At 43.8% G+C, this 144,179-nt stretch overlaps 1 protein-coding gene across 1 annotated transcript; it reads right to left on the minus strand.

Annotated features, from left to right (window-relative positions):
* Positions 1 to 19,546: 19,546 nt before the first annotated feature.
* On the minus strand, positions 19,547 to 116,915 carry LOC115126373 (anoctamin-2-like). The gene is made up of 12 exons (XM_065006116.1): positions 116,868 to 116,915; positions 99,596 to 99,750; positions 96,739 to 97,044; positions 38,998 to 39,096; positions 38,689 to 38,855; positions 38,517 to 38,571; positions 32,380 to 32,431; positions 20,384 to 20,439; positions 20,248 to 20,295; positions 19,992 to 20,056; positions 19,746 to 19,880; positions 19,547 to 19,559 (listed from the first exon to the last, which is right to left on the minus strand). Exons 1-12 carry the CDS (start codon positions 116,890 to 116,892, stop codon positions 19,547 to 19,549), a joined length of 1,176 nt encoding a protein of 391 aa, XP_064862188.1. The 5' UTR covers positions 116,893 to 116,915.
* Between the last annotated feature and the right edge of the window lie 27,264 nt (positions 116,916 to 144,179).

The raw sequence follows: 144,179 nt of genomic DNA on the forward strand, positions 1-144,179 counted from the left end.
GTGGTAACTGACGTAATGATCGTGGTAACTGACGTAATGGTAACTGACGTATTGATCGTGGTAACTGACGTAATGATAACTGTGGTAACTGATCGTGGTAATGATCGTGGTAACTGACGTAATGATAACTGACGTATTGATCGTGGTAACTGATGTATTGATCGCGTGGTAACTGACGTAATGATCGTGGTAACTGACGTAATGATCGTGGTAACTGATGTATTGATAACTGACGTAATGATCGTGGTAACTGAGGTAATGATCGTGGTAACTGACGTATTGATCGTGGTAACTGAGGTAATGATCGTGGTAACTGACGTAATGATCGTGGTAACTGACGTAATGATCGTGGTAACTGATGTAACTGATGTCGTGGTAACTGAGGTAATGATCGTGGTAACTGACGTGATTGATAACTGGCGTATTGATCGTGGTAACTGACGTAATAATGATCGATCGTGGTAACTGACGTATTGATAACTGACGTATTGATCGTGGTAACTGACGTAATGATCGTGGTAACTGACGTAATGATCGTGGTAACTGACGTAATGATAACTGACGTATTGATCGTGGTAACTGATGTATTGATCGTGGTAACTGACGTAATGATCGTGGTAACTGACGTAATGATCGTGGTAACTGATGTATTGATAACTGACGTAATGATCGTGGTAACTGAGGTAATGATCGTGGTAACTGATGTAATGATCGTGGTAACTGACGTAATGATCGTGGTAACTGAGGTATTGATCGTGGTAACTGATGTAATGATCGTGGTAACTGAGGTATTGGATCGTGGTAACTGATGTAATGATAACTGATGTATTGATCGTGGTAACTGATGTAAATGACATATTGATCGTGGTAACTGATGTGATGATCGTGGTAACTGACGTATTGATCGTGGTAACTGATGTATTGATCGTGGTAACTGATGTATTGATCGTGGTAACTGAGGTATTGATCGTAATGGCGTGGTAACTGAGGTATTGATCGGTAATGATAACTGATGTATTGATCGTGGTAACTGACGTATTGATCGTGGTAACTGATGTAATGATCGTGGTAACTGAGGTAATGATCGTGGTAACTGAGGTATTGATCGTGGTAACTGACGTAATGATCGTGGTAACTGAGGTATTGATCGTGGTAACTGATGTAATGATCGTGGTAACTGAGGTATTGATCGTGGTAACTGACGTATTGATCGTGGTAACTGAGGTAATGATCGTGGTAACTGACGTAATGATCGTGGTGGTAACTGACGTAATGATCGTGGTAACTGACGTAATGTCGTGGTAACTGACGATTGATCGTGGGTAACTGCGAATGGGTAACTGATGTAATGATCGTGGTAACTGTAACGTATTGATCGTGGTAACTGATCGTGGTAACTGACGTAATGATCGTGGTAACTGACGTAATGATGATGTATTGATCGTGTAACTGACGTAATGATCGTGGGTAAATGTAATGACGTATTGATCGTGGTAACTGACGATTGATAACTGACGTAGTGATCGTGGTAACTGACGTATTGATCGTGGTAACTGACGTAATGACGTGGTAACTGATGTAGTGATCGTGGTAACTGACGTAATGATAACTGACGTAGTGATCGTGGTAACTGACGTATTGATCGTGGTAACTGACGTAATGACGTGGTAACTGATGTAGTGATCGTGGTAACTGACGTAATGATAACTGATGTAATGATCGTGGTAACTGACGTAGTGATCGTGGTAACTGACATATTGATCGTGGTAACTGATGTGATGATCGTGGTAACTGACGTATTGATCGTGGTAACTGATGTATTGATCGTGGTAACTGATGTATTGATCGTGGTAACTGAGGTATTGATCGTGGTAACTGCCGTAATGATAACTGATGTATTGATCGTGGTAACTGACGTATTGATCGTGGTAACTGATGTAATGATCGTGGTAACTGAGGTAATGATCGTGGTAACTGAGGTAATGATCGTGGTAACTGAGGTATTGATCGTGGTAACTGATGTAATGATCGTGGTAACTGAGGTATTGATCGTGGTAACTGACGTATTGATCGTGGTAACTGAGGTAATGATCGTGGTAACTGACGTAATGATCGTGGTAACTGACGTAATGATCGTGGTAACTGACGTAATGATAACTGACGATCGTGGTAACTGATGTAATGATCGTGGTAACTGACGTAATGATCGTGGTAACTGACGTAATGATCGTGGTAACTGACGTAATGATCGTGGTAACTGACGTAATGATCGTGGTAACTGAGGTATTGATCGTGGTAACTGATGTAATGATCGTGGTAACTGAGGTATTGATCGTGGTAACTGACGTAATGATAACTGATGTATTGATCGTGGTAACTGACGTATTGATCGTGGTAACTGATGTAATGATCGTGGTAACTGACGTATTGATCGTGGTAACTGATGTATTGATCGTGGTAACTGAGGTATTGATCGTGGTAACTGACGTAATGATAACTGATGTATTGATCGTGGTAACTGACGTATTGATCGTGGTAACTGATGTAATGATCGTGGTAACTGACATAATGATCGTGGTAACTGACGTATTGATAACTGACGTAATGATCCTGGTAACTGATGTAATGATCGTGGTAACTGACGTATTGATCGTGGTAACTGATGTATTGATCGTGGTAACTGAGGTATTGATCGTGGTAACTGACGTAATGATAACTGATGTATTGATCGTGGTAACTGACGTATTGATCGTGGTAACTGATGTAATGATCGTGGTAACTGACATAATGATCGCGGGTAACTGACGTGATTGATAACTGACGTAATGATCGTGGTAACTGATGTAATGATCGTGGTAACTGACGTATTGATCGTGGTAACTGATGTATTGATTATTGTAACTGACGTAATGATCGTGGTAACTGACGTAATGATCGTGGTAACTGATGTAATGATCGTGGTAACTGACGTATTGATCGTGGTAACTGAGGTAATGATCGTGGTAACTGAGGTAATGATCGTGGTAACTGACGTATTGATCGTGGTAACTGAGGTATTGATCGTGGTAGCTGATGTAATGATAACTGACGTAATGATCGTGGTAACTGAGGTAATGATCGTGGTAACTGATGTAATGATCGTGGTAACTGAGGTAATGATCGCGGGTAACTGATGTAATGATCGTGGTAACTGACGTAATGATCGTGGTAACTGATGTAATGATCGTGGTAACTGAGGTATTGATCGTGGTAACTGATGTAATGATGTATTGATCGGGTAACTGAGGTATTGATCGTGGTAACTGACGTAATGATAACTGATGTATTGATCGTGGTAACTGACGTATTGATCGTGGTAACTGATGTATTGATCGTGGTAACTGAGTTATTGATAGTGGTAACTGACGTAATGATAACTGATGTATTGATCGTGGTAACTGACGTATTGATCGAGGTAACTGATGTAATGATCGTGGGTAACTGACATAATGATCGTGGTAACTGACGTATTGATAACTGGACGTAATGATCGTGGTAACTGATGTAATGATCGTGGTAACTGACGTATTGATCGTGGTAACTGATGTATTGATTATTGTAACTGACGTAATGATCGTGGTAACTGGACGTAATGATCGTGGTAACTGACGATTGATCGTGGTAACTGATGTAATGATCGGGTAACTGAGGTAATGATCGTGGTAACTGATGTATTGATCGTGGTAACTGAGGTATTGATCGTGGTAACTGATGTAATGATAACTGATAACGTAATGATCGTGGTAACTGAGGTAATGATCGTGGTAACTGATGTAATGATCGTGGTAACTGAGGTAATGATCGTGGTAACTGATGTAATGATCGTGGGTAACTGAGGTATTGATCGTGGTAACTGGCGTAATGATAACTGATGTATTGATCGTGGTAACTGACGTATTGATCGTGGTAACTGATGTCGTTGATCGTGGTAACTGAGCGTATTGATCGTGGTAACTGACGTAATGATCGTGGTAACTGATGTAATGATCGTGGTAACTGATGTAATGATCGTGGTAACTGACGTAATGATCGTGGTAACTGATGTAATTGATAACTGCGTAATGATCGTGGTAACTGAGGTATTGATCGTGGTAACTGACTGCATTGATCGTGGTAACTGACGTAATGATCGTGGTAACTGACGTATTGATCGTGGTAACTGATGTAATGATCGCGGGTAACTGACGTATTGATCGTGGTAACTGACGTAGTGATGGTAACTGACGTATTGATCGTGGTAACTGATGTATTGATCGTGGTAACTGAGGTATTGATCGTGGTAACTGATATTGATCGTGGTAACTGATGTAATGATCGTGGTAACTGGACGTATTGATCGTGGTAACTGATGTATTGATCGTGGTAACTGAGGTATTGATCGTGGTAACTGTAATGTAATGATATTGATCGTGGTAACTGACGTAATGATCGTGGTAACTGATGTAATGATCGTGGTAACTGACATAATGATCGTGGTAACTCGTATTGTGGTAACTGACGTAATGATCGTGGTAACTGATGTAATGATCGTGGTAACTGACGTATTGATCGTGGTAACTGATGTATTGATCGTGGTAACTGAGGTATTGATCGTGGTAACGTAATGATAACTGATGTATTGATCGTGGTAACTGACGTAATGATCGTGGTAACTGATGTAATGATCGTGGTAACTGCGTAATGATCGTGGTAACGTGATTGTAACTGATGTAATCGTGGTAACTGAGGTAATGATCGTGGTAACTGACGTAATGATCTGGTAACTGAGACGTATTGATCGTGGTAACTGATGATGATAACTGGTAACGTAATGATCGTGGTAACTGAGGTAATGATCGTGGTAACTGATGTAATGATCGTGGTAACTGAGGTAATGATCGTGGTAACTGATGTAATGATCGTGGTAACTGACGTAATGATCGTGGTAACTGACGTAATGATCGTGGTAACTGAGGTAATGATGGTAACTGATGTAATGATCGTGGTAACTGAGGTATTGATCGTGGTAACTGACGTAATGATAACTGATGTGATCGTGGTAACTGACGTATTGATCGTGGTAACTGATGTATTGATCGTGGTAACTGAGGTATTGATAGTGGTAACTGACGTAATGATAACTGATGTATTGATCGTGGTAACTGACGTATTGATCGAGGTAACTGATGTAATGATCGTGGTAACTGACATAATGATCGTGGTAACTGACGTATTGATAACTGACGTAATGATCGTGGTAACTGATGTAATGATCGTGGTAACTGACGTATTGATCGTGGTAACTGATGTATTGATTATTGTAACTGACGTAATGATCGTGGTAACTGACGTAATGATCGTGGTAACTGACGTATTGATCGTGGTAACTGAGGTAATGATCGTGGTAACTGAGGTAATGATCGTGGTAACTGACGTATTGATCATGGTAACTGAGGTATTGATCGTGGTAACTGATGTAATGATAACTGACGTAATGATCGTGGTAACTGAGGTAATGATCGTGGTAACTGATGTAATGATCGTGGTAACTGAGGTAATGATCGTGGTAACTGATGTAATGATCGTGGTAACTGAGGTATTGATCGTGGTAACTGACGTAATGATAACTGACGTAATGATCGTGGTAACTGACGTAATGATCGTGGTAACTGACGTATTGATCATGGTAACTGACGTATTGATCGTGGTAACTGATGTAATGATCGTGGTAACTGACGTAATGATCGTGGGTAACTGATGTAATGATCGTGGTAACTGACGTAATGATCGTGGTAACTGATGTATTGTGACGTAATGATCGTGGTAACTGAGGTAATGATCGTGGTAATGATCGTGGTAACTGAGGTAATGATCGGGTAATGATGTATTGATCGTGGTAACTGACGTAATGATCGTGGTAACTGACGTATTGATCGTGGTAACTGACGTAATGATCGTGGTAACTGACGTATTGATCGTGGTAACTGATGTATTGATCGTGGTAACTGAGGTATTGATCGTGGTAACTGACGTAATGATAACTGATGTATTGATCGTGGTAACTGACGTATTGATCGTGGTAACTGATGTAATGATCGTGGTAACTGACGTATTGATCGTGGTAACTGATGTAATGACGTGGTAACTGATGTATTGATCGTGGTAACTGGTAACTGATGTAATGATCGTGGTAACTGTAATGTAACTGATGTAATGATCGTGGTAACTGAGGTAATGATCGTGGTAACTGATGTAATGATCGTGGTAACTGACGTAATGATCGTGGTAACTGATTGATAATGGTATGATCGGGTAACTGACGTAATGATCGTGGTAACTGATGTAATGATCGTGGTAACTGACGTATTGATCGTGGTAACTGATGTATTGATATTCGGGTAACTGATGTATTGATCGTGGTAACTGACGTAATGATCGTGGTAACTGACGTAATGATCGTGGTAACTGATGTATTGATAACTGACGAATGTGGTAATCGTGGTAACTGATGTAATGATCGTGGTAACTGACGTAATGATCGTGGTAAACTGATAACTGGTAATGATCGTGGTAACTGACGTAATGATCGTGGTAACTGACGTAATGATCGTGGTAACTGATGTATTGATCGTGGTAACTGGCGTAATGATCGTGGTAACTGACCGTATTGATAACTGATGTATTGATCGTGGTAACTGACGTAATGATCGTGGTAGTGACGTAATGATAACTGATGTATTGATCGTGGTAACTGCGTAATGATCGTGGTAACTGACGTAATGATCGTGGTAAACTGATAACTGACGTAATGATCGTGGTAACTGATGTAATGATCGTGGTAACTGAGGTAATGATCGTGGTAACTGACGTAATGATCGTGGTAACTGATGTATTGATAACTGACGTAATGATCGTGGGTAACTGAGGTAATGTGGTAACTGATGTAATGATCGTGGTAACTGACGTAATGATCGTGGTAACTGAGGTATTGATCGTGGTAACTGATGTAATGATCGTGGTAACTGAGGTATTGATCGTGGTAACTGATGTAATGATAACTGATGTATTGATCGTGGTAACTGACATATTGATCGTGGTAACTGATGTAATGATCGTGGTAACTGACGTAATGATCGTGGTAACTGATGTAATGATCGTGGTAACTGATGTATTGATCGTGGTAACTGAGGTATTGATCGTGGTAACTGTAATGATAACTGATGTATTGATCGTGGTAACTGATGTAATGATCGTGGTAACTGAGGTAATGATCGTGGTAACTGAGGTAATGATCGTGGTAACTGAGGTATTGATCGTGGTAACTGACGTAATGATCGTGGTAACTGAGGTATTGATCGTGGTAACTGATGTAATGATCGTGGTAACTGAGGTATTGATCGTGGTAACTGACGTATTGATCGTGGTAACTGACGTAATGATCGTGGTAACTGACGTAATGATCGTGGTAACTGACGTAATGATCGTGGTAACTGACGTAATGATAACTGACGTAATGATAACTGATGTAATGATCGTGGTAACTGACGTAATGATCGTGGTAACTGACGTAATGATCGTGGTAACTGACGTAATGATCGTGGTAACTGACGTAATGATCGTGGTAACTGAGGTATTGATCGTGGTAACTGATGTAATGATCGTGGTAACTGAGGTATTGATCGTGGTAACTGACGTAATGATAACTGATGTATTGATCGTGGTAACTGACGTATTGATCGTGGTAACTGATGTAATGATCGTGGTAACTGACGTATTGATCGTGGTAACTGATGTAATGATCGTGGTAACTGACATAATGATCGTGGTAACTGACGTATTGATAACTGACGTAATGATCGTGGTAACTGATGTAATGATCGTGGTAACTGACGTATTGATCGTGGTAACTGATGTATTGATTATTGTAACTGACGTAATGATCGTGGTAACTGACGTAATGATCGTGGTAACTGATGTAATGATCGTGGTAACTGAGGTATTGATCGTGGTAACTGAGGTAATGATCGTGGTAACTGAGGTAATGATCGTGGTAACTGACGTATTGATCGTGGTAGCTGATGTAATGATAACTGACGTAATGATCGTGGTAACTGAGGTAATGATCGTGGTAACTGATGTAATGATCGTGGTAACTGAGGTAATGATCGTGGTAACTGATGTAATGATCGTGGTAACTGACGTAATGATCGTGGTAACTGAGGTATTGATCGTGGTAACTGATGTAATGATCGTGGTAACTGAGGTATTGATCGTGGTAACTGACGTAATGATAACTGATGTATTGATCGTGGTAACTGACGTATTGATCGTGGTAACTGATGTATTGATCGTGGTAACTGAGTTATTGATAGTGGTAACTGACGTAATGATAACTGATGTATTGATCGTGGTAACTGACATATTGATCGAGGTAACTGATGTAATGATCGTGGTAACTGACATAATGATCGTGGTAACTGACGTATTGATAACTGACGTAATGATCGTGGTAACTGATGTAATGATCGTGGTAACTGACGTATTGATCGTGGTAACTGATGTATTGATTATTGTAACTGACGTAATGATCGTGGTAACTGACGTAATGATCGTGGTAACTGACGTATTGATCGTGGTAACTGAGGTAATGATCGTGGTAACTGAGGTAATGATCGTGGTAACTGACGTATTGATCGTGGTAACTGAGGTATTGATCGTGGTAACTGATGTAATGATAACTGACGTAATGATCGTGGTAACTGAGGTAATGATCGTGGTAACTGATGTAATGATCGTGGTAACTGAGGTAATGATCGTGGTAACTGATGTAATGATCGTGGTAACTGAGGTATTGATCGTGGTAACTGACGTAATGATAACTGATGTATTGATCGTGGTAACTGACGTATTGATCATGGTAACTGACGTATTGATCATGGTAACTGACGTATTGATCGTGGTAACTGACGTAATGATCGTGGTAACTGACGTAATGATCGTGGTAACTGATGTAGTGATCGTGGTAACTGACGTAATGATCGTGGTAACTGATGTATTGATAACTGACGTAATGATCGTGGGTAACTGAGGTAATGATCCACGTGGTAACTGATTTCATTGATCGTGGTAACTGAGGTAATGATCGTGGTAACTGACGTATTGATCGTGGTAACTGAGGTAATGATCGTGGTAACTGACGTATTGATCATGGTAACTGACGTAGTGATCGTGGTAACTGACGTATTGATCGTGGTAACTGATGTATTGATCGTGGTAACTGAGGTATTGATCGTGGTAACTGAGGTAATGATAACTGATGTATTGATCGTGGTAACTGATAATTGATCGTGGTAACTGATGTAATGATCGTGGTAACTGACGTATTGATCGTGGTAACTGACGTAATGACGTGGTAACTGATGTAGTGATCGTGGTAACTGACGTAATGATAACTGATGTAATGATCGTGGTAACTGACGTAATGATAACTGATGTAATGATCGTGGTAACTGACGTATTGATCGTGGTAACTGATGTAATGATCGTGGTAACTGACGTAATGATCGTGGTAATCGTAATGGTAACTGACGTATTGATCGTGGTAACTGATGTAATGATCGTGGTAACTGACGTAATGATCGTGGTAACTGACGTAATGATAACTGATTTTCCTTCTCTCTCTGCGTAATGATCGTGGTAACTGATGTATTGATCGTGGTAACTGACGTAATGATCGTGGTAACTGACGTAATGATCGTGGTAACTGATGTATTGATAACTGACGTAATGATCGTGGTAACTGAGGTAATGATCGTGGTAACTGACGTATTGATCGTGGTAACTGAGGTAATGATCGTGGTAACTGACGTAATGATCGTGGTAACTGACGTAATGATCGTGGTAACTGATGTAATGATCGTGGTAACTGAGGTAATGATCGTGGTAACTGACGTGATCGTGATAACTGACGTATTGATCGTGGTAACTGACGTAATGATCGTGGTAACTGACGTAATGATAACTGACGTAATGATCGTGGTAACTGATGTATTGATCGTGGTAACTGACGTATTGATCGTGGTAACTGATGTAATGAATGATAACTGATGTATTGATCGTGGTAACTGATGTATTGATCGTGGTAACTGATGTAATGATCGTGGTAACTGACGTAATGATCGTGGTAACTGATGTATTGATAACTGACGTAATGATCGTGGTAACTGAGGTAATGATCGTGGTAACTGATGTAATGATCGTGGTAACTGACGTAATGATCGTGGTAACTGAGGTATTGATCGTGGTAACTGATGTAATGATCGTGGTAACTGAGGTATTGATCGTGGTAACTGATGTAATGATAACTGATGTATTGATCGTGGTAACTGACATATTGATCGTGGTAACTGATGTGATGATCGTGGTAACTGACGTATTGATCGTGGTAACTGATGTATTGATCGTGGTAACTGATGTATTGATCGTGGTAACTGAGGTATTGGTCGTGGTAACTGCCGTAATGATAACTGATGTATTGATCGTGGTAACTGACGTATTGATCGTGGTAACTGATGTAATGATCGTGGTAACTGAGGTAATGATCGTGGTAACTGAGGTATTGATCGTGGTAACTGACGTAATGATCGTGGTAACTGAGGTATTGATCGTGGTAACTGATGTAATGATCGTGGTAACTGAGGTATTGATCGTGGTAACTGACGTATTGATCGTGGTAACTGAGGTAATGATCGTGGTAACTGACGTAATGATCGTGGTAACTGACGTAATGATCGTGGTAACTGTAATGTAACTGACGAATGATAACTGATGTAATGATCGTGGTAACTGACGTAATGATCGTGGTAACTGATGTATTGATCGTGGTAACTGACGTAATGATCGTGGTAACTGATGTAATGATCGTGGTAACTGAGGTATTGATCGTGGTAACTGATGTAATGATCGTGGTAACTGAGGTATTGATCGTGGTAACTGCGAATGATAACTGATGTATTGATCGTGGTAACTGACGTATTGATCGTGGTAACTGATGTAATGATCGTGGTAACTGACGTATTGATCGTGGTAACTGATGTAATGATCGTGGTAACTGACATAATGATCGTGGTAACTGGCGTAATGATTGATAACTGACGTAATGATCGTGGTAACTGATGTAATGATCGTGGTAACTGACGTATTGATCGTGGTAACTGATGTATTGATTATTGTAACTGACGTAATGATCGTGGTAACTGACGTAATGATCGTGGCAACTGATGTAATGATCGTGGTAAGTGACGATTGATCGTGGTAACTGAGGTATGATCGTGGGTAACTGAGGTAATGATCGTGGTAACTGACGTAATTGATCGTGGTAACTGAGGTATTGATCGTGGTAGCTGATGTAATGATAACTGACGTAATGATCGTGGTAACTGAGGTAATGATCGTGGTAACTGATGTAATGATCGTGGTAACTGAGGTAATGATCGTGGTAACTGATGTAATGATCGTGGTAACTGACGTAATGATCGTGGTAACTGACGTAATGATCGTGGTAACTGAGGTATTGATCGTGGTAACTGATGTAATGATCGTGGTAACTGAGGTATTGATCGTGGTAACTGACGTAATGATAACTGATGTATTGATCGTGGTAACTGACGTATTGATCGTGGTAACTGATGTATTGATCGTGGTAACTGAGTTATTGATAGTGGTAACTGACGTAATGATAACTGATGTATTGATCGTGGTAACTGACATATTGATCGAGGTAACTGATGTAATGATCGTGGTAACTGACATAATGATCGTGGTAACTGACGTATTGATAACTGACGTAATGATCGTGGTAACTGATGTAATGATCGTGGTAACTGACGTATTGATCGCGGGTAACTGATGTATTGATTATTGTAACTGATGTATTGATCGTGGTAACTGACGTAATGATCGTGGTAACTGACGTATTGATCGTGGTAACTGAGGTAATGATCGTGGTAACTGAGGTAATGATCGTGGTAACTGACGTATTGATCGTGGTAACTGAGGTATTGATCGTGGTAACTGATGTAATGATAACTGACGTAATGATCGTGGTAACTGAGGTAATGATCGTGGTAACTGATGTAATGATCGTGGTAACTGAGGTAATGATCGTGGTAACTGATGTAATGATCGTGGTAACTGAGGTATTGATCGTGGTAACTGACGTAATGATAACTGATGTATTGATCGTGGTAACTGACGTATTGATCATGGTAACTGACGTATTGATCATGGTAACTGACGTATTGATCGTGGTAACTGACGTAATGATCGTGGTAACTGACGTAATGATCGTGGTAACTGATGTAGTGATCGTGGTAACTGACGTAATGATCGTGGTAACTGATGTATTGATAACTGACGTAATGATCGTGGTAACTGAGGTAATGATCGTGGTAACTGACGTATTGATCGTGGTAACTGAGGTAATGATCGTGGTAACTGACGTATTGATCGTGGTAACTGAGGTAATGATCGTGGTAACTGACGTATTGATCATGGTAACTGACGTAGTGATCGTGGTAACTGACGTATTGATCGTGGTAACTGATGTATTGATCGTGGTAACTGAGGTATTGATCGTGGTAACTGACGTAATGATAACTGATGTATTGATCGTGGTAACTGACGTATTGATCGTGGTAACTGATGTAATGATCGTGGTAACTGACGTATTGATCGTGGTAACTGACGTAATGACGTGGTAACTGATGTAGTGATCGTGGTAACTGACGTAATGATAACTGATGTAATGATCGTGGTAACTGACGTAATGATAACTGATGTAATGATCGTGGTAACTGAGGTAATGATCGTGGTAACTGACGTAATGATCGTGGTAACTGACGTAATGATCGTGGTAACTGACGTAATGGTAACTGACGTATTGATCGTGGTAACTGACGTAATGATCGTGGTAACTGACGTAATGATCGTGGTAACTGACGTAATGATAACTGACGTATTGATCGTGGTAACTGATGTATTGATCGTGGTAACTGACGTAATGATCGTGGTAACTGACGTAATGATCGTGGTAACTGATGTATTGATAACTGACGTAATGATCGTGGTAACTGAGGTAATGATCGTGGTAACTGACGTATTGATCGTGGTAACTGAGGTAATGATCGTGGTAACTGACGTAATGATCGTGGTAACTGACGTAATGATCGTGGTAACTGATGTAATGATCGTGGTAACTGAGGTAATGATCGTGGTAACTGACGTATTGATAACTGACGTATTGATCGTGGTAACTGACGTAATGATCGTGGTAACTGACGTAATGATAACTGACGTATTGATCGTGGTAACTGACGTAATGATCGTGGTAACTGACGTAATGATCGTGGTAACTGACGTAATGATAACTGACGTATTGATCGTGGTAACTGATGTATTGATCGTGGTAACTGACGTAATGATCGTGGTAACTGACGTAATGATCGTGGTAACTGATGTATTGATAACTGACGTAATGATCGTGGTAACTGAGGTAATGATCGTGGTAACTGATGTAATGATCGTGGTAACTGACGTAATGATCGTGGTAACTGAGGTATTGATCGTGGTAACTGATGTAATGATCGTGGTAACTGAGGTATTGATCGTGGTAACTGATGTAATGATAACTGATGTATTGATCGTGGTAACTGACGTATTGATAACTGATGTATTGATCGTGGTAACTGACGTAATGATCGTGGTAACTGATGTATTGATCGTGGTAACTGATGTATTGATCGTGGTAACTGAGGTATTGATCGTGGTAACTGCCGTAATGATAACTGATGTATTGATCGTGGTAACTGACGTATTGATCGTGGTAACTGATGTAATGATCGTGGTAACTGAGGTAATGATCGTGGTAACTGAGGTATTGATCGTGGTAACTGACGTAATGATCGTGGTAACTGAGGTATTGATCGTGGTAACTGATGTAATGATCGTGGTAACTGAGGTATTGATCGTGGTAACTGACGTATTGATCGTGGTAACTGAGGTAATGATCGTGGTAACTGACGTAATGATCGTGGTAACTGACGTAATGATCGTGGTAACTGACGTAATGATAACTGACGTAATGATAACTGATGTAATGATCGTGGTAACTGACGTAATGATCGTGGTAACTGACGTAATGATCGTGGTAACTGACGTAATGATCGTGGTAACTGACGTAATGATCGTGGTAACTGAGGTATTGATCGTGGTAACTGATGTAATGATCGTGGTAACTGAGGTATTGATCGTGGTAACTGACGTAATGATAACTGATGTATTGATCGTGGTAACTGACGTATTGATCGTGGTAACTGATGTAATGATCGTTGTAACTGACGTATTGATCGTGGTAACTGATGTATTGATCGTGGTAACTGAGGTATTGATCGTGGTAACTGACGTAATGATAACTGATGTATTGATCGTGGTAACTGACGTATTGATCGTGGTAACTGATGTAATGATCGTGGTAACTGACATAATGATCGTGGTAACTGACGTATTGATAACTGACGTAATGATCGTGGTAACTGATGTAATGATCGTGGTAACTGACGTATTGATCGTGGTAACTGATGTATTGATTATTGTAACTGACGTAATGATCGTGGTAACTGACGTAATGATCGTGGCAACTGATGTAATGATCGTGGTAAGTGACGTATTGATCGTGGTAACTGAGGTAATGATCGTGGTAACTGAGGTAATGATCGTGGTAACTGACGTATTGATCGTGGTAACTGAGGTATTGATCGTGGTAGCTGATGTAATGATAACTGACGTAATGATCGTGGTAACTGAGGTAATGATCGTGGTAACTGATGTAATGATCGTGGTAACTGAGGTAATGATCGTGGTAACTGATGTAATGATCGTGGTAACTGACGTAATGATCGTGGTAACTGACGTAATGATCGTGGTAACTGAGGTATTGATCGTGGTAACTGATGTAATGATCGTGGTAACTGAGGTATTGATCGTGGTAACTGACGTAATGATAACTGATGTATTGATCGTGGTAACTGACGTATTGATCGTGGTAACTGATGTATTGATCGTGGTAACTGAGTTATTGATAGTGGTAACTGACGTAATGATAACTGATGTATTGATCGTGGTAACTGACGTATTGATCGAGGTAACTGATGTAATGATCGTGGTAACTGACATAATGATCGTGGTAACTGACGTATTGATAACTGACGTAATGATCGTGGTAACTGATGTAATGATCGTGGTAACTGACGTATTGATCGTGGTAACTGATGTATTGATTATTGTAACTGAGGTAATGATCGTGGTAACTGACGTAATGATCGTGGTAACTGACGTATTGATCGTGGTAACTGAGGTAATGATCGTGGTAACTGAGGTAATGATCGTGGTAACTGATGTAATGATCGTGGTAACTGAGGTATTGATCGTGGTAACTGACGTAATGATAACTGATGTATTGATCGTGGTAACTGACGTATTGATCGTGGTAACTGAGGTAATGATCGTGGTAACTGAGGTAATGATCGTGGTAACTGACGTATTGATCGTGGTAACTGAGGTATTGATCGTGGTAGCTGATGTAATGATAACTGACGTAATGATCGTGGTAACTGAGGTAATGATCGTGGTAACTGATGTAATGATCGTGGTAACTGAGGTAATGATTGTGGTAACTGATGTAATGATCGTGGTAACTGACGTAATGATCGTGGTAACTGACGTAATGATCGTGGTAACTGAGGTATTGATCGTGGTAACTGATGTAATGATCGTGGTAACTGAGGTATTGATCGTGGTAACTGACGTAATGATAACTGATGTATTGATCGTGGTAACTGACGTATTGATCGTGGTAACTGATGTATTGATCGTGGTAACTGAGGTATTGATAGTGGTAACTGACGTAATGATAACTGATGTATTGATCGTGGTAACTGACGTATTGATCGAGGTAACTGATGTAATGATCGTGGTAACTGACATAATGATCGTGGTAACTGACGTATTGATAACTGACGTAATGATCGTGGTAACTGACGTATTGATCGTGGTAACTGATGTATTGATTATTGTAACTGACGTAATGATCGTGGTAACTGACGTAATGATCGTGGTAACTGACGTATTGATCGTGGTAACTGAGGTAATGATCGTGGTAACTGAGGTAATGATCGTGGTAACTGACGTATTGATCGTGGTAACTGAGGTATTGATCGTGGTAACTGATGTAATGATAACTGACGTAATGATCGTGGTAACTGAGGTAATGATCGTGGTAACTGATGTAATGATCGTGGTAACTGAGGTAATGATCGTGGTAACTGATGTAATGATCGTGGTAACTGAGGTATTGATCGTGGTAACTGACGTAATGATAACTGATGTATTGATCGTGGTAACTGACGTATTGATCGTGGTAACTGATGTATTGATCGTGGTAACTGAGGTATTGATAGTGGTAACTGACGTAATGATAACTGATGTATTGATCGTGGTAACTGACGTATTGATCGAGGTAACTGATGTAATGATCGTGGTAACTGACATAATGATCGTGGTAACTGACGTATTGATAACTGACGTAATGATCGTGGTAACTGATGTAATGATCGTGGTAACTGACGTATTGATCGTGGTAACTGATGTATTGATTATTGTAACTGACGTAATGATCGTGGTAACTGACGTAATGATCGTGGTAACTGACGTATTGATCGTGGTAACTGATGTAATGATCGTGGTAACTGAGGTAATGATCGTGGTAACTGATGTAATGATCGTGGTAACTGAGGTATTGATCGTGGTAACTGATGTAATGATAACTGACGTAATGATCGTGGTAACTGACGTAATGATCGTGGTAACTGATGTAATGATCGTGGTAACTGATGTAATGATCGTGGTAACTGATGTAGTGATCGTGGTAACTGAGGTAATGATCGTGGTAACTGACGTAATGATCGTGGTAACTGACGTAATGATAACTGATGTAATGATCGTGGTAACTGATGTATTGATCGTGGTAACTGACGTATTGATCGTGGTAACTGATGTAATGATCGTGGTAACTGACGTAATGATCGTGGTAACTGACGTAATGATCGTGGTAACTGATGTAATGATCGTGGTAACTGAGGTAATGATCGTGGTAACTGACGTATTGATAACTGACGTATTGATCGTGGTAACTGACATAATGATCGTGGTAACTGATGTAATGATAACTGACGTAATGATCGTGGTAACTGACGTAATGATAACTGACGTAATGATCGTGGTAACTGACGTATTGATCGTGGTAACTGATGTAATGATCGTGGTAACTGACGTATTGATCGTGGTAACTGATGTAATGATCGTGGTAACTGATGTAATGATCGTGGTAACTGACGTATTGATCGTGGTAACTGATGTAATGATCGTGGTAACTGATGTAATGATCGTGGTAACTGACGTAATGATCGTGGTAACTGATGTAATGATAACTGACGTAATGATCGTGGTAACTGATGTAATGATCGTGGTAACTGACGTAATGATCGTGGTAACTGAGGTAATGATAACTGACGTAATGATAACTGACGTAGTGATCGTGGTAACTGATGTATTGATCGTGGTAACTGACGTAATGATAACTGACATAATGATAACTGACGTAATGATAACTGATGTAATGATCGTGGTAACTGATGTAATGATCGTGGTAACTGATGTAATGATCGTGGTAACTGATGTAATGATAACTGATGTAATGATCGTGCTAACTGACGTAATGATCGTGGTAACTGACGTAATGATCGTGGTAACTGAGGTAATGATCGTGGTAACTGATGTAATGATCGTGGTAACTGATGTAATGATAACTGATGTAATGATCGTGCTAACTGACGTAATGATCGTGGTAACTGAAGTTACAGTGCCTTGCGAAAGTATTCGGCCCCCTTGAACTTTGCAACCTTTTGCCACATTTCAGGCTTCAAACATAAAGATATAAAACTGTATTTTTTTGTGAAGAATCAACAACAAGTGGGATACAATCATGAAGTGGAACGACATTTATTGGATATTTCAAACGTTTTCAACAAATCAAAAACTGAAAAATTGGGCGTGCAAAATTATTCATCCCCTTTACTTTCAGTGCAGCAAACTCTCTCCAGAAGTTCATTGAGGATCTCTGAATGATCCAATGTTGACCTAAATGACTAATGATGATAAATACAATCCACCTGTGTGTAATCAAGTCTCCGTATAAATGCACCTGCACTGTGATAGTCTCAGAGGTCCGTTAAAAGCGCAGAGAGCATCATGAAGAACAAGGAACACACCAGGCAGGTCCGAGATACTGTTGTGAAGAAGTTTAAAGCCAGATTTGGATACAAAAAGATTTCCCAAGCTTTAAACATCCCAAGGAGCACTGTGCAAGCGATAATATTGAAATGGAAGGTGTATCAGACCACTGCAAATCTACCAAGACCTGGCCATCCCTCTAAACTTTCAGGTCATACAAGGAGAAGACTGATCAGAGATGCAGCCAAGAGGCCCATGATCACTCTGGATGAACTGCAGAGATCTACAACTGAGGTGGGAGACTCTGTCCATAGGACAACAATCAGTCGTATATTGCACAAATCTGGCCTTTATGGAAGAGTGGCAAGACGAAAGCCATTTCTTAAAGATATCCATAAAAAGTGTCGTTTAAAGTTTGCCACAAGCCACCTGGGAGACACACCAAACATGTGGAAGAAGGTGCTCTGGTCAGATGAAACCAAAATTGAACTTTTTGGCAACAATGCAAAACGTTATGTTTGGTGTAAAAGCAACACAGCTCATCACCCTGAACACATCATCCCCACTGTCAAACATGGTGGTGGCAGCATCATGGTTTGGGCCTGCTTTTCTTCAGCAGGGACAGGGAAGATGGTTAAAATTGATGGGAAGATGGATGGAGCCAAATACAGGACCATTCTGGAAGAAAACCTGATGGAGTCTGCAAAAGACCTGAGACTGGGACGGAGATTTATCTTCCAACAAGACAATGATCCAAAACATAAAGCAAAATCTACAATGGAATGGTTCAAAAATAAACATATCCAGGTGTTAGAATGGCCAAGTCAAAGTCCAGACCTGAATCCAATCGAGAATCTGTGGAAAGAACTGAAAACTGCTGTTCACAAATGCTCTCCATCCAACCTCACTGAGCTCGAGCTGTTTTGCAAGGAGGAATGGGAAAAAATTTAAGTCTCTCGATGTGCAAAACTGATAGACATACCCCAAGCGACTTACAGCTGTAATCGCAGCAAAAGGTGGTGCTACAAAGTATTAACTTAAGGGGGCTGAATAATTTTGCACGCCCAATTTTTCAGTTTTTGATTTGTTAAAAAAGTTTGAAATATCCAATAAATGTCGTTCCACTTCATGATTGTGTCCCACTTGTTGTTGATTCTTCACAAAAAAATACAGTTTTATATCTTTATGTTTGAAACCTGAAATGTGGCAAAAGGTCGCAAAGTTCAAGGGGGCTGAATACTTTCGCAAGGCACTGTAATGGAAAATTGTTATGAAGAGTAACTAAGGGCAGGATTCAACAATCAGTGAAATAAAGAGAGACACATTGATGTACAGAAAGCATGGGAGAGAGACTGAGGACTGTGTGTGGTGTGTATGTGTACCTGGGCACATTAGTGTTGACAGTGAGGACACCATAGAGGAACACTATAAGGCCCAGTAGAGAGGGCGGGACCAACATCCGGGTGTAAACTCCCATCCAGGCAAAGTACAGACCAATCGCCTCCCCAAAATACTTCCTGTTAGTGGTCAGAGTCAATATAGTACTTCTTATTACAGGTCAAACAGGCAGACAGATACATTTTAGGTTATACCTGATTAGGTCCAGACAGACACACTTTAGGTGATACCTGATTAGGTCCAATGGCTGGTATTTGAACATCACTCCATAGTTGGCCCACTCCTCATATAGGAGCTGAAACACACACACACACACACACACACACACACACACACACACACACACACACACACACACACACACACACACACACACACACACACACACACACACACACACACACACACACAGCGTTAACTAGATGTTGCTTCTCTGGAATCATAAGACATGCTAAAGGACACTGCTGACCAATCACATGAGCTCACCTGTCTGTCGTTCCTCTGATCCCGCCCTCCTTTCCTGGTGAATGACCCCTGAGGACAGAACAGTGTTACCTCTAACCCCCTGACCTTAACTTCTGAACGTTTCACCATGTTATCATGGGGATGGAATCATACTCACATCGTGTGGAGGAAAGGCAGAGTTATAAACACCAGTAGCTAATAACGATGAGATACCTGATAGAGAGAGAGACAGAGTTATAGACACCAGTAGCTAATAACGATGACATACCTGATAGAGAGAGAGTTATACACACCAGTACCTAATAACGATGAGATACCTGATAGATGTAAGCTGGTGCCGGGGCAAGGCAGACGTTTTACGTTCCCCCAGCCGAATGGGTTATTTGTTTGTTTATTTGCGTTGTTTGTAACTTATTTTGTACATAATGTTGCCGCTACTGTCTCTTATGACCGAAAATAACTTCTAGACATCAGAACTGCGATTTCTCACTACTGACTGGCAGAATATTTTTTTTCCCTTTCACGACTCTGACGAGCTCGACATGAAGGATATACTGCTTCCTCAGGAACAGGCCCGGATCCCCGTGAAGTGGAGGAAGAGGTGCCGAAGAGCGGGCTGCCTTCCGAGAATTCGTAGGAGATTGAATAAACCCCCACTTCCCTCCATTCTGCAAACGTCCTTGGAGAATAAAATCGACGAGTTAAGCGGAAGATTAAACTACCAACTGGACATTAAAAACTGTAACAACTTATGCTTCACAGGAGTAGTGGCTGAACGACGACAATATCAACATACAGCTGGCCGGTTATACAATGCACCGGCAGGATACAACAGCGGCGTCTGGTAAGACAAGCGGACTATGTATTTTTGTAAAAAACTGCTGGTGCACGATATCTAAGGAAGTCTATTGCTCGCCAGAGGGAGAGTATCTCATGAAAATCTGTCAACCACAATACCTACCAAGAGAGTTTTCCTCTGTATTATTCGTAGCTGTTTACATACCACTACAGTCAGATGATGGCACTAAGACAGCATTGAATGAGATCTTTGCTTATGGCCGAATACAAGAAAACACTCACCAAGGCAGCGCTCCTAGTAGCCGGGGCCTTTAATGCAGGGAACTTATTAAATTAGTTTTACCAAATTTCTATCAGCATGTTAAATGTGCAACCAGAGGAAAAATAACTCTGGACCACCTATACTCCACACACAGAGACGCATACAAATCGTCCTTCCATTTGGCAAATCTGACGATAATTCTATCCTCCTGATTCCTACTTACAAGCAAAAATTAAAGCAGGAAGCACCAGTGACTAGGTCAATAAAAAAGTGGTCAGATGAAGCAGATGCTAAGCTACGCTACAGGACTGTTTTGCACCACAGAATATGTTCCGGGATTCCTCCGATGGCATTGAGGAGTACACCACATCAGTCATTGGCTTCATCAATAAGTGCATCGATGACGTCGTCCCCACAGTGACCGTACGTACATATCCCAACCAGAAGCCATGGATTACAGGCAACATCCACACTGAACTAAAGGCTAGAGCTGCCGCTTTCAAGGAGCGGGACTCTAACCCTGAAGCTTATAAGAAAAACTGATATGCCCTCCGACGAACCATCAAACAGGCAAAGTATTAATACAGGACAAAGATCGAATCGTACTACACCGGCTCTGATGCTCGTCGGAAGTTTTATTTTATTTTACCTTTATTGAACCAGGCAAGTCAGTTAAGAACAAATTCTTATTTTCAATGACGACCTAGGAACAGTGGGTTAACTGCCTGTTCAGGGGCAGAACGACAGATTTGTACCTTGTCAGCTCGGGGATTCGAACTTGCAACCTTTCGGTTACTAGTCCAACGCTCTAACCACTAGGCTACCCTAGTGGCAGGCAAACCATTACAGAAACACAAAGGGCCCAATTACACAAGCCCACCAGACGAGCTAAACTACATATATGCTCGCTTCGAGGCAAATAACACTGAAACATTCATTAGAGCACCAGCTGTTCCAGACGACTGTGTGATCACGCTCTCGTCAGCCGATTTGAGTAAGACCTTTAAACAGGTCAACATTCACAAGGCTGTAGGGCCAGACGGATTACAAGGATGTGTACTGCAAGCATGTGCTGACCAACTGGCAAGTGTCTTCACTGACATTTCAACCTTTCCCTGTCAGAGTCTGTAATACCAACATGTTTCAAGTAGACTCAAGTAGACCAACCATAGTGCCTGTGCCCAAGAACACTAAGGTAACCTGCCTAAATGACTACCGACACGTAACTCTCAAGTCTGTAGCCATGAAGTGCTTTGAAAGACTGGTCATGGCTCACATCAACACCATTAGCCCAGAAACCCTAGACCCACTCCAATTTGCATACCGCCCCAACAGATCCACAGATGATACAATCTCTATTGCACTCTACACTGCCCTTTCCCACCTGGACAAAAGGAACACCTATGTGAGAATGCTATTCATTGACTACAGCTCAGCATTCAACACCATAGTGCCCTCGAAGCTCATCAATAAGCTAAGGATTAAACACCTCACTCTGCAACTGGATCCTGGACTTCCTGACGAGCCACCCCCAGATGGTATGGGTAGGTAACAATGCTGATCCTTAACACGGGGGCCTTTCAGGGTCCCCTCCTGTATTCCCTGTTCCCTCATGACTGCACGGCCAGGCACGAATCCAACACCATCATTAAATTTGGCCGTGTGGTGTCAGGACAACAACCTCTCCCTTAACATGATCTAGACAAAGGAGATGATTGTGGACTACAGGAAAAATAAATCCAAGCACTCCCCCATTCTCATCGACGGGGCTGCAGCGGAGCAGTTTGAGAGCTTCAATTTCCTTGGATTCCACATCACCAACAAACTAAAATGGTCCAAGCACATCAAGACAGTCGTGAAGAGGGCACGACAAAACCTTTTCCCCCTCAGGAGACTGAAAAGATTTGGCATGTGTCCTCAGATCCTCAAAAAGGTTCTGAAGCTGCACCATTGAGAGCATCCTGACTGGATGCATCACTGCCTGGTATGTCAACTGCTTGGCCTCCGACCGCAAGGCACTACAGAGGGTAGTGCGAACGGCCCAGTACATCACTGGGGTCAAACTCCCTGCCATCCAGGACCTCTACACCAGGCGGTGTCAGAGGAAGGCCCTAAAAATTGTCAAAGACTCTCTGCTACCGCATGGCAAGCAGTACCAGAGCGCCAAGTCTAGGTTCAAGAGGCTTCTAAACAGCTTCTACCCCCAAGCCATAAGACTCCTGAACATCTAATCAAATGGCTACCGGGAGTATTTGCATTGTCCCCCCTTCTACTCTGCTGCTACTCTGTTATTATCTATGCATAGTCACTTTAATAACTCTACCGACATGTACCTATTACGTCAATTACCTCGACACCGGTGCACCCGCACATTGACTCTGTACCGTTACCCCCTGTATATAGTCCCTCTATTGTTCTTTTTCTGTTGCTCTTTAATGATTTGTTATTCTTACCTAGTTTTAAAAGGTTAAAAAAATATTTTCTTTTTTTTGTGTGAATTTTACCTCCTTTTTCTCCCCAATTTCGTGGTATCCAATTGTTAGTAGCTACTATCTTGTCTCATCGCTACAACTCCCGTACGGGCTTGGGAGAGACGAAGGTTGAAAGTCATGCGTCCTCCGATACACAACCCAACCAAGCCGCACTGCTTCTTAACACAGTGCGCAACCAACCCGGAAGCCAGCCGCACCAATGTGTCGGAGGAAACACTGTGCACCTGGCAACCTTGGCTAGCGTGCACTGCGCCCAGCCTGCCACAGGAGTCGCTGGAGCGTGATGAGACAAGAATATCCCTCCTGGCCAAACCCTCCCTAACGACGGTATGCCAATTGTGCATCGCCCCACGGACCTCCCGGTCGCGGCCGGTTAACCCAGGGTCTCTGGTGGCACAGCTGGCGCTGCAGTACAGCGCCCTTAACCACTGCGCCACCCGGGAGGCCTCCAAAAGCTTTTGATTCAATTGGGCACAAGGGTCTGCTATACAAATTGATGGAAAGTGGTGTGGGAAAAATATTCAACATTCAAAACATTCAACATTACAAAATCCATGTACACAATCAACAAGTGTGTGTACATCAGCGCCACGTGTAACTTCCACAATGCCGTGAACGATCTGAGAGACAAGGCAAAAAGGGTCTTCTACGCCATCAAAAGGAACATAAAATTCGACATGCTAATTAGGATCTGGCTAAAAACACTTGACCTTTATGATTTGAGGTCTGGGGTACGCTCACCAACCAAGAATTCACAAAATGTGAAAAACACTGCACTGCATGCAGAATTCTGGAAAAAATATAATCTGTGTACAACGTAAAACACCAAATAATGCATGCAGAGCAGAATTAGGCCGATACCCGCTAATTATCAAAATCCAGAAAAGAGACGTTAAATTCTACAACCACCTAAAAGGAAGCGATTCCCAAACCTTCCATAACAAAGCCATCACCTACAGAGAGATGAACCTGGAGAAGAGTCCCCTAAGCAAGCTGGTCCTGACAGAGTCCCAGGACAGCAACATAATTAGACCAAACCAAATCATGAGAAAAGAAAAAGATAATTACTTGACACATTGGAAATAAATAATGGAAAAACTGAGAAAACTAGAGGTCTATTTGGCCCTAAACAGAGTGTAGACAGTGGCAGAATACCTGACCACTGTGACTGACCTAAATTTAAGGAAAGCTTTGACTATGTACAGACTCAGTGAGCATAGCCTTGCTTTTGAGAAGTAGGCAGCCCTGGCGCTCAAGAGAAGACAGGGTATGTGCTCACTGCCCACAAAATGAGGTGGAAACTGAGCTGCACTTCCTAACCTCCTACCCAGTTGCTTACCATATTAGAGACAGATTTTCCCTCTTGTCCTTTAACTTTTGCACATCCTTACAGCACTGTATATAAACATAATATAACATTTGAAATGCCTTTTGGAAACTTGTGAGTGTAATGTGACATTTTTTGTTTATTTCACTTTTGTTTATCCATGCCAATAAATCCCAGAGAGAGAGGACTTGACTTTGTCTTTCTTTAATGAAACACCTCCACCCCCCCCCCCCAAAAAAAAAAAAAAATATATATATATATATATATATATATATACAGTTGAAGTCGGAAGTTTACATACACTAAGGTTGGAGTCATTAAAACTTGTTTTTCAACCACTCCACAAGTGAGGACATCTCATGTCAATTAGGACATCTACTTTGTGCATGACACAAGTAATTTTTCCAACAATTGTTTACAGACACATTATTTCACTGTATCACAATTCCAGTGGTTCAGAAGTTTACATACACTAAGTTGACTGTGCCTTTAAACAGCTTGGAAAATTCCAGAAAAACGATGCCATGGCATTAGAAGCTTCTGATTGGCTAATTGACATCATTTGAGTCAATTGGAGGTGTACCTGTGGATGTATTTCAAGGCCTACCTTCAAACTCCGTGCCTCTCTGCTTGACATCATGGGAAAATCAAAAGAAATCAGCCAAGACATCAGAAAAAAAATTGTAGACCTCCACAAGTCTGGTTCATCCTTGGGAGCAATTTCCAAACACCTGAAGGTTCCACGTTCATCTGTACAAACAATAGTACGGAAGTATAAACACCATGGGACCACACAGCCGTCATACCGCTCAGGAAGGAGATGTGTTCTGTCTCCTAGAGATGAACATACTTTGGTGCGAAAAGTGCAAATCAATCCCAGAACAACAGCAAAGGACCTTGTGAAGATGCTGGAGGAAACAGTTACAAAAGTATCTTTATCCACAGTAAATCGAGTCCTATATCGACAAAGGCCGCTCAGCAAGGAAGAAGCCACTGCTCCAAAACCACCATAAAAAAGCCAGACTACGGTTTGCAACTGCACATGAGGACAAAGATCTTACATTTTGGAGAAATGTCCTCTGGTCTGATGAAACAAAAATAGAACTGTTTGGCCATAATGACCATCGTTATGTTTGGAGGCAAAAGGGGGAGCCTTGCAAGCCGAAGAACACCATCCCAACCGTGAAGCACGAGGTTGACAGCATCATGTTGTGGGGATGCTTTGCTGCAGGAGGGAATGGTGCAATTCACAAAATAGATGGCATCATGATGCAGGGAAATTGTGGCTATATTGAAGCAACATCTCAAAACATCAGTCAGGAAGTTAAAGCTTGGTCGCAAATGGGTCTTCCAAATGGACAATGACCCCAAGCATACTTCCAAAGTTGTGGCAAAATGGCTTAAGGACAACAAAGTCAAGGTATTGTAGTGGACATCACAAAGCCCTGACCTCAATCCTATAGAAAATGTGTGGGCAGAACTGAAAAAGCGTGTGCGAGCAAGGAGGCCTACATACCTGAATCAGTTACACAGCTCTGTCAGGGGGAATGGGCCACAATTCACCCAACTTATTGTGTGAAGCTTGTGGAAACCCAAAACCCAAAACGTTTGACCAAAGTTAAACAATTTAAAGGCGACACTACCAAATACTAATTGAGTGTATGTAAACTTCTGACCCACTGGGAATGTGATGAAAGAAATAAAAGCTGAAATAAATCATTCTCTCTACTATTATTCTGACATTTCACATTGTTAAATTCACATTCTTAAATTATGTGGTGATCCTAACTGACATTTTTACTAGGATTAAATGTCAGGAATGGTGACAAACTGAGTTTAAATATATTTGGCTAAGGTGTATGTAAACTTCTGATTTCAACTGTATATATGTACTGTATACATTTACCATACTCACCTTGTCCTCTACCCCACAATACAAAACACCACCACACATCACAATAACCAAAACCTCACCTCTTCTACAACAGTATATCCAAAACATCTTCCCCAGCTATACATACTGCCCCCCCCCAACACATCTCCTGAAACCTCTCCACACGAATCATTTTATAGAACTCAAATTCCACCCTAAGGCGCACAGAGACCATCCCATTAAATAATAATAAAGGGTTTGTTATCCCCCCACCTTTGACCCTGTTCCTCCTTGTTAGCCAAATAGTCAACTTTGCCTGAGCAAACAGAAAATTCAACAAAACACATACAGTGGGGCAAAAAAGTATTTAGTCAGCAACCAATTGTGCAAGTTCTCCCACTTAAAAATATGAGAGAGGCCTGTAATTGTCATCATAGGTACACTTCAACTATGACAGACAAAATGAGAAAAAAAATCCAGAAAATTTTTATGAATTTATTTGCAAATTATGGTGGAAAATAAGTATTTGGTCACCTACAAACAAGCAGGATTTCTGGCTCTCACAGACCTGTAACTTCTTCTTTAAGAGTATTTGTCCTCCATTCGTTACCTGTATTAATGGCACCTGTTTGAACTTGTTATCAGTATAAAAGACACCTGTCCACAACCTCAAACAGTCACACTCCAAACTCCACTATGGCCAAGACCAAAGAGCTGTCAAAGGACACCAGAAACAAAATTGTAGACCTGCACCAAGCTGGGAAGACTGAATCTGCAATAGGTAAGCAGCTTGGTTTGAAGAAATCAACCGTGGGAGCAATTATTAGGAAATGGAAGACATACAAGACCACTGATAATCTCCCTCGATCTGGGGCTCCACGCAAGATCTCACCCCGTGGGGTCAAAATGATCAAAGAAAGAAAAGAAAGAACACCATACCTACTGTGAAGCATGGGGGTGGAAACATCATGCTTTGGGGCTGTTTTTCTGCAAAGGGACCAAGACGACTGATCCGTGTAAAGGAAAGAATGGGGCCATGTATCGTGAGATTTTGAGTGAAAACCTCCTTCCATCAGCAAGGGCATTGAAAATGAAATGTGGCTGGGTCTTTCAGCATGACAATGATCCCAAACACACCGCCCGGGCAACGAAGGAGTGGCTTCGTAAGAAGCATTTCAAGGAGATCTGCATAGAGGAATGGGCCAAAATACCAGCAACAGTCTGTGAAAACCTTGTGAAGACTTACAGAAAACGTTTGACCTCTGTCATTGCCAACAAAGGGTATTTAACAAAGTATTGAGAAACTTTTTTTATTGACCAAATACTTATTTTCCACCATAATTTGCAAATAAATTCATTAAAAATCCTACAAATGTGATTTTCTGGAGAAAAAATTCTGTATTTTTTTCTCATTTCGTCATAGTTGAAGTGTGCCTATTATGAAAATTACAAGCCTCTCTCATTTTTTTAAGTGGGAGAACTTGCATAATTGGTGGCTGACTAAATACTTTTTTGCCCCACTGTATGGCCTTCTCCTTATTTGAATACCTGTACCCCATTATAAACATCCCAAACAGTAAAAACCACCCCAACCTCTCACACAGTCATGTGTCTTCTCAGTCATGTTGACACTGGTCTACTACCAGGTCATGTGTCTTCTCAGTCATGTTGACACTGGTCTACTACCAGGTCATGTGTCTTCTCAGTCATGTTGACACTGGTCTACTACCAGGTCATGTGTCTTCTCCGTCAGGTTGACACTGGTCTACTACCAGGTCATGTGTCTTCTCAGTCAGGTTGACACTGGTCTACTACCAGGTCATGTGTCTTCTCAGTCATGTTGACACTGGACTATTACCAGGTCATGTGTCTTCTCAGTCATGTTGACACTGGTCTACTACCAGAGAGAGAGAGCGAGAGAGTGAGAGAGAGAGCAAGAGAGCGAGAGCGAGACACAGAGAGAGAGAGAGAGAGAGTTGCTTTGGCAATGTTAACACGTTTCCCATGCCAATAATGCCCCTTGAATTGAATTGAGATACAGCTAGAGAGAGATATTCAGTGAGAGAGAGACAGTGAGAGAGATACAGCGAGAGAGTGAGAGAGCGAGAGAGAGAGCGAGAGAGATACAGCGAGAAAGAGAGATACAGCGAGAGAGAGAGAGATACAGCTAGAGAGAGATATTCAGTGAGAGAGAGGCAGTGAGAGAGATACAGCGAGAGAGTGAGAGAGCAAGAGAGAGAGATACAGCGAGAGAGATACAGCGAGAGAGAGAGAGACAGCGAGAGAGAGAGAGACAGCGAGAGAGAGAGACAGCTAGAGAGAGATATTCAGTGAGAGAGAGACAGAGAGAGATACAGCGAGAGAGTGAGAGAGCGAGAGAGAGAGATACAGCGAGAGAGAGAGAGAGAGCGAGAGAGATAGAGACAGCGAGAGAGAGAGAGAGAGCGAGAGAGAGAGAGAGAGAGAGAGATACAGCGAGAGAGAGAGACAGAGAGAGAGAGAGAGAGACAGAGAGAGAGAGAAGAGAGCGAAAGAGCGAGAGAAATAGGGTAGATTTGATATATGCCTGTTGATATGAGGATTGGTTTATGGTTCTGAGTTTGAGAAAAAAAAACATAGTTTAGGAGACAAAGCTGAATGATAATTTATGGCCAATGCTGTCTGGCTATGTGTGTCTTTGCTATAAAGGATCTCAGTTGCAATGTGTAAGGGACTCTCAGAGAATTCATTGATAGACACTGAATTGATCTGAGAGTCACAGGGTTGTGATGGAGCTCATATAATTAAAGATGGACTTTGTGATAACTCTGACTTGTGTGTGGTTTGCTCTCATGATTTGGTAACTAGAGGACATTTCCACGACAAGATACAGATACAGAGAGAGATACAGATACAGAGAGATACAGATACAGTGAGAGATACAGATACAGATACAGAGAGAGATACAGATACAGTGAGAGATACAGCTACAGTGAGAGAGAGATACAGCTACAGTGAGAGAGAGAGATACAGATACAGTGAGAGAGAGATACAGATACAGAGAGAGAGAGAGATACAGATACAGTGAGAGAGATACAGCTACAGAGAGAGAGAGATACAGATACAGTGAGAGAGAGATACAGATACAGTGAGAGAGAGATACAGCTACAGTGAGAGAGAGATACAGCTACAGTGAGAGAGAGATACAGATACAGTGAGAGAGAGATACAGATACAGTGAGAGAGAGATACAGCTACAGTGAGAGAGAGATACAGATACAGAGAGAGATACAGATACAGTGAGAGAGAGAGATACAGATAAAGTGAGAGATACAGATACAGTGAGAGAGAGATACAGATACAGAGAGAGATACAGCTACAGAGAGAGATAGAGATACAGAGAGAGATACAGATACAGAGAGAGATACAGATACAGAGAGAGATACAGATACAGATAAAGTGAGAGATACAGATACAGAGAGAGAGATACAGATACAGAGAGAGATACAGCTACAGAGAGAGATACAGATACAGTGAGAGATACAGATACAGTGAGAGATACAGATACAGTGAGAGATACAGATACAGAGAGAGATACAGATACAGAGAGAGAGAGAGATACAGATACAGAGAGAGATACAGATACAGAGAGAGATACAGATACAGAGAGATACAGATACAGTGAGAGATACAGATACAGTGAGAGATACAGCTACAGTGAGAGAGAGATACAGATAAAGTGAGAGATACAGATACAGAGAGAGATACAGATACAGAGAGAGATACAGATACAGATACAGAGAGAGATACAGATACAGAGAGATACAGATACAGTGAGAGAGAGATACAGATACAGTGAGAGATACAGATACAGTGAGAGAGAGATACAGATACAGTGAGAGATACAGATACAGAGAGAGAGAGATACAGATACAGAGAGAGATACAGATACAGAGAGAGATACAGATAAAGTGAGAGATACAGAGAGAGAGATACAGATACAGAGAGATATACGGATACAGAGAGATAGAGATACAGATACAGAGAGAGAGATACAGATACAGAGAGATAGAGATACAGAGAGATACAGATACAGAGAGATAGAGATACAGAGAGATACAGATACAGAGAGAGAGAGATACAGAGAGATAGATGCATAGAGAGAGATACAGATACAGAGAGATACAGATAAAGTGAGAGATACAGAGAGATACAGATACAGAGAGATAGAGATACAGAGAGATAGAGATACAGAGAGATACAGATACAGAGAGATACAGATACAGAGAGAGATACGGATACAGAGAGATACAGATAAAGTGAGAGATACAGAGAGATACAGAGAGATACAGATACAGAGAGATACAGATACAGAGAGATACAGATAAAGAGAGAGAGACAGAGAGATAGAGATACAGAGAGATAGAGATACAGAGAGATAGAGATACAGAGAGATAGAGATACAGAGAGAGACAGATACAGAGAGATAGAGATACAGAGAGAGACAGATACAGAGAGAGAGATACAGATACAGAGAGATAGAGATACAGTGAGAGATACAGAGAGAGATAGAGATACAGAGAGAGATACAGACAGAGAGAGAGATACAGATACAGAGAGAGATACAGATACAGAGAGATACAGATACAGAGAGAGATACAGATACAGATACAGAGAGATACGGATACAGAGAGAGATACAGAGAGATACAGATACAGAGAGATACGGATACAGAGAGATACAGATACAGAGAGATACAGATACAGAGAGATACAGATACAGAGAGATACGGATACAGAGAGAGATACAGAGAGATACAGATACAGAGAGATACGGATACAGAGAGAGATACAGAGAGATACAGATACAGAGAGATACAGAGAGAGATACAGATACAGAGAGATAGAGAGACAGATACAGAGAGAGATACAGATACAGAGAGATACAGAGAGATACGGATACAGAGAGAGATACAGAGAGATACAGATACAGAGAGATACGGATACAGAGAGAGATACAGAGAGATACAGATACAGAGAGATACAGAGAGAGATACAGATACAGAGAGATAGAGAGACAGATACAGAGAGAGATACAGATACAGAGAGATAGAGATACAGAGAGATACAGATACAGAGAGATAGAGATACAGAGAGAGACAGATACAGAGAGAGAGATACAGATACAGAGAGATAGAGATACAGAGAGAGATACAGATACAGAGAGATAGAGATACAGAGAGAGATACAGATACAGAGAGAGAGAGATACAGATACAGAGAGAGAGAGATACAGATACAGAGAGAGATACAGAAACAGAGAGAGATACAGATACAGAGAGATACAGATACAGAGAGAGATACAGAAACAGAGAGAGATACAGATACAGAGAGAGATACAGATACAGAGAGAGATAGTGCTCACCAGTGGCTTGGCAAGTCTGTGTACAGGCGGTGCGTGTCAATATCTCCTTGACCTAGACACACGTACACACAAACAAACACAAACATAGGAAATGAAGGTGGTGACTCCTTTACTGATGCTCTTGTTATGGCATGTTTCCATGCACTGTGATAATTTCATATTAAACTGATTATGACAGTAGGTAGATTAACAGTTAAAATTGAAGTAAGCAAAAGCCAGTTAAAACACCTGTTTTTCAAAATATTAGGACATGTAAACCCCTTAATCGGCATTCCAGCTGTGTATATTTTATTGATCCATTTTTTGCTCGTGTCACTGCTCTTTATTCAGCTTTACGCATCCGCCACAAGGCCTTTGTCAGAGCTTTATTAACATGATTTCTCCCAATAGGCCGAAAAAGCTATTTCAAGTCCACAAGGTCCCAATGGATTATTTCAGTAAACAGCATCTCTACAGATGATCAAGCACCTCTTCAACAAAGCCTCCTTCACTCACGCCGCCAAGCTTACCCTAGTAAAACTGACTATCCTACCGATCCTCGACTTCGGCGATGTCATCTACAAAATGGCTTCCAACACTCTACTCAGCAAACTGGATGCAGTCTATCACAGTGCCATCCATTTTGTCACTAAAGCACCTTATACCACCCACCACTGCGACTTGTATGCTCTAGTCGGCTGGCCCTCGCTACATATTCGTCGCCAGACCCACTGGCTCCAGGTCATCTACAAGTCCATGCTAGGTAAAGCTCCCCCTTATCTCAGTTCACTGGTCACGATGGCAACACCCATCCGTAGCACGCGCTCCAGCAGGTGTATCTCACTGATCATCCCTAAAGCCAACACCTCATTTGGCCGCCTTTCGTTCCAGTACTCTGCTGCCTGTGACTGGAACGAATTGCAAAAATCGCTGAAGTTGGAGACTTTTATCTCCCTCACCAACTTCAAATATCAGCTATCTGAGCAGCTAACCGATCGCTGCAGCTGTACATAGTCTATTGGTAAATAGCCCACCCATTTTCACCTACCTAATCCCCACAGTTTTTATTTATTTACTTTTCTGCTCTTTCTACCTGTACACGACCATCTGATCATTTATCACTCCAGTGTTAATCTGCAAAATTGTAATTATTCGCCTACCTCATGCCTTTTGCACACATTGTATATAGACTGCCCATTTTTTTCTACTGTGTTATTGACTTGTTAATTGTTTACTCCATGTGTAACTCTGTGTTGTCTGTTCACACTGCTATGCTTTATCTTGGCCAGGTCGCAGTTGCAAATGAGAACTTGTTCTCAACTAGACTACCTGGTTAAATAAAGGTGGAAAAAAAAAAAAAAAACACAGCAGTCACTTCATTGGTTGCAAAGTTCAATTTGTGAACTGGTTCCAAGTCCTGAATAGCCCCCCCCATTTAATCTCATCCTCTTTTATACAATGCCTCTAAGTATTTTATGTAATAAACTATAGTGGTTTGGCGCCTTCTCCCTCCTGTAGTAAGGTAGTACTGCGTGTATTTGATCCGCGCATGTATTTGATCTGCGTGTATTTGATCCACGGGTGTAGTTGATCCGCGGGTGTGCTAGCATCAACCGTGCAAGCCCTCTTTTGCGTGAGTGAAATCAAATTGGAACAACTGAATGTTTTATAAGTAGTTTTCAAATGCAAACTATATATGCTTCCCAAAAAAAACATGGTTGCTGTGGTAGAACTTTTATTTTGATTGCCGTGTCCATGTAAACAGGATTATTAGGGGAAATGTTCATCTAGCAAGCATCTAAATATTTCATTTGAACTATTAAATTAATCTGACTCTCCACAATAATCACATGATTAATCATGACCTTATCCACAATCACATGATCAACCATATTAACCCATAACCTAGCCATAATAATCACATGATCAACCCTATTAAAACCTAGCCATAATAATCACATGATCAACCCTATTAACCCCTAACCTAGCCATAATAATCACATGATCAACCCTATTAACCCCTAACCTAGCCATAATAATCACATGATCAACCCTATTAACCCATAACCTAGCCATAACAATCACATGATCAACCCTATTAACCCATAACCTAGCCATAATAATCACATGATCAACCCTATTTAGCCATAACAATCACATGATCAACCCTATTAACCCATAACCTAGCCATAATAATCACATGATCAACCCTATTAACCCATAACCTAGCCATAATAATCACATGATCAACCCTATTAACCCATAACCTAGCCATAATAATCACATGATCAACCCTTTCAACCCCTATTACTAGTCTGTTCAACCTCTCTTTTGTATCGTCTGAGATCCCCCAGAGATTTGAAAGCTGCTGCAGTCACCTCTCTTCAAAGGGGAGACAATCTAGACCCTAACTGATTACAGACCTATGTCTATACTACCCTGCCTTTCTACGGTCTTCGAAAGCCAAGTTAACAAAAAGATCACCGACCATTTCGAATCCCACCTGTCAGGACCCGGTTACGAACCCGGGTCTCCGGAGTGAGAAACAGTCACTTAACCAACTGAGCCACGAATAGTCGGCAGAACCCAGAAGATGAGGCAGACACAGCAGTACTTGAGACGGTGTATTTAATGAAGTAAAAAGTGAAGTTCTTCAGGAAAACATGTAACTCCACAACCTCAAAAGGAATCCTACAAGAACAAAGGTAATCCTCCAAGACAAAAAAGGTAAATCCACAAGGTGGAAGGTAAAGCACAAAAAGCCTCAAAAGATACTCAAAAAACAAACAAACAAGAACAAAAAACAGAATTCCACAAGAGAGTCCACCGGGATCAACAAGAGTTCACAGAGTACTAGGGCTGGGTGCTAACATACAAACACAGAGCAAAGAACAGAGGAAAACAAAGGGTTTAAATACAATCAGGGGTAATGAGGCACAGGTGCAAATAATAATGGGGATGAAGGGAAAACAAAAGGTCAAAAGGCACAATGGGGGCATCTAGTGACCAAAAACCGGAACAACCCTGGCCAAATCCTGACACCACCGTACCTTCTCCGCTACGCAATCTGGTTTCCGAGCTGGTCATGGGTGCACCTCAGCCACGCTCAAGGTCCTAAACGATATCATATCTGCCATCGACAAAAGACAGTACTGTGCAGCCGTATTCATCGACCTGGCCAAGGCCTTCGACTCCGTCAATCACTGTATTCCTATAGACAGCCTTGGTTTCTCAAATGACTGCCTCTCCTGGTTCACCAACTACTTCTCAGACAGAGTTCAGTGTGTCAAATCGGAGAGCCTCTTGTCCGGACCTCTGGCAGTCTCTATGGGGGTGCCACAGGGTTCAATTCTCGGGCTGACTCTTTTCTCTGTATACACCAATGATGTCGCTCTTGCGGATGGTGATTCTCTGATCCACCTCTACGCAGAGGACACCATTCTGTATACTTCTGGCACTTCTTTGGACACTGTGTTAACTAACCTCCAGACAAGTTTCAATGCCATACAACTCTCCTTCCGTGGCCCCCAACTGCTCTTAAATACAAGTAAAACTAAATGCATGTTCTTCAATCGATCACTGCCCACATCCGCCTGCCCGTCTAGCATCACTGCTCTGGACGGTTCTGACTTAGAATATGTGGACAACTACAAATACCTAGGTGTCTGGTTAGACTGTAAACTCTCCTTCCAGACTCACATTAAGCATCTCCGATCCAACATTAAATCTAGAATCGGCTTCCTATTTCGCAACAAAGCCTCGTTCACTCATGCCGCCAAACATACCCTCGTAAAACGGACTATCCTACCAATCCTCGACTTCGGCGATGTCATTTACAAAATAGCTTCCAACACTCTACTCAGCAAATTGGATGCAGTCGTTTTGTCACCAAAGCCCCATATACTACCCACCACTGCGACCTGTTTGCTCTCGTTGGCTGGCCCTCGCTTCATATTCTTCGCCAAACCCACTGGCTCCAGGTCATCTACAAGTCTCTGCTAGGTAAAGCCCCGCTTTACCTTATCTCAGCTCACTGGTCACCATAGCAACACCCACCCCCAAACCCAACTGCTCATTTGGCCGCCTTTCCATCCAGTTCTCTGCTGCCAATGACTGGAACGAACTGCAAAAGCTGGAGACTCATATCTCCCTCACTAACTTTAAGCACCAGCTGTCAGGGCAGCTTCCAGATCATTGCACCTGTACACAGCCCATCTGTAAATAGCCCATCCAACTACCCTCATCCCCATATTGTTATTTATTTTAATCTTTTTTTTTCCTGCTTTGCACCCCAGTATCTCTACTTGCACATTCATCTTCTGCACTTCTATCACTCCAGTGTTTATTTGCTAAATTGTAATTATTTCGCTACTATGGCCTATTTATTGCCTTACCTCCCTAATCTTACTTCATTTGCACACACTGTGTATAGACTTTTCTATTGTGTTATTGACTGTACATTTGTTTATCCTATGTGTAACTCTCTGTTGTCTTTGTCACACCACTTTGCTTTATCTTGGCCAGGTCGCAGTTGTAAATGAGAACTTGTTCTCAGCAAGCTTACCTGGTTAAATAGAGGTGCATTTTTTCTTTCTTTCTCATGATTAACCCTATGAACCCTATCCAAAATAATCACGATTAACCCTGTTAATCTTCACCTTATCCACATTACTCATATGATTAATCCTAACCCTATCCAAAAGAATCACATGATTAACCTTATTTACCCTACCCACAATAATCACATGATTAACCCTACCCACAATAATCACATGATTAACCCTACCCACAATAATCACATGATTAACCTTATTTACCCTATCCACAATAATCACATGATTAACCCTATCCACAATAATCACATGATTAACCCTACCCACAATAATCACATGATTAACCTTATTTACCCTACCCACAATAATCACATGATTAACCCTATTCACAATAATCACATGATTAACCCTATCCACAATAATCACATGATTAACCCTACCCACAATAATCCCACGATTAACCCTATCCACAATAATCACATGATTAACCCTATCCACAATAATCACATGATTAACCCTATCCACAATAATCCCACGATTAACCCTACCCACAATAATCACATGATTAACCCTATCCACAATAATCACATGATTAACCGTATTTACCCTACCCACAATAATCACATGATTAACCCTATCCACAATAATCCCACGATTAACCCTACCCACAATAATCACATGATTAACCCTATCCACAATAATCCCACGATTAACCCTACCCACAATAATCACATGATTAACCCTATCCACAATAATCACATGATTAACCGTATTTACCCTACCCACAATAATCCCACGATTAACCCTACCCACAATAATCACATGATTAACCCTATCCACAATAATCACATGATTAACCGTATTTACCCTACCCACAATAATCCCACGATTAACCCTACCCACAATAATCACATGATTAACCCTACCCACAATAATCACATGATTAACCGTATTTACCCTATCCACAATAATCCCACGATTAACCCTACCCACAATAATCACATGATTAACCCTACCCACAATAATCACATGATTAACCCTATTTACCCTACCCACAATAATCACATGATTAACCCTATTTACCCTACCCACAATAATCACGATTAACCCTATTTACCCTACCCACAATAATCACGATTAACCTTATTTAACCTACCCACAATAATCACGATTAACCCTATTTACCCTACCCACAATAATCACGATTAACCTTATTTACCCTACCCACAATAATCACGATTAACCCTATTTACCCTACCCACAATAATCACGATTAACCTTATTTACCCTACCCACAATAATCACGATTAACCCTATTTACCCTACCCACAATAATCACGATTAACCCTATTTACCCTACCCACAATAATCACGATTAACCTTATTTACCCTACCCACAATAATCACGATTAACCCTATTTACCCTACCCACAATAATCACGATTAACCTTATTTACCCTACCCACAATAATCACGATTAACCCTATTTACCCTACCCACAATAATCACATGATTAACCCTATTTTTAACCACAATAGTCAAATTATTGTGTGCATGTAACCGTACTCAGTAAGAAAGTGTTATTGAGAGGTGTGTGTGACTCACTATTCTGCTGCGTACAGAGTAGTCAAATAGAATGTCCTGTGACTTGATTTCAAACCTGTAGAGGATGACAGACATGGTTAGAAAGCATGAGTGAATATGTGTGTAAGCGTTTGTATGTATGTGCAAGCATGTGTGTTTGTATGCATGTGTGTGAGCATGGGTTGGTACTCACAGGTGTAGCTTGTCTCTGGAGAAGGGGTGTGAGAGGGTCTTTGTTCGGTTCTGGTGGGACTGTGTGTTTAGTGTTTCTGGGACATCAGGTCGGAAGGGTTTGATCAGGGTTTGATACAACAATGCTATTTTCCCCGCGATGCCCTGAGGCTGCCGCAACTCATAACTCTGTCCAATCAGAGAACACAACACTCATAACTCTGTCCAATCAGAGAACACAACACCTGTAACATGGTCACATCAGCTCAATCACAAGATTACTCAAAAATCTACCAGGTGTGCATGTGTGTTGCTGTGATAACAGGCATACCTTTTTGACCGGCACTTTGATCTTCTGTAGCTCAGCCTCTCTGCTCAGCGTCGCCCAGGGAACATGCAGCCGGATAAACCCTATACCCTGGGACCTAGACTACACGCACACACATACACACACACACACACAAATCAGGGATCTTCAATGATGCATTTAGGTTGCGTGAGAAATAGGTTGAATTTCAACACTCAGGCTAGTAACGACGATCAAGATGAGTAGAGGATGATCGACAAGTCATCCCAACCCTTAAATCTTTGATTCTGTACACAACACGTCTTAAAGGGATGTTGAACGGAGTGAAAAGCTAAAAACAAAGGTGAAAAAATATTAGACTACAGTAAATGGACAAATCCCTCTGTAGACCCTGACTTTGATGAGCCTCCCCGAGGTGGTGAAGGTAGGAAACAACATCTCCACCTCACTGATCCTGGAGCCCCAAAAGGTGCGTGCTCACTCAGCCCCCTCCTGTAATCACTGTTCACCAATGACTGCGTGACCTCCAACTCAATCATCATCAAGTTTGCAGATAACACAACAGTAGTGGGCTTGATCACAACAATGACAAGACAGCCTATAGGGAGGAAGTGAGGGCACTCGGAGTGTGGTGTCAGGAAAACAACCTCACACTCAACGTCAACAAAAGAAAGGAGATGATCGTGGACTTCAGGAAACAGAGGGAGAACCCCTCTATCCACATCGATGGGACAGCAGTGGAGAAGGTGGAAAGTTTTAAGATCCTTGGCGTACACACCAATGATAGACTGAAATGGTCAACAGGCACAACAGTGCCTCTTCAACCTCAGGAGGCTGAAGAAATTTGGCGTGTCACCTAAAACACTCAAACTTTTACAGATGCACAATTGAGAGCATCTGGTCAGGCTGTATCACCGCCTGGTATGGCAACTGCACTGCCCACAACCTCAGGGCTCACCAGAGGGCGGTGTGATCTGCAACACGCATCACCAGGGGCAAACTACCTGCCCACCAGGTTACCTACAGCACCCGATGTCACAGGAAGGCCGAAAAGATCATCAAGGACAACAACCACCCGAGCCACTGCCTGTTCACCCGCTACCATCCAGAAGGCGAGGTCAGTACAGGTGCCTCAAAGCTGGGACCGAGAGACTGAAAAATATTTTCTATCTCAAGGCCATCAGACTGTTAAAAAGCCATCGCTAACACAATCATTGGCCGCTCTAACAAATGGATCACTAGTCACTTTATTAATGCAACTTTATTAATGATGTCTACATATCTTGCATTACTCATCCCAGATGTATATACTATATTTTATACCATCTATTGCATCTTGACTATGTTGCTAACACATTGCTCATCCACATTTTATATGTATATATTCTTATTCCATACCTTTACTTAGATGTGTGTATTAGGTAGTGGTTATGGAATTGTTAGATTGCTTGTTAGACATTAATGCACTGTCAGAACTAGAAGCACGTCACCCCGCTCCTCCGCTCCCTCCACTGGCTTCCAGTTGAAGCTCGCATCCGCTACAAGACCATGGTGCTTGCCTACGGAGCTGTGAGGGGAACGGCACCTCAGTACCTCCAGGCTCTGATCAGGCCCTACACCCAAACAAGGGCACTGCGTTCATCCACCTCTGGCCTGCTCGCCTCCCTACCACTGAGGAAGTACAGTTCCCGCTCAGCCCAGTCAAAACTGTTCGCTGCTCTGGCCCCCCAATGGTGGAACAAACTCCCTCACGACGCCAGGACAGCGGAGTCAATCACCACCTTCCGGAGACACCTGAAACCCCACCTCTTTAAGGAATACCTAGGATAGGATAAAGTAATCCCTCTCACCCCCCCTCCCCCTTAAAAGATTTAGATGCACTACTGTTCCACTGGATGTCATAAGGTGAATGCACCAATTTGTAAGTCGCTCTGGATAAGAGCGTCTGCTAAATGACTTAAATGTAAATGTAAATGTAAGCACAAGCATTTAGCTACACTCGCAATAACATCTGCTAGCAAGGTGTACATGACCAATAAAATATTATATATTTGATACAACCTAGCTGACTAGCAGCTGATGCTGACAAGAAGAAGACACAACCTAGCTGACGCTGACTAGTAGCTGACAACCTAGCCGACACTGGCTAGCAGCTGACACAACCTAGCTGAAAACCTAGCTGACAAGTAGCTGAAGAAACCTAGATGACACAACCTAGCTGACGCTGACTAGCAGCTGACGCAACCTAGCTGACGAGTAGCTGACGCAACCTAGCTGACGAGTAGCTGACGAGTAGCTGACGCAACCTAGCTGATGAGTAGCTGACGCAACCTAGCTGATGCAACCTAGATGACTAGTAATGTAAATACAATGTAGCTGACACAACCCAGCCGACAAGCAGCTGACACAACCCAGCTGACGAGTAGCTGACGCGACCTAGCTGACAAGCAGCTGACACAACCCAGCTGATGCGCAGCTGACACAACCCAGCTGATGCGCAGCTGACACAACCCAGCTGATGCGCAGCTGACACAACCTATCTGACAAGCAGCTGACACAACCTACCTGACAAGTAGCTGACGAAACCTACTTTAAAAGTAGCTGAAACATTCTAGATGACACAACCTAGCTGATGCTGACTAGTAGCTGTCACAACCTCGCCGACAAGTAGATGAAGAGTAGCTGACGCAACCTCGCTGACAAACCTAGCTGACGCTGACTAGTAGCTGACGCAACCTCGCCAAAAACTAGATGACAAGTAGCTGAGGCAACATCGCTGACAACCTAGCTGATAAAACCTAGCTGACAACCCAGCTGATGAGCAGCTGACGCAACCTAGCTGACGAGCAGCTGACACAACCTAGCTGACGAGCAGCAGACACAACCCAGCTGCCACAACCTACCTGATGCGAAGCTAACAACCTAGCTGACAAGCAGCTGAAAAATCCTAGATGACACAACCAAGCTGTTGCTGACTAGTAGCTGACGCAACCTAGCTGATGAGTAGCTGACGCAACCTAGCTGACGAGTAGCTGACGCAACCTAGCTGACGAGTAGCTGACGCAACCTAGATGACTAGTAGTGTAAATACAATCTAGCTGACACAACCTATCTGACGAGCAGCTGACAAAACCTAGCTGACGAGCAGCTGACACAACCTACCTGACGAGCAGCTGACACAACCCAGCTGACGAGCTGCTGACACAACCCAGCTGACGAGCTGCTGACACAACCTATCTGACAAGTAGCTGACGCAACCTAGATGACACAACCTAGCTGACGCTGACTAGTAGCTGACACAACCTCGCCGACAAGTGGATGAAGAGTAGCTGACCCAACCTTGCTGACAAACCTAGCTGACGCTGACTAGTAGCTGACGCAACCTCGCCAAAAACTAGATGACGAGTAGCTGAGGCAACCTCGCTGATGAATAGCTGATGCAACCTCACTGACGAGTAGCTGAGGCAACCTCGCTGATGAGTAGCTGAGGCAACCTCGCTGACAACCTAGCTGACAACCTAGCTGACGAGCAGCTGACGCAACCTAGCTGATGAGCAGCTGACAAGCAGCTGACAAGCAGCTGACACAACGCAGCAGACACAACCTAGCTGACAAGCAGCTGATACAACCTAGATGACACAACCTAGCTGATGATGACTATTAGCTGACGCAACTTAGCTGACACAACCTAGCTGACGAGTAGCTGACGCAACCTAGTTGACGAGTAGCTGGCGCAACCTAGCTGACGAGCAGCTGACAAGCAGCTGAAACAACCTAGATGACACAACCTAGTTGACGCTGACCAGTAGCTGACGCATCCTAGCTGACGCAACCTAGCTGACGAGTAGCTGACGCAACCTAGCTGACGAGTAGGTGACGCAACATAGCTGTTGCAACCTAGATGACAAGCACCTGACACAACCCAGCTGAAAAGTAGCTGACGAGTAGATGCTTCAACCTAGCTGACGCGTAGATGACGCAACCTAGCTGATGCAACCTAGATGACTAGTAGTGTAAATACAATCTAGCTGACACAACCCAGCCAACAAGCAGCTGACACAACCCAGCTGATGAGAAGCTGACACAATCTAGCTGACACAACCCAGCCGACAAGCAGCTGACACAACCCAGCTGATGAGAAGCTGACAAGCAGCTGACAAAACCCAGCTGAAACAACCTACCTGAAAAGCAGCTGAAATAACCTAGATGACACAACCTAGCTGATGCAACCTCGCCAAAAACTAGATGACAAGTAGCTGAGGCAACCTCGCTGATGAATAGCTGATGCAACCTCGCTGACGAGTAGCTGAGGCAACCTCGCTGACGAGTAGCTGAGGCAACCTCGCTGACAACCTAGCTGACAACCTAGCTGACGAGCAGCTGACGCAACCTAGCTGATGAGCAGCTGACAAGCAGCTGACAAGCAGCTGACACAACGCAGCAGACACAACCTACCTGACGAGTAGCTGACGCAACCTAGTTGACGAGTAGCTGGCGCAACCTAGCTGACGAGCAGCTGACACAACGCAGCTGACACAACCTACCTGATGAGTAGCTGACAACCAAGCTGACAAGCAGCTGAAACAACCTAGATGACACAACCTAGTTGACGCTGACCAGTAGCTGACGCATCCTAGCTGACGCAACCTAGCTGACGAGTAGCTGACGCAACCTAGCTGACGAGTAGCTGACGCAACCTAGCTGTTGCAACCTAGATGACAAGCACCTGTCACAACCCAGCTGAAAATTAGCTGACGCAAACTAGCTGACGAGTAGATGACGCAACCTAGCTGATGCAACCTAGATGACTAGTAGTGTAAATACAATCTAGCTGACACAACTCAGCCGAAAAGCAGCTGACACAACCCAGCTGATGAGAAGCTGACACAACCTAGCTGACACAACTCAGCCGACAAGCAGCTGACACAACCTAGCTGAAGAGTAGATGACACAATCTAGCTGACAATTAGCTGACACACAACCTAGCTGACGAGCAGCTGACACAACCTAGCTGACGAGTAGCTGACGCAACCTAGCTGTTGCAACCTAGATGACAAGCACCTGACACAACCCAGCTGAAAAGTAGCTGACGCAAACTAGCTGACGAGTAGATGACGCAACCTAGCTGATGCAACCTAGATGACAAGCACCTGACACAACCCAGCTGAAAAGTAGCTGACGCAAACTAGCTGACGAGTAGATGACACACAACCTAGCTGACGAGCAGCTGACACAACCTAGCTGAAGAGTAGCTGACGCAACCTAGCTGTTTACATTTACATTTACATTTAAGTCATTTAGCAGACGCTCTTATCCAGAGCGACTTACAAATTGGTGCTTTCACCTTATGACATCCAGTGGAACAGCCACTTTACAATAGTGCATCTAGGTCTTTTAAGGGGGGAGAGGGGAGAAGGATTACTTTATCCTATCCTAGGTATTCCTTAAAGAGGTGGGGTTTCAGGTGTCTCCGGAAGGTGGTGATTGACTCCGCTGTCCTGGCGTCGTGAGGGAGTTTGTTCCACCATTGGGGGCCAGAGCAGCGAACAGTTTTGACTGGGCTGAGCGGGAACTGTACTTCCTCAGTGGTAGGGAGGCGAGCAGGCCAGAGGTGGATGAACGCAGTGCCCTTGTTTGGGTGTAGGGCCTGATCAGAGCCTGGAGGTACTGAGGTGCCGTTCCCCTCACAGCTCCGTAGGCAAGCACCATGGTCTTGTAGCGGATGCGAGCTTCAACTGGAAGCCAGTGGAGAGAGCGGAGGAGCGGGGTGACGTGAGAGAACTTGGGAAGGTTGAACACCAGACGGGCTGCGGCGTTCTGGATGAGTTGTAGGGGTTTAATGGCACAGGCAGGGAGCCCAGCCAACAGCGAGTTGCAGTAATCCAGACGGGAGATGACAAGTGCCTGGATTAGGACCTGCGCCGCTTCCTGTGTGAGGCAGGGTCGTACTCTGCGGATGTTGTAGAGCATGAACCTACAGGAACGGGCCACCGCCTTGATGTTATTTGAGAACGACAGGGTGTTGTCCAGGATCACGCCAAGGTTCTTAGTTGCTGTTGCAACCTAGATGACAAGCACCTGACACAACCCAGCTGAAAAGTAGCTGACGCAAACTAGCTGACGAGTAGATGACGCAACCTAGCTGATGCAACCTAGATGACAAGCACCTGACACAACCCAGCTGAAAAGTAGCTGACGCAAACTAGCTGACGAGTAGATGACGCAACCTAGCTGATGCAACCTAGATGACTAGTAGTGTAAATACAATCTAGCTGACACAACTCAGCCGACAAGCAGCTGACACAACCTAGCTGAAGAGTAGATGACACAATCTAGCTGACAATTAGCTGACACACAACCTAGCTGATGAGCAGCTGACACAACCTAGCTGAGAAGTAGCTGTAACAACCTAGCTGACGCTGGAAAGTGGCTGACACAACCTAGCTAACTGCTAGCTGCCACACAACCTAGCTGACAAACAGCTGCCACACATCAAAGCTAACGAGATGATTCAACCTAGCTGACGCATAGATGACGCAACCTAGCTGATGCAACCTAGATGACTAGTAGTGTAAATACAATCTAGCTGACACAACCCAGCCAACAAGCAGCTGACACAACCCAGCTGATGAGAAGCTGACAAGCAGCTGACGCAACCCAGCTGAAACAACCTACCTGAAAAGCAGCTGAAATAACCTAGATGACACGACCTAGCTGACGACAAGCTGACGCAACCTAGCTGACGAGAAGCTGACAAGCAGCTGACACAACCCAGATGAAACAACCTACCTGAAAAGCAGCTGAAATAACCTAGATGACACAACCTAACTGATGCAACCTAATTGACGAGCAGCTGACACAACCTAGCTGACGAGCAGCTGATAAACAACCTAGCTGATGAGCAGCTGACGAGTAGCTGACACACAATCTAGCTGACGAGCAGCTGACGCCACCTAACTGAAGAGTAGACGACACAATCTAGCTGACAAGTAGCTGACACACAACAAAGCTGACGAGCAGCTGACACACAACCAAGCTAACGAGCAGCTGACGCCACCTAGCTGACGAGTAGCTGATGCAATCTTGCTGATGAGTAGCTGACGCAACCTAGCTGAGAAGTAGCTGACACAACCTAGCTGACGCTGCCAAGTGGCTGACACAACCTAGCTAACTGGTAGCTGCCACACAACCTAGCTGACAAGCAGCTGCAACACATCCAAGCTAATGAGCATCTGACACACAACCAAGATGACGAGCAGCTGACACACAACCAAGATGACGAGCAGCTGACACACAACCAAGATGACGAGCAGCTGACACACAACCTAGCTGACGAGCAGCTGAAACACATCCAAGCTAATGAGCAGCTGACACACAACCAAGATGACGAGCAGCTGACACACAACCAAGATGGTGAGCAGCTGACACACAACCAAGATGACGAGCAGCTGACACACAACCTAGCTGACGAGCAGCTGACACACAACCAAGATGACGAGTAGCTGACACCCAACCTAGCTGATGAGCAGCTGACACACAACCTAGCTGTCGAGCAGCTGACGCGTAGCTGACACACAACCTAGCTGACGAGCATCTGATGAGTAGCTGACACACAACCTAGCTGATGTGCAGCTGACGAGTAAAAGACACAAAACCTAGCTGACCATCAGCTGACACAACCTAGCTGATGCTTAGCTGACACAACCTAGCTGACGAGAAGCTGACACACAACCTAGCTGATGCGTAGCTGACACAACCTAGATGACGAGTAGCTGACGAGCAGCTGACACACAACCTAGCTGACGAGCAGCTGACACACAACCTAGCTGATGCTTAGCTGACACAACCCTAGCTGACGAGAAGCTGACACACAACCTAGCTGATGCGTAGCTGACACAACCTAGATGACGAGTAGCTGACGAGCAGCTGACACACAACCTAGCTGACGAGCAGCTGACACACAACCTAGCTGACGAGCAGCTGACACATAACCTAGCTGACGAGCAGATGACACAACCCAGCTGACGAGCAGCTGACACAACCCAGCTGACGAGCAGCTGACACAACCTAGCTGACGAGCAGCTGACACAACCTACCTGACGAGCAGCTGACACAACCTACCTGACAAGTAGCTGACGCAACCTAATTGACAAGTAGTTGAAACAACCTAGATGACAGAACCTAGCTGACGAGTAGCTGACACACAACAAAGCTAACGAGCAGCTGACGCCACCTAGCTGACAAGTAGCTGATGCAACCTTGCTGAGAAGTAGCTGACACAACCTAGCTGACGCTGCCAAGTGGCTGACACAACCTAGCTAACTGGTAGCTGCCACACAACCTAGGTGACAAGCAGCTGCAACACATCCAAGCTAATGAGCATCTGACACACAACCAAGATGACGAGCAGCTGACACACAACCAAGATGATGAGCAGCTGACACACAACCAAGATGACGAACAGCTGACACACAACCTAGCTGACGAGCAGCTGACACACAACCAAGATGACGAGCAGCTGACACACAACCAAGATGACGAGCAGCTGACACACAACCTAGCTGACGAGCAGCTGACACACAACCAAGATGACGAGCAGCTGACACACAACCTAGCTGTCGAGCAGCTGACACACAACCAAGATGACGAATAGCTGACACCCAACCTAGCTGATGAGCAGCTGACACACAACCTAGCTGTCGAGCAGCTGACGAGTAGCTGACACACAACCTAGCTGACGAGCATCTGACGAGTAGCTGACACACAACCTAGCTGATGAGCAGCTGACGAGTAAAATACACAAAACCTAGCTGACCATCAGCTGACACACAACGTAGCTGATGCTTAGCTGACACAACCTAGCTGACGAGAAGCTGACACACAACCTAGCTGATGCGTAGCTGACACAACCTAGCTGACGAGTAGCTGACGAGCAGCTGACACACAACCTAGCTGACGAGCAGCTGACACACAACCTAGCTGATGCTTAGCTGACACAACCTAGCTGACGAGAAGCTGACACACAACCTAGCTGATGCGTAGCTGACACAACCTAGATGACGAGTAGCTGACGAGCAGCTGACACACAACCTAGCTGACGAGCAGCTGACACACAACCTAGCTGACGAGCAGCTGACACATAACCTAGCTGACGAGCAGCTGACACAACCCAGCTGACGAGCAGCTGACACAACCCAGCTGACGAGCAGCTGACACAACCTAGCTGACGAGCAGCTGACACAACCTACCTGACGAGCAGCTGACACAACCTACCTGACAAGTAGCCGACGCAACCTAATTGACAAGTAGTTGAAACAACCTAGATGACAGAACCTAGCTGACGAGTAGCTGACACACAACAAAGCTAACGAGCAGCTGACGCCACCTAGCTGACGAGCAGCTGACACAACCCAGCTGACGAGCAGCTGACACAACCCAGCTGACGAGCAGCTGACACAACCTAGCTGACGAGCAGCTGACACAACCTACCTGACGAGCAGCTGACACAACCTACCTGACGAGCAGCTGACACAACCTACCTGACAAGTAGCTGACGCAACCTAATTGACAAGTAGTTGAAACAACCTAGATGACAGAACCTAGCTGACGAGTAGCTGACACACAACAAAGCTAACGAGCAGCTGACGCCACCTAGCTGACAAGTAGCTGATGCAACCTTGCTGAGAAGTAGCTGACACAACCTAGCTGACGCTGCCAAGTGGCTGACACAACCTAGCTAACTGGTAGCTGCCACACAACCTAGGTGACAAGCAGCTGCAACACATCCAAGCTAATGAGCATCTGACACACAACCAAGATGACGAGCAGCTGACACACAACCAAGATGATGAGCAGCTGACACACAACCAAGATGACGAACAGCTGACACACAACCTAGCTGACGAGCAGCTGACACACAACCAAGATGACGAGCAGCTGACACACAACCAAGATGACGAGCAGCTGACACACAACCTAGCTGACGAGCAGCTGACACACAACCAAGATGACGAGCAGCTGACACACAACCTAGCTGTCGAGCAGCTGACACACAACCAAGATGACGAATAGCTGACACCCAACCTAGCTGATGAGCAGCTGACACACAACCTAGCTGTCGAGCAGCTGACGAGTAGCTGACACACAACCTAGCTGACGAGCATCTGACGAGTAGCTGACACACAACCTAGCTGATGAGCAGCTGACGAGTAAAATACACAAAACCTAGCTGACCATCAGCTGACACACAACGTAGCTGATGCTTAGCTGACACAACCTAGCTGACGAGAAGCTGACACACAACCTAGCTGATGCGTAGCTGACACAACCTAGCTGACGAGTAGCTGACGAGCAGCTGACACACAACCTAGCTGACGAGCAGCTGACACACAACCTAGCTGATGCTTAGCTGACACAACCTAGCTGACGAGAAGCTGACACACAACCTAGCTGATGCGTAGCTGACACAACCAGATGACGAGTAGCTGACGAGCAGCTGACACACAACCCAGCTGACGAGCAGCTGACACACAACCTAGCTGACGAGCAGCTGACACATAACCTAGCTGACGAGCAGCTGACACAACCCAGCTGACGAGCAGCTGACACAACCCAGCTGACGAGCAGCTGACACAACCTAGCTGACGAGCAGCTGACACAACCTACCTGACGAGCAGCTGACACAACCTACCTGACAAGTAGCCGACGCAACCTAATTGACAAGTAGTTGAAACAACCTAGATGACAGAACCTAGCTGACGAGTAGCTGACACACAACAAAGCTAACGAGCAGCTGACGCCACCTAGCTGACAAGTAGCTGATGCAACCTTGCTGAGAAGTAGCTGACACAACCTAGCTGACGCTGCCAAGTGGCTGACACAACCTAGCTAACTGGTAGCTGCCACACAACCTAGGTGACAAGCAGCTGCAACACATCCAAGCTAATGAGCATCTGACACACAACCAAGATGACGAGCAGCTGACACACAACCAAGATGATGAGCAGCTGACACACAACCAAGATGACGAACAGCTGACACACAACCTAGCTGACGAGCAGCTGACACACAACCAAGATGACGAGCAGCTGACACACAACCAAGATGACGAGCAGCTGACACACAACCTAGCTGACGAGCAGCTGACACACAACCAAGATGACGAGCAGCTGACACACAACCTAGCTGTCGAGCAGCTGACACACAACCAAGATGACGAATAGCTGACACCCAACCTAGCTGATGAGCAGCTGACACACAACCTAGCTGTCGAGCAGCTGACGAGTAGCTGACACACAACCTAGCTGACGAGCATCTGACGAGTAGCTGACACACAACCTAGCTGATGAGCAGCTGACGAGTAAAATACACAAAACCTAGCTGACCATCAGCTGACACACAACGTAGCTGATGCTTAGCTGACACAACCTAGCTGACGAGAAGCTGACACACAACCTAGCTGATGCGTAGCTGACACAACCTAGCTGACGAGTAGCTGACGAGCAGCTGACACACAACCTAGCTGACGAGCAGCTGACACACAACCTAGCTGACGAGCAGCTGACACACAACCTAGCTGACGAGCAGCTGACACATAACCTAGCTGACGAGCAGCTGACACAACCTAGCTGACGAGTAGCTGACGCAACCTAGCTGTTGCAACCTAGATGACAAACACCTGACACAACCCAGCTGAAAAGTAGCTGACGCAAACTAGCTGACGAGTAGATGATGCAACCTAGATGACTAGTAGTGTAAATACAACCTAGCTGACACAACTCAGCCGACAAGCAGCTGACACAACCTAGCTGAAGAGTAGATGACACAATCTAGCTGACAATTAGCTGACACACAACCTAGCTGACGAGCAGCTGACACAACCTAGCTGAGAAGTAGCTGTAACAACCTAGCTGACGCTGGAAAGTGGCTGACACAACCTAGCTAACTGCTAGCTGCCACACAACCTAGCTGACAAACAGCTGCCACACATCAAAGCTAACGAGATGATTCAACCTAGCTGACGCATAGATGACATTAACCTAGCTGATGCAACCTAGATGACTAGTAGTGTAAATACAATCTAGCTGACACAACCCAGCCAACAAGCAGCTGACACAACCCAGCTGATGAGAAGCTGACAAGCAGCTGACGCAACCCAGCTGAAACAACCTACCTGAAAAGCAGCTGAAATAACCTAGATGACACAACCTAGCTGACGACAAGCTGACGCAACCTAGCTGACGAGAAGCTGACAAGCAGCTGACACAACCCAGATGAAACAACCTACCTGAAAAGCAGCTGAAATAACCTAGATGACACAACCTAACTGATGCAACCTAGTTGACGAGCAGCTGACACAACCTAGCTGACGAGCAGCTGATAAACAACCTAGCTGATGAGCAGCTGACGAGTAGCTGACACACAATCTAGCTGACGAGCAGCTGACGCCACCTAACTGAAGAGTAGACGACACAATCTAGCTGACAAGTGGCTGACACACAACAAAGCTGACGAGCAGCTGACACACAACCAAGCTAACGAGCAGCTGACGCCACCTAGCTGACGAGTAGCTGATGCAATCTTGCTGATGAGTAGCTGACGCAACCTAGCTGAGAAGTAGCTGACACAACCTAGCTGACGCTGCCAAGTGGCTGACACAACCTAGCTAACTGGTAGCTGCCACACAACCTAGCTGACAAGCAGCTGACACACATCCAAGCTAATGAGCATCTGACACACAACCAAGATGACGAGCAGCTGACACACAACCAAGATGGTGAGCAGCTGACACACAACCAAGATGACGAGCAGCTGACACACAACCTAGCTGACGAGCAGCTGACACACAACCTAGCTGACGAGCAGCTGACACACAACCTAGCTGACGAGCAGCTGACACATAACCTAGCTGACGAGCAGCTGACACAACCCAGCTGACGAGCAGCTGACACAACCCAGCTGACGAGCAGCTGACACAACCTAGCTGACGAGCAGCTGACACAACCTAGCTGACGAGCAGCTGACACAACCTACCTGACGAGCAGCTGACACAACCTACCTGACAAGTAGCTGACGCAACCTAATTGACAAGTAGTTGAAACAACCTAGATGACAGAACCTAGCTGACGAGTAGCTGACACACAACAAAGCTAACGAGCAGCTGACGCCACCTAGCTGACAAGTAGCTGATGCAACCTTGCTGAGAAGTAGCTGACACAACCTAGCTGACGCTGCCAAGTGGCTGACACAACCTAGCTAACTGGTAGCTGCCACACAACCTAGGTGACAAGCAGCTGCAACACATCCAAGCTAATGAGCATCTGACACACAACCTAGCTGATGAGCAGCTGACACACAACCTAGCTGTCGAGCAGCTGACACACAACCAAGATGACGAGCAGCTGACACACAACCAAGCTAATGAGCATCTGACACACAACCAAGATGACGAGCAGCTGACACACAACCAAGATGATGAGCAGCTGACACACAACCAAGATGACGAGCAGCTGACACACAACCTAGCTGACGAGCAGCTGACACACAACCAAGATGACGAGCAGCTGACACACATCCAAGATGACGAGCAGCTGACACACAACCTAGCTGACGAGCAGCTGACACACAACCTAGCTGACGAGCAGCTGACACACAACCAAGATGACGAGCAGCTGACACACAACCTAGCTGACGAGCAGCTGACACACAACCAAGTTGACGAATAGCTGACACCCAACCTAGCTGATGAGCAGCTGACACACAACCTAGCTGTCGAGCAGCTGACGAGTAGCTGACACACAACCTAGCTGACGAGCATCTGACGAGTAGCTGACACACAACCTAGCTGATGAGCAGCTGACGAGTAAAAGACACAAAACCTAGCTGACCATCAGCTGACACACAACGTAGCTGATGCTTAGCTGACACAACCTAGCTGACGAGAAGCTGACACACAACCTAGCTGATGAGAAGCTGACACACAACCTAGCTGATGCGTAGCTGACACAACCTAGCTGACGAGTAGCTGACGAGCAGCTGACACACAACCTAGCTGACGAGCAGCTGACACACAACCTAGCTGACGAGCAGCTGACACATAACCTAGCTGACGAGCAGCTGACACAACCTAGCTGACGAGTAGCTGACGCAACCTAGCTGTTGCAACCTAGATGACAAGCACCTGACACAACCCAGCTGAAAAGTAGCTGACGCAAACTAGCTGATGAGTAGATGACGCAACCTAGCTGATGCAACCTAGATGACTAGTAGTGTAAATACAATCTAGCTGACACAACTCAGCCGACAAGCAGCTGACACAACCTAGCTGAAGGGTAGATGACACAATCTAGTTGACAATTAGCTGACACACAACCTAGCTGACGAGCAGCTGACACAACCTAGCTGACGAGTAGCTGACGCAACCTAGCTGTTGCAACCTAGATGACAAGCACCTGACACAACCCAGCTGAAAAGTAGCTGACGCAAACTAGCTGACGAGTAGATGACGCAACCTAGCTGATGCAACCTAGATGACTAGTAGTGTAAATACAATCTAGCTGACACAACTCAGCCGAAAAGCAGCTGACACAACCCAGCTGATGAGAAGCTGACACAACCTAGCTGACAATTAGCTGACACACAACCTAGCTGACGAGCAGCTGACACAACCTAGCTGAGAAGTAGCTGTAACAACCTAGCTGACGCTGGAAAGTGGCTGACACAACCTAGCTAACTGCTAGCTGCCACACAACCTAGCTGACAAACAGCTGCCACACATCAAAGCTAACGAGATGATTCAACCTAGCTGACGCATAGATGACGCAACCTAGCTGATGCAACCTAGATGACTAGTAGTGTAAATACAATCTAGCTGACACAACCCAGCCAACAAGCAGCTGACACAACCCAGCTGATGAGAAGCTGACACACAACCAAGATGACGAGCAGCTGACACACAACCAAGATGACGAACAGCTGACACACAACCAAGATGACGAGCAGCTGACACCCAACCAAGATGACGAGCAGCTGACACACAACCAAGATGACGAGCAGCTGACGCAACCCAGCTGAAACAACCTACCTGAAAAGCAGCTGAAATAACCTAGATGACACAACCTAGCTGACGACAAGCTGACGCAACCTAGCTGTTGCAACCTAGATGACAAGCACCTGACACAACCCAGCTGAAAAGTAGCTGACGCAAAAAACAGAGTAGATGACGCAACCTAGCTGATGCAACCTAGATGACTAGTAGTGTAAATACAATCTAGCTGACACAACTCAGCCGAAAAGCAGCTGACACAACCCAGCTGATGAGAAGCTGACACAACCTAGCTGACAGAACTCAGCCGACAAGCAGCTGACACAACCTAGCTGAAGAGTAGATGACACAATCTAGCTGACAATTAGCTGACACACAACCTAGCTGACGAGCAGCTGACACAACCTAGCTGAGAAGTAGCTGTAACAACCTAGCTGACGCTGGAAAGTGGCTGACACAACCTAGCTAACTGCTAGCTGCCACACAACCTAGCTGACAAACAGCTGCCACACATCAAAGCTAACGAGATGATTCAACCTAGCTGACGCATAGATGACGCAACCTAGCTGATGCAACCTAGATGACTAGTAGTGTAAATACAATCTAGCTGACACAACCCAGCCAACAAGCAGCTGACACAACCCAGCTGATGAGAAGCTGACACACAACCAAGATGACGAGCAGCTGACACACAACCAAGATGACGAGCAGCTGACACACAACCAAGATGACGAGCAGCTGACACACAACCAAGATGACGAGCAGCTGACGCAACCCAGCTGAAACAACCTACCTGAAAAGCAGCTGAAATAACCTAGATGACACAACCTAGCTGACGACAACTGACGCAACCTGAAGCTGACAAGCAGCTGACACAACCCAGATGAAACAACCTACCTGAAAAGCAGCTGAAATAACCTAGATGACACAACCTAACTGATGCAACCTAGTTGACGAGCAGCTGACACAACCTAGCTGACGAGCAGCTGATAAACAACCTAGCTGACGAGCAGCTGACGAGTAGCTGACGCCACCTAACTGAAGAGTAGACGACACAATCTAGCTGACAAGTAGCTGACACACAACAAAGCTGACGAGCAGCTGACACACAACCAAGCTAACGAGCAGCTGACGCCACCTAGATGACGAGTAGCTGATGCAACCTTGCTGATGAGTAGCTGACGCAACCTAGCTGAGAAGTAGCTGACAACCTAGCTGACACTGCCAAGTGGCTGACACAACCTAGCTAACTGGTATCTGCCACACAACCTAGCTGACAAGCAGCTGCAACACATCCAAGCTAATGAGCATCTGACACACAACCAAGATGACGAGCAGCTGACACACAACCAAGATGACGAGCAGCTGACACACAACCAAGATGACGAGCAGCTGACACACAACCTAGCTGACGAGCAGCTGACACACAACCAAGATGACGAGCAGCTGACACACAACCTAGCTGACGAGCAGCTGACACACATCCAAGCTGATGAGCATCTGACACACAACCAAGATGACGAGCAGCTGACACACAACCAAGATGGTGAGCAGCTGACACACAACCAAGATGACGAGCAGCTGACACACAACCTAGCTGACGTGCAGCTGACACACAACCAAGATGACGAGTAGCTGACACCCAACCTAGCTGATGAGCAGCTGACGAGTAGCTGACTCAACCTCGCTGACGAGAAGCTGAGGCAACCTCGCTGACAACCTATCTGACGCAACCTAGCTGACGAGCAGCTGACGCAACCTAGCTGAAGAGTAGATTACACAATCTAGCTGACAAATAGCTGCCACACAACCTAGCTGACAAACAGCTGCCACACAGCCAAGCTAACGAGCATCTGACACAACCTAGCTTAGGAGCAGCCTACGAGTAGCTGAAATGCAACCTAGCTGAAGAGCAGGTGAGGTGTAGCTGACACAACCTAGCTGAGCAGCTGAGTAGCTGACACACAACATAGCCGACGAGCAGCTGACACACAACCTAGCTGATGAGCAGCTGACGTAGTAAAAGACACAAAACCTAGCTGACCATCAGCTGACACACAACCTAGCTGATGCTTAGCTGACACAACCTAGCTGACGAGTAGCTGACACACAACCTAGCTGATGCGTAGCTGACACAACCTTGCTAGTAGCTGACGAGCAGCTGACACACAACCTAGCTGACGAGCAGCTGACACTCAACCTAGCTGACAAGCAGCTGACACTCAACCTAGCTGACGAGTAGCTGACACACAACCTAGCTGACGAGCAGCTGACACACAACCTAGCTGACGATCATCTGACGAGTAGCTGACACACAACCTAGCTGATGAGCAGCTGATGAGTAAAAGACACAAAACCTAGCTGACCATCAGCTGACACACAACCTAGCTGATGCTTAGCTGACACAACCTAGCTGACGAGTAGCTGACACACAACCTAGCTGACGAGCAGCTGACGCCACCTAGCTGACGAGTAGCTGACGCAACCTTGCTGATGAGTAGCTGCCACAACCTAGCTGACACTGACAAGTGGCTGACACAACCTAGCTAACAGCTGCCACACAACCTAGCTGACAAGCAGCTGACACACAACCAAGATGACGAGCAGCTGACACACAACAAGATGACGAGTAGCTGACACCCAACCTAGCTGATGAGCAGCTGACGAGTAGCTGACACACAACATAGCTGACGAGCAGCTGACACAACCTAGCTGACAAGCAGCTGACACACAACCTAGCTGACAATCAGCTGACACACAACCTAGCTGACGAGCAGCTGACACACAACCTAGCTGACGAGCAGCTGAAACACAACCTAGCTGACGAGCAGCTGACACACAACCTAGCTGATGTTTAGCTGACACAACCTAGCTAACTGGTAGCTGCCACACAACCTAGCTGACAAGCAGCTGCAACACATCCAAGCTAATGAGCATCTACCACACAACCAAGATGACGAGTAGCTGACACACAACCTAGCTTACGAGCAGCTGACGAGTAGCTGATACGCAACCTAGCTGAAGAGCAGCTGATGTGTAGCTGACACAACATAGCTGACGAGCAGCTGACACACAACCAAGATGACGAGCAGCTGACACACAACCAAGATGACGAGTAGCTGACACCCAACCTAGCTGATGAGCAGCTGAAGAGTAGCTGACACACAACATAGCTGACGAGCAGCTGACACACAACCTAGCTGACGAGCAGCTGACACACAACCTAGCTGACAATCAGCTGACACACAACCTAGCTGACGAGCAGCTGACACACAACCTAGCTGACGAGCAGCTGACACACAACCTAGCTGATGCTTAGCTGACACAACCTAGCTGACGAGTAGCTGACACACAACCTTGCTGATGAGTAGCTGACAACCAGCTGAGAAGTAGCTGACACAGCCTAGCTGACACTGACAACTGGTTGACAACCTAGCTAACTGGTAGCTGCCACACAACCTAGCTGACAAGCAGCTGCAACACATCCAAGCTAATGAGCATCTGACACAACCTAGCTTACGAGCAGCTGACGAGTAGCTGATACGCAACCTAGCTGAAGAGCAGCTGAAAGCTGACACAACCTAGCTGACGAGCAGCTGACCAAGATGACGAGCAGCTGACACACAACCTACCTGACGAGCAGCTGACACAACCAACACAACCTAGCTGACTATTAGCTGAGACACCAGCTGAAGAGCAGCTGGCGTGTAGCTAGATGAGCTGATAACAGCTGACACGCAACCTAGCTGAAGAGCAGCTGACCACTGATAGCTGACAAAATGACACACAACCAGCTGAGGGACACAACCTAGCTGACGAGTAGCTGACACAACCTAGCTGACAATAGGCTGACACACAACCTAGCTGACAAGCAGCTGACACAACCCAGCTGAAAAGTAGCTGACGCAACCTAGCTGATGCTAGATGACACAACCTAGCTGACTGAGTAGCTGACACAACCCAGCTGACAAGTGCTAAATGACAAGCAGCTGACACAACTCAGCTGAAGCAGCTGACACAAGCCTAGCTGATGTGAGCTGACACAACCCAGCTGAAACAACCAGCTGACACAGCAGCTGACCACACAACCTAGCTGACACAACCTAGCTGACAAGCAGCTGCAACCTCCAAGCTGATGAGCAACCGGCTGGCCGAAGCTGACCTAGCTGACAGCTGACAACCTGTAGCTGACACAACCTAGCTGACGGGCAGCTGACACCTAGCTGACAGCTGATGAGCAGCTGACACAACCTAGCTGACAGCAGCTGATACGCACTTAGCTGACACAACCTACCTGACCAGCATAGCTGACGCAACCTAGTTGACACACAACCCAGCTGACGAGCAGCTGACACAAGCAGCTGACACAACCAACCTGATGAGTAGCTGACAACCAAGCTGACAAGCAGCTGAAACAACCTAGATGACACAACCTAGCTGACGCTGACCAGTAGCTGACGCATCCTAGCTGACGCAACCTAGCTGACGAGTAGCTGACGCAACCTAGCTGACGAGTAGCTGACGCAACCTAGCTGTTGCAACCTAGATGACAAGCAGCTGTCACAACCCAGCTGAAAATTAGCTGACGCAAACTAGCTGACGAGTAGCTGACGCACCTAGCTGATGCAACCTAGATGACTAGTAGTGAAATACAATCTAGCTGACACAACAACCAGCTGAAAAGCAGCTGACACAACCCTGCTGATGAGAAGCTGACACACAACCTAGCTGACACAACCCAGCCGACAAGCAGCTGACACAACCTAGCTGAAGAGTAGATGACACAATCTAGCTGACAATTAGCTGACACACAACCTAGCTGACGAGCAGCTGACACAACCTAGCTGACGAGTAGCTGACGCAAGCAGCTGTTGCAACCTAGATGACAAGCACCTGACACAACCCAGCTGAAAAGTAGCTGACGCAAACTAGCTGACGAGTAGATGACGCAACCTAGCTGATGCAACCTAGATGACAAGCACCTGACACAACCCAGCTGAAAAGTAGCTGACACAAACTAGCTGACGAGTAGATGACACACAACCTAGCTGACGAGCAGCTGACACAACCTAGCTGAAGAGCAGCTGACGCAACCTAGCTGTTTACATTTACATTTACATTTAAGTCATTTAGCACACGCTCTTATCCAGAGCGACTGACAAATTGGTGCTTTCACCTTATGACATCCAGTGGAACAGCCACTTTACAATAGTGCATCTAGGTCTTTTAAGGGGGAGGGGAGAAGGATTACTTTATCCTATCCTAGGTATTCCTTAAAGAGGTGGGGTTTCAGGTGTCTCCGGAAGGTGGTGATTGACTCGCTGTCCTGGCGTCGTGAGGAGTTTGTTCCACCATTGGGGGCCAGAGCAGCGAACAGTTTTGACTGGGCTGAGCGGAACTGTACTTCCCTCAGTGGTAGGGAGGCAGCAGGCCAGAGGTGGATGAACGAGTGCCCTTGTTTGGGTGTAGGGCCTGATCAGAGCCTGGAGGTACTGAGGTGCCGTTCCTCACAGCAGCTCCGAAGGCAAGCACCATGGTCTTGTAGCGGATGCGAGCTTCAACTGGAAGCCAGTGGAGAGAGCGGAGGAGCGGGGTGACGTGAGAGAACTTGGGAAGGTTGAACACCAGACGGGCTGCGGCGTTCTGGATGAGTTGTAGGGGTTTAATGGCACAGGCAGGGAGCCCAGCCAACAGCGAGTTGCAGTAATCCAGACGGGAGATGACAAGTGCCTGATTAGGACCTGCGCCGCTTCCTGTGTGAGACTCTGCGGATGTTGTAGAGCATGAACCTACAGGAACGGGCCACCGCCTTGATGTTATTTGAGAACGACAGGTGTTGTCCAGGATCACGCAAGGTTCTTAGTTGCTGTTGCAACCTAGATGACAAGCACCTGACACAACCCAGCTGAAAAGTAGCTGACGCAAACTAGCTGACGAGTAGATGACGCAACCTAGCTGATGCAACCTAGATGACAAGCACCTGACACAACCCAGCTGAAAAGTAGCTGACGCAAACTAGCTGACGAGCAGATGACACAACCTAGCTGATGCAACCTAGATGACTAGTAGTGTAAATACAATCTAGCTGACACAACTCAGCCGACAAGCAGCTGACACAACCTAGCTGAAGAGTAGATGACACAATCTAGCTGACAATTAGCTGACACACAACCTAGCTGATGAGCAGCTGACACAACCTAGCTGAGAAGTAGCTGTAACAACCTAGCTGACGCTGGAAAGTGGCTGACACAACCTAACTAACTGCTAGCTGCCACACAACCTAGCTGACAAACAGCTGCCACACATCAAAGCTAACGAGATGATTCAACCTAGCTGACGCATAGATGACGCAACCTAGCTGATGCAACCTAGATGACTAATAGTGTAAATACAATCTAGCTGACACAACCCAGCCAACAAGCAGCTGACACAACCCAGCTGATGAGAAGCTGACAAGCAGCTGACGCAACCCAGCTGAAACAACCTACCTGAAAAGCAGCTGAAATAACCTAGATGACACGACCTAGCTGACGACAAGCTGACGCAACCTAGCTGACGAGAAGCTGACAAGCAGCTGACACAACCCAGATGAAACAACCTACCTGAAAAGCAGCTGAAATAACCTAGATGACACAACCTAACTGATGCAACCTAATTGACGAGCAGCTGACACACAACCTAGCTGACGAGCAGCTGATAAACAACCTAGCTGATGAGCAGCTGACGAGTAGCTGACACACAATCTAGCTGACGAGCAGCTGACGCCACCTAACTGAAGAGTAGACGACACAATCTAGCTGACAAGTAGCTGACACACAACAAAGCTGACGAGCAGCTGACACACAACCAAGCTAACGAGCAGCTGACGCCACCTAGCTGACGAGTAGCTGATGCAATCTTGCTGATGAGTAGCTGACGCAACCTAGCTGAGAAGTAGCTGACACAACCTAGCTGACGCTGCCAAGTGGCTGACACAACCTAGCTAACTGGTAGCTGCCACACAACCTAGCTGACAAGCAGCTGCAACACATCCAAGCTAATGAGCATCTGACACACAACCAAGATGACGAGCAGCTGACACACAACCAAGATGACGAGCAGCTGACACACAACCAAGATGACGAGCAGCTGACACACAACCTAGCTGACGAGCAGCTGAAACACATCCAAGCTAATGAGCAGCTGACACACAACCAAGATGACGAGCAGCTGACACACAACCAAGATGGTGAGCAGCTGACACACAACCAAGATGACGAGCAGCTGACACACAACCTAGCTGACGAGCAGCTGACACACAACCAAGATGACGAGTAGCTGACACCCAACCTAGCTGATGAGCAGCTGACACACAACCTAGCTGTCGAGCAGCTGACGCGTAGCTGACACACAACCTAGCTGACGAGCATCTGATGAGTAGCTGACACACAACCTAGCTGATGTGCAGCTGACGAGTAAAAGACACAAAACCTAGCTGACCATCAGCTGACACACAACCTAGCTGATGCTTAGCTGACACAACCTAGCTGACGAGAAGCTGACACACAACCTAGCTGATGCGTAGCTGACACAACCTAGATGACGAGTAGCTGACGAGCAGCTGACACACAACCTAGCTGACGAGCAGCTGACACACAACCTAGCTGATGCTTAGCTGACACAACCTAGCTGACGAGAAGCTGACACACAACCTAGCTGATGCGTAGCTGACACAACCTAGATGACGAGTAGCTGACGAGCAGCTGACACACAACCTAGCTGACGAGCAGCTGACACACAACCTAGCTGACGAGCAGCTGACACATAACCTAGCTGACGAGCAGCTGACACAACCCAGCTGACGAGCAGCTGACACAACCCAGCTGACGAGCAGCTGACACAACCTAGCTGACGAGCAGCTGACACAACCTACCTGACGAGCAGCTGACACAACCTACCTGACAAGTAGCTGACGCAACCTAATTGACAAGTAGTTGAAACAACCTAGATGACAGAACCTAGCTGACGAGTAGCTGACACACAACAAAGCTAACGAGCAGCTGACGCCACCTAGCTGACAAGTAGCTGATGCAACCTTGCTGAGAAGTAGCTGACACAACCTAGCTGATGCTGCCAAGTGGCTGACACAACCTAGCTAACTGGTAGCTGCCACACAACCTAGGTGACAAGCAGCTGCAACACATCCAAGCTAATGAGCATCTGACACACAACCAAGATGACGAGCAGCTGACACACAACCAAGATGATGAGCAGCTGACACACAACCAAGATGACGAACAGCTGACACACAACCTAGCTGACGAGCAGCTGACACACAACCAAGATGACGAGCAGCTGACACACAACCAAGATGACGAGCAGCTGACACACAACCTAGCTGACGAGCAGCTGACACACAACCAAGATGACGAGCAGCTGACACACAACCTAGCTGTCGAGCAGCTGACACACAACCAAGATGACGAATAGCTGACACCCAACCTAGCTGATGAGCAGCTGACACAACCTAGCTGAGAAGTAGCTGTAACAACCTAGCTGACGCTGGAAAGTGGCTGACACAACCTAGCTAACTGCTAGCTGCCACACAACCTAGCTGACAAACAGCTGCCACACATCAAAGCTAACGAGATGATTCAACCTAGCTGACGCATAGATGACGCAACCTAGCTGATGCAACCTAGATGACTAGTAGTGTAAATACAATCTAGCTGACACAACCCAGCCAACAAGCAGCTGACACAACCCAGCTGATGAGAAGCTGACACACAACCAAGATGACGAGCAGCTGACACACAACCAAGATGACGAGCAGCTGACACACAACCAAGATGACGAGCAGCTGACACACAACCAAGATGACGAGCAGCTGACGCAACCCAGCTGAAACAACCTACCTGAAAAGCAGCTGAAATAACCTAGATGACGCAACCTAGCTGACGAGAAGCTGACAAGCAGCTGACACAACCCAGATGAAACAACCTACCTGAAAAGCAGCTGAAATAACCTAGATGACACAACCTAACTGATGCAACCTAGTTGACGAGCAGCTGACACAACCTAGCTGACGAGCAGCTGATAAACAACCTAGCTGACGAGCAGCTGACGAGTAGCTGACGCCACCTAACTGAAGAGTAGACGACACAATCTAGCTGACAAGTAGCTGACACACAACAAAGCTAACGAGCAGCTGACGCCACCTAGCTGACGAGTAGCTGATGCAACCTTGCTGATGAGTAGCTGACGCAACCTAGCTGAGAAGTAGCTGACAACCTAGCTGACACTGCCAAGTGGCTGACACAACCTAGCTAACTGGTATCTGCCACACAACCTAGCTGACAAGCAGCTGCAACACATCCAAGCTAATGAGCATCTGACACACAACCAAGATGACGAGCAGCTGACACACAACCAAGATGACGAGCAGCTGACACACATCCAAGCTGATGAGCATCTGACACACAACCAAGATGACGAGCAGCTGACACACAACCAAGATGGTGAGCAGCTGACACACAACCAAGATGACGAGCAGCTGACACACAACCTAGCTGACGTGCAGCTGACACACAACCAAGATGACGAGTAGCTGACACCCAACCTAGCTGATGAGCAGCTGACGAGTAGCTGACTCAACCTCGCTGACGAGAAGCTGAGGCAACCTCGCTGACAACCTATCTGACGCAACCTAGCTGACGAGCAGCTGACGCAACCTAGCTGAAGAGTAGATTACACAATCTAGCTGACAAATAGCTGCCACACAACCTAGCTGACAAACAGCTGCCACACAGCCAAGCTAACGAGCATCTGACACAACCTAGCTTAGGAGCAGCCTACGAGTAGCTGAAATGCAACCTAGCTGAAGAGCAGGTGAGGTGTAGCTGACACAACCTAGCTGAGCAGCTGACGAGTAGCTGACACACAACATAGCCGACGAGCAGCTGACACACAACCTAGCTGATGAGCAGCTGACGAGTAAAAGACACAAAACCTAGCTGACCATCAGCTGACACACAACCTAGCTGATGCTTAGCTGACACAACCTAGCTGACGAGTAGCTGACACACAACCTAGCTGATGCGTAGCTGACACAACCTTGCTGACGAGTAGCTGACGAGCAGCTGACACACAACCTAGCTGACGAGCAGCTGACACTCAACCTAGCTGACAAGCAGCTGACACTCAACCTAGCTGACGAGTAGCTGACACACAACCTAGCTGACGAGCAGCTGACACACAACCTAGCTGACGATCATCTGACGAGTAGCTGACACACAACCTAGCTGATGAGCAGCTGATGAGTAAAAGACACAAAACCTAGCTGACCATCAGCTGACACACAACCTAGCTGATGCTTAGCTGACACAACCTAGCTGACGAGTAGCTGACACACAACCTAGCTGACGAGCAGCTGACGCCACCTAGCTGACGAGTAGCTGACGCAACCTTGCTGATGAGTAGCTGCCACAACCTAGCTGACACTGACAAGTGGCTGACACAACCTAGCTAACTGGTAGCTGCCACACAACCTAGCTGACAAGCAGCTGACACACAACCAAGATGACGAGCAGCTGACACACAACCAAGATGACGAGTAGCTGACACCCAACCTAGCTGATGAGCAGCTGACGAGTAGCTGACACACAACATAGCTGACGAGCAGCTGACACACAACCTAGCTGACGAGCAGCTGACACACAACCTAGCTGACAATCAGCTGACACACAACCTAGCTGACGAGCAGCTGACACACAACCTAGCTGACGAGCAGCTGAAACACAACCTAGCTGACGAGCAGCTGACACACAACCTAGCTGATGTTTAGCTGACACAACCTAGCTAACTGGTAGCTGCCACACAACCTAGCTGACAAGCAGCTGCAACACATCCAAGCTAATGAGCATCTACCACACAACCAAGATGACGAGTAGCTGACACACAACCTAGCTTACGAGCAGCTGACGAGTAGCTGATACGCAACCTAGCTGAAGAGCAGCTGATGTGTAGCTGACACAACATAGCTGACGAGCAGCTGACACACAACCAAGATGACGAGCAGCTGACACACAACCAAGATGACGAGTAGCTGACACCCAACCTAGCTGATGAGCAGCTGAAGAGTAGCTGACACACAACATAGCTGACGAGCAGCTGACACACAACCTAGCTGACGAGCAGCTGACACACAACCTAGCTGACGAGCAGCTGACACACAACCTAGCTGACAATCAGCTGACACACAACCTAGCTGACGAGCAGCTGACACACAACCTAGCTGACGAGCAGCTGACACACAACCTAGCTGATGCTTAGCTGACACAACCTAGCTGACGAGTAGCTGACACACAACCTTGCTGATGAGTAGCTGACGCAACCTAGCTGAGAAGTAGCTGACACAGCCTAGCTGACACTGACAACTGGTTGACACAACCTAGCTAACTGGTAGCTGCCACACAACCTAGCTGACAAGCAGCTGCAACACATCCAAGCTAATGAGCATCTGACACAACCTAGCTTACGAGCAGCTGACGAGTAGCTGATACGCAACCTAGCTGAAGAGCAGCTGATGTGTAGCTGACACAACCTAGCTGACGAGCAGCTGACACACAACCAAGATGACGAGCAGCTGACACACAACCTAGCTGACGAGCAGCTGACACACAACCTAGCTGACGAGCAGCTGACACCACCTAACTTACGAGCAGCTGACGAGTAGCTGACACGCAACCTAGCTGAAGAGCAGCTGACGTGTAGCTGACACAACCTAGCTGACGAGCAGCTGACACACAACCAAGATGACGAGCAGCTGACACACAACCAAGATGACGAGTAGCTGACACCCAACCTAGCTGATGAGCAGCTGACGAGTAGCTGACACACAACATAGCTGACGAGCAGCTGACACACAACCTAGCTGACGAGCAGCTGACACACAACCTAGCTGACGAGCAGCTGACACACAACCTAGCTGACAAGCAGCTGACACACAACCAAGCTGACGAGCAGCTGACACACAACCTAGCTGACGAGCAGCTGACACACAACCTAGCTGACGAGCAGCTGACACACAACCTAGCTGACAATCAGCTGACACACAACCTAGCTGACGAGCAGCTGACACACAACCTAGCTGACGAGCAGCTGACACACAACCTAGCTGATGCTTAGCTGACACAACCTAGCTGACGAGTAGCTGACACACAACCTTGCTGATGAGTAGCTGACACAACCTAGCTGAGAAGTAGCTGACACAGCCTAGCTGACACTGACAACTGGTTGACACAACCTAGCTAACTGGTAGCTGCCACACAACCTAGCTGACAAGCAGCTGCAACACATCCAAGCTAATGAGCATCTGACACAACCTAGCTTACGAGCAGCTGACGAGTAGCTGATACGCAACCTAGCTGAAGAGCAGCTGATGTGTAGCTGACACAACCTAGCTGACGAGCAGCTGACACACAACCTATCTGACGAGCAGCTGACACACAACCTAGCTGACGAGCAGCTGACACACAACCTAGCTGACGAGCAGCTGACACACAACCTAGCTGACGAGCAGCTGACACACAACCTAGCTGACGAGTAGCTGACACAACCTAGTTGACGAGTAGCTGACACAACCTAGTTGACAAGGAGCTGACACACAACCTAGCTGACGAGCAGCTGACACACAACCTAGCTGACGAGCAGCTGACAAGTTGCTGACACACAATCTAGCTGATGAGCACTTGACACAACCTAGCTGAAGAGTAGATGACACAATCTAGCTGACAAGTACCTGAGACACAACCTACCTGACGAGTAGCTGACACACAACCAAGCTAACGAGCATCTGACACCACCTAGCTTACGAGCAGCTGACGAGTAGCTGACACGCAACCTAGCTGAAGAGCAGCTGATGTGTAGCTGACACAACCTAGCTGACGAGCAGCTGACACACAACCAAGATGACGAGCAGCTGACACACAACCAAGATGACGAGTAGCTGACACCCAACCTAGCTGATGAGCAGCTGACGAGTAGCTGACACACAACATAGCTGACGAGCAGCTGACACACAACCTAGCTGACGAGCAGCTGACACACAACCTAGCTGAGGAGCAGCTGACACACAACCTAGCTGACGAGCAGCTGACACACAACCTAGCTGACGAGCAGCTGACACACAACCTAGCTGACGAGCAGCTGACAAGTTGCTGACACACAATCTAGCTGATGAGCACTTGACACAACCTAGCTGAAGAGTAGATGACACAATCTAGCTGACAAGTACCTGAGACACAACCTAGCTGACGAGTAGCTGACACACAACCAAGCTAACGAGCATCTGACACCACCTAGCTTACGAGCAGCTGACGAGAAGCTGATACGCAACCTAGCTGAAGAGCAGCTGACGTGTAGCTGACACAACCTAGCTGACGAGCAGCTGACACACAACCAAGATGACGAGTAGCTGACACACAACCTAGCTGACGAGCAGCTGACAAGTTGCTGACACACAATCTAGCTGATGAGCACTTGACACAACCTAGCTGAAGAGTAGATGACACAATCTAGCTGACAAGTACCTGAGACACAACCTAGCTGACGACAGCTGACACACAACCAAGATGACGAGCAGCTGACACACAACCAAGATGATGAGTAGCTGACACCCAACCTAGCTGATGAGCAGCTGACGAGTAGCTGACACCCAACCTAGCTGATGAGCAGCTGACGAGTAGCTGACACACAACATAGCTGACGAGCAGCTGACACACAACCTAGCTGACGAGCAGCTGACACACAACCTAGCTGACAAGCAGCTGACACACAACCAAGCTGACGAGCAGCTGACACACAACCTAGCTGACGAGCAGCTGACACACAACCTAGCTGACGAGCAGCTGACACACAACATAGCTGACGAGCAGCTGACACACAACCTATCTGACGAGCAGCTGACACACAACCTAGCTGACGAGCAGCTGACACACAACCTAGCTGACGAGCAGCTGACACACAACCTAGCTGACGAGCAGCTGACACACAACCTAGCTGACGAGTAGCTGACACAACCTAGTTGACGAGTAGCTGACACAACCTAGTTGACAAGGAGCTGACACACAACCTAGCTGACGAGCAGCTGACACACAACCTAGCTGACGAGCAGCTGACAAGTTGCTGACACACAATCTAGCTGATGAGCACTTGACACAACCTAGCTGAAGAGTAGATGACACAATCTAGCTGACAAGTACCTGAGACACAACCTACCTGACGAGTAGCTGACACACAACCAAGCTAACGAGCATCTGACACCACCTAGCTTACGAGCAGCTGACGAGTAGCTGACACGCAACCTAGCTGAAGAGCAGCTGATGTGTAGCTGACACAACCTAGCTGACGAGCAGCTGACACACAACCAAGATGACGAGCAGCTGACACACAACCAAGATGACGAGTAGCTGACACCCAACCTAGCTGATGAGCAGCTGACGAGTAGCTGACACACAACATAGCTGACGAGCAGCTGACACACAACCTAGCTGACGAGCAGCTGACACACAACCTAGCTGAGGAGCAGCTGACACACAACCTAGCTGACGAGCAGCTGACACACAACCTAGCTGACGAGCAGCTGACACAACCTAGCTGACGAGCAGCTGACAAGTTGCTGACACACAATCTAGCTGATGAGCACTTGACACAACCTAGCTGAAGAGTAGATGACACAATCTAGCTGACAAGTACCTGAGACACAACCTAGCTGACGAGTAGCTGACACACAACCAAGCTAACGAGCATCTGACACCACCTAGCTTACGAGCAGCTGACGAGAAGCTGATACGCAACCTAGCTGAAGAGCAGCTGACGTGTAGCTGACACAACCTAGTTTACGAGCAGCTGACACACAACCAAGATGACGAGTAGCTGACACACAACCTAGCTGACGAGCAGCTGACAAGTTGCTGACACACAATCTAGCTGATGAGCACTTGACACAACCTAGCTGAAGAGTAGATGACACAATCTAGCTGACAAGTACCTGAGACACAACCTAGCTGACGACAGCTGACACACAACCAAGATGACGAGCAGCTGACACACAACCAAGATGACGAGTAGCTGACACCCAACCTAGCTGATGAGCAGCTGACGAGTAGCTGACACACAACATAGCTGACGAGCAGCTGACACACAACCAAGATGACGAGCAGCTGACACACAACCAAGATGACGAGCAGCTGACACACAACCAAGATGACGAGCAGCTGACACACATCCAAGCTAATGAGCATCTGACACACAACCAAGATGACGAGCAGCTGACACACAACCAAGATGGTGAGCAGCTGACACACAACCAAGATGACGAGCAGCTGACACACAACCTAGCTGACGTGCAGCTGACACACAACCAAGATGACGAGTAGCTGACACCCAACCTAGCTGATGAGCAGCTGACACACAACCTAGCTGTCGAGCAGCTGACGCGTAGCTGACACACAACCTAGCTGACGAGCATCTGACGAGTAGCTGACTCAACCTCGCTGACGAGAAGCTGAGGCAACCTCGCTGACAACCTAGCTGACGAGCAGCTGACGCAACCTAGCTGAAGAGTAGATTACACAATCTAGCTGACAAATAGCTGCCACACAACCTAGCTGACAAACAGCTGCCACACAGCCAAGCTAACGAGCATCTGACACAACCTAGCTTAGGAGCAGCCTACGAGTAGCTGAAATGCAACCTAGCTGAAGAGCAGGTGAGGTGTAGCTGACACAACCTAGCTGAGCAGCTGACGAGTAGCTGACACACAACATAGCCGACGAGCAGCTGACACACAACCTAGCTGATGAGCAGCTGACGAGTAAAAGACACAAAACCTAGCTGACCATCAGCTGACACACAACCTAGCTGATGCTTAGCTGACACAACCTAGCTGACGAGTAGCTGACACACAACCTAGCTGATGCGTAGCTGACACAACCTTGCTGACGAGTAGCTGACGAGCAGCTGACACACAACCTAGCTGACGAGCAGCTGACACACAACCTAGCTGACAAGCAGCTGACACCCAACCTAGCTGACGAGTAGCTGACACACAACCTAGCTGACGAGCAGCTGACACACAACCTAGCTGACGATCATCTGACGAGTAGCTGACACACAACCTAGCTGATGAGCAGCTGATGAGTAAAAGACACAAAACCTAGCTGACCATCAGCTGACACACAACCTAGCTGATGCTTAGCTGACACAACCTAGCTGACGAGTAGCTGACACACAACCTAGCTGACGAGCAGCTGACGCCACCTAGCTGACGAGTAGCTGACGCAAACTTGCTGATGAGTAGCTGCCACAACCTAGCTGACACTGACAAGTGGCTGACACAACCTAGCTAACTGGTAGCTGCCACACAACCTAGCTGACAAGCAGCTGACACACAACCAAGATGACGAGCAGCTGACACACAACCAAGATGACGAGTAGCTGACACCCAACCTACCTGATGAGCAGCTGACGAGTAGCTGACACACAACATAGCTGACGAGCAGCTGACACACAACCTAGCTGACGAGCAGCTGACACACAACCTAGCTGACAATCAGCTGACACACAACCTAGCTGACGAGCAGCTGACACACAACCTAGCTGACGAGCAGCTGAAACACAACCTAGCTGACGAGCAGCTGACACACAACCTAGCTGATGTTTAGCTGACACAACCTAGCTGACGAGTAGCTGACACACAACCTTGCTGATGAGTAGCTGACGCAACCTAGCTGAGAAGTAGCTGACACAGCCTAGCTGACACTGACAAGTGGTTGACACAACCTAGCTAACTGGTAGCTGCCACACAACCTAGCTGACAAGCAGCTGCAACACATCCAAGCTAATGAGCATCTGACACACAACCAAGATGACGAGTAGCTGACACACAACCTAGCTTACGAGCAGCTGACGAGTAGCTGATACGCAACCTAGCTGAAGAGCAGCTGATGTGTAGCTGACACAACCTAGCTGACGAGCAGCTGACACACAACCAAGATGACGAGCAGCTGACACACAACCAAGATGACGAGTAGCTGACACCCAACCTAGCTGATGAGCAGCTGAAGAGTAGCTGACACACAACATAGCTGACGAGCAGCTGACACACAACCTAGCTGACGAGCAGCTGACACACAACCTAGCTGACGAGCAGCTGACACACAACCTAGCTGACGAGCAGCTGACACAACCTATCTGACGAGCATCTGACACACAACCTAGCTGACGAGCAGCTGACACACAACCTAGCTGACGAGCAGCTGACACACAACCTAGCTGACGAGCAGCTGACACACAACCTAGCTGACGAGTAGCTGACACAACCTAGTTGACGAGTAGCTGACACAACCTAGTTGACAAGGAGCTGACACACAACCTAGCTGACGAGCAGCTGACACACAACCTAGCTGACGAGCAGCTGACACACAACCTAGCTGACGAGTAGCTGACACAACCTAGCTGACGAGTAGCTGACACAACCTAGTTGACAAGGAGCTGACACACAACCTAGCTGACGAGCAGCTGACACACAACCTAGCTGACGAGCAGCTGACAAGTTGCTGACACACAATCTAGCTGATGAGCACTTGACACAACCTAGCTGAAGAGTAGATGACACAATCTAGCTGACAAGTACCTGAGACACAACCTACCTGACGAGTAGCTGACACACAACCAAGCTAACGAGCATCTGACACCACCTAGCTTACGAGCAGCTGACACGCAACCTAGCTGACGAGCAGCTGACACACAACCTAGCTGACAATCAGCTGACACACAACCTAGCTGACGAGCAGCTGACACACAACCTAGCTGACGAGCAGCTGACACACAACCTAGCTGATGCTTAGCTGACACAACCTAGCTGACGAGTAGCTGACACACAACCTTGCTGATGAGTAGCTGACGCAACCTAGCTGAGAAGTAGCTGACACAGCCTAGCTGACACTGACAAGTGGTTGACACAACCTAGCTAACTGGTAGCTGCCACACAACCTAGCTGACAAGCAGCTGCAACACATCCAAGCTAATGAGCATCTGACACAACCTAGCTTACGAGCAGCTGACGAGTAGCTGATACGCAACCTAGCTGAAGAGCAGCTGATGTGTAGCTGACACAACCTAGCTGACGAGCAGCTGACACACAACCAAGATGACGAGCAGCTGACACACAACCTAGCTGACGAGCAGCTGACACACAACCTAGCTGACGAGCAGCTGACACCACCTAACTTACGAGCAGCTGACGAGTAGCTGACACGCAACCTAGCTGAAGAGCAGCTGACGTGTAGCTGACACAACCTAGCTGACGAGCAGCTGACACACAACCAAGATGACGAGCAGCTGACACACAACCAAGATGACGAGTAGCTGACACCCAACCTAGCTGATGAGCAGCTGACGAGTAGCTGACACACAACATAGCTGACGAGCAGCTGACACACAACCTAGCTGACGAGCAGCTGACACACAACCTAGCTGACGAGCAGCTGACACACAACCTAGCTGACGAGCAGCTGACACACAACATAGCTGACGAGCAGCTGACACAACCTATCTGACGAGCATCTGACACACAACCTAGCTGACGAGCAGCTGACACACAACCTAGCTGACGAGCAGCTGACACACAACCTAGCTGACGAGCAGCTGACACACAACCTAGTTGACGAGTAGCTGACACAACCTAGTTGACAAGGAGCTGACACACAACCTAGCTGACGAGCAGCTGACACACAACCTAGCTGACGAGCAGCTGACAAGTTGCTGACACACAATCTAGCTGACGAGCAGCTGACACAACCTATCTGACGAGCATCTGACACACAACCTAGCTGACGAGCAGCTGACACACAACCTAGCTGACGAGCAGCTGCCACACAACCTAGCTGACAAGCAGCTGCAACACATCCAAGCTAATGAGCATCTGACACAACCTAGCTTACGAGCAGCTGACGAGTAGCTGATACGCAACCTAGCTGAGGAGCAGCTGACGTGTAGCTGACACACAACCAAGATGACGAGCAGCTGAAACACAACCTAGCTGACGAGCAGCTGACACACAACCTAGCTGACGAGCAGCTGACACACAACTTAGCTGACGAGCAGCTGACACACAACCTAGCTGACGAGTAGCTGACACAACCTAGCTGACGAGTAGCTGACACAACCTAGTTGACGAGTAGCTGACACAACCTAGTTGACAAGGAGCTGAAACACAACCTAGCTGACGAGCAGCTGACACACAACCTAGCTGACGAGCAGCTGACACACAACCAAGATGACGAGCAGCTGAAACACAACCTAGCTGACGAGCAGCTGACACACAACCTAGCTGACGAGCAGCTGACAAGTTGCTGACACACAATCTAGCTGATGAGCACTTGACACAACCTAGCTGAAGAGTAGATGACACAATCTAGCTGACGAGTAGCTGACACACAACAAAGCTAACGAGCATCTGACACCACCTAACTTACGAGCAGCTGACGAGTAGCTTACGAGCAACCTAGATGAAGAGCAGCTGACGTGTAGCTGACACAACCTAGCTGACGAGCAGCTGACACACAACCAAGATGACGAGTAGCTGACACCCAACCTAGCTGATGAGCAGCTGACGAGTAGCTGACCCACAACATAGCTGACGAGCAGCTGACACACAACCTAGCTGACGAGCAGCTGACACACAACCTAGCTGACGAGCAGCTGACACACAAACAAGCTGACGAGCAGCTGACACACAACCTAGCTGACGAGCAGCTGACACACAACCTAGCTGACGAGCAGCTGACACACAACCTAGCTGACGAGCAGCTGACACACAACCTAGCTGACGAGCAGCTGACACACAACCTAGCTGACGAGTAGCTGACACAACCTAGTTGACGAGTAGCTGACACAACCAAGTTGACGAGTAGCTGACACAACCTAGTTGACAAGGAGCTGACACACAACCTAGCTGACGAGCAGCTGACACACAACCTAGCTGACGAGCAGCTGACAAGTTGCTGACACACAATCTAGCTGATGAGCACTTGACACAACCTAGCTGAAGAGTAGATGACACAATCTAGCTGACAAGTACCTGAGACACAACCTAGCTGACGAGTAGCTGACACACAACCAAGCTAACGAGCATCTGACACCACCTAGCTTACGAGCAGCTGACGAGTAGCTGACACGCAACCTAGCTGAAGAGCAGCTGACGTGTAGTTGACACAACCTAGCTGACGAGCAGCTGACATACAACCAAGATGACGATTAGCTGATGCAACCTAGCTGACAAGTAGCTTACACAACCTTGCTGACGCTGACAAGTAGCTGACACAACCTAGCTGACTAGTAGCTGACACAACCTAGCTGTCGAGTAGCTGACACTGAAGAATAGCTGACACAACCTAGCTGACGAGTAGCTGACACACAACCAAGCAAACGAGCATCTGACACCACCTAGCTTACGAGCAGCTGACGAGTAGCTGATACGCAACTTAGCTGAAGAGCAGCTGACGTGTAGCTGACACAACCTAGCTGACGAGTAGCTGACATACAACCAAGATGACGATTAGCTGATGCAACCTAGCTGACAAGTAGCTTACACAACCTTGCTGATGCTGACAAGTAGCTGACACAACCTAGCTGACTAGTAGCTGACACAACCTAGCTGTCGAGTAGCTGACACTGAAGAATAGCTGACACAACCTAGCTGACGAGTAGCTGACACACAACCAAGCAAACGAGCATCTGACACCACCTAGCTTACGAGCAGCTGACGAGTAGCTGATACGCAACTTAGCTGAAGAGCAGCTGACGTGTAGCTGACACAACCTAGCTGACGAGTAGCTGACACACAACCTTGCTGATGAGTAGCTGACGCAACCTAGCTGAGAAGTAGCTGACACAGCCTAGCTGACACTGACAAGTGGTTGACACAACCTAGCTAACTGGTAGCTGCCACACAACCTAGCTGACAAGCAGCTGCAACACATCCAAGCTAATGAGCATCTGACACAACCTAGCTTACGAGCAGCTGACGAGTAGCTGATACGCAACCTAGCTGAAGAGCAGCTGATGTGTAGCTGACACAACCTAGCTGACGAGCAGCTGACAAACAACCAAGATGACGAGCAGCTGACACACAACCTAGCTGACGAGCAGCTGACACACAACCTAGCTGACGAGCAGCTGACACCACCTAACTTACGAGCAGCTGACGAGTAGCTGACACGCAACCTAGCTGAAGAGCAGCTGACGTGTAGCTGACACAACCTAGCTGACGAGCAGCTGACACACAACCAAGATGACGAGCAGCTGACACACAACCAAGATGACGAGTAGCTGACACCCAACCTAGCTGATGAGCAGCTGACGAGTAGCTGACACACAACATAGCTGACGAGCAGCTGACACACAACCTAGCTGACGAGCAGCTGACACACAACCTAGCTGACGAGCAGCTGACACACAACCAAGCTGACGAGCAGCTGACACACAACCTAGCTGACGAGCAGCTGACACACAACCTAGCTGACGAGCAGCTGACACACAACATAGCTGACGAGCAGCTGACACACAACCTATCTGACGAGCAGCTGACACACAACCTAGCTGACGAGCAGCTGACACACAACCTAGCTGACGAGCAGCTGACACACAACCTAGCTGACGAGCAGCTGACACACAACCTAGCTGACGAGCAGCTGACACACAACCTAGCTGACGAGTAGCTGACACAACCTAGTTGACGAGTAGCTGACACAACCTAGTTGACAAGGAGCTGACACACAACCTAGCTGACGAGCAGCTGACACGCAACCTAGCTGAAGAGCAGCTGACGTGTAGTTGACACAACCTAGCTGACGAGCAGCTGACATACAACCAAGATGACGATTAGCTGATGCAACCTAGCTGACAAGTAGCTTACACAACCTTGCTGACGCTGACAAGTAGCTGACACAACCTAGCTGACTAGTAGCTGACACAACCTAGCTGTCAAGTAGCTGACACTGAAGAATAGCTGACACAACCTAGCTGACGAGTAGCTGACACACAACCAAGCAAACGAGCATCTGACACCACCTAGCTTACGAGCAGCTGACGAGTAGCTGATACGCAACTTAGCTGAAGAGCAGCTGACGTGTAGCTGACACAACCTAAATGACGAGCAGCTGACACACAACCAAGATGACGAGTAGCTGACACACAACCTAGCTGACGAGCAGCTGACACACAACCTAGCTGACGAGCAGCTGACAAGTTGCTGACACACAATCTAGCTGACGAGCACTTGACACAACCTAGCTGAAGAGTAGATGACACAATCTAGCTGACAAGTACCTGAGACACAACCTAGCTGACGAGTAGCTGACACACAACCAAGCTAACGAGCATCTGACACCACCTAGTTTACGAGCAGCTGACGAGTAGCTGACACGCAACCTAGCTGAAGAGCAGCTGACGTGTAGTTGACACAACCTAGCTGACGAGCAGCTGACATACAACCAAGATGAAGATTAGCTGATGCAACCTAGCTGACAAGTAGCTTACACAACCTTGCTGACGCTGACAAGTAGCTGACACAACCTAGCTGACTAGTAGCTGACACAACCTAGCTGTCGAGTAGCTGACACTGAAGAATAGCTGACACAACCTAGCTGACTAGTAGCTGACACAACCAAGCTGACTAGTAGTGTATTTACAACCTAGCAGACTCAACCTAGCTGACATGTAGCTGACACAACATAGGTAACGAGTAGCTAACACAACATAGCTGATGAGTAGCTGACACAATCCTAGCTGACGAGTAGCTGACACAACCAAGCTGACTAGTAGTGTATTTACAACCTAGCAGACTCAACCTAGCTGACATGTAGCTGACACAACCTAGCTGACGAGCAGCTAACACAACATAGCTGACGAGTAGATGACAAAACCTAGCTGAAGAGTAGATGACACAACCTAGCTGACGACCAGCTGACACACAACCAAGATGACGAGTAGCTGACACCCAACATAGCTGATGAGCAGCTGACGAGTAGCTGACACACAACATAGCCGACGAGCAGCTGACACACAACCTAGCTGACGAGCAGCTGACACACAACCTAGCTGACAAATAGCTGACATAAAACCTAGCTGACGCTGGAAAGTGTCTGACACAACCTAGCTAACTGCTAGCTGCCACACAACCTAGCTAACAAACAGCTGCCACACATCCAAGCTAACGAGCATCTGACACAACCTAGCTGACGAGCAGCTGACGCAACCTAGCTGACAAGCAGCTGACGCAACCTAGCTGACGAGCAGCTGACAAGCAGCTGACAAGCAGCTGACTCAACCCAGCTGACACAACCTACCTGACGAGTAGCTGACAACCTAGCTGACAAGCAGCTGAAACAACCTAGCTGACGCTGACTACTAGCTGACGCAACATAGCTGACGCAACCTAGCTGACGAGTAGCTGACGCAACCTAGCCGTTGCAACCTTGATGACAAGCACATGACACAAAAGTAGCTGACGCAAACTAGCTGACGAGTAGATGTTTCAACCTAGCTGAGGAGCAGCTGACACACAGCCTAGCTGAAGAGTAGATTACACAATCTAGCTGAAGAGTAGATTACACAATCTAGCTGAAGAGTAGCTGACACAACCCAGCTGACGAGTAGCTGACGATACCTCTGACAAGCAGCTGACACAACCCAGCTGATGCGCAGCTGACTCAACCTATCTGACGAGCAGCTGACACCACCAACCTGGCAAGTAGCTGACGCAACCTTATTGACCAGTATCTGAAACAACCTAGATAACACTGACACTGACTAGTAGATGACAAAACCTCGCCAAAAACTAGATGGCAAGTAGCTAATGAAACCTCGCTGATGAGAAGCTGAGGCAACCTCGCTGACAACCTAGCTGACCAAACCTAATTGACGAGCAGCTGACGCAAACTAGGTGACGAGCAGCTGACAAGCAGCTGACACAACCTACCTGACAAGCAGCTGGAATAACCTAGATGACACAAACCAGCTGACGCAACCTATCTGACGAGTAGCGGACACAACCTAGTTGACGAGCAGCTGACACACAACCTAGCTGACGAGCAGCTGACACAACCTAGCTGACGAGTAGCTGACACAACCAAGCTGATTAGTAGTGTATTTAAAACCTAGCATACTCAACCATGCTGACATATAGCTGACACAACATAGTTAACAAGTAGCTAACACAACATAGCTGATGAGTAGCTGACACAATCTAGCTGACGAGTAGATGACAAAACTTAGCTGAAAAGTAGCTGACGCAAACTAGCTGACGAGTAGATGCTTCAACCTAGCTGATGCGTAGATGACGCAACGTAGCTGATGCAACCTAGTAGTGTACATACAATCTAGCTGACACAACCCAGCTGACGCGCAGCTGACACAACCCAGCTGAAGCGCAGCTGACATAGCTGACACAACCTAATTGACCAGCTGACACAACCTAATTGACCAGTATCTGAAAAAACCTAGATAACACAACCTAGCTGACGCTGACTAGTCGATGACATAACCTTGCCAAAAACTAGATGGCAAGTAGCTGACTCAACCTCGCTGACGAGAAGCTGAGGCAACCTCGCTGACAACCTAGCTGACCAAACCTAGCTGACGAGCAGCAGACGCAAACTAGCTGATGAGCAGCTGACGCAATCTATCTGACGAGCAGATGACACAACCTCGCTGACGAGTAGCTGACACAACCTCGCTGACGAGTAGCTGACTCAATCTCGCTGACGAAAAGCTGAGGCAACCTCGCTGACAACCTAGCTGACACAAACTAGCTGACGAGCAGCTGATGCAAACTACCTGACAAGCAGCTGACGCAACCTAGCTGAAGAGTAGATGACACAATCTAGCTGACGAGTAGCTGACGCAACCTAGCTGACGAGTAGCTGACGCAACCTAGCTGAGAAGTAGCTGCCACACATCCAAGCTAAAGAGCATCTGACACAACCTAACTTACGAGCAGCTGACACACAACCTAGCTGACGAGCAGCTGACACACAACCTTGCTGTCGAGCAGCTGATGAGAAGCTGAAACACAACCTAGCTGATGAGCAGCTGACGAGTAGTTGACACAAAACCTAGATGACCATCAGCTGACACACAACCTAGCTTACGAGTAGCTGACGAGCAGCTGCCACACAACCTAGCTGACGAGCAGCTGACACACAACCTAGCTGACGAGCAGCTGACACACAACCTAGCTGACGAGCAGCTGACACACAACCTAGCTGACGAGCAGCAGATGAGTAGCTGACACAACCTAGCTGTAGCTGACACAACGAGCAGCTGTAACACAACCTAGGTGACAAGCAGCTGACACACAACCGAGCTGAAGAGCAGATGACGAGTAGCTGACACAACTTAGCTGACGAGTAGCTGACACACAAGCTAGCTGATGAGCAGCTGACACACAACCTAGCTGACGAGCAGCTGACACACCACCTAGCTGATGAGCAGCTGACGAGCAGCTGACACACAACCTAGCTGACGAGCAGCTGACGCAGAAACTAGCTGAAGAGCGGCTGACACAACACCTAGCTGACGAGCAGCTGACACACAACCTAGCTGACGAGTAGCTGACACACAACCTAGCTGACGAGTAGCTGACACACAAGCTAGCTGACGAGCAGCTGACACACAACCTAGCTGACGAGCAGCTGACACACCACCTAGCTGATGAGCAGCTGACGAGCAGCTGACACACAACCTAGCTGACGAGCAGCTGACGCAGAAACTAGCTGAAGAGCGGCTGACACAACACCTAGCTGACCAGCAGCTGACACACAAACTAGCTGACGAGCAGCTGACGAGTAGCTTACACATAACCTAGCTTACTAGCAGCTAACAGACAACCTAGCCGACAAGAATCTGACAACCACGCTGATGAGCATCTGACGAGTAGCTGACACACAACCTAGCTGACGAGCAGCTGATGAGTAGCTAACACAACATAGATGACAAGTAGCTGACACACAACCTAGCTGACGAGCAGCTGACACACAACCTAGCTGACGAGTAGCTGACACACAACCTAGCTGACGAGCTGCTGAAACACAAAACCTAGCTGACGAGCAGCTGACGAGTTGCTGACACAACCTAGATGACGAGTAGCTGACACACAACCTAGATGACGAGTAGCTGACACAGAACCTAGCTGACAAGCAGCTGACACAACTCCTCTGATGAGTAGCTGACGCAACCTAGCTGAAGTTTAGCTGACGCACAAACTAGGTGACAAGCAGCTTATGAGTAGCTGACACACAACCTAGCTGATGAGCAGCTGACACACAACCTACCTGACGAGCAGCTGACACAACCTAGCTGACGAGTAGCTGACACACAACCTAGCTGACGAGCTGCTGAAAAACAAAACCTAGCTGACGAGCAGCTGACGAGTAGCTGACACAACCTAGATGACGAGTAGTTGACACACAACCTAGCTGACGAGCAGCTGACACACAACCTAGCTGACGAGCAGCTGACACACAACCTAGCTGACGAGCAGCTGACGAGTAGCTTACACATAACCTAGCTTACTAGCAGCTGACACACAACCTAGCTGATGAGCAGCTGACACACAACCTAGCTTTCGATTAGCTGACACACAACCTAGCTGACGACCAGCTGATGAGTAGCTGACACACATCCTAGCTGACGAGCAGCAGACAGACATCCTAGCTGACGAGCAGCTGACACACAACCTAGCTGTCGAGCTGCTGACGAGTAGCTGACACACATCCTAGCTGACGAGCATCTGACGAGTAGCTGACACACATCCTAGCTGACGAGTAGCTGACACACATCCTAGCTAACGAGTAGCTGAAACACAATTTAGCTGACCATCAGCTGACACACAACCTAGCTGATGAGTAGCTGACACAACTCCTCTGACGAGTAGCTGACGCAACCTAGCTGAAGTATAGCTGACGCACAACCTAGGTGACAAGCAGCTTATGAGTAGCTGACACACAACCTAGCTAACGAGCACCTGACACACAATCTAGCTGATGAGCAGCTGACGAGCAGCTGACACACAACCTAGCTGACGAGCAGCTGACACAACCTAGCTGACCAGCAGCTGACACACAACCTAGCTGACGAGCAGCTGACGAGTAGCTTACACATAACCTAGCTTACTAGCAGCTAACAGACAACCTAGCCGACAAGAATCTGACAACCAAGCTGATGAGCATCTGACGAGTAGCTAACACAACATAGATGACGAATAGCTGACACAACCTAGCTGACGAGTAGCTGACACACAACCTAGCTGACGAGCAGCTGACACACAACCTAGCTGACGAGCAGCTGACGAGTAGCTTACACATAACCTAGTTTACTAGCAGCTGACACACAACCTAGCCGACAAGAATCTGACAACCTAGCTGACGAGCAGCTGACACACAACCTAGCTGACGAGCAGCTGACGAGTAGCTTACACATAACCTACTTTACTAGCAGCTGACACACAACCTAGCTGATGAGCAGCTGACACACAACCTAGCTTTCGATTAGCTGACACACAACCTAGCTAACGAGCAGCTGATGAGTAGCTGACACACATCCTAGCTGACGAGCAGCTGACACACATCCTAGCTGACGAGCAGCTGACGAGTAGCTTACACATAACCTAGCTTACTAGCAGCTAACAGACAACCTAGCCGACAAGAATCTGACAACCAAGCTGATGAGCATCTGACGAGTAGCTAACACAACATAGATGACGAATAGCTGACACAACCTAGCTGACGAGTAGCTGACACACAACCTAGCTGACGAGCAGCTGACACACAACCTAGCTGACGAGCAGCTGACGAGTAGCTTACACATAACCTAGTTTACTAGCAGCTGACACACAACCTAGCCGACAAGAATCTGACAACCTAGCTGACGAGCAGCTGACACACAACCTAGCTGACGAGCAGCTGACGAGTAGCTTACACATAACCTACTTTACTAGCAGCTGACACACAACCTAGCTGATGAGCAGCTGACACACAACCTAGCTTTCGATTAGCTGACACACAACCTAGCTAACGAGCAGCTGATGAGTAGCTGACACACATCCTAGCTGACGAGCAGCTGACACACATCCTAGCTGACGAGCAGCTGACACACAACCTAGCTGTCGAGCTGCTGACGAGTAGCTGACACACATCCTAGCTGACGAGCATCTGATGAGTAGCTGACACACATCCTAGCTGACGAGTAGCTGAAACACAATTTAGCTGACCATCAGCTGACACACAACCTAGCTGATGAGTAGCTGACACAACTCCTCTGACGAGTAGCTGACGCAACCTAGCTGAAGTGTAGCTGATGCACAACCTAGGTGACAAGCAGCTTATGAGTAGCTGACACACAACCTAGCTGACGAGCAGCTGACACACAATCTAGCTGATGAGCAGCTGACGAGCAGCTGACACACAACCTACCTGACGAGCAGCTGACACAAACTGGATGACCAGCAGCTGACACACAACCTAGCTGACGAGTAGATGACACACAACCTAGCTGACGAGCAGCTGACACACAACCTAGCTGACGAGCAGTTGATGAGTAGCTGACACAACCTAGATGACGAGCAGCTGACACAAAACCTAGCTGACGAGCATCTGACGAATAGCTGACACAACCTAGCTGACGAGCAGCTGACACACAACCTAGCTCACGAGCAGCTGACACACAACCTAGCTGACAAGCAGCTGACACACAACCTAGCTGACAAGCAGCTGACATACAACCTAGCTGACGAGCAGCTGACGAGTAGCTTACACATAACCTAGCTGACGAGTAGCTAACACAACATAGATGACGAGTAGCTGACACACAACCTAGCTGACGAGCAGCTGACACACAACCTAGCTGACGAGCAGCTGACAAGTAGCTTACACATAACCTAGCTTAAATTTAGCTGACCATCAGCTGACACACAACCTAGCTGATTAGTAGCTGACACAACTCCTCTGACGAGTAGCTGACGCAACCTAGCTGAAGTGTAGCTGACGCACAACCTAGGTGACAAGCAGCTTATGAGTAGCTGACACACAACCTAGCTGATGAGCAGCTGACACACAATCTAGCTGATGAGCAGCTGACGAGCAGCTGACACACAACCTACCTGACGAGCAGCTGACACAACCTAGCTAACCAGCATCTGACACACAACCTAGCTGACGAGCAGCTGACGAGCAGCTGACACAACCTAGCTAACCAGCATCTGACACACAACCTAGCTGACGAGCAGCTGACGAGTAGCTTACACATAACCTAGCTTACTAGCAGCTAACAGACAACCTAGCCGACAAGAATCTGACAACCAAGCTGATGAGCATCTGACGAGAAGCTGACACACAACCTAGATGACAAGTAGCTTACACATAACCTAGCTTACTAGCAGCTGACACACAACCTAGCTGATGAGCAGCTGACACACAACCTAGCTGATGAGCAGCTGACACACAACCTAGCTGATGAGCAGCTGACACACAACCTAGCTGACCAGCAGCTGACACACAACCTAGCTGATGAGCAGCTGACACACAACCTAGCTGATGAGCAGCTGACACACAACCTAGCTGACCAGCAGCTGACACACAATCTAGCTGACGAGCAGCTGACTAGTAGCTTACACATAACCTAGCTGACGAGTAGCTTACACATAACCTAGCTTACTAGCAGCTGACACACAACCTAGCTGACGAGTAGCTTACACATAACCTAGCTTACTAGCAGCTGACACACAACCTAGCTGATGAGCAGCTGACACACATCCTAGCTAACGAGTAGCTGACACACATCCTAGCTGACGAGCATCTGATGAGTAGCTGACACACATCCTAGCTGATGAGCAGCTGAAACACACAACCTAGCTGACCATCAGAAACTAGCTGAAGACACACAACACCTAGCTGATGAGTAGCTGACACACAACCTAGCTGACGAGTAGCTGACACACAACCTAGCTGACGAGTAGCTGACACACCTAGCTGAAGTGTAGCTGATGCACACCTAGGTGACAAGCAGCTGACGAGCAGCTGACACACAACCTAGCTGACGAGCAGCTGACACACAAACTAGCTGAAGAGCGGCTGACACAACACCAGCTGACGAGCAGCTGACACACAACCTAGCTGACGAGCAGCTGACACAACCTAGCTGACGAGTAGCTGACACAAGCAGCTGAGCAGCTGACACACAACCTAGCTGACGAGCAGCTGACACACCACCTAGCTGATGAGCAGCTGACGAGCAGCTGACACACAACCTAGCTGACGAGCAGCTGAAATGAGCTGAAGAGCGGCTGACACAACACCTAGCTGACCAGCAGCTGACACAAAACTAGCTGACGAGCAGCTGATGAGTAGCTGACACATAACCTAGCTTACTAGCAGCTAACAGACAACCTGACAAGAACACAAACGCTGATGAGCATCTGACGATAGCTGACACACAACCTAGCTGACGAGCAGCTGATGAGTAGCTAACACAACATAGATGACAAGTAGCTGACACACAACCTAGCTGACGAGCAGCTGACACACAACCTAGCTGACGAGTAGCTTACACATAACCTAGCTTACTAGCAGCTAACAGACAACCTAGCCGACAAGAATCTGACAACCAAGCTGATGAGCATCTGACGAGAAGCTGACACATAACCTAGCTGACGAGCAGCTGACACACAACCTAGCTGACGAGTAGCTGACACACAACCTAGCTGACGAGCTGCTGAAACACAAAACCTAGCTGACGAGCAGCTGACGAGTTGCTGACACAACCTAGATGACGAGTAGCTGACACACAACCTAGATGACGAGTAGCTGACACAGAACCTAGCTGACGAGCAGCCTACACAACTCCTCTGATGAGTAGCTGACGCAACCTAGCTGAAGTTTAGCTGACGCACAAACTAGGTGACAAGCAGCTTATGAGTAGCTGACACACAACCTAGCTGATGAGCAGCTGACACACAACCTACCTGACGAGCAGCTGACACAACCTAGCTGAGTAGCTGACACACAACCTAGCTGACGAGCTGCTGAAAAACAAAACCTAGCTGACAAGCAGCTGACGAGTAGCTGACACAACCTAGATGACGAGTAGTTGACACACAACCTAGCTGATGAGCAGCTGACACACAACCTAGCTGACGAGCAGCTGACACACAACCTAGCTGACGAGCAGCTGACGAGTAGCTTACACATAACCTAGCTTACTAGCAGCTGACACACAACCTAGCTGATGAGCAGCTGACACACAACCTAGCTTTCGACAGCTGACACACAACCTAGCTGACGACCAGCTGATGACTGACACACAGCTGACGAGCAGCTGACAGACATCCTAGCTGACGAGCAGCTGACACACAACCAGCTGTCAGCTGCTGACGAGTAGCTGACACACATCCTAGCTGACGAGCATCTGCTAGCTGACACACATCCTAGCTGACGAGTAGCTGACACACAACCTAGCTAACGAGCAGCTGAAACACAATTTAGCTGACCATCAGCTGACACACAACCAAGCTGATGAGTAGCTGACACAACTCCTGACGAGTAGCTGACGCAACCACTGAACAAGCTGACGCACAACCTAGGTGACAAGCAGCTGAGTAGCTGACACACAACCTAGCTAACGAGCACCTGACACACAACCTAGCTGATGAGCAGCTGACGAGCAGCTGACACACAACCTAGCTGACGAGCAGCTGACACAACCTAGCTGACCAGCAGCTGACACACAACCTAGCTGATGAGCAGCTGACACACATAACCTAGCTGACTAGCAGCTGACACAACGACAAGAATCTAGCTGATGAGCATCTGCGAGAGCTAACACAACATAGATGACGAATAGCTGACACAACCTAGCTGATGAGCAGCTGACACACAACCTAGCTGACGAGCAGCTGACACACAACCTAGCTGACGAGCAGCTGCTAGACACATAACCTAGCTTACTAGCAGCTGACACACAACCTAGCTGACAAGAATCTGACACACAACCTAGCTGACGAGCAGCTGACACACAACCTAGCTGACGAGCAGCTGACTAGCTTACACATAACCTACTTTACTAGCAGCTGACACACAACCTAGCTGATGAGCAGCTGACACACAACCTAGCTTTCGATTAGCTGACACACAACCTAGCTAACGAGCAGCTGATGAGTAGCTGACACACACCTAGCTGACGAGCAGCTGACACACAACCTAGCTGATGAGCAGCTGACACACATCCTAGCTAACGAGTAGCTGACACACATCCTAGCTGACGAGCATCTGATGAGTAGCTGATACACATCCTAGCTGACGAGTAGCTGAAACACAATTTAGCTGACCATCAGCTGACACACAACCTAGCTGATGAGTAGCTGACACAACTCCTCTGACGAGTAGCTGACGCAACCTAGCTGAAGTGTAGCTGATGCACAACCTAGGTGACAAGCAGCTTATGAGTAGCTGACACACAACCTAGCTGACGAGCAGCTGACACACAATCTAGCTGATGAGCAGCTGACGAGCAGCTGACACACAACCTACCTGACGAGCAGCTGACACAACCTGGCTGACCAGCAGCTGACACACAACCTAGCTGACGAGCAGCTTATGAGTAGCTGACATAACCTAGCTGACGAGTAGATGACACACAACCTAGCTGACGAGCAGCTGACACACAACCTAGCTGACGAGCAGTTGATGAGTAGCTGACACAACCTAGCTGACGAGCAGCTGACACAAAACCTAGCTGACGAGCATCTGACGAATAGCTGACACAACCTAGCTGACGAGCAGCTGACACACAACCTAGCTCACGAGCAGCTGACACACAACCTAGCTGACGAGCAGCTGACACACAACCTAGCTGACAAGCAGCTGACATACAACCTAGCTGACGAGCAGCTGACGAGTAGCTTACACATAACCTAGCTGACGAGTAGCTAACACAACATAGATGACGAGTAGCTGACACACAACCTAGCTGACGAGCAGCTGACACACAACCTAGCTGACGAGCAGCTGACAAGTAGCTTACACATAACCTAGCTTAAATTTAGCTGACCATCAGCTGACACACAACCTAGCTGATGAGTAGCTGACACAACTCCTCTGACGAGTAGCTGACGCAACCTAGCTGAAGTGTAGCTGACGCACAACCTAGGTGACAAGCAGCTTATGAGTAGCTGACACACAACCTAGCTGATGAGCAGCTGACACACAACCTACCTGACGAGCAGCTGACACAACCTAGCTAACCAGCATCTGACACACAACCTAGCTGACGAGCAGCTGACGAGCAGCTGACACAACCTAGCTAACCAGCATCTGACACACAACCTAGCTGACGAGCAGCTGACGAGTAGCTTACACATAACCTAGCTTACTAGCAGCTAACAGACAACCTAGCCGACAAGAATCTGACAACCAAGCTGATGAGCATCTGACGAGAAGCTGACACACAACCTAGATGACAAGTAGCTTACACATAACCTAGCTTACTAGCAGCTGACACACAACCTAGCTGATGAGCAGCTGTTACACAACCTAGCTGATGAGCAGCTGACACAACCTAGCTGACCAGCAGCTGACACACAACCTAGCTGATGAGCAGCTGACACACAACCTAGCTGATGAGCAGCTGACACACAACCTAGCTGACCAGCAGCTGACACACAACCTAGCTGACGAGCAGCTGACTAGTAGCTTACACATAACCTAGCTGACCAGCAGCTGACACATAACCTAGCTTACTAGCAGCTGACACACAACCTAGCTGACGAGTAGCTGACACATAACCTAGCTTACTAGCAGCTGACACACAACCTAGCTGATGAGCAGCTGACACACATCGTAGCTAACGAGTAGCTGACACACATCCTAGCTGACGAGCATCTGATGAGTAGCTGACGCACATCCTAGCTGACGAGTAGCTGAAACAATTTAGCTGACCATCAGCTGACACACAACCTAGCTGATGAGTAGCTGACACAACCTCTGACGAGCAGCTGACGCAACCTAGCTGAAGTGTAGCTGATGCACAACCTAGGTGACAAGCAGCTTATGAGTAGCTGACACACAACCTAGCTGACGAGCAGCTGACACACAATCTAGCTGATGAGCAGCTGACGAGCAGCTGACACACAACCTACCTGACGAGCAGCTGACACAACCTAGCTGACCAGCAGCTGACACACAACCTAGCTGACGAGCAGCTTATGAGTAGCTGACATAACCTAGCTGACGAGTAGATGACACACAACCTAGCTGACGAGCAGCTGACACACAACCTAGCTGACGAGCAGTTGATGAGCTGACACAACCTAGCTGACGAGCAGCTGACACACAACCTAGCTGACGAGCATCTGACGAATAGCTGACACAACCTAGCTGACGAGCAGCTGACACACAACCTAGCTGACGAGCAGCTGACACACAACCTAGCTGACGAGCAGCTGACACACAACCTAGCTGACGAGCAGCTGACACACAACCTAGCTGACGAGCAGCTGACGAGTAGCTTACACATAACCTAGCTGACGAGTAGCTAACACAACATAGATGACGAGTAGCTGACACACAACCTAGCTGACGAGCAGCTGACACACAACCTAGCTGACGAGCAGCTGACAAGTAGCTTACACATAACCTAGCTTAAATTTAGCTGACCATCAGCTGACACACAACCTAGCTGATGAGTAGCTGACACAACTCCTCTGACACAAAACCTAGCTGAAGTGTAGCTGACACAACCTAGGTGACAAGCAGCTTATGAGCAGCTGACACACAACCTAGCTGATGAGCAGCTGACACACAATCTAGCTGATGCAGCTGACGAGCAGCTGACACACAACCTACCTGACTAGCAGCTGACACAACCTAGCTAACCAGCATCTGACAAACAACCTAGCTGACGAGCAGCTGACGAGCAGCTGACACAACCTAGCTAACCAGCATCTGACACACAACCTAGCTGACGAGCAAGTAGCTTACACAAACCAGCCTAGCTAACAGACAACCTAGCCGACAAGAATCTGACAACCAAGCTGATGAGCATCTGACGAGAAGCTGACACACAACCTAGATGACAAGTAGCACATCATAACTTTTTTACTAGGTTAACCTAATTTAACTAGGTTATCCTAGAACAAAGTAGCTGACACAACCTAGCTGAACAGTAGATGACACACAACCTAGCTTCCTGTTCACGAGCAGCTGACACACAACCTAGCTGACCAGCAGCTGACACACAACCTAGCTGACGAGCAGCTGACACAACCTAGCTGACCAGCAGCTGACACACAACCTAGCTGACGAGCAGCTGACGAGTAGCTGACACAACCTAGCTGACGAGTAGATGACACACAACCTAGCTGACGAGCAGCTGACACACAACCTAGCTGACGAGCAGCTGACACACAACCTAGCTGACCAGCAGCTGACACACAACCTAGCTGACGAGCAGCTGACACAACCTAGCTGACCAGCAGCTGACACACAACCTAGCTGACGAGCAGCTGACGAGTAGCTGACACAACCTAGCTGACGAGTAGATGACACACAACCTAGCTGACGAGCAGCTGACACACAACCTAGCTGACGAGCAGTTGATGAGTAGCTGACACAACCTAGCTGACGAGCAGCTGACACACAACCTAGCTGACGAGCATCTGACGAATAGCTGACACAACCTAGCTGACGAGCAGCTGACACACAACCTAGCTGACGAGCAGCTGACACACAACCTAGCTGACGAGCAGTTGATGAGTAGCTGACACAACCTAGCTGAATAGCAGCTGACACACAACATAGCTCACGAGCAGATGACACACAACCTAGCTGACAAGCAGCTGACACACAACCTATTATCAGGGTTTAGCTGACACAACCTAGCTGACGTAGCAGCTGACACATCAACCCATAACCAGCTGACACACAATCCTAGCTAAGCAGCTGACACACAATCAGCTAAGAGCAGTGGAGCTGACAGAACCAGCTGACGAGTAGATGACACACAACTGAGCTGAAGAGCAGCTGAAACACAACCTTGCTGACGAGCAGCTGTCACACAACCTAGCTGACGAGCATTTGACGAGTAGCTGACACAAAACCTACCTGACGAGGAGCTGACACACAACCAAGCTGACGAGCAGCTGACACACAACCCTGCTCTGTCAGCCAGATTCTAGCAGCTGCATATTACACACAACCTAGCTGAGTATTAGATGAAAACCTAGCTTAAGCATTTGACGAGCACCTGACACAAAACCTAGCTGAATGATAGTCTGAGCAGCTGATACACAACCAGCTACCTAACCTAGACAACCTGGCAAGGTGACAAACAACCTAGCTGAAAATTCAACAACCAGGAAGTGGGACACATCTAGGTTTACTAGTCAGTAACAGACAACCTTGGCAAGAATCTAACAAACAACCTAGCTGACGAATAGCTGACACACAACCTAGCTGATGAGCATCTCACGAGTAGCTGACACACAACCTAGCTGACACACATCCTTTTTTTTATTTGACCTTTATTTAACTAGGCAAGTAGGTTAAGAACAAATTCTTATTTTCAATGACGGCCTAGGAACAGTGGGTTAACTGCCTGTTCAGGGGCAGTCAGATTTGGTTGTCAGCTCGGGGAGTTGAACTTGCAACCTTTTGGTTACTAGTCCAACTCTCTAACCACTAGGCTACCCTGTTTTTTTTCAGACAAAGGAATTCTCCGGTTGGAACATTATTGATGTTTTATGTTAAAAACATCCTACAGATTGATTCCATACATTGCTTGGCTTGTTTCTATGACCTGTAACGGAACTTTTTGTGTTTTTGTCTGGAAGAAATGCTCGCGCCTCATGAAGATGGATTACTGGGCTGAACCCGCTAACAACAAGTGGCTATTTGCACATAAAGGATGGACTTTATGGAACTTTATGGAGCAAATCAGTCATTTATTGTCGAACTGGGATTCCTGGGAGTGCCTTCTGATGAAGATCATCAAAGGTAAGTGAATATTTAAGGTGTTATTTCTAACTTCTGTTGATTCCAAAATGGCAGATATTCCTCTGGCTGTTTAGGGTTCTGAGCGCCGTTCTCAGATTATGCTTTTCCCGTAAAGTTTTTTAAAAGTCTGACACAGCGGTTGCATTAAGGAGAAGCCTATCTTTAATTCTGTGAATAACAGTTGTATCTTTTATCAATGTTTATTATGAGTATTTCTGCAAAATCACCAGATGTTTTGGAATCAAAACATTACTGCACGTAAGGCGCCAATGTAAACTGAGATTTTGGATATAAATATGCACATTATCGAACAAAACATACATGTATTGTGTAACATAATGTCCTATGAGTGTGACCTGATGAAGATAATCAAAGGTTTGTGATTAATTTTATCTATATTTCTGCTTTTTGTTACTGTTCTCTTTGGCTGGAAAAATGGCTGTGTTTTTTTGACTTGGCTATGACCTAACATAATCATATGTTGTGCTATCGCTGTAAAGCATTTTTGAAATCTAGCTGAAATTAGATCAACAAGATGTGTATCTTTCATTTGCTGTATTGGACCTGTTAATGTGTGAAAGTTACATATTTCTAAAAAATATTTTAGAATTTTGCACGCTTCCTTTTCAGCGGAATGTTGTGGAGGGGTTCAGCTAGCAGAACGCCTGCCCTAGAAAGGTTAACTAATGAAAGAACTTTGGAATACATGACCCTACTAACTTATCCAGGTGTATCCATTAAAAGCTGTACTACAGTAAATCCAGCTGAAAGAGTTCCATTGGAATTTGAAGGGAAATTACATGATTGTGTAGCAGAATCTAATGTTTACTAACCTGCATCCAGACCTTTAATCTATACCATTGCTAGACAGGGGTTGATTTGGAAGACTGTTATAAAGACTATACGGGAAACCATGCAGGGTGTTCAGTGGTAAGGAAAATAATTTTGAGGCAAAACTTGAGTATTGTCCTCAACTGTGTTCAGCCAAATTGGCAGGACTTAAGGCATTGACTGGAGCATGTGTGCTAGGGAAAGGAAAGACAGTTAATATCTATACTGTTTCAGCACACAGAATATGTCACTTGTTTGGAGCTGTTTGGAAACAAAGAGAAGTCAAGAAAAGTGATGGTACACCCATACAACATCACGCACAAATTGCAAAGTTAATGACGGCATTGATGTATCCTAAAAAAAATTGCGATAATAAAATGTCAAGCACATAAAAAAGGAAATTATTTTGTTGTTCGGGGAAACAATGCAGAGATGAAGCAGCAAAAAAGGCATCTAAATGCACTGTTCCAATATTAATAGCCTCTACGATTAGTCTTGTATCTTCACCATATCCTGATGATATAATTCATATCCAAGCTCGAGCCGGGATCAATGAACAATCCGTGTGGAAACAAAAGGCGGGCCTCCACAGACAGGAAAGGACTATGGAGATCCTATAATGGAACCATAGTAGCGCCCACTACTTTGCTGAGTTTACTTATTAATGATGCCCATGGTCATGACCATTGTGCAAGGGGGGAGATAATAAGGAAAATGTAAAAACAAGGATACTGGTCACCATAGCTGCAGGCAACAGTAGATGAGGCATTCATGAGATGTGAAATATGTGCGCAAGATAACATACTACACCTATAGGCCACATACCGATCCCTGAAGGACCATTTCAACACATTGTAATGGACTGTGGGGATATGATAACCAGTACGTGGCAAGAGGTACATATTAGTATTATAGACAGATTTAGCTGGATAGAAGCAATACCATCTGCAGATCAGGGAGCAGGAACAGTGAAAAAAGTTCTTGACCAGAGAAGTAACACCAAGTTTTGGGATACCAACAGAAATCAGCTCAGATAATGGATCAGCATTTGTGCGAAAAATAGTAAAACACAACAGCTAAGAATGAAGCAAAGGCTGGGATGTGTTTATCATCCCCAGTTGCAAGGGATGGTTGAAAGGGCAAATGGAACCCTCAAGGATTAGATAAATAAAATCTGTGCAACTTCAGGGCTGAATTGGGTAGATGCATTACTGCTTGCTTTAATGAGTTGTCACATGGAAACTAACAGAAACTAACAGAAGCACGCGCCTATGGTATGAACGGGCTCAATATACAGCGTCTAAATTAAGACTGACAAATTGCTTACAAACTAGTCGACCGGCAGCCGATGCAACCTAGCCGACCGGCAGCTGACGCAACCTAGCCGACGCGACTGGTAGCCGACACAACCTAGCATTACGCGACTGGTAGCCGACACAACCTAGCATACGCGCCTGGTAGCCGACGCAACCTAGCATACGCGCCTGGTAGCTGACGCAACCTAGCAGACACACCTGGTAGCCGACGCAACCTGGCAGACGCGCCTGGTAGCCGACGCAACCTAGCAGACGCGACTGGTAGCCGACGCAACCTAGCCGACTGGTAGCCGACGCAACCTAGCCGACTGGTAGCCGACGCAACCTAGCCGACTGGTAGCAGACGCAACCTAGCCGACTGGTAGCCGACGCAACCTAGCCAACTGGTAGCCGACACAACCTAGCATTACGCGACTGGTAGCCGACACAACCTAGCATACGCGCCTGGTAGCCGACACAACCTAGCATACGCGCCTGGTAGCCGACGCAACCTAGCATACGCGCCTGGTAGCCGACGCAACCTAGCAGACACACCTGGTAGCCGACGCAACCTAGCAGACGCGACTGGTAGCCGACGCAACCTAGCCGACTGGTAGCCGACGCAACCTAGCCGACTGGTAGCCGACGCAACCTAGCCGACTGGTAGCCGACGCAACCTAGCCGACTGGTAGCCGACGCAACCTAGCCGACTGGTAGCAGACGCAACCTAGCCGACTGGTAGCCGACGCAACCTAGCCGACTGGTAGCCGACGCAACCTAGCCGACTTGCAGCCGATGCAACCCAACCTAGCCGACTAGCAGCCGACGCAACCTAGCTGACTAGTAGTGTATATATAACCTAGTTGACTAGTAGTGTATATATAACCTAGTTGACTAGTAGTGTATATATAACCTAGTTGACTAGTAGTGTATATATAACCTAGCTGACTAGTAGTGTATATATAACCTAGTTGACTAGTAGTGTATATATAACCTAGTTGACTAGTAGTGTATATATAACCTAGCTGACTAGTAGTGTATATATAACCTAGTTGACTGGTAGTGTATATATAACCTAGCTGACTAGTAGTGTATATATAACCTAGCTGACTAGTAGTGTATATATAACCTAGTTGACTAGTAGTGTATATATAACCTAGTTGACTAGTAGTGTATATATAACCTAGCTGACTAGTAGTGTATATATAACCTAGCTGACTAGTAGTGTATATATAACCTAGCTGACTAGTAGTGTTTATATAACCTAGCTGACTAGTAGTGTATATATAACCTAGCTGACTAGTAGTGTATATATAACCTAGTTGACTAGTAGTGTATATATAACCTAGCTGACTAGTAGTGTATATATAACCTAGTTGACTAGTAGTGTATATATAACCTAGCTGACTAGTAGTGTATATATAACCTAGCTGACTAGTAGTGTATATATAACCTAGCTGACTAGTAGTGTATATATAACCTAGCTGACTAGTAGTGTATATATAACCTAGCTGACTAGTAGTGTATATATAACCTAGCTGACTAGTAGTGTATATATAACCTAGTTGACTAGTAGTGTATATATAACCTAGCTGACTAGTAGTGTATATATAACCTAGCTGACTAGTAGTGTATATATAACCTAGCTGACTAGTAGTGTATATACAACCTAGCTGACTAGTAGTGTATATACAACCTAGTTGACTAGTAGTGTATATACAACCTAGCTGACTAGTAGTGTATATACAACCTAGCTGACTAGTAGTGTATATATAACCTAGTTGACTAGTAGTGTATATATAACCTAGTTGACTAGTAGTGTATATATAACCTAGCTGACTAGTAGTGTATATATAACCTAGTTGACTAGTAGTGTATATATAACCTAGCTGACTAGTAGTGTATATATAACCTAGCTGACTAGTAGTGTATATATAACCTAGTTGACTAGTAGTGTATATATAACCTAGCTGACTAGTAGTGTATATACAACCTAGCTGACTAGTAGTGTATATACAACCTAGCTGACTAGTAGTGTATATATAACCTAGCTGACTAGTAGTGTATATATAACCTAGCTGACTAGTAGTGTATATATAACCTAGTTGACTAGTAGTGTATATATAACCTAGTTGACTAGTAGTGTATATATAACCTAGTTGACTAGTAGTGTATATATAACCTAGCTGACTAGTAGTGTATATATAACCTAGCTGACTAGTAGTGTATATATAACCTAGTTGACTAGTAGTGTATATATAACCTAGTTGACTAGTAGTGTATATATAACCTAGCTGACTAGTAGTGTATATATAACCTAGCTGACTAGTAGTGTATATATAACCTAGCTGACTAGTAGTGTATATATAACCTAGCTGACTAGTAGTGTATATATAACCTAGCTGACTAGTAGTGTATATATAACCTAGCTGACTAGTAGTGTATATATAACCTAGCTGACTAGTAGTGTATATATAACCTAGCTGACTAGTAGTGTATATATAACCTAGTTGACTAGTAGTGTATATATAACCTAGCTGACTAGTAGTGTATATATAACCTAGCTGACTAGTAGTGTATATATAACCTAGCTGACTAGTAGTGTATATACAACCTAGCTGACTAGTAGTGTATATACAACCTAGTTGACTAGTAGTGTATATACAACCTAGCTGACTAGTAGTGTATATACAACCTAGCTGACTAGTAGTGTATATATAACCTAGTTGACTAGTAGTGTATATATAACCTAGTTGACTAGTAGTGTATATATAACCTAGCTGACTAGTAGTGTATATATAACCTAGCTGACTAGTAGTGTATATATAACCTAGCTGACTAGTAGTGTATATATAACCTAGCTGACTAGTAGTGTATATATAACCTAGCTGACTAGTAGTGTATATATAACCTAGTTGACTAGTAGCTGATCAATATCAAATCAAAGTTTATTTGTCATTTGCGCCAAATACAACAGGTGAAATGTGAAATGCTTACCTACAGGCTCTAACCAACAGTGGGGAAAAAATACAACCGAGCTGTCTAGTAGCTGACTAGTAGCTAACAGTAGCATGGAAAGTAACTTCTCACCGTCATACGTTTTGCTAGCTAGGCAATCAGATAGCCAACCCATTGTTGTGTAATTCAAAACAGAGCCTTAAATTATTTCTATCTATGAGGAAGGAGACTTTGGTTAGCATGCTAATAGCTAACAATCAGCTAGCTTCCTAAACAGCATTACTAGTGTCAGATAGCCAACATGACAAAAAAGTTAGTATCTAGCATTCAGTTAGCTACCTAAACATTTAGCAATACTAGAAGCTAACATTGTGTTATCTCTCTGGGATTTCATTGTACTTTTAAATTGTTTTAAACTGTACTAACTATTTACCAAAAAAATCTATCAATTAATGAATAGATGTTTTCATTTATTAAGAAAAGTAGCATTGGACAGATACCTTAACATACACAGCTCTAATCTCTTGTCCAGAGGTAGATTATAATATAATACCTCCTTGTCTCTCTCCAGCTGCAGGCCCTGCTCCAACAGCCCAGACTCAAACTCCTCCCTCATCATAGCTTTCTCTTCCTCACTCAGTTGAGACTCCTCCCCCTCTGGCAACCCTGCCTCCAGCTCAGGCTGCGTATCTCGTCTCAGCATGTTGGGTAGCGGAAGGCTCCCATTGGATGCTTGAGAGGTGAGGGAGAGACGATGCAGGGAGATCCTCCTCTTCTTATAGTTATAGCACAGAATATAGTCCACCTTCCTCTGGCCGTCTGCAAAGAATGTTCCTTTACCAAGCTCTATGGTGGGCTCCTACACGCACGCGCACACACACACATCCAAATGAGGTTTTCTTGTGTTAGGGTTAGGGGTGAGAGGGGAGTGTTAAGGTGGGCAAGACATGGTGCTGGTAGCTTTGTCCCAGATTTGGAACTGCAGTCTTGCCAACTCAAAACATGTTTGGTATGACAATTATATACAGAGTTGGACAAGACAGAGATGCTAGTTCTAGGTCCCAAGAAACAAAGAGATCTTCTTTTGAATCTGACAATTAATCTTGATGGTTGACCTGTCGTCTCAAATAAAACTGTGAAGGACCTCGGCGTTACTCTGGACCCTGATCTCTCTTTTGACGAACATATCAAGACTGTTTCAAGGACAGCTTTTTTCCATCTACATAACATTGCAAAAATCTGAAATTTTCTGTCCAAAATTGATGCAGAAAAATTAATCCATGCTTTTGTCACTTCTAGGTTAGACTACTGCAATACTCTACTTTCCAACTACCCGGATAAAGCACTAAATAAACTTCAGTTAAACACAGCTGCTAAACACGGCTGCTAGAATCTTGACTAGAACCCAAAAATGTGATCACATTACTCCAGTGCTAGCCTCTCTACACTGGCTTAAGGGTTGATTTCAAGGTTTCACTGCTAACCTACAAAGCATTACATGGGCTTGCTCCCACCTCTCTTTCCGATTTGGTCCTGCCGTACATACCTACACGTACGCTACAGTCACAAGACGCAGGCCTCCTTACTGTCCCTAGAATTTCTAAACAAATAGCTGGTGGTAGGGCTTTCTCCTATAGACCTCCATTTTTATGGAATGGTCTGCCTACCCATGTGAGAGACGCAGATTCAGTCTCAACCTTTAAGTCTTTATTGAAGACTCATCTCTTCAGTAGGTCCTATGATTGAGTGTAGTCTGGCCCAGGAGTGTGAAGGTGAACGGAAAGGCACTGGTGCAACGAACTGCCCTTGCTGTCTCTGCCTGGCCGGTTCCCCTCTCTCCACTGGGATTCTCTGCCTCTAACCCTATTACATGGGCTGAGTCACTGGCTTACTGGTGCTCTTCCATGCCGTCCCTGGGAGGGGTGCGTCACTTGAGTGTTTGAGTCACTAACGTGATCTTCCTGACTGGGTTGGCGCGCCCCCTTGGGATGTGCCGTGGCGGAGATCTTTGTGGGCTATACTCGACCTTGTCTCAGGATGGTAAGTTGGTGGTTGAAGATATCCCTCTAGTGGTGTGGGGGCTGTGCTTTGGCAAAGTGGATGGAGTTATATCCTGCCTGTTTGGCCATGTCCGGGGGTATCGTTGGATGGGGCCACAATGTCTCCCGACCACTCCTGTCTCAGCCTCCAGTATTTATGCTGCAGTAGTTTATGTGTCGGGGGGCTAGGGCCAGTCTGTTATATCTGGAGTATTTATCCTGTCTTATCCGGTGTCCTGTGTGAATTTAAGTATGCTCTCTCTAACTGTCTCTCTCTTTCACGCTCTCTTTCACTCTCTCTCTCTCTTTCTTTCTTTCTTTCTTTCTCTCTTTCTTTCTCTCTCTCTCGGAGGAGGACATGAGTCCTAGGACCATGCCTGACTACCTGGCCTGATGACTCCTTGTTGTCCCCAGTCCACCTGGCCGTACTCCTGCTACAGTTTCAACTGTTCTGCCTGCGGTTCTGGAATCCTGACCTGTTCACCGGACGTGCTACCTGTCCCAGACCTGTTGTTTTCAACTCTCTATAGACAGCAGGAGCGGTAGAGATACTCTGAATGATCGGCTATGAAAAGCCAACTGACATTTACTCCTGAGGTGCTGACCTGTTGCACCCTCGACATTCACTGTGATTATTATTATTTGACCCTGCTGGTCATTTATGAACATTTGAACATCTTGGCCATTCTCTGTTATAATCTCAACCCGGCACAGTCAGAAGAGGACTGGCCACCCCTCACAACCTGGTTCCTCTCTAGGTTTTTTCCTAGGTTTTGGCCTTTCTAGGGAGTTTTTCTGCTTCTACACCTGCATTGCTTGCTGTTTGGGGTTTTAGGCTGGGTTTCTGTACAGGACTGTGAGATATCAGCTGATGTAAGAAGGGCTTTATAAATAAATTTGATTTGATTTGAGTTGAGTTGTCAAGAGAGCAGACAATCAGATCTGGGACCAGACTTTGAAAATACCTAAAAGATAAAAGATAACAGTACACCTGTTTCAATAATAGCTGAAAGATAACAGTACAGACTATCACTAAGGCTGTCTGAAAAGGTTATCAGACATCAAATCCTTGTATCCTCTGTCCTGGTTTCCTCCAATTCCTCACCTCCCTCTTAATGCACATTTGAGGAGAGGATTCAAGGTCCCTCCAATGAACCTCCTCTTCCAATTAGTTTTGAGAAGGAGGTGAGGAAACAAGGACGGAGCAAACAAGTAATGGTTGGTAATATCTTCAGTAAAGCAGATGCCTAGTATTTAGTAAAACAGCAATGGAGTCTCCAAATTGAAGATACATGTGAAGGGTTAGGGGTCAGGAGTTAGAGGTCAGGGACTAGAGGTTAAAGGTCAGGAGTTAGGGATTTAAGATTGTACCGTGGTAGGCTGCTTCGCGCTGCCCGGGGGATTTCCATTATCCAATCCCATCTCAGAGAGCGAGCAAGCCAATGAGCGAAGCTTCTCAGATTGGACAGATGATGACTCACCCATCGCCCTGGCAACACGCATACGCTCCGTGCCGTTCCACGCTTCTGTCAGGGTGACACACACACACACACACACACACACACACACACACACACACACACACACACACACACACACACACACACACACACACACACGCGCACGCACACACAAATAGTTGATAGACAGCCAATATCTGAACTGTTGTTTTTGTTATCCATCCCTGTGTCTCAGTTGGGACCGGAACCCTGCTCTCCAATGTATTTACCATTAGGCCAAGTGGAGAAACCAATGTATTTATCATTAGGCCAAGTGGAGAAACCAACATACAGTATTTACCATTTGTCCAAGTGAAAATTGCATCTTGGGAGAAAGGTGACACTGGGTGTTTCTCAAAATGCATTCTTCCTAAATTGGAGCATGGAACGGTCGCAGTATCAGTCCAATTCAAAGTATGTAAAACGGGGAACGGAGGCAAATTTTTAGATGCATACTTTGTTTGTACACATTTCAAAGCATCAAAGCTTCAACTGAAATATTCCCAGGACAGTTTACATGTGACACAAAAAAAATGAATTTATTGAAAACAATCCCAGCTTGTTTTGTGAATGAGAATGTTGTCCATCCACATATGTTGCCTGACTACAATAGTTTATAATGATATATTAATAAATACATTGTGTTCATTTTGGGATGTTTAACTACCCAGAAAACCAATTTTGGTGTTGTAGATCGCAGTCAAGGAATTGGAAGCTAGCTTGCTAATGTAAGAATTTGTAGCTAACGTTGGCCATCTACGTAAACAACATTAGTTTTAGGTAGCTGGCTAGCTAGATTATTCCAATTCACATATACAGTTGAATTCGGAAGTTTACATACACCTTAGCCAAATACATTTAAATGAAGTATTTCACAATTCCTGACATTTATCCTAGTAAAAATGCCCTCTCTTAGGTCAGTTAAGATTACCACTTTATTTTAAGAATGTGAAATGTCAGAATAGTAGAGGGAATGATATACACTTAAACAACACAATGTAACTCCAAGTCAATCACACTTCTGTGAAATCAAACTGTCCACTTAGGAAGCAACACTGATTGACAATAAATGTCACATGCTGTTGGTGCAAATGGAATTGACAACAGGTGGAAATTATAGGCAATTAGCAAGACACCCCCAATAAAGGAGTGGTTCTGCAGGTGATAACCACAGACCACTTCTCAGTTCCTATGCTTCCTGGCTGATGTTTTGGTCACTTTTGAATGCTGGTAGTGCTTTCACTCTAGTGGTAGCATGAGTCTACAACCCACACAAGTGGCTCAGGTAGTGCAGCTCATCCAGGATGGAACATCAATGCGAGCTGTGGCAAGAAGGTTTGCTGTGTCTGTCAGCATAGTGTCCAGAACATGGAGGCGCTACCAGGAGACAGGCCAGTACATAAGGAGATGTGGAGGAGGCCGTAGGAGGGCAACAACACAGCAGTAGGACCACTACCTCCGCCTTTGTGCAAGGAGGAGCAGGAGGAGCACTGCCAGAGCCCTGCAAAATTAACTCCAGCAGGCCACAAATGTGCATGTGTCTGCTCAAACGGTCAGAAACAGACTTCATGAGGGTGGTTTGAGGGCCCGACATCCACAGGTGGGGGTTGTGCTTACAGCCCAACACCGTGCAGGACGTTTGGCATTTGCCAGAGAACACCAAGATTGGCAAATTCGCCACTGGTGCCCTGTGCTCTTCACAGATGAAAGCAGGTTCACATGAGCACATGTGACAGTCTGGAGACGCCGTGGAGAACGTTCTGCTGCCTGCAACATCCTCCAGAATGACCGGTTTGGCGGTGGGTCAGTCAATGTGTGGGGTGGCATTTCTTTGGGGGGCCGCACAGCCCTCCATGTGCTCGCCAGAGGTAGCCTGACTGCCATCAGGGACCGAGATGAGATCCTCAGACCCCTTGTGAGACCATATGCTGGTACGGTTGGCCCTGGGTTCCTCCTAATGCAAGACAATGCTAGACCTCATGTCGCTGGAGTGTGTCAGCAATTCCTGCAAGAGGAAGGCATTGATGCTATGGACTGGCCCGCCCGTTCCCCAGACCTGAATCCAATTGAGCACATCTGGGACATAATGTCTCGCTCCATCCACCAATGCCACGTTGCACCACAGACTGTCCAGGAGTTGGTGGATGCTTTAGTCCATGTCTGGAAGGAGATCCCTCAGGAGACCATCCGCCACCTCATCAGGAGCATGCCCGGGCGTTGTAGGGAGGTCATACAGGCACGTGGAGGCCACACACACTACTGAGCCTCATTTTGACTTGTTTTACGGACATTACATCAAAGTTGGATCCACCTGTAGTGTGGTTTTCCACTTTAATTTTGAGTGTGACTCCAAATCCAGACCTCCATGGGTTGATCAATTTGATTTCCATTGATCATTTTTGTGTGATTTTGTTGTCAGCACATTCAACTATGTAAAGAAAAAAGTAGTTAATAAGAATATTTCATTCATTCAGATCTAGGATGTGTTATTTTAGTGTTCCCTTTATTTTTTTGAGCAGTGTATTTCATATTTGATTTCTTTCATCACATTCCCAGTGGGTCAGAAGTGTACATACACTCAATTAGTATTTGGTAGCACTTCCTGACTGATGTCTTGAGATGTTGCTTCAATATATCCACATAATTTTCCATCCTCATGATGAACGTGTCTCCTTCCTGAGCGGTGTGACGGCTGCATGGTCCTATAGTGTTAATTATTGCGTACTAATGTTTGTACAGATGAACATGGTACCTTCAGGTGTTTGGAAATTGCTCCCAAGGATGAACCAGACTTGTGGAGGTCTATAATTTTTTGTCTGAGGTCTTGGCTGATTTCTTTTGATTTTCCAATGATGTCAAGCAAATAGGCACTGAGTTTGAAGGTAGGCCTTGAAAAACATCCACAGGTACACCTCCAATTGACTTAGTGTCTGTAAACTTCTGACCAACTGGAATTGTGATACAGTGAATTATAAGTGAAATAATCTGTCTGTAAACAATTGTTGGAAAAAATGACTTGTCTCATGCACAAAGTAGAAGTCCTAACTGACACACCAAAACTATAGTTTGTCAACAAGACATTTTTGGAGTGGTTGAAAAACGAGTTTTAATGACTCCATCCTAAGTGTATGTAAACTCCCAACTTCAACTGTAGCTAGCTGACAATTATGAAATAAAACACTTGACTTGTGTAAATATCTTGTTTGTGTAAATACCTAGGCAGCAGTTAATGGGGATCCATAATAAATACAAATACCTAACAGGAAACCAGTTCTAAATCTAACCACCCAACGGGAGACGAGCTCTAACTCTATCCAGCAAACAAGAAACCAGCCAGCTCTAACTCTATCCACCAACAAGAAACCAGCCAGCACTAACTCTATCCACCAACAAGAAACCAGCCAGCACTAACTCTATCCACCAACAAGAAACGGCCAGCACTAACTCTATCCACCAACAAGAAACCAGCCAGCACTAACTCTATCCACCAACAAGAAACCAGCCAGTACTAACTCTATTCACCAACAAGAAACTAGCCAGCACTAACTCTATTCACCAACAAGAAACTAGCCAGCACTAACTCTATCCACCAACAAGAAACCAATCAGCAATAACTCTATCCACCAACAAGAAACCAGCCAGCTCTAACTCTATCCACCAACAAGAAACCAGCCAGCTCTAACTCTATCCACCAACAAGAAAACAGTCAGCACTAACTCTATCCACCAACAAGAAACGGCCAGCTCTAACTCTATCCACCAACAAGAAACGGCCAGCACTAACTCTATCCACCAACAAGAAACCAGCCAGCACTAACTCTATCCACCCAACAGGAAACCAGCCAGCTCTAACTCTATCCACTCAACAGGAAACCAACCCTCACTCTACCTGTTGTAACTTTAATGTGTTACAGAGTTAATGTTTAAGTTAATTCATTGAGCTGTATCTAAAGACATTTCTTTACAGTTATTTACATATGTAATTGTATTGGTTAGTATTGAATTACTCTTTTGACTGCAAGTTCCAGAATGCCTTGCGACAGGAATGAGAGAGATGACGCGCCAGTTATGTGCAGGTGCAAGGTGATTAAGCTGATTTTCCGCTAGCATCTTGCTTGCATTGCTCTGTAGAATCTAAAGTTGTTAAATGTAACGTGAACAAGTATTATTACTAAAAGAAGCTTTCATATCAAACCCCGACGTCCCGAGTCATTACTTTGAAGACAGTTAATCTAAAACTACCCACCCAACAGATAACCAGCTCTAACACCACCCAACAGGAAACCAGTTCGAAACTAACTTTAATTCAAACCGCCCAACAGGAAACCATATCTAACTTTTAACACCCAAAATAAATCCAGTCGAGCAGCTCTAACTCTATCTACACAACAGGAAACCAGCACTAACTCTATCCAGCCAACATTAAACCAGCTCTAAATTGAACCACTTAACCAAAAGCAGCTCAAACTCTCTCCATCCAACAGGAAGCAGCCAGCTGAAAGTATATCCACACAACAGAATAGCAGCTCTAACTCAACAAGGTTCCAGCCAGCTCTACCTCTATCCACCCAACAAGTTATCAGTTTTAAATCTATCAACCAATCAGGAAACAAGTTTTAACTCCAGCCACCCAAAATGAACCCAACTCTAAACCCCCTAACATGGAACCAGCACTCCTTCTATCCAACCAATAGGAAACAAGGAATCTCTAACTTTAGCCACCCAAAAGGAAACCAGTTCTAACTCTAACCACCTCACGGGAAACCAGCTATTTCTTTATCCACCCAACAGGAAACTAGTCATCTCTAACTCTGTCCACCAAACAAATAATCAGCGCTAACTCTAACCACTAAAATTGAATCCAGCTCTATCTCTAACCACCAAAATGGAATCCAGCCCCAACTCTAACCACCAAAATGGAATCCAGCCCTAACTCTAACCACCCAATGTTAAACCAGTTATATTTCTCACTCCAGGAAACCAGGGGAGCAGCTCGAACTCTATCCACCCAACAGGAAACCTGTTCTAACTCTCTAAACCCAGAAGGAAACCAGCCAGCTCTAACTCCATCCACCCATTTGGAAACAAGATATAATTCTAGCCAATCAACAGAAACCAGCTCTAACTCTATCCACAAAACAGGAAACAAGCATTACCTCCATCCACCCAAAAGGAAACCAGCTCTCGCTCTATCCACCCAACAGGAATGTATTGGAGGCATCTCTAACTTTAGCCAACCAACAGGAAACCAGCTCTAACTTTATCAACCAACAAGAAACCAAGTTAGGGGTTAGGGGTTAGGGTTAGGAGTTAGGGTTAGGGGTAGGGTTTAGATTTAGGTTTAGGGGTTAGGAGCGAGCTCGAACTCCATCCACCAACAAGAAACCAGGTTAGGGTTACGGTTAGGTGTAAGGTTTAGGGTTTAGGATTTCGGTTAGGGTTTAGGTTTAGGGTTAGAGTTAGGGGTTAGGCGTGAGCTCCAACAAGAAACCAGCCAGCTCGAATTCTATCCCCCAACAAGAAACCAGACAGCACTAATTATATCCACCAACAAGAAACCAGCCAGCTCTGACTCTATTCACCAACAAGAAACCAGCGAGCTCTAACTCTATCCAACAACAAGAAACCAGCCAGCTCTAATTCTATCCGCCAACAAGAAACCAGCCAGCTTTAACCCTGTCCACTAACAGGAAACTAGCCAGCTCTAACTGTATCCACCAACAAGAAACCAGCCAGCTCTAAATCTATCCACCAACAAGACACCAACCAGCACTAACTCTATCCACCCATAAGTAATCCAGCTCTATCTCTAACCACCCAAAAGGAAACCAGTTCTAACTCTCACCTCCAACAGGAAGGTTGGCTGGGTAATGGGTAAAACAAATAGCAAATAAGCAAATAGTAGAGATGGGTCAACAAACAACAAATAGTAGAGATGGGTCAACAAACAACAAATAGTAGAGATGGATCAACAAATAGTAGAGATGGGTCAACAAATAGTAGTGATGGGTCAACAAACAACAAATAGTAGAGATGGGTCAACAAACAACAAATAGTAGAGATGGATCAACAAACCACAAATAGTAGAGATGGGTCAACAAACAACAAATAGTAGAGATGGATCAACAAATAGTAGAGATGGGTCAACAAATAGTAGAGATGGATCAACAAACAACAAATAGTAGAGATGGATCAACAAATAGTAGAGATGGGTCAACAAATAGTAGAGATGGGTCAACAAACAACAAATAGTAGAGATGGATCAACAAACAACAAATAGTAGAGATGGATCAACAAATAGTAGAGATGGGTCAACAAATAGTAGAGATGGGTCAACAAATAGTAGAGATGGGTAAACAAACAACAAATAGTAGAGATGGGTCAACAAATAGTAGAGATGGGTCAACAAATAGTAGAGATGGGTCAACAAATAGTAGAGATGGGTCAACAAATAGTAGAGATGGGTCAACAAATAGTAGAGATGGGTCAACAAACAGTAGAGATGGGTCAAGAAATAGTAGAGATGGGTCAACAAATAGTAGAGATGGGTCAACAAATAGTAGAGATGGGTCAACAAATAGTAGAGATGGGTCAACAAACAACAAATAGTAGAGATGGGTCAACAAATAGTAGACATGGGTCAACAAACAACAAATAGTAGAGATGGGTCAACAAACAACAAATAGTAGAGATGGGTCAACAAATAGTAGAGATGGGTCAACAAATAGTAGTGATGGGTCAACAAATAGTAGAGATGGGTCAACAAACAACAAATAGTAGAGATGGGTCAACAAATAGTAGAGATGGGTCAACAAACAACAAATAGTAGAGATGGGTCAACAAACAACAAATAGTAGAGATGGATCAACAAACAACAAATAGTAGAGATGGATCAACAAATAGTAGAGATGGGTCAACAAATAGTAGAGATGGGTCAACACATAGTAGAGATGGATCAACAAACAACAAATAGTAGAGATGGATCAACAAACAACAAATAGTAGAGATGGATCAACAAATAGTAGAGATGGGTCAACAAATAGTAGAGATGGGTCAACAAATAGTAGAGATGGGTAAACAAACAACAAATAGTAGAGATGGGTCAACAAATAGTAGAGATGGGTCAACAAATAGTAGAGATGGGTCAACAAATAGTAGAGATGGGTCAACAAATAGTAGAGATGGGTCAACAAATAGTAGAGATGGGTCAACAAACAACAAATAGTAGAGATGGGTCAACAAACAACAAATAGTAGAGATGGGTCAACAAACAACAAATAGTAGAGATGGGTCAACAAACAACAAATAGTAGAGATGGGTCAACAAATAGTAGAGATGGGTCAACAAATAGTAGAGATGGGTCAACAAATAGTAGAGATGGATCAACAAATAGTAGAGATGGGTCAACACATAGTAGAGATGGATCAACAAACAACAAATAGTAGAGATGGATCAACAAACAACAAATAGTAGAGATGGGTCAACAAATAGTAGAGATGGGTCAACAAATAGTAGAGATGGGTCAACAAATAGTAGAGATGGGTCAACAAATAGTAGAGATGGGTCAACAAATAGTAGAGATGGGTCAACAAACAACAAATAGTAGAGATGGATCAACAAACAACAAATAGTAGAGATGGGTCAACAAATAGTAGAGATGGGTCAACAAACAACAAATAGTAGAGATGGGTCAACAAATAGTAGAGATGGGTCAACAAATAGTAGAGATGGGTCAACAAATAGTAGAGATGGGTCAACAAATAGTAGAGATGGGTCAACAAACAACAAATAGTAGAGATGGGTCAACAAACAACAAATAGTAGAGATGGGTCAACAAATAGTAGAGATGGGTCAACAAACAACAAATAGTAGAGATGGGTCAACAAATAGTAGAGATGGGTCAACAAATAGTAGAGATGGGTCAACAAATAGTAGAGATGGGTCAACAAACAGACAAATAGTAGAGATGGGTCAACAAACAACAAATAGTAGAGATGGGTCAACAAACAACAAATAGTAGAGATGGGTCAACAAATAGTAGAGATGGGTCAACAAATAGTAGAGATGGGTCAACAAAAAGATAGTAGAGATGGGTCAACAAACAACAAATAGTAGAGATGGGTCAACAAATAGTAGAGATGGGTCAACAAACAACAAATAGTAGAGATGGGTCAACAAACAACAAATAGTAGAGATGGGTCAACAAACAACAAATAGTAGAGATGGGTCAACAAATAGTAGAGATGGGTCAACAAATAGTAGAGATGGGTCAACAGTAGAGATAGTAGAAATGGATCAAGAAACAACAAATAGTAGAGATGGGTCAACAAACAACAAATAGTAGAGATGGGTCAACAAATAGTAGAGATGGGTCAACAAATAGTAGAGATGGGTCAACAAATAGTAGAGATGGGTCAACAAACAAATAGTAGAGAACAAATAGTAGAGATGGGTCAACAAACAACAAATAGTAGAGATGGGTCAACAAATAGTAGAGATGGGTCAACAAACAACAAATAGTAGAGATGGGTCAACAAATAGTAGAGATGGGTCAACAAATAGTAGAGATGGGTCAACAAATAGTAGAGATGGGTCAACAAATAGTAGAGATGGGTCAACAAACAACAAATAGTAGAGATGGGTCAACAAACAACAAATAGTAGAGATGGGTCAACAAATAGTAGAGATGGGTCAACAAACAACAAATAGTAGAGATGGGTCAACAAATAGTAGAGATGGGTCAACAAATAGTAGAGATGGGTCAACAAATAGTAGAGATGGGTCAACAAACAACAAATAGTAGAGATGGGTCAACAAACAACAAATAGTAGAGATGGGTCAACAAACAACAAATAGTAGAGATGGGTCAACAAATAGTAGAGATGGGTCAACAAATAGTAGAGATGGGTCAACAAATAGTAGAGATGGGTCAACAAATAGTAGAGATGGGTCAACAAACAACAAATAGTAGAGATGGGTCAACAAATAGTAGACATGGGTCAACAAACAACAAATAGTAGAGATGGGTCAACAAACAACAAATAGTAGAGATGGATCAACAAACAACAAATAGTAGAGATGGGTCAACAAATAGTAGAGATGGGTCAACAAATAGTAGTGATGGGTCAACAAATAGTAGAGATGGGTCAACAAACAACAAATAGTAGAGATGGGTCAACAAATAGTAGAGATGGGTCAACAAACAACAAATAGTAGAGATGGGTCAACAAACAACAAATAGTAGAGATGGATCAACAAACAACAAATAGTAGAGATGGGTCAACAAATAGTAGAGATGGGTCAACAAATAGTAGAGATGGGTCAACAAATAGTAGAGATGGGTCAACACATAGTAGAGATGGATCAACAAACAACAAATAGTAGAGATGGATCAACAAACAACAAATAGTAGAGATGGATCAACAAATAGTAGAGATGGGTCAACAAATAGTAGAGATGGGTCAACAAATAGTAGAGATGGGTAAACAAACAACAAATAGTAGAGATGGGTCAACAAATAGTAGAGATGGGTCAACAAATAGTAGAGATGGGTCAACAAATAGTAGAGATGGGTCAACAAATAGTAGAGATGGGTCAACAAATAGTAGAGATGGGTCAACAAACAACAAATAGTAGAGATGGGTCAACAAACAACAAATAGTAGAGATGGGTCAACAAACAACAAATAGTAGAGATGGGTCAACAAATAGTAGAGATGGGTCAACAAATAGTAGAGATGGGTCAACAAATAGTAGAGATGGGTCAACAAATAGTAGAGATGGATCAACAAATAGTAGAGATGGGTCAACACATAGTAGAGATGGGTCAACAAACAACAAATAGTAGAGATGGGTCAACAAATAGTAGAGATGGGTCAACAAATAGTAGAGATGGGTCAACAAAGAGTAGAGATGGGTCAACAAACAACAAATAGTAGAGATGGATCAACAAACAACAAATAGTAGAGATGGGTCAACAAATAGTAGAGATGGGTCAACAAACAACAAATAGTAGAGATGGGTCAACAAATAGTAGAGATGGGTCAACAAATAGTAGAGATGGGTCAACAAATAGTAGAGATGGGTCAACAAATAGTAGAGATGGGTCAACAAACAACAAATAGTAGAGATGGGTCAACAAATAGTAGAGATGGGTCAACAAACAACAAATAGTAGAGATGGGTCAACAAATAGTAGAGATGGGTCAACAAATAGTAGAGATGGGTCAACAAATAGTAGAGATGGGTCAACAAACAACAAATAGTAGAGATGGGTCAACAAATAGTAGAGATGGGTCAACAAATAGTAGAGATGGGTCAACAAACAACAAATAGTAGAGATGGGTCAACAAACAACAAATAGTAGAGATGGGTCAACAAATAGTAGAGATGGGTCAACAAATAGTAGAGATGGGTCAACAAATAGTAGAGATGGGTCAACAAATAGTAGAGATGGGTCAACAAATAGTAGAGATGGGTCAACAAACAACAAATAGTAGAGATGGGTCAACAAATAGTAGAGATGGGTCAACAAATAGTAGAGATGGGTCAACAAATAGTAGAGATGGGTCAACAAACAACAAATAGTAGATGGGTCAACAAATAGTAGAGATGGGTCAACAAACAACAAATAGTAGAGATGGGTCAACAAATAGTAGAGATGGGTCAACAAATAGTAGAGATGGGTCAACAAACAACAAATAGTAGAGATGGGTCAACAAACAACAAATAGTAGAGATGGGTCAACAAATAGTAGAGATGGGTCAACAAATAGTAGAGATGGGTCAACAAACAGTAGAGATGGGTCAACAAACAGTAGAGATGTGTCAACAAACAGTAGAGATGGGTCAACAAACAGTAGAGATGGGTCAACAAACAGTAGAGATGGGTCAACAAATAGTAGAGATGGGTCAACAAACAGTAGAGATGGGTCAACAAATAGTAGAGATGGGTCAACAAATAGTAGAGATGGGTCAACAAATGGAGATGGGTCAACAAATAGTAGAGATGGGTCAACAAATAGTAGAGATGGGTCAACAAATAGTAGAGATGGGTCAACAAACAACAAATAGTAGAGATGGGTCAACAAATAGTAGAGATGGGTCAACAAATAGTAGAGATGGGTCAACAAATAGTAGAGATGGGTCAACAAATAGTAGAGATGGGTCAACAAATAGTAGAGATGGGTCAACAAATAGTAGAGATGGGTCAACAAATAGTAGAGATGGGTCAACAAACAACAAATAGTAGAGATGGGTCAACAAACAACAAATAGTAGAGATGGGTCAACAAACAACAAATAGTAGAGATGGGTCAACAAACAACAAATAGTAGAGATGGGTCAACAAATAGTAGAGATGGGTCAACAAATAGTAGAGATGGGTCAACAAATAGTAGAGATGGGTCAACAAACAACAAATAGTAGAGATGGGTCAACAAATAGTAGAGATGGGTCAACAAATAGTAGAGATGGGTCAACAAATAGTAGAGATGGGTCAACAAACAACAAATAGTAGAGATGGGTCAACAAATAGTAGAGATGGGTCAACAAATAGTAGAGATGGGTCAAGAAATAGTAGAGATGGGTCAACAAATAGTAGAGATGGGTCAACAAATAGTAGAGATGGGTCAACAAATAGTAGAGATGGGTCAACAAACAACAAATAGTAGAGATGGGTCAACAAACAACAAATAGTAGAGATGGGTCAACAAATAGTAGAGATGGGTCAACAAATAGTAGAGATGGGTCAACAAACAGTAGAGATGGGTCAACAAACAGTAGAGATGGGTCAACAAATAGTAGAGATGGGTCAACAAATAGTAGAGATGGGTCAACAAATAGTAGAGATGGGTCAACAAATAGTAGAGATGGGTCAACAAACAACAAATAGTAGAGATGGGTCAACAAACAACAAATAGTAGAGATGGGTCAACAAATAGTAGAGATGGGTCAACAAATAGTAGAGATGGGTCAACAAATAGTAGAGATGGGTCAACAAATAGTAGAGATGGGTCAACAAATAGTAGAGATGGGTCAACAAATAGTAGAGATGGGTCAACAAATAGTAGAGATGGGTCAACAAACAACAAATAGTAGAGATGGGTCAACAAACAACAAATAGTAGAGATGGGTCAACAAATAGTAGAGATGGGTCAACAAATAGTAGAGATGGGTCAACAAATAGTAGAGATGGGTCAACAAACAGTAGAGATGGGTCAACAAACAGTAGAGATGGGTCAACAAATAGTAGAGATGGGTCAACAAACAGTAGAGATGGGTCAACAAACAGTAGAGATGGGTCAACAAACAGTAGAGATGGGTCAACAAATAGTAGAGATGGGTCAACAAACAGTAGAGATGGGTCAACAAATAGTAGAGATGGGTCAACAAATAGTAGAGATGGGTCAACAAATAGTAGAGATGGGTCAACAAATAGTAGAGATGGGTCAACAAATAGTAGAGATGGGTCAACAAACAACAAATAGTAGAGATGGGTCAACAAATAGTAGAGATGGGTCAACAAATAGTAGAGATGGGTCAACAAACAACAAATAGTAGAGATGGGTCAACAAACAACAAATAGTAGAGATGGGTCAACAAATAGTAGAGATGGGTCAACAAATAGTAGAGATGGGTCAACAAATAGTAGAGATGGGTCAACAAACATCAAATAGTAGAGATGGGTCAACAAACAACAAATAGTAGAGATGGGTCAACAAATAGTAGAGATGGGTCAACAAATAGTAGAGATGGGTCAACAAATAGTAGAGATGGGTCAACAAATAGTAGAGATGGGTTAACAAACAACAAATTGGCAAATGTGATTAGAGTTGTTGTTGTTGTGTGTGTGTGTGTGGGGGGGGCTCAATTGTGTGCGTGCGTGTTTGTGTTTGTGTGTGATAACCTATAAGCGTCTTTACCCTCTGCCTTAGGGGAAGTGAACTAATTGTCACAGCAGGAGTTTTAACTCTTTATCACCACATGCAAACACACCCACACACAATTACACGCATGCATCACACAACAGAGCAGAGGTTGTATCCCAGTATTAGAGGGGAAGAGAGCAGCAGCACTCTCCTGGAATAGAGAAGATTAACTCACACACACCCTGCTGCTATTAACAGACACGGAACCCTGCTCATAGTCAATAACATTAACTCACACACACCCTGCTGCTATTAATAACAGACACAGAACCCTGCTCATAGTCAATAACATTAACTCACACACACCCTGCTCATAGTCAATAACATTAACTCACACACACCCTGCTGCTATTAATAACAGACACAGAACCCTGCTCATAGTCAATAATATTAACTCACACACACCCTGCTCATAGTCAATAACATTAACTCACACACACCCTGCTGCTATTAATAACAGACACAGAACCCTGCTCATAGTCAATATCACACACAGAGTGGGTAGTTTCCCTAAAGATACTGTAATCTGTGACACCAGCCATGAGTCCACTAGGACTGTACAATATTCTACAACAACACCTGAGAGACACTAAGGCATAGATTCAATCAGAACAAGCATCAACCGGCGACAGCAGACACCTGCATAGCGGATGTTTTGTGGCCTGCGTTGGAGCTGTGAATTCGGTGAGCAGCTGCTCTTGCTAACATTGCCAAGCCACATCCATTCCACTCCTGTTAGGGTTCGGGTTAGTGTAGGATACATGTAAATAATTACACTCAAATGAAACATCATTACACTAAATAATGAGGATTTCTATCATCCTAATGGAGGAGTAGGTACTCCTATCATCCTAATGGAGGAGTAGATTACATCTATCATCCTAATGGAGGAGTAGATTACAACTCACATTCCAGTGTTCAAATTTGTAAAAAAATAAATAAAAAAAAGGCTGCATAGGATTTCTGTTAATGTGAATAGCAATGTTTTGTTAAGTATAATGCAGGGAGCCACCTGTGGATTTCACATATATTTATTAATATAGTACCAGTATAGTACTGTAAGGTGTATTTAGTATGCTGTAGTTCTGTAGCTAACCCTGTGTCCCTGTAGGGTCTGGATGTTTCCAGACATATATTTTTTAAAGTTCTGATCCAAGATGGCGTAGCAGTGCAGACGTGGATTGTTGTCCTCTCGTTTACTTTTTGTATTTTTCGTATTTTTTGAATATATATATCCTTTTCCATTTTTAAATTAAATATACCTTCCGGTAACCCGCCTCACTCAGTGTGACACGGCCCCAATTTTTTTTAGACCCTATAGCCAAAACTTTCATCAGAAGGTAGCCAGCTAATTAGCTAGGTTACTAACTATTTAGTCATTGTTAGCCACTGTTAGCGGGCCTTTACCCTCTGCACAGACCCCAGCCATTTTTTTAGCCTGGATAATACCTGCCAGCCTCGGACTGTTTTTCTCCACTACAACACCAGATTCCTGCCGTAAACCCTGGACCATTGATCATCACAGATAGCTAGCTGCCACTGAGTGACCCAGCCCCGAAGCTAGCCCTGAGCCAGGCACATCTCCTGGCTAGCAAATGAAATTACCACAACTACAATACCGGACGTCGGAGCAGAAGCTTCAACCTACCCGGCCTGCTAACTTTAAACGCTGTGTCTCCCGCGTGCTAGCGTAGCAACGGCTACCTAGCGGCTTCCCTGTTCCTTCTATTGCTGCCCCCTGGACCCTATGATCACTTGGCTACATAGCTGATGCCTGCTGGACTGTTCATTTATCACGGTACTTCACTTTGTTTCTTTGTTTATCTGTCGGCCCCAGCCTCAAACTCAGGCCCTAAGTGTAGTTCACCGACACTCTCTGTCCATTCATCGCCATTTTACCTGTTGTTGTCTTAGCTGATTAGCTGTTGTTGTCTTACCAGTTGGTGTCTTAGCTAGCTCTCCCAATCAACACCTGTGATTGCTTTATGCCTCGCTTTATGTCTCTCTCAAATGTCAATATGCCTTGTATACTGTTGTTTAGGATAGTTATTATTGCCTTAGTTTACTGCGGAGCCCCTAGTCCCACTGTACATGCCTCAGATACCTCCTTTGTCCCAATTCCCACACATGCGATGACCTCACCCAATATAACCAGCGTGTCCAGAGATGCAACCTCTCCTATTGTCACCCAGTACCTGGGTTTACCTCCACTGTACCCACACCCTATCATACCCCTGTCTGCATATTATGCCCTGAATCTATTCTACCATGCCCAGAAATCTGCTCCTTTTATTCTCTGTCCCCAACGAACTAGATGACCAGTTTTGCTAGCCTTTAGCCGTACCCTCATCCTACTCCTCCTCTGTTCTTCGAGTGATGTGGAGGTAAACCCAGGCCCTGCGTGTCCCCAGGCACTCTCATTCATTGCCTTCTGTAATCGAAAAAGCCTTGGTTTCATGCATGTTAACATCAGAAGCCTCCCCCCTAAGTTTGTTTTACTCACTGCTTTAGCACACTCCGCCAACCCTGATGTCCTAGCCTTGTCTGAATCCTGGCTTAGGAAGGCCGCCAAAGATTTCCATACCCAATACAACATTTTCCGTCAAGATAGAACTGCCAAAGGGGGAGGAGTTGCAATCTACTGCAGAGATAGCCTGCACAGTTCTGTCATACTTTCCAGGTCTATGCCCAAACAGTTCGAGCTTCTAATTTAAAAAAATAATCTCTCCAGAAATGAGTCTCTCACTGTTGCCACCTGTTATAGACCCCCCTCAGCTCCCAACTGTGCCCTGGACACCATATGTGAATTGATTGCCCCACATCTATCTTCAGAGTTCGTTCTGTTAGGTGACCTAAACTGGGATATGCTTAACACCCCAGCAGTCCTACAATCTAAGCTAGATGCCCTCAATCACATACAAAATATCAAGGAAACCACCAGGTACAACCCTAAATCCATAAACATGGGCACCCTCATAGATATTATCCTGACCAACTTTCCCACCAAATACACCAATGCTGTTTTCAATCAGGATCTCAGCGATCACTGCCTCATTGACTGCATCCGCTATGGGTCCGCGGTCAAACGACCACCCCTCATCACTGTCAAACGCTCCCAAAAACACTTCTGCGAGAACACCTTTCTAATCGACCTGGTCCCGGTATCCTGGAAGGATATTGACCTCATCTCATCAGTCGAGGATGCCTGGTAGTTCTTTAAAAGTAATTTCCTCACCATCTTAAATAAGCATGCCGATCGCTGCAGCTGTACATAGTCCATCTGTAAATAGCCCACCCACCCTACCTCCTCATCCCCATATTGTTTTTATTTACTTTGCTGCTCTTTTGCACACCAGTATCACTACTTACACACCATCATCTGCTCATCATCATCTGCTCATCTATCACTCCAGTGTTAATCTGCTAAATTGTAATTACTTTGCTACTATGGCCTATTCATTGCCTTACCACCTCATGCCATTTGCACACACTGTATATAGACCTTCTTTTATTCTATTGTGTTATTGACTGTACGGTTGATTATTCCATGTGTAACTCTGTGTTGCTTCTGTCGCACTGCTTTGCTTTACCTTGACTAGGTCGCAGATGTAAATGAGAACTTGTTCTCAACTAGCCTACCTGGTTAAATAAATAATAATAACAATATAGTACCAGTATAGTACCAGTATAGTACTGTAAGGTGTAGTTAGTATGCTATTGTCCTGTAGCTAACCCTGTCACTGTAGGGTCTAGGATGCTTACAGACATATATTTATTAATATAGTACCAGTATAGTACTGTAAGGTGTAGTTAGTATGCTGTAGTTATGTAGTTAACCCTGTGTCCCTGTAGGGTCTGGATGTTTCCAGACATATATCTAGTAATACAGCTTTAATTTAACACCACCATAACAGGTGTCTTGGTCACCACGGTAACAGGTCTGTGTCTGTATGCAGGCAGATGGCTGGATAAGCACCCTGCTGCACCTGGCCTCTCTCACCAAGTCTCACCTCCCTCTCCCTCTCTCTCTTCCTTGCCCTCTCCTTCCCTTCCCAGTCCTGTCACTAACACTAACCCTCACCCAGCCCCGAAGGATTTAAACAACTACAGCCAGAACACACCCAAACTGACAGTCTCCATTCCTTTCTTTATCTAAAGAGAAAAAAGGAGAGGAGAGAGGGAGCGAAAGAGGAGAAGGGAAAGGCACAAGGAGTACTCACCAGAGCACAAGGAGGACCTGTTCATTGCGATGGTGACGCAGAGAGAGAAGCGTGAGGCAAAATGAGATGGAGGACAAACTGCTCGCTCCCGTCAGATGGCTTAACGAGGCGCGGTCTGGAGGCTAATTCCCCTGGGGGGATTAGGAGTAGACTGGACACACAGACAACACCTACACACTACTCCCAACACACTACACCCTACACAATTATACTTCCCCTACACACTACCCCCTACACTCTACCCTACACACTACTACACACCACCCCCTACATACTTATACTACCACTACACACCACCCTCTACACACGACCCTACACACAACACCCTACATACTTATACTACCACTACACACTACCCCTACACACTACCCCCTACACACTACCCTACACACCACCCCTACATACTTATACTACCACTACACACTACCCCTGAAACACTACCCTACACACTACTACACACACCCCCCTACATACTTATACTACCACTACACACTACCCTACACAGTACTACACACCACCCCCTACACACTACCCCCTACACACTTATAATACACCGACACACTACCACTACACACTACCCCTACACACTTATGCTACCCCTAAACACTACCCCCTACACACTACCCCTACACACTTATACTACCCCTACACACTAATACTACCCTGTACACACTACCCCTACACACTACCACCTACACACTAGCCCCTACACACGTATACTACCCCCTACACACTACCCCCTACACAATACCCCCTGCACACTTATACTACCCCCTGCACACTACCCCTACACACTTATACTACCCCTACACACTACCCTTTGCACACTACTTCTTACTCACTTATACTACCCCTACACACTACCCCCTGCACACTTTTTTAAAAATGTAACCTTTATTTAACTAGGCAAGTCAGTTAAGAACAAACTCTTATTTACAATGACGGCCTACCAAAAGGCAAAAGACCTCCTGCGGGGACAGAGGCTGTGATTAAAAATGAAAAATATATAACATATACAGTAAATATAGGACAAAAAAACACATCACGACAAGAGAGACAACACAACACTACATAAAGAGACACCATGACACTACATAAAGAGAGACCTAAGACAACAACATAGCAAGGCAGCAACACATGACAACACAGCATGGTAGCAGAACAAAACATGGTACAAACATTATTGGGCACAGACAACAGCACAAAGGGCAAGAAGGTAGAGGCAACAGTACATCACGCAAAGCAACCACAACTGTCAGTAAGAGGGTCCATGATTGAGTCTTTGAATGAAGAGATTGAGATAAAACTGTCCAGTTTGAGTGTTTGTTGCAGCTCATTCCAGTCTCTAGCTGCAGCGAACTGAAAAGAAGAGCGACCCAGGGATGTGTGTGCTTTGGGGACGTTAACAGAATGTGACTGGCAGAACGGGTGTTGTATGTGGAGGATGAGGGCTGCAGTAGATATCTCAGATAGGGGAGAGTGAGGCCTAAGAGGGTTTTATAAATAAGCATCAACCAGTGGGTCTTGCAACGGGTATACAGAGATGACCAGTTTACAGAGGAGTATAGAGTGCAGTGATGTGTCCTATAAGGAGCATTGGTAGCAAATCTGAACACTTACCTGCTGATCTATGGTCATCTAAATCAGGGTTAGTTTGGCAGCTGGGGTGAAAGAGGAGCGATTACGATAGAGGAAACCAAGTCAATTTAACTTTGGCCTGCAGCGTTGATATGTGCTGAGAGAAGGACAGTGGACTGTCTAGCCGTACTCCCAAGTACTTGTATGCGGTGACTATCTCAAGCTCTAAACCCTCAGAGGTAGTAATCACACCTGTGGGGAGAGGGCCATTCTTCTTACCAAACTACATTACCTTTGTTTTGGAGGTGTTCAGAACAAGGTTATAGGTAGAGAAAGCTTGTTGGACACTAAGAAAGCTTTGTTGTAAAGCATTTAACACAAAATCCGGGGAGGGGCCAGCTGAGTATAAGAGTATATCATCTGCATAAAGTGTTGAAGTCTGAAGTTTACAAACACTTTAGCCAAGTATATTTAAACTCAGTTTCACAATTCCTGACATTTAATCCTAGTAAAATTCCCTGTATTAGGTCATTTAGGATCACCAATTTATTTTAAGAATGTGAAATGTCAGAATAATATAAGAGAAAATTATTTCTTTCAGCTTTTATTTCTTTCATCACATTCCTAGTGGGTCAGAAGTTTACATACACTCAATTAGTATTTGGTAGTATTGCCTTTAAATTGTTTAACTTGGGTCAAACGTTTCAGGTAGCCTTCCACAAGCTTCCCACAATAAGTTGGGTGAATTTTGGCCCATTCCTCCTGACACAGCGTGTGTAACTGAGTCAGGTTTGTAGACCTCGTTGCTCTCACTAGCTTTTTCAGTTCTGACCACACATTTTCTATAAGAATTGAGGTCAGGGTTTGTGATGGTCACTCCAATACCTTGACTTTGTTGTCCATTTTGCCACAACTTTGGAAGTATGCTTGGGGTCATTGTCAATTTGGAAGACCCATTTGACACCAAGCTTCCTGAATGATGTCTTGAGATGTTGTTTCAATATATCCACATAATTTTCCATCCTCCTGAAGCCATCTATTTTGTGAAGTGCACTAGTCCCTCCTGCAGCAAAGCACCCCCACAAAATTATGCTGCCACCCCCGTGCTTCACGGTTGGGATGGTGTTCTTCGCCTTGCAAGCATCCCCTTTTTTCCTCCACACATAACGATGGTCATTATAGCCAAACAGTTCTATTTTTGTTTAATCAGACCAGAGGACATTTCTCCAAAAAGTATGATCTTTGTCCCCATGTGCAGTTACAAACCGGAGTCTGGCTTTTATGGCGGTTTTGGAGCAGTGGCTTCTTTCTTGCTGAGCGGCTTTAAGGTTATGTCGATATAGGACTCATTTTACTGTGCGTAAAAATACTGTTGTACCTGTTTCCTCCAGCATCTTCACAACTCTATCTACCCAACAAGAAACCAGCCGGCCCTAACTCTATCCACCAACAAGAAACCAGCCAGCTCTAATTCTATCCACCCAAAAAGAAACCAGCCAGCTTTAACTCTATCCACCAACAAGAAACCAGCCAGCCCTATCTCTATCCATCAACAAGAAACCAGCCGGCCCTAACTCTATCCACCAACAAGAAACCAGCGAGCTCTAATTCTATCCACCCAAAAAGAAACCAGCCAGCTTTAAATCTATCCACCAACAAGAAACCAGCCAGCCCTATCTCTATCCATCAACAAGAAACCAGCCGGCCCTAACTCTATCCACCAACAAGAAACCAGCCAGCTCTAATTCTATCCACCAACAAGAAACCAGCCAGCCCTATCTCTATCCATCAACAAGAAACTAGCCAGCTCTAACTCTATCCACCAACAAGAAACCAGCCAGCTCTCTCTTTTCACCAAACAGGAAACCCGCCAGCACTAACTCTATCCAATCAACAAGCAAACAGCTTTAAATCTATCGACCCAAAAGGAAACAAGTTCTAACTTTATAGAAACAATTGAAAAACAAATCTAACTCTAACCACCCAACTGTAAAGTAGCCCTAACTCTAACCACCAATAGGAAACCACTTCTAACAAATTAACAGCTCTAACTCTAACCAGCCAACACAAAAGCAGCTCTAACTACAACCACTTAAATGGTATTTTCACACTGGTATGAAGTGTATGTAAACTTCCGACTTCAACCGTAAATGGATGAGATAACTTCCTACTGCCTGAGGGATGTTGTTGATGTAAAGGGAGAAGAGCGTGGGGCATAGGATTGAGCCTTGGGGTACTCCCTTGGTGACAGGCAGTGGCTGAAGCAGCAGACTTTCTTACTTTACACACTGCACTCTTTGAGAGAGGTAGTTAGTAAACCAGGCCAAAGACACCTCAGAGACACCAATATTCCTTAGCCGGCCCACAAGAATGGAATGGTCTACCGTATCAAATGCTTTGGTCAAGTCAATAAAAATAGCAGCACAACAGCTTAGAATCAAGGGCAATGATGACATCATTGAGGACCTTTACACATCCATAACCTGAGTGAAAACCAGATTGCATACCATAGAGAATACTGTAGACATCAAGAAAGCCAGTCAGTTGATTATTGGCATTTTTCCAACACTTTTGATAAACAGGGCAAAATAAAAATAGGCCTATAACAGTTAGGATCAGCTTGATCTCTCCCTTTCAATAAAGTACGAACCGTGACTGCCTCCCAAGCAATGGGAACCTCCCCAGAAAGGAGAGACAGGTTAAAAAGGTTGGAGATAGGCTTGGCGATGATATGGGCAGCAACCTTAAAGAAGAAAGGGTCTAAACCATCTGACCCAGATGGCTTTTTGGGGTCAAGTTTCAGGAGCTCCTCTAGCACCTCGGACTCAGTGACTGCCTGCAGGGAGAAACTTTGTAGCGGGGCAGGGGAAAAAGAGGGAGAAGCATCGGGGATAGTTGCATTACAAGGGGTGGGAGATGAGGAAATGTTGGACGGGCAAGTAGGCATGGCCGAGTCAAATAGGAATACTGACTTAATGAAGTGGTGATTAAAGAGCTCTGCCATGTGCTTCTTGTCAGTAACAACCACATCATCAACTTTAAGGGACATGGGCAGCTGTGAGGAGGAGGGTTTATTCTCCAGGTCTTTAACCATTTTCCAGAACTTCTTGGGGTTAGGCTCACAGAGAGAGAACTGCTCCTTAAAGTAGCTAACTTTGGTCTTCCGGATAGCCTGAGTGCACTTATTTCTCATTTTCCTGAACGAGATCCAGTCAGCCTGAGTATGCCTGCGCCAAGCCTTTTGCCAAATGCAATTCTCGAGGTGGAGTAACTCTGCGAGATCACGGTCGAACCATGGGTTGAACCTGTTTTAAATTCTTATTTTCTTTATGGGGGTGTGTTTGTTAACAATACCACTGAAAATATCAAAAAAGAATCCAAGCTGATAGAATACCATTTTACAGAGGCCAGTTCATGAAGGAAGACTTGCTCATTAAAGTTTTTTAAGCAAGCGTCTATGACAAATCAGGACAGGTTGTTTCACTGAGCAGCCATTACAAACACAGGCTGTAAAACAGTGATCACTAAGTTCATTACAGAAAACACCAGACTGATACCTAACATCATGATAACATCAAGGAGTCTTTTCTGGGTGAATGGAGTCATACCTTGTGGGATTGGAAATAATCTGAGAAAGATTTAGGGAGTCCCATTGCTTTAGGACCTGGTCAGGTGGTTTAAGCATGTCCCAGTTTAGGTCACCTAGCAGGACAAATTCAGACTTGGTGTAAGGGGCTAGGAGAGAGCTTAGGGCAGGTAGGGTAAAAGGCCGGTGCTGATGGAGGACGATAGCTTTTGGTGACCGTTGCTGGGTGCTATTTGAAAATGTAATACTTTAAACCAGCAAATCAAATTGTTTGGGGACAGACTTGGTGGAGACATCTGAGCACTGAAGGTGATCCTTGGTAAAGATTGCCACTCCCCCACCTTTGGAAGATCTCTCTTGCCGAAAAAGGTTACAACCAGAAAGGTTAACATCAGTATTCAAAAAACTTGTTACTTTCCCCAGTTTCTGTGTTGTGGTTTGTGTATTTGTATGTATGTGTGTGTTTCAGGATGGCTTCCTGAATTCCCCCAAGCAGCTAATTGTTTGGCTCCCATTGCTAATTGGACAGCTGTATCCCATTAGACTCCTTCTTCCAGCTATACAAGCCAGTGTTATGTTGCTCAGAAGAGAGATGAGGGTGATATCCTATGTTGGTTGTTGTTAGGAGAGAGCTGATTAGTATGTTGGTTTTTGCTGAGAGAGGTATGTTTATGTCCAAAGGACTATTTTGATTATTGAACTTGTTTGTACTTTTCTGTTTAATTTGTTCCCAGGGGGGAAGGGGAAGGCACCTAGGGAGTGCTTAGGCAAGAGGCCTGCGGGCATACATATCCTGTAGTATTCACTGTGTATACACACTAGGTAAGACCTGGGCGGACCACCACCCTGTGTTTTGGTTAGCGCACCAGGTTAAGTTAAAACCTTTTAGGGATAGGGGTCAGCATTTTCACTTTGGATGAATTGCGTTCCCAAACTGAACAGCATCCTACTCTGTCCCAGATGGTAATATATGCATATTATTATTACTGTTGGATAGAAAACACTGAAGTTTCTAAAACTGTTTGAATTATGTCTGAGTATAACCGAACTCATATGGCAGACAACCTGAGAGGAAATCCAAACAGGAAGTGAGAAATGGATACTTTGGGTTCTGAGCGCCGTTCACAGATTATTCTTTTTCCGAGTTTTTTAAAAATCTGACACAGCGGGTGCATAGAGGATAAGTTTCTTTAATTTTGGAATCAAAACATTACTGCACATAAAGTGCCAATGTAAACTGTGATTTTTTATATATATATATATATATATATATATATATACGCACGTTATCGAACAAAACACACAATACATGTATAACATGATGTCCTATGAGTGTCATCTGATGAAGATAATCAAGGGTTAGTGATTCATTTTATCTATATTTCTGCTTTTCGTAAATCCATCGTTGGCTGACAAAATGGCTGTGTGTATGTGACTTGGATCTCTATTATATTATGACAGAGACAGTGGATCAGGCTGGTCTGTCATAATATAATAGAGACAGAAGATATTATATTATGACTGACCAGCTAGATGTAATGTCTCTATTACATTATGATAGACCAGCTAGATGTAATGTCTCTATATTATAACAGACCAGCCTGATCTACTGTCTCTGTTTGATCTATCTGGCCTGTCATAATTTAATAGAGACAGTAGATCTAGCTGGTCTGTCATAATATAATAGAGACAGAGACAGGATATCTAGCTGGTCTGTAGACAGGCCAGCTAGATCTACTGTCTCTATTATATTATGACAGACCAGCTAGAGCTACTGTCTCTATTATATTATGACAGACCAGCTAAATGTAATGTCTCTATTATATTATGACAGACCAGCCTGATCTATTGTCTCTATTATATTATGACAGACCAGCCTGATCTACTGTCTCTATTATATTATGACAGAGCAGCTAGATCTACTGTCTCTATTATATTATGGCAGACCAGCTAGATATACCGTCTCTATTATAATATGACAGACCAGCAAGATCTACTGTCTCTATTATATTATGACAGACCAGCTAGATCTAGTTTCTCTATTATAATATGACAGACCAGCAAGATCTACTGTCTCTTATATTATGACAGACCAGCTAGATCTACTGTCTCTATTATATTATGACAGACCAGCTAGATCTACTGTCTCTATTAAATTATGACAGACCATCTAGATCTACTGTCTCATATTCTGACAGACCAGCTAGATCTACTGTCTCTATTATATTATGACAGACCAGCTAGATCTACTGTCTCTATTATATTATGACAGACCAGCTAGATCTACTGTCTCTATATTATGACACACAAGCTAGATCTACTGTCTCTATTATATTATGACAGACCATCTAGATCTACTGTCTCTATTATATTATGACAGACCATCTAGATCTACTGTCTCTATTATACTATGTCAGACCAGCTAGATCTACTATCTCTATTATATTATGACAGACCAGCTAGATCTACTGTCTCTATTATATTATGACAGACCATCTAGATCTACTGTCTCTATTATATTATGACAGACCATCTAGATCTACTGTCTCTATTATATTATGACAGACCAGCTAGATCTACTGTCTCTATTATATTATGACAGACCAGCTAGATCTACTGTCTCTATTATATTATGACAGACCAGCTAGATCTACTGTCTCTATTATATTATGACAGATCTACTGTCTCTAGATCTACTGTCTCTATATTATGACAGACCAGCTAGATCTACTGTCTCTATATTATGACACACAAGCTAGATCTACTGTCTCTATTATATTATGACAGACCATCTAGATCTACTGTCTCTATTATATTATGACAGACCATCTAGATCTACTGTCTCTATTATATTATGACAGACCATAGATCTACTTCTCCATTATATTATGACAGACCAGCTAGATCTACTGTCTCTATTATATTATGACAGACCAGCTAGATCTACTGTCTTTATTATATTATGACAGACCAGCTAGATCTACTGTCTCTATTATATTATGACAGACCAGCTAGATCTACTGTCTCTATTATATTATGACAGACCAGCTAGATCTACTGTCTCTATTATATTATGACAGACCAGCTAGATCTACTGTCTCTATTATATTATGACAGACCAGCTAGATCTACTGTCTCTATATTTTATGACAGACCATCTAGATCTACTGTCTCTATTATTATGACAGACCAGCTAGATCTACTGTCTCTATTATATTATGACAGACCAGCTAGATCTACTGTCTCTATTATATTATGACAGACCAGCTAGATCTACTGTCTCTATTATATTATGACAGACCAGCTAGATCTACTGTCTCTATTATATTATGACAGACCAGCTAGATCTACTGTCTCTATTATATTATGACAGACCAGCTAGATCTACTGTCTCTATTATATTATGACAGACCAGCTAGATCTACTGTCTCTATTATATTATGACAGACCAGCTAGATCTACTGTCTCTATTATATTATGACAGACCAGCTAGATCTACTGTCTCTATTATATTATGACAGACCAGCTAGATCTACTGTCTCTATTATATTATGACAGACCAGCTAGATCTACTGTCTCTATTATATTATGACAGACCAGCTAGATCTACTGTCTCTATTATATTATGACAGACCAGCTAGATCTACTGTCTCTATTATATTATGACAGACCAGCTAGATCTACTGTCTCTATTATATTATGACAGACCAGCTAGATCTACTGTCTCTATTATATTATGACAGACCAGCTAGATCTACTGTCTCTATTATATTATGACAGACCATCTAGATCTACTGTCTCTATATTATGACAGACCAGCTAGATCTACTGTCTCTATTATATTATGACAGACCAGCTAGATCTACTGTCTCTATTATATTATGACAGACCAGCTAGATCTACTGTCTCTATTATATTATGACAGACCAGCTAGATCTACTGTCTCTATTATATTATGACAGACCATCTAGATCTACTGTCTCTATTATATTATGACAGACCAGCTAGATCTACTGTCTCTATTATATTATGACAGACCAGCTAGATCTACTGTCTCTATTATATTATGACAGACCAGCTAGATCTACTGTCTCTATTATATTATGACAGACCAGCTAGATCTACTGTCTCTATTATATTCTGACAGACCAGCTAGATCTACTGTCTCTATTATATTATGACAGACCAGCTAGATCTACTGTCTCTATTATATTATGACAGACCATCTAGATCTACTGTCTCTATTATATTATGACAGACCATCTAGATCTACTGTCTCTATATTATGACAGACCAGCTAGATCTACTGTCTCTATTATATTATGACAGACCATCTAGATCTACTGTCTCTATATTATGACAGACCATCTAGATCTACTGTCTCTATTATATTATGACAGACCAGCTAGATCTACTGTCTCTATTATATTATGACAGACCAGCTAGATCTACTGTCTCTATTATATTATGACAGACCAGCTAGATCTACTGTCTCTATTATATTATGACAGACCAGCTAGATCTACTGTCTCTATTATATTATGACAGACCAGCTAGATCTACTGTCTCTATTATATTATGACAGACCAGCTAGATCTACTGTCTCATATTATGACAGACCAGCTAGATCTACTGTCTCTATTATATTATGACAGACCAGCTAGATCTACTGTCTCTATTATATTATGACAGACCAGCTAGATCTACTGTCTCTATTATATTATGACAGACCAGCTAGATCTACTGTCTCTATTATAATATGACAGACCAGCAAGATCCACTGTCTCTATTATATTATGACAGACCAGCTAGATCTACTGTCTCTATTATATTATGACAGACCAGCTAGATCTACTCTCTCTATTATATTATGACAAACCAGCTAGATCTACTCTCTCTATTATATTATGACAGACCAGCTAGATATACTATCTCTATTATATTATGACAGACCAGCTAGATCTACTGTCTCATATTATGACAGACCAGCTAGATCTACTGTCTCTATTATATTATGACAGACCAGCTAGATCTACTGTCTCTATTATATTATGACAGACCAGCTAGATCTACTGTCTCTATTATATTATGACAGACCATCTAGATCTACTGTCTCATATTATGACAGACCAGCTAGATCTACTGTCTCTATTATATTATGACAGACCAGCTAGATCTACTGTCTCTATTATATTATGACAGACCAGCTAGATCTACTGTCTTTATTATATTATGACAGACCAGCTAGATCTACTGTCTCTATTATATTATGACAGACCAGCTAGATCTACTGTCTCTATTATATTATGACAGACCAGCTAGATCTACTGTCTCTATTATATTATGACAGACCAGCTAGATCTACTGTCTCTATTATATTATGACAGACCAGCTAGATCTACTGTCTCTATTATATTATGACAGACCAGCTAGATCTACTGTCTCTATTATATTATGACAGACCAGCTAGATCTACTGTCTCTATTATATTATGACAGACCAGCTAGATCTACTGTCTCTATTATATTATGACAGACCATCTAGATCTACTGTCTCTATTATATTATGACAGACCATCTAGATCTACTGTCTCTATTATATTATGACAGACCATCTAGATCTACTGTCTCTATATTATGACAGACCAGCTAGATCTACTGTCTCTATTATATTATGACAGACCAGCTAGATCTACTGTCTCTATTATATTATGACAGACCAGCTAGATCTACTGTCTCTATTATATTATGACAGACCAGCTAGATCTACTGTCTCTATTATATTATGACAGACCAGCTAGATCTACTGTCTCTATTATATTATGACAGACCAGCTAGATCTACTGTCTCTATATTATGACAGACCAGCTAGATCTACTGTCTCTATATTATGACAGACCAGCTAGATCTACTGTCTCTATATTATGACACACAAGCTAGATCTACTGTCTCTATTATATTATGACAGACCATCTAGATCTACTGTCTCTATTATATTATGACAGACCAGCTAGATCTACTGTCTCTATTATAATATGACAGACCAGCTAGATCTACTGTCTCTATTATATTATGACAGACCAGCTAGATCTACTGTCTCTATTATATTATGACAGACCAGCTAGATCTACTGTCTCTATTATATATGACAGACCAGCTAGATCTACTGTCTCTATTATATTATGACAGACCAGCTAGATCTACTGTCTCTATTATATTATGACAGACCAGCTAGATCTACTGTCTCTATTATATTATGACAGACCAGCTAGATCTACTGTCTCTATTATATTATGACAGACCAGCTAGATCTACTGTCTCTATTATATTATGACAGACCAGCTAGATCTACTGTCTCTATTATATTATGACAGACCAGCTAGATCTACTGTCTCTATTATATTATGACAGACCAGCTAGATCTACTGTCTCTATTATATTATGACAGACCAGCTAGATCTACTGTCTCTATTATATTATGACAGACCATCTAGATCTACTGTCTCTATTATATTATGACAGACCAGCTAGATCTACTGTCTCTATTATATTATGACAGACCAGCTAGATCTACTGTCTCTATTATATTATGACAGACCAGCTAGATCTACTGTCTCTATTATATTATGACAGACCAGCTAGATCTACTGTCTCTATTATATTATGACAGACCAGCTAGATCTACTGTCTCTATTATATTATGACAGACCAGCTAGATCTACTGTCTCTATTATATTATGACAGACCAGCTAGATCTACTGTCTCTATTATATTATGACAGACCAGCTAGATCTACTGTCTCTATTATATTATGACAGACCAGCTAGATCTACTGTCTCTATTATATTATGACAGACCAGCTAGATCTACTGTCTCTATTATATTATGACAGACCAGCTAGATCTACTGTCTCTATTATATTATGACAGACCATCTAGATCTACTGTCTCTATTATATTATGACAGACCATCTAGATCTACTGTCTCATTATGACAGACCTAGATCTTTCTATTATTATGACAGACCAGCTAGATCTACTGTCTCTATTATATTATGACAGACCAGCTAGATCTACTGTCTCTATTATATTATGACAGACCAGCTAGATCTACTGTCTCTATTATATTATGACAGACCAGCTAGATCTACTGTCTCTATTATATTATGACAGACCAGCTAGATCTACTGTCTCTATTATATTATGACAGACCAGCTAGATCTACTACTGTCTCTATTATATTATGACAGACCAGCTAGATCTACTGTCTCTATTATATTATGACAGACCAGCTAGATCTACTGTCTCTATTATATTATGACAGACCAGCTAGATCTACTGTCTCTATTATATTATGACAGACCAGCTAGATCTACTGTCTCTATTATATTATGACAGACCAGCTAGATCTACTGTCTCTATTATATTATGACAGACCAGCTAGATCTACTGTCTCTATTATATTATGACAGACCAGCTAGATCTACTGTCTCTATTATATTATGACAGACCAGCTAGATCTACTGTCTCTATTATATTATGACAGACCAGCTAGATCTACTGTCTCTATTATATTATGACAGACCAGCTAGATCTACTGTCTCTATTATATTATGACAGACCAGCTAGATCTACTGTCTCTATTATATTATGACAGACCAGCTAGATCTACTGTCTCTATTATATTATGATAGACCAGCTAGATCTACTGTCTCTATTATATTATGACAGACCAGCTAGATCTACTGTCTCTATTATATTATGACAGACTAGCTAGATCTACTGTCTCTATTATATTATGACAGACCATCTAGATCTACTGTCTCTATTATATTATGACAGACCAGCTAGATCTACTGTCTCTATTATATTATGACAGACCAGCTAGATCTACTGTCTCTATTATATTATGACAGACCAGCTAGATCTACTGTCTCTATTATATTATGACAGACCAGCTAGATCTACTGTCTCTATTATATTATGACAGACCAGCTAGATCTACTGTCTCTATTATATTATGACAGACCAGCTAGATCTACTGTCTCTATTATATTATGACAGACCAGCTAGATCTACTGTCTCTATTATATTATGACAGACCAGCTAGATCTACTGTCTCTATTATATTATGACAGACCAGCTAGATCTACTGTCTCTATTATATTATGACAGACCAGCTAGATCTACTGTCTATTATATTATGACAGACCATCTAGATCTACTGTCTCTATTATATTATGACAGACCATCTAGATCTACTGTCTCTATTATATTATGACAGACCATCTAGATCTACTGTCTCTTATATTATGACAGACTATCTAGATCTACTGTCTCTATTATATTATGACAGACCAGCTCGATCTACTGGCTCTATTATATTATGACAGACTAGCTAGATCTACTGTCTCTATTATATTATGACAGACCAGCTAGATCTACTGTCTCTATTATATTATGACAGACCAGCTAGATCTACTGTCTCTATTATATTATGACAGACCAGCTAGATCTACTGTCTCTATTATATTATGACAGACCAGCTAGATCTACTGTCTCTATTATATTATGACAGACCATCTAGATATCTACTGTCTCTATTATATTATGACAGACCAGCTAGATCTACTGTCTCTATTATATTATGACAGACCAGCTAGATCTACTGTCTCTATTATATTATGACAGACCATCTAGATCTACTGTCTCTATTATATTATGACAGACCAGCTAGATCTACTGTCTCTATTATATTATGACAGACCAGCTAGATCTACTGTCTCTATTATATTATGACAGACCAGCTAGATCTACTGTCTCTATTATATTATGACAGACCAGCTAGATCTACTGTCTCTATTATATTATGACAGACCAGCTAGATCTACTGTCTCTATTATATTATGACAGACCAGCTAGATCTACTGTCTCTATTATATTATGACAGACCAGCTAGATCTACTGTCTCTATTATATTATGACAGACCAGCTAGATCTACTGTCTCTATTATATTATGACAGACCAGCTAGATCTACTGTCTCTATTATATTATGACAGACCAGCTAGATCTACTGTCTCTATTATATTATGACAGACCAGCTAGATCTACTGTCTCTATTATATTATGACAGACCAGCTAGATCTACTGTCTCTATTATATTATGACAGACCATCTAGATCTACTGTCTCTATTATTATGACAGACCAGCTAGATCTACTGTCTCTATTATATTATGACAGACCAGCTAGATCTACTGTCTCTATTATATTATGACAGACCAGCTAGATCTACTGTCTCTATTATATTATGACAGACCAGCTAGATCTACTGTCTCTATTATATTATGACAGACCAGCTAGATCTACTGTCTCTATTATATTATGACAGACCAGCTAGATCTACTGTCTCTATTATATTATGACAGACCAGCTAGATCTACTGTCTCTATTATATTATGACAGACCAGCTAGATCTACTGTCTCTATTATATTATGACAGACCAGCTAGATCTACTGTCTCTATTATATTATGACAGACCAGCTAGATCTACTGTCTCTATTATATTATGACAGACCAGCTAGATCTACTGTCTCTATTATATTATGACAGACCAGCTAGATCTACTGTCTCTATTATATTATGACAGACCAGCTAGATCTACTGTCTCTATTATATTATGACAGACCAGCAAGATCTACTGTCTCTTATATTATGACAGACCAGCTAGATCTACTGTCTCTATTATATTATGACAGACCAGCTAGATCTACTGTCTCTATTAAATTATGACAGACCATCTAGATCTACTGTCTCATATTCTGACAGACCAGCTAGATCTACTGTCTCTATTATATTATGACAGACCAGCTAGATCTACTGTCTCTATTATATTATGACAGACCAGCTAGATCTACTGTCTCTATTATATTATGACAGACCAGCTAGATCTACTGTCTCTATTATATTATGACAGACCAGCTAGATCTACTGTCTCTATTATATTATGACAGACCAGCTAGATCTACTGTCTCTATTATATTATGACAGACCAGCTAGATCTACTGTCTCTATTATATTATGACAGACCAGCTAGATCTACTGTCTCTATTATATTATGACAGACCAGCTAGATCTACTGTCTCTATTATATTATGACAGACCAGCTAGATCTACTGTCTCTATTATATTATGACAGACCAGCTAGATCTACTGTCTCTATATTATGACACACAAGCTAGATCTACTGTCTCTGTTATATTATGACAGACCATCTAGATCTACTGTCTCTATATTATGTCAGACCATCTAGATCTACTGTCTCTATTATATTATGACAGACCATCTAGATCTACTGTCTCTATTATATTATGACAGACCAGCTAGATCTACTGTCTCTATTATATTATGACAGACCAGCTAGATCTACTGTCTCTATTATATTATGACAGACCATCTAGATCTACTGTCTCTATTATATTATGACAGACCAGCTAGATCTACTGTCTCTATTATATTATGACAGACCAGCTAGATCTACTGTCTCTATTATATTATGACAGACCAGCTAGATCTACTGTCTCTATTATATTATGACAGACCAGCTAGATCTACTGTCTCTATTATATTATGACAGACCAGCTAGATCTACTGTCTCTATTATATTATGACAGACCAGCTAGATCTACTGTCTCTATTATATTATGACAGACCATCTAGATCTACTGTCTCTATTATATTATGACAGACCAGCTAGATCTACTGTCTCATTATGACAGACCAGATAGATCTGTCTCCATTATATTATGACAGACCAGCTAGATCTACTGTCTCTATTATATTATGACAGACCAGCTAGATCTACTGTCTCTATTATATTATGACAGACCAGCTAGATCTACTGTCTCTATTATATTATGACAGACCAGCTAGATCTACTGTCTCTATTATATTATGACAGACCAGCTAGATCTACTGTCTCTATTATATTATGACAGACCAGCTAGATCTACTGTCTCTATTATATTATGACAGACCAGCTAGATCTACTGTCTATTATATTATGACAGACCAGCTAGATCTACTGTCTCTATTATATTATGACAGACCAGCTAGATCTACTGTCTCTATTATATTATGACAGACCAGCTAGATCTACTGTCTCTATTATATTATGACAGACCAGCTAGATCTACTGTCTCTATTATATTATGACAGACCAGCTAGATCTACTGTCTCTATTATATTATGACAGACCAGCTAGATCTACTGTCTCTATTATATTATGACAGACCAGCTAGATCTACTGTCTCTATTATATTATGACAGACCAGCTAGATCTACTGTCTCTATTATATTATGACAGACCAGCTAGATCTACTGTCTCTATTATATTATGACAGACCAGCTAGATCTACTGTCTATTATATTATGACAGACCAGCTAGATCTACTGTCTCTATTATATTATGACAGACCAGCTAGATCTACTGTCTCTATTATATTATGACAGACCAGCTAGATCTACTGTCTCTATTATATTATGACAGACCATCTAGATCTACTGTCTCTATTATATTATGACAGACCAGCTAGATCTACTGTCTCTATTATATTATGACAGACCAGCTAGATCTACTGTCTCTATTATATTATGACAGACCAGCTAGATCTACTGTCTCTATTATATTATGACAGACCAGCTAGATCTACTGTCTCTATTATATTATGACAGACCAGCTAGATCTACTGTCTCTATTATATTATGACAGACCAGCTAGATCTACTGTCTCTATTATATTATGACAGACCAGCTAGCTAGATACTGTCTCTATTATATTATGACAGACCAGCTAGATCTACTGTCTCTATTATATTATGACAGACCAGCTAGATCTACTGTCTCTATTATATTATGACAGACCAGCTAGATCTACTGTCTCTATTATATTATGACAGACCAGCTAGATCTACTGTCTCTATTATATTATGACAGACCATCTAGATCTACTGTCTCTATTATATTATGACAGACCATCTAGATCTACTGTCTATTATATTATGACAGACCAGCTAGATCTACTGTCTCCATTATATTATGACAGACCAGCTAGATCTACTGTCTCTATTATATTATGACAGACCAGCTAGATCTACTGTCTCTATTATATTATGACAGACCAGCTAGATCTACTGTCTCTATTATATTATGACAGACCAGCTAGATCTACTGTCTCTATTATATTATGACAGACCAGCTAGATCTACTGTCTCTCTATTATATTATGACAGACCAGCTAGATCTACTGTCTCTATTATATTATGACAGACCAGTACTAGATCTACTGTCTCTATTATATTATGACAGACCAGCTAGATCTACTGTCTCTATTATATTATGACAGACCAGCTAGATCTACTGTCTCTATTATATTATGACAGACCAGCTAGATCTACTGTCTCTATTATATTATGACAGACCAGCTAGATCTACTGTCTCTATTATATTATGACAGACCAGCTAGATCTACTGTCTCTATTATATTATGACAGACCAGCTAGATCTACTGTCTCTATTATATTATGACAGACCAGCTAGATCTACTGTCTCTATTATATTATGACAGACCAGCTAGATCTACTGTCTCTATTATATTATGACAGACCAGCTAGATCTACTGTCTCTATTATATTATGACAGACCAGCTAGATCTACTGTCTCTATTATATTATGACAGACCAGCTAGATCTACTGTCTCTATTATATTATGACAGACCAGCTAGATCTACTGTCTCTATTATATTATGACAGACCAGCTAGATCTACTGTCTCTATTATATTATCAGACCAGCTAGATCTACTGTCTCTATTATATTATGACAGACCAGCTAGATCTACTGTCTCTATTATATTATGACAGACCAGCTAGATCTACTGTCTCTATTATATTATGACAGACCATCTAGATCTACTGTCTCTATTATATTATGACAGACCAGCTAGATCTACTGTCTCTATTATATTATGACAGACCAGCTAGATCTACTGTCTCTATTATATTATGACAGACCAGCTAGATCTACTGTCTCTATTATATTATGACAGACCAGCTAGATCTACTGTCTCTATTATATTATGACAGACCAGCTAGATCTACTGTCTCTATTATATTATGACAGACCAGCTAGATCTACTGTCTCTATTATATTATGACAGACCAGCTAGATCTACTGTCTCTATTATATTATGACAGACCAGCTAGATCTACTGTCTCTATTATATTATGACAGACCAGCTAGATCTACTGTCTCTATTATATTATGACAGACCAGCTAGATCTACTGTCTCTATTATATTATGACAGACCAGCTAGATCTACTGTCTCTATTATATTATGACAGACCAGCTAGATCTACTGTCTCTATTATATTATGACAGACCAGCTAGATCTACTGTCTCTGTTATATTATGACAGACCAGCTAGATCTACTGTCTCTATTATATTTTGACAGACCAGCTAGATCTACTGTCTCTATTATATTATGACAGACCATCTAGAGCTACTCTCTCAATGTCTCTATTATATTATGACAGACCAGCTAGATCTACTGTCTCTATTATATTATGACAGACCAGCTAGATCTACGGTCTCTATTATATTATGACAGACCAGCTAGATCCACTGTCTCTATTATATTATGACAGACCAGCTAGATCTACTGTCTCTATTATATTATGACAGACCAGCTAGATCTACTGTCTCTATTATATTATGACAGACCAGCTAAATCTACTGTCTCTATTATATTATGACAGACCAGCTAGATCTACTGTCTCTATTATATTATGACAGACCAGCTAGATCTACTGTCTCTATTATATTATGACAGACCAGCTAGATCTACTGTCTCTATTATATTATGACAGACCAGCTAGATCTACTGTCTCTATTATATTATGACAGACCAGCTAGATCTACTGTCTCTATTATATTATGACAGACCAGCTAGATCTACTGTCTATTATTATGACAGACCAGCTAGATCTACTGTCTCTATTATATTATGACAGACCAGCTAGATCTACTGTCTCTATTATATTATGACAGACCAGCTAGATCTACTGTCTCTATTATATTATGACAGACCAGCTAGATCTACTGTCTCTATTATATTATGACAGACCAGCTAGATCTACTGTCTCTATTATATTATGACAGACCATCTAGATCTACTGTCTATTATATTATGACAGACCATCTAGATCTATTATGACAGACCAGCTAGATCTACTGTCTCTATTATATTATGACAGACCAGCTAGATCTACTGTCTCTATTATATTATGACAGACCAGCTAGATCTACTGTCTCTATTATATTATGACAGACCATCTAGATCTACTGTCTCTATTATATTATGACAGACCAGCTAGATCTACTGTCTCTATTATATTATGACAGACCAGCTAGATCTACTGTCTCTATTATATTATGACAGACCAGCTAGATCTACTGTCTCTATTATATTATGACAGACCAGCTAGATCTACTGTCTTATATTATGACAGACCAGCTAGATCTACTGTCTCTATTATATTATGACAGACCAGCTAGATCTACTGTCTCTATTTTATTATGACAGACCAGCTAGATCTACTGTCTCTATTATATTATGACAGACCAGCTAGATCTACTGTCTCTATTATATTATGACAGACCAGCTAGATCTACTGTCTCTATTATATTATGACAGACCAGCTAGATCTACTGTCTCTATTATATTATGACAGACCAGCTAGATCTACTGTCTATTATATTATGACAGACCAGCTAGATCTACTGTCTCTATTATATTATGACAGACCAGCTAGATCTACTGTCTCTATTATATTATGACAGACCAGCTAGATCTACTGTCTCTATTATATTATGACAGACCAGCTAGATCTACTGTCTCTATTATATTATGACAGACCAGCTAGATCTACTGTCTCTATTATATTATGACAGACCAGCTAGATCTACTGTCTCTATTATATTATGACAGACCAGCTAGATCTACTGTCTCTATTATATTATGACAGACCAGCTAGATCTACTGTCTCTATTATATTATGACAGACCAGCTAGATCTACTGTCTCTATTATATTATGACAGACCAGCTAGATCTACTGTCTCTATTATATTATGACAGACCAGCTAGATCTACTGTCTCTATTATATTATGACAGACCAGCTAGATCTACTGTCTCTATTATATTATGACAGACCAGCTAGATCTACTGTCTCTATTATATTATGACAGACCAGCTAGATCTACTGTCTCTATTATATTATGACAGACCAGCTAGATCTACTGTCTCTATTATATTATGACAGACCAGCTAGATCTACTGTCTCTATTATATTATGACAGACCATCTAGATCTACTGTCTCTATTATGACAGACCAGCTAGATCTACTGTCTCTATTATATTATGACAGACCACCTAGATCTACTGTCTCTATTATATTATGACAGACCCAGCTAGATCTACTGTCTCTATTATATTATGACAGACCAGCTAGATCTACTGTCTCTATTATATTATGACAGACCAGCTAGATCTACTGTCTCTATTATATTATGACAGACCAGCTAGATCTACTGTCTCTATTATATTATGACAGACCAGCTAGATCTACTGTCTCTATTATATTATGACAGACCAGCTAGATCTACTGTCTCTATTATATTATGACAGACCAGCTAGATCTACTGTCTCTATTATATTATGACAGACCAGCTAGATCTACTGTCTCTATTATATTATGACAGACCAGCTAGATCTACTGTCTCTATTATATTATGACAGACCAGCTAGATCTACTGTCTCTATTATATTATGACAGACCAGCTAGATCTACTGTCTCTATTATATTATGACAGACCAGCTAGATCTACTGTCTCTATTATATTATGACAGACCAGCTAGATCTACTGTCTCTATTATATTATGACAGACCAGCTAGATCTACTGTCTCTATTATATTATGACAGACCAGCTAGATCTACTGTCTCTATTATATTATGACAGACCAGCTAGATCTACTGTCTCTATTATATTATGACAGACCAGCTAGATCTACTGTCTCTATTATATTATGACAGACCATCTAGATCTACTGTCTCTATTATATTATGACAGACCAGCTAGATCTACTGTCTCTATTATATTATGACAGACCAGCTAGATCTACTGTCTCTATTATATTATGACAGACCAGCTAGATCTACTGTCTCTATTATATTATGACAGACCAGCTAGATCTACTGTCTCTATTATATTATGACAGACCAGCTAGATCTACTGTCTCTATTATATTATGACAGACCAGCTAGATCTACTGTCTCTATTATATTATGACAGACCAGCTAGATCTACTGTCTCTATTATATTATGACAGACCAGCTAGATCTACTGTCTCTATTATATTATGACAGACCAGCTAGATCTACTGTCTCTATTATATTATGACAGACCAGCTAGATCTACTGTCTCTATTATATTATGACAGACCAGCTAGATCTACTGTCTCTATTATATTATGACAGACCAGCTAGATCTACTGTCTCTATTATATTATGACAGACCAGCTAGATCTACTGTCTCTATTATATTATGACAGACCAGCTAGATCTACTGTCTCTATTATATTATGACAGACCAGCTAGATCTACTGTCTCTATTATATTATGACAGACCATCTAGATCTACTGTCTCTATTATATTATGACAGACCAGCTAGATCTACTGTCTCTATTATATTATGACAGACCAGCTAGATCTACTGTCTCTATTATATTATGACAGACCAGCTAGATCTACTGTCTCTATTATATTATGACAGACCAGCTAGATCTACTGTCTCTATTATATTATGACAGACCAGCTAGATCTACTGTCTCTATTATATTATGACAGACCAGCTAGATCTACTGTCTCTATTATATTATGACAGACCAGCTAGATCTACTGTCTCTATTATATTATGACAGACCAGCTAGATCTACTGTCTCTATTATATTATGACAGACCAGCTAGATCTACTGTCTCTATTATATTATGACAGACCAGCTAGATCTACTGTCTCTATTATATTATGACAGACCAGCTAGATCTACTGTCTCTATTATATTATGACAGACCAGCTAGATCTACTGTCTCTATTATATTATGACAGACCAGCTAGATCTACTGTCTCTATTATATTATGACAGACCAGCTAGATCTACTGTCTCTATTATATTATGACAGACCAGCTAGATCTACTGTCTCTATTATATTATGACAGACCAGCTAGATCTACTGTCTCTATTATATTATGACAGACCAGCTAGATCTACTGTCTCTATTATATATGACAGACCAGCTAGATCTACTGTCTCTATTATATTATGACAGACCATCTAGATCTACTGTCTCTATTATATTATGACAGACCAGCTAGATCTACTGTCTCTATTATATTATGACAGACCAGCTAGATCTACTGTCTCTATTATATTATGACAGACCATCTAGATCTACTGTCTCTATTATATTATGACAGACCAGCTAGATCTACTGTCTCTATTATATTATGACAGACCAGCTAGATCTATTTTCTCTATTATGACAGACCAGCTAGATCTGCTGTCTATATTATATTATGACAGGCCAGCTAGATCTGCTGTCTCTATTATATTATGACAGACCAGCTAGATCTACTGTCTCTATTATATTATGACAGACCAGCTAGATCTACTGTCTCTACTGACAGACCAGCTAGATCTACTGTCTATTATATTATGACAGACCAGCTAGATCTACTGTCTCTATTATATTATGACAGACCAGCTAGATCTACTGTCTCATTATATCAGACCAGATAGATCTACTGTCTATTATATGACAGACCAGCTAGATCTACTGTCTCTATTATATTATGACAGACCAGCTAGATATACTGTCTCTCTATTATATTATGACAGACCAGCTAGATCTACTGTCTCTATTATAATATGACAGACCAGCTAGATCTACTGTCTCTATTATATTATGACAGACCAGCTAGATCTACTGTCTCTATTATATTATGACAGACCATCTAGATCTACTGTCTCTATTATATTATGACAGACCAGCTAGATCTACTGTCTCTATTATATTATGACAGACCAGCTAGATCTACTGTCTCTATTATATTATGACAGACCATCTAGATCTCTGTCTCTATTATATTATGACAGACCAGCTAGATCTACTGTCTCTATTATATTATGACAGACCAGCGAGATGTACTGTCTCTATTATATTATAACAGATCAGCTAGGTATACTGTCTCTATTATACTATGTCAGACCAGCTAGATCTACTATCTCAATTATATTATGACATGACATACCAGCTAGATTTACTGTCTCTATTATATTATGATAGACCAGCTAGATCTACTGTCTCTATTATATTATGACAGACCAGCTAGATCTACTGTCTCTATTATATTATGACAGACCAGCTAGATCTACTGTCTCTATTATATTATGACAGACCAGCTAGATCTACTGTCTCTATTATATTATGACAGACCAGCTAGATCTACTGTCTCTATTATATTATGACAGACCATCTAGATCTACTGTCTCTATTATATTATGACAGACCAGCTAGATCTACTGTCTCTATTATATTATGACAGACCAGCTAGATCTACTGTCTCTATTATATTATGACAGACCAGCTAGATCTACTGTCTCTATTATATTATGACAGACCAGCTAGATCTACTGTCTCTATTATATTATGACAGACCAGCTAGATCTACTGTCTCTATTATATTATGACAGACCAGCTAGATCTACTGTCTCTATTATATTATGACAGACCAGCTAGATCTACTGTCTCTATTATATTATGACAGACCAGCTAGATCTACTGTCTCTATTATATTATGACAGACCAGCTAGATCTACTGTCTCTATTATATTATGACAGACCAGCTAGATCTACTGTCTCTATTATATTATGACAGACCAGCTAGATCTACTGTCTCTATTATATTATGACAGACCAGCTAGATCTACTGTCTCTATTATATTATGACAGACCAGCTAGATCTACTGTCTCTATTATATTATGACAGACCAGCTAGATCTACTGTCTCTATTATATTATGACAGACCATCTAGATCTACTGTCTCTATTATATTATGACAGACCAGCTAGATCTACTGTCTCTATTATATTATGACAGACCAGCTAGATCTACTGTCTCTATTATATTATGACAGACCAGCTAGATCTACTGTCTCTATTATATTATGACAGACCATCTAGATCTACTGTCTCTATTATATTATGACAGACCATCTAGATCTACTGTCTCTATTATATTCTGACAGACCAGCTAGATCTACTGTCTCTTATATTATGACAGACCAGCTAGATCTACTGTCTCTATTATATTATGACAGACCAGCTAGATCTACTGTCTCTATTATATTATGACAGACCAGCTAGATCTACTGTCTCTATTATATTATGACAGACCAGCTAGATCTACTGTCTCTATATTATGACAGACAGACCAGACCATCTAGATCTACTGTCTCTATTATATTATGACAGACCAGCTAGATCTACTGTCTCTATTATATTATGACAGACCAGCTAGATCTACTGTCTCTATTATATTATGACAGACCAGCTAGATCTACTGTCTCTATTATATTATGACAGACCAGCTAGATCTACTGTCTCTATTATATTATGACAGACCAGCTAGATCTACTGTCTCTATTATATTATGACAGACCAGCTAGATCTACTGTCTCTATTATATTATGACAGACCAGCTAGATCTACTGTCTCTATTATATTATGACAGACCAGCTAGATCTACTGTCTCTATTATATTATGACAGACCAGCTAGATCTACTGTCTCTATTATATTATGACAGACCATCTAGATCTACTGTCTCTATTATATTATGACAGACCAGCTAGATCTACTGTCTCTATTATATTATGACAGACCAGCTAGATCTACTGTCTCTATTATATTATGACAGACCAGCTAGATCTACTGTCTCTATTATATTATGACAGACCAGCTAGATCTACTGTCTCTATTATATTATGACAGACCAGCTAGATCTACTGTCTCTATTATATTATGACAGACCAGCTAGATCTACTGTCTCTATTATATTATGACAGACTGTCTCTAGATCTACTGTCTCTATTATATTATGACAGACCAGCTAGATCTACTGTCTCTATTATATTATGACAGACCAGCTAGATCTACTGTCTCTATTATATTATGACAGACCAGCTAGATCTACTGTCTCTATTATATTATGACAGACCAGCTAGATCTACTGTCTCTATTATATTATGACAGACCAGCTAGATCTACTGTCTCTATTATATTATGACAGACCAGCTAGATCTACTGTCTCTATTATATTATGACAGACCAGCTAGATCTACTGTCTCTATTATATTATGACAGACCATCTAGATCTACTGTTATTATCTAGATCTACTCTATTATTATGACAGACCAGCTAGATCTACTGTCTCTATTATATTATGACAGACCAGCTAGATCTACTGTCTCTATTATATTATGACAGACCAGCTAGATCTACTGTCTCTATTATATTATGACAGACCAGCTAGATCTACTGTCTCTATTATATTATGACAGACCAGCTAGATCTACTGTCTCTATTATATTATGACAGACCAGCTAGATCTACTGTCTCTATTATATTATGACAGACCAGCTAGATACTACTGTCTCTATTATATTATGACAGACCAGCTAGATCTACTGTCTCTATTATATTATGACAGACCAGCTAGATCTACTGTCTCTATTATATTATGACAGACCAGCTAGATCTACTGTCTCTATTATATTATGACAGACCAGCTAGATATACTGTCTCTATTATATTATGACAGACCAGCTAGATCTACTGTCTCTATTATATTATGACAGACCAGCTAGATCTACTGTCTCTATTATATTATGACAGACCAGCTAGATCTACTGTCTCTATTATATTATGACAGACCAGCTAGATCTACTGTCTCTATTATATTATGACAGACCAGCTAGATCTACTGTCTCTATTATATTATGACAGACCAGCTAGATCTACTGTCTCTATTATATTATGACAGACCAGCTAGATCTACTGTCTCTATTATATTATGACAGACCAGCTAGATCTACTGTCTCTATTATATTATGACAGACCAGCTAGATCTACTGTCTCTATTATATTATGACAGACCAGCTAGATCTACTGTCTCTATTATATTATGACAGACCAGCTAGATCTACTGTCTCTATTATATTATGACAGACCATCTAGATCTACTGTCTCTATTATATTATGACACAGAAGCTAGATCTACTGTCTCTATTATATTATGACAGACCAGCTAGATCTACTGTCTCTATTATATTATGACAGACCAGCTAGATCTACTGTCTCTATTATATTATGACAGACCATCTAGATCTACTGTCTCTATTATATTATGACAGACCAGCTAGATCTACTGTCTCTATTATATTATGACACACAAGCTAGATCTACTGTCTCTGTTATATTATGACAGACCATCTAGATCTACTGTCTCTATATTATGTCAGACCATCTAGATCTACTGTCTCTATTATATTATGACAGACCAGCTAGATCTACTGTCTCTATTATATTATGACAGACCAGCTAGATCTACTGTCTCTATTATATTATGACAGACCAGCTAGATCTACTGTCTCTATTATATTATGACAAACCAGCTAGATCTACTGTCTATTATTATATTATATTATGACAGACCAGCTAGATCTACTGTCTCTATTATATTATGACAGACCAGCTAGATCTACTGTCTCTATTATATTATGACAGACCAGCTAGATCTACTGTCTCTATTATATTATGACAGACCAGCTAGATCTACTGTCTCTATTATATTATGACAGACTAGCTAGATCTACTGTCTCTATTATACTATGACAGACCAGCTAGATCTACTGTCTCTATTATATTATGACAGACCAGCTAGATCTACTGTCTCTATTATATTATGAC

Source organism: Oncorhynchus nerka, linkage group LG20 (genome assembly GCF_034236695.1).
Source record: "Oncorhynchus nerka isolate Pitt River linkage group LG20, Oner_Uvic_2.0, whole genome shotgun sequence".
Lineage (NCBI taxonomy): Eukaryota > Metazoa > Chordata > Actinopteri > Salmoniformes > Salmonidae > Oncorhynchus > Oncorhynchus nerka.

What these genes read in the sequence shown, in the direction of transcription:
- LOC115126373 (XM_065006116.1), bottom strand. Translation starts at nt 116,892, where the DNA reads ATGAACAGGTCCTCCTTGTGCTCTG. An exon ending in GCGCGAAGCAGCCTACCACG is followed by an intron (nt 97,045 to 99,595) that starts GTACAATCTTAA and finishes GCGTGCGTGTAG; the next exon opens with GAGCCCACCATAGAGCTTGG. An exon ending in ATCAGAGGAACGACAGACAG is followed by an intron (nt 20,057 to 20,247) that starts GTGAGCTCATGT and finishes TGTGTGTTTCAG; the next exon opens with CTCCTATATGAGGAGTGGGC.